Source organism: Anas platyrhynchos, chromosome 1 (assembly GCF_047663525.1).
Source record: "Anas platyrhynchos isolate ZD024472 breed Pekin duck chromosome 1, IASCAAS_PekinDuck_T2T, whole genome shotgun sequence".
In the NCBI taxonomy this organism is placed as follows: domain Eukaryota; kingdom Metazoa; phylum Chordata; class Aves; order Anseriformes; family Anatidae; genus Anas; species Anas platyrhynchos.
This window is the reverse complement of record NC_092587.1, coordinates 72,638,171-72,782,349: the sequence shown is the minus strand read 5'-3', so window position 1 is coordinate 72,782,349 and position 144,179 is coordinate 72,638,171. Positions and strand designations below refer to the sequence as shown.

The 144,179-nt window shown below is 41.6% G+C and overlaps 1 protein-coding gene across 10 annotated transcripts; it reads left to right on the top strand.

The window, feature by feature from the left end:
* Positions 1–40,735: 40,735 nt before the first annotated feature.
* Positions 40,736–141,415, top strand: PRR5 (proline rich 5). Of its 10 annotated transcripts, none has more exons than XM_072041413.1 (12): positions 40,736–40,882; positions 43,527–43,593; positions 66,402–66,450; positions 67,715–67,853; positions 81,670–81,929; positions 92,468–92,548; positions 100,395–100,443; positions 101,104–101,161; positions 104,323–104,414; positions 106,636–106,776; positions 129,864–130,002; positions 133,015–141,415. In XM_072041413.1, the coding sequence occupies exons 5-12, from the start codon at positions 81,799–81,801 to the stop codon at positions 133,563–133,565; spliced, it is 1,242 nt and encodes a 413-aa protein (XP_071897514.1). In that variant the 5' UTR covers positions 40,736–40,882; positions 43,527–43,593; positions 66,402–66,450; positions 67,715–67,853; positions 81,670–81,798; the 3' UTR covers positions 133,566–141,415. The 10 variants fall into 10 exon arrangements, with proteins under 10 accessions (XP_071897514.1, XP_038029301.1, XP_021134131.1 ...); XM_072041412.1 differs by lacking the exon at positions 40,736–40,882 and adding an exon at positions 43,355–43,406; XM_038173373.2 differs by lacking the exon at positions 66,402–66,450.
* The last annotated feature ends 2,764 nt before the right edge of the window (positions 141,416–144,179 follow it).

The window sequence follows — 144,179 nt, the reverse complement described above, 5'->3', positions numbered from 1 at the left end:
GAAGAAATGAAAATTTTGTTCAGAGAGATTATGTGATTTGCCCAAGAAAAGAAAGTGATTGTAAAGGGATGGCAAAATAAGCTCTGCATGGAAATGACTGGAAGGAAGACTGTGATGTTCCGCTACAGAGTTTCACCAGAAGCTGCTTGCCCGGGCAAGCCCATGGCATCAGCTTTTGAGAATTCTCGAAAATCTTGAGATCAAACCCCATGTTCTCATATTGTAACCAGTTTCTTCCATAGCCACTAGCTGACACTGCAAGTACAACTCTCTGTTGAAGCCATCAAGCAAAACAAACTGCAAACTGGCAGGAATTAAGGTGTGTTTTTGTTGTTGGTGGTTGGTTTTGTTGTTTGTTTTGTTTTGTTTTCTTCTCCTTTGAAGAGCTTATGCACTAGAGATGCACACTACTCTTGAAATCTGGATTTGTCTACATTGTCACCCATCCTAAAGGGATGCCATTCTTGCTTTTTATGGCAGAGCAGTTAAAAAGTAGGTCTGGATTTTCTGCTTGAGTATCTTTTCTTAAAGCATCCTTGACTTTATAACATACTTGCAGAGTTAACAAGCTAGTTTCCAAAATTCTTAAACAAAGCTACATTCATCCATGATAATGTCATGGCCATCCTTATCCAGAGATTAACAGTTTCCCTCTCTGAACTACTGGAAAAGATAGACAAACCTGCCATCATTTTTGGCTGATCTCTTTTCTCACTCATCAATACACCTCCTTTGTCACAGGAACTTGAATATGAGGTGTGCTTGCCTCACCTTTCTAGCTCTAGGACAAGTTTTTTAAATGTTAACTTTCTTTCCTAAAGCAGGTATGAAAGAAATTCAGTTGACTACAGAAATATCAGATGGGCCTAACTGCTCATTGACTGTATGTTTTGTCTTGTGCGTTACCTTGTTCTGTTAGTTCTTCTGGAGGTTAATAGCAAAGTTATGCCTATTTACATCAGAAAGAAAAGTCATCTTTGTGGAAAAAAATTTCCCTGACTGTGGATCTTTAGGCAGCTAATGCAAAATAGGTGATACTTCCCCAGGGAGATCTCATCTTTGTGTTACTGAGAGCAGAGAAAAGTACAAGAAATGTTTGCCACCTGGAATATACATGCAAAACTGAAATAAGCATATCATCATATTTGCATTTGGACACAAAACTCTTATGTTTCAGCCCTGCCTGTCAGCAAGACAATCCCCAGCCTATGAGTTGTATACACTCTGAATGATTGCACTGTTGTAAGTCAGACAACTTACAGTGCAGAACAACAATTATTCGTTTGTTGTTTTTTTTTTTCCACTCTCATTCTAAATGTCATAAAACATTTCACGTTGACATACAACTGTTTGTTTTTCCTACGTCTATCATTTTCTAATCTGTCAAAACATTTTCAGTTGTTTAGAAAATGTGTAATTTCTGACATGGACAAAAATACATTAAAATCCTTATTTTCAATTTCTTACAGTATTCCAATTAGGAATGTTTATTAGTCCATTCCATCTCTTCTAGTCTTTCCCTTTACATTAACCTTCAGGTTCCACAGCTCCATCAGAAATGACAGTTTATGCCTAAAACCAGCTAATTTTTTTTTCTGTTGTCATAATCTGTAATTTATGGCTGTAGAAATCTGAGTAAAATACTAATGTGTGAGACAAGTTCTACAATATTGGCACAAATGTGGTGTATATATTACTTCTAGAAATAGCAGTCCAAAATTAGGAGTTAATCAAAGCAATGGAGTCCAAAATTAGGAGTTAATCAAATCAAAACGATGTATATCTAAATGTTATCAGAGCCACCACAGCTGTGGTTCTATAACCCTGGATTGCTTCACCTACCGCAAAAACACAGGTAAATCTAGGTGGTTGTGAATGCTGTGGTTTAGCATTGATTAAATTTTGGGAAGCAGAGGAAAAGGGTGGAATGGGTGGCAGCAACCTAAGTAGAAAGGAAGGAAATGAGGGAGGTTAGAAGGAAGAAAGTAAGGAGACAGCTGGAGGGTGAGATAGAAACTTTTCTCCTCAGATGAAAGGCTAGTCTAGGGAACTCTACTGTCATGAATATTCCTTCATCCATCCTTCTCATCTCTGCCTTCCTTTTGTTGATCACTTGCTGATGCCTGCTTGTGCAGGCATATTTATTTATTTATTTATTTATTTATTTATTTATTTATTTATTTATTTGTGTCTGACTTCCCAGGCAAAATTACTTTAGTCCTAAGTGTTCAAATCAATTTTTCTGCTATGTATATAAATATTATTGTCTCTAAATCCTGTCTCAGAGAAGACTGCAGTACTTCAGACACTCTACTGTGTCCAAAGGCTGTCCCACAAGTCCTGATGCAATATAAAACAAAAGCTGGGTAGATGGAGGCATGGGAGTCTTTGGAGACCATTGCAGTCTACCTTAGCAGTCCTTCATCAGGCTGCTCAACAAAAGTCTTTTAGTTCTGTTGGAGTGCAAAAGGAATGAGCAAATGTCTAATTGTAGGCTGCCAAAATATCCCTGTCTGTGCCAGCTAAGTGATACCTTTCCTTCTATTTCCTTCTACCAAGTGTTTTGGCTGTATCAGAGGTTATAAATAAAATCTTTTCGCAGCATATTCTTAAAAGGGAGAATTGTTAAAATGTTGAAAACCACAGAAAATGTATCTGCCCCACAGGAAGGAGAAAAATGGACGATGCTGGGGGAGTGGAGAGAAGCAATTGATTTCTCTAAGCTTTATTTATTCTAATTTAATGCTATTCTGTCCCCTCATGGTAGAAAGCTGTCCATCTTTATGCCAGCTTTTTTAGTTGCAATTAACACACACTAAGATATCTGTTACTACAGAAACTTCGGTAAGACTTTTGGGGAAATAAGAAAGGTTCCTCAGACTCTGGAGGGAGCTGACGTTTAGGAAATCCCTTCATTCTCTTAAGTTCAAAAGAGTATGTAATTTGTTTAATGCTTTCTCAGACAAATGCTCTAGTCTTCAATTAATTCTGTTTTCAAGGAAACAGCATAAGGGAAACTGGAACACAGATGCCATGGTGACTCTCCCAGGGTGGCTGAGAAGAGCTGTGTACAATTCTTGCAGCTTGTTTCAAATAAACATTGTAGCTACTGTGTTCCTCGTGCTTCCTAGGTACTAGTTGATTTTTGACAGGAAAACATGCACAAGTACTGATCTTTTTTTTTTTTTTTTTTTTTTTTTTTTTTTTTTCCTTCAATATCTAGATTATTTTTGAAGTGTTTACTTTCAGGTAGTTACTGCTTTTCCTCATACTTGTATGACTTACATAATGCACCCTATTAACAGCTAACAAACATTGCAAATTAAAAGTATTTAATAGAGAAGTCAAATCACATCATGAGTTAGAAAAGACTTCTTAAAATGGATTCAGGCCAAAATATGATGGAATTAAAGTTAAAATCTAAACTGTATTGTGGTGTTTTTTTGTTTGTTTGTTTGTTTGTTTGTTTGGTCTTTGTTTCTGCAAAGGTCCTCTTAGAACAAGGATGTTTTCAAAACTAAACAGAACCTGTCATGTCTCCATTCTGTAAAAAATGCAAGTGAAATAGAAACAGAAGACTCAACGACTTTTGGTGGAATATCTGATCTCTTTTGGATCCTTTGTGTTGATTCTTAGTCATAGAACTCATTATTTAAGTTTAAAAGATGTTTGTTTAGCTTTTTAACTTAGAGTAGTAATTTTTTGCTCAACAATAATTTTCTTTCTCAGAAGGTATGACCTAATTATTCTCCATTGTTAGATCCTCCTACTGCCTGCTTTCTGCTGTATGCATTATTTTTATACTAAGCTAACTAGTTAAAGAGTAATTCAAGAGCATAAGAGCAATGATAAGCATCTTCTAGCTGCTTACTGCTTGCTAATGCTTTTATGGCATGTAGCAGATCCTTAAACATTTAACATAACTTACGCTTCCCTTTAACCATTCCTTTCTCTGTGAAGGATGTCATGAAATATGAATTATGCCTAGTGGCTGCCTCTTTTTAGTCATATTACACATGCTGCCTCTATGTAAAAGAGAGAAAAAAATGCTTAATAAATGTTATTCTGTTTTTAGATATTCTATGGCTTCCACAGTCACTCCAAATTCCCTGGTAAGCATTAAGAACAAGAACTGGAATGGGTTATAGGAAGCAAACTCATCATGACAATTGCTGCTGTGAACTGGAATGTGATCAATTTAAACCCATGAAAATTCAACACTAGCCTTTAGTTCAGCCTATACAACGATTTTGAAAACAAAATTGTGCAAAGGATTCATTTTCAAAAGCAGTTTCTCATGCACCATAATGTACCAAAAAAAAAAAAAAAAAGTGCTCACAGGTGCACCAGTTTCATTTGCTTATGTGAATGTTAGTCCCAGGTTCGGAAAAGTGAACTGAGATAATTAATTACAGAAGATACCTCTGGAAATAGCACTGGATATCTCAGCAACATTTTTCAGGAGCTCAGTGCAGGAGCAGGGCTGTGAAGGGCTCTTCTGTTACTTAGAGGGGCCTGCAGCTGAACTGTGACAGCTGTAGACCAACTGAGGCTCTGACTCATTAAAAGATTACATCAGACCCAGAATACACAGAGAACTGCTATTGGTGTTGGGTGCGTATCTGTGATGAGTTCCATTTGCCATGCGTCCTGAGTGGCTCATCTGCATCCTGCTTGCTCTTCCATCTGTGCAAGGATGATCCCTGATGCTTGACACCTTTGCAACGTGGCCGAGATAAGCATGTTTTTGAAGGGACGGAATTATTTCCAATTCTTTCCCCATATCAGATACAAGTATTGGATATTTTTTTTGCTTGTGTCATGGAAAAGAATTTGGGAGCAATTCTTCCCAATTGCATAAAAGAGCTGTTCTCTTGAATATGATTGATATACATGTATAAGGTTCTTAATGAGAGATTCTACACACACAGCAAGACCTGCCAAGATAATACATTACATCTAACAAATACAAAGTTTCTGTAGTGTTTCAAGTGATATAGCAACATGATTTTGCTTTTAAAAAACATTTTTTCATATTTACATGGGTATAGAGAATGAGTTGCTAAAAAGAATCTTGAAAAGCTCAAAACTATGACCTTAAATAGAAACCTGTTCAACTTTATTTTATACTCACATGACCTTCATGAGGCCTTCCATGGTTTCAATCCTTTGGTTGGCAATATGTAGCAATTGCTACCAGTTATTTTTCTCTCCTATTTGTGTGTGAACGGTTGAATTTAAGGTGTTATTCTTATTTATGAACTGATAGCTAGTATAAGTAAGTGACATTTTAAAATATAAAAACATTCTTGTTTAAAAATCTACAAAGCTTGGAAGAAATATAGTTTTCTTAGTATTATGCCAGAGAAAGATTGATACGTGGGATAAGTTACAACACTTCTATCAAAATATTAGCATATTTGCCGCCTCTCTGAAAAAGTCCACACAATTACATCCCTTTTCCCTAAAGATCTGTTTTCTGTTTGTTGCGGAATGGTTGAATAGCAGAGAAAATTGACTCCTTCAAGACAAAATGGTATTTTCCATGGCAAAATAATTATTTATGAACTTATCTTTTCACATTCTCCCCCCTTTGTCTTTCTAAATGTATATAAAACAAAATAGAAATCATTAACTACTTCCTCACCATTTTTGTGCCACCTAATTCCTTAGTCTTCCCAATATCGTGTAGTATTACAGAAAACAGAGGTGTTCGATGTCCCCAAGCAGGTTAACATGCAAAATTCACCATGCATTGGTTAAGACACACTGATTTTTCACCCTGGAGTTTCAAAGAAATGTTTATTTAACTTATGAGCAGGAATGATGTTAGTGGACTAACTAGTAGTCGTGGTTTAACCCAGCCAGCAGCTAAACACCACCCAGCCGTTTGCTCGCCCTCCCCCCTCCCTCTCTGGGATGGGGGAGAGAAACAGGAAAATGAAGCCTGTGAGTTGAGATAGAGACAGTTTCTTAAGACAGAAAAATATATAATTAATAATAGTAATACCAATAATAATGTGTATGAAAAAAGTGAAGCACAATGCAATTGCTCACCACCAATTGCTTCTGATGCCCAGCCTATCCCCGAGTAGCCGGCCCCCCCCACCCCAGCTAGCCACTCACATTAATTGCTCAGCATGATGCCAGATGGTATGGAATACCCCTTTGGCCAGTTTGGGTCAGCTGTCCTGGGTCTGTCCCCTCCCAGCCCCTGCTGCACCCCCAGCCTGCCCACTGGCAGGACAGAGCAAGAAGCTGAAAAGTCCTTGGTTTTGTGTAAGCCAAGCTTAAATACCTCTGCAACAATTAAAACATCAGTGTGTTATGAAAATCATTCTCATCCTAATCCAAAACATAGCACCCTACCAGCTACTAGGAAGAAAATTAACTCTATCCTAGCTGAAACCAGGACACTAGTGGACTTGTTTTATGCTTTTGGCAGTGCTTGCATTTAGAAGAGAAAATAAAATAAGGCAATACAGGCAAAAGTACCATCTCATCTAATTGAAATATGAGACATAAGAGAAAGAAAATTTGATAAGATTCAATATAAATGAGAGGTTGCGTGACCAAATAATCTGAATGCCTACAGAAGTCTTTGTCTTGCTTCTGTTGTTCTGTCTGCTTTCTATTCCTTGTTTGATATAGGCTTCTCAGTTTGATGAGTTGAGTCATTATTCCTTGCTAATAGGAGACAGGAACAACTATAGGGCTCTCCTCTCCTCTAGTGCCTGTTCCTGCCTGTTGCAGGAAGAACGGCCAAAAGCATGACAGACACCAGCAGAGTCATGCTTCATTTTATTGCCCGAATAGCCTAACTTTTATAGTGAACTTAACAGGGGCGGACAGTGTTTCACACACGATTATTGGTCAAAAGCACTCAGACAAACAACTACAAGAAAACAACCCCACCTGCAAGAAAACTACCCCTTGTGATCAGCTGTCACATAGACCTTGTCCTTGAAGCCAGCTACTGGTAACAATATTTTTCTGAATTCCTCAATTGGGCGATGTGGGAACACTGTCATGGGAACTTCTCATAGTTGCCCTGGTAGCTTGGTTTGCTCAGCTACAGCAAGCCATGGGATTTTTGCTGTTTCAAGAAATCCCTCAACACTATCATAAACAGTGAGATTTCTGAAGCAACAACTGGCTTTGCATTTATTATAACTGGGACAAATTTACAGGAGAAAGGAGAGACTTGGCTAGGGAAGGGTAGGTTCAGGGATTCTCATTAAGCTTATTAATTGTTTTCTCAGGCAGTTGGTGACTTCTTCTTATCCCTTCCTCTTCCTCTGTAAACCATGCCGAGGCAGTGTCCTCATCTGAATGCCATGGTGTTGTGATGAGTCTACTTTCTGAGCCAGAGGTCTGCCAGTGTGAAATTGTCTTCAGTATCTGCAAGGTGCTGCTTGCAGTGGCAAGCTATGTGCTTGAGGAGCAGGACTGGGCTGGCACAGGAACAAAGTGGTCATGCTGGGGTGAAGTCATGGAGACAGAGAAGGAGCACAAGACAGTACTTCTAAGGAGAAAACAGAAACATGCAGTTGAAGTCTTTGTAGGAAGGAAAACCTATCCATGCTACAGGCTGTTACTGAGAAAGACAGATGTGTGCACCTTTTGTGACATTTTCTAAGAAATATCTGCCTCCACAGCACTAATGCAGCTTTGAAGAGAAGACCGGCTCCTGAGTTGTGAATGGTGTTGAGCATTCGGCAAAGATGAAGAGATGTCTTCATGCCAGAGGAATAACAAAAAAAAAAGAGGAAGAAATTCTGCATGTGAACAATGGAGCCATGGTAGTGTCACCGCTGAACTATAAGCCACTGCAGTTTCTGACCTCTTTTGTCTTGGGGGAACTGTTCCAGCTGTAGCCAGAAGCTGGAAAAAAAAATAAAAAAAGCATACACAGAGTTTACAGTACAGGCAAGGCTTAGCTGGGTTCTGGGAAAAAGAGTTCTGTGTGGTTTTTGTTTAAAATTATCAAAACCATCAATTGACATACTTCTTAAAAATAAGTTTATACAGACTTTACATCTTTCATTTTGTGGATATTCAAAGTAATGCAAGCAGAGCATTTTATATATGTATTTTTTTGTACTGTCTTAACTCAGTATTGTAACATGTAACCCTTAGAGTCTTCATCAGCAGATTTCTGAGCATTTTATGTTTGAGACCAATATAACCCCTTGTGCTAGAAATGGGGAACTTGCCTGGGTCTAGAACATCAGTAGAAGAGCTGGGAAGATGATGGACATGTCTAGTAGCCCAGCTCAGTGCTCTGGGCCGTGTTACAAGTCAGAAAGAATTTTGCCTTGACTTTGTCTCTGGGCAATTCTTCACGGTGTGATGGAAGGCTGAAATGGAAACTACATACACTTGTGTGATCTGTAGTGACAGGTATGGGTAGTCTCCTATGCCACAGTCATCATAGGTGTTCACAGCTTTGCAGTTCTTCAGAATATCTGATTCTTTCTTCATTCTTCATTTTCTCTTCATTGCTTTCTAGTGATGAGATGCAGCTGAGCATGTATTTCAAGGATTACAGTAAGTGATCAGAGTAAACTGAGGGTGTATTTCATGCATTACAATACTTGCATTTCTGCATGTGTATGTAACTGAAGATTACATATTTTAGAGAGATTCATGCATCCATTAGCATACTATATGGAGCATGGTCTTTTGTTGCTTTTCTAGCCACCAGCTTTCTAAAACAAGGTCATTAAAACTATCTTGTAAAACTATTGTTGTAGCCTTTTGAATGACAATGGCTTAAAGATGAGAGGATATGACTTAGCTCCTACTTCCAAGTAAACACTACGAAAAAACTGTCTGTTCATCTTGCGAATCTATACTGCTTAGCCATTACATCTGCTAGGATGTGTCATTGCTTTGTCCACAATGAGTGAGCACTCTAGTAGTCACAGAGGCTCCATCTCCTGGTTCCCAGACATCTGAACAGCAATGTAGAGTAATGAAATCACATGGAGAGTTTTTAGTGGAAAACACCACCTGTGCTTTGTGTAAAGGTTAGCTGGAGACACAGGTGGCCTGCACTTCCCTGCTTGGTTCTGTTGCTGGGACCTTGAATCACAATTTGCTGATTGAGATAGTCTTCAGTTCTATATATGTTCCAGTGTGTCAAGAATTATCAGTGGTCTGTCTTTCACAGATTTTTGTCTTGTTTTCTCAAATTGTCTCAAACAGTTCAAGTATATGTGAAAGACAATTAGGCATTTTGTTCTAGTGTGATGCCGTCCGGGACACAAATACATGAAAAATGATCATTTTAAATGATTCATTCTGTTTCCTCCTTTAGAAAATGTCATTTAACTGGTCTATTTAGTGGTATTGTAAATTTACATTATGCCTGTGCAAATGCCTTATTTGTGTGGTGCTTCTACGTGCTGGTAAGAATGTAGCAATGCTCATAAGTGGAGCACTGACAGCTCAGGAGTAAGCATCAAAGGCAAGAGTATTTGGTGGGAGATGGTTTTTATAAAATTCCTATGGTGATTTACAAAAGCTTTACCTTTCCTCAAATCAGATCTTTGGACATACTAGTTAGGCCTTAGGTATGCAACTTTTTATAACAAGCCCTTTGCAATTTTTGACTGTCTCTTCTGAGAGCAGTGATTTTGTGTAATCTGCCCTTCTATGTGAGAGATGTCCCACCTCACTGCAGTCTCCTTTGGCTTCTGATGAAACTGTCTTGCCACCAGTTCATTGCTATTAGCAGGTGATTGCATTTATTTAAACTAATTATATCTGAGCACCTTTATCTAGGGGCTGCTTCAGTCATGACACACATCTAAAAGACTGGAGAAAGGACAGATAATTTACAAACTCTAATGGTTTCTCAACTAATTTAGTATCACTATGTTCAGCCATCTGTGCTGCAGTTTTTAAATTTGGGGGGGGAAGGGGCTAAAATGTTACTTGTAAAAGCAAATCAGAATTCCTTTGTTGCACATTTGATTGCAATTTTACCTCCTATTTCTTTAGCTTTTGATTAGTTCCCCAAGCTTTTCTGAGGGAGAAGTAGTACTATGATTGTGATCTTCTGTAGCTTCTGTTTCTTTTTTCCCCATTTTTACATAAGAATGTGATAAACCATGGTGCTGATCCCTGTGAGACCTATTAACATATTTTCCTGGCAAGTCTGATAGTCTGCTGTCAATTCAATCTCTAAACAACACTCTCAGCCATCTGTATCTACTGAGCGGTGTCCAATTCTGATGATAATAACTGTATTTTTGCTCCGGTAACTCTTTGGCATGAAGTCCTGACAATATTCTGGGTTAGGCCAAGTTACATAGTACTCCTCTGACAATGATCTTTTGGGAGAGAGCTCTTTTTGGGGAACAGAGTTGCTTGATCTTTGCAAAGATGAACCTGCCTGATGCTTCAACATCTCACATGCTGTTAACATGGGCCATAGGACTTTAGGAAAGATTTCTAATTTTTGCATCGGCTTTATTACTCCCATTACTGCTTTGTTATTTTCAGCAGCATCTGTTTTACCATCTGAATCATTTTATCCCAGTTGAAACATATTTGGAAACTATCTTCTTCAGACAAAAACATCATGATAATCTTCTAGCAACTCTTGCAAAGATGTGACAGGGCATTGTCTGTTGTCAGTTTATGTTTTGGTTTCACTTGTACATTCACTCTGTGACTCATTTGTGCCAGGTTTAGTGTCACTAAGTTAAAGAATTGTTTTAGTTGTCATCACTGACTTCTGTGTTGTAAGCACTGTGTGAAATGTAGGCCTTTTTTCCAGCTAGTGCTTAGGGATATAGTTTAGTGGGGACTGTTAGTGTTAGGTCAGAGGTAGGACTCGATGATCTTGAGGTCTCTTCCAACCTAGAAATTCTGTGATTCTGTGATTCTGTGTGAATTTAAACCACTGTTGGAATACTGGGAGCATGCAATCTCATCATTTTAGGTTAGTTTCACCTGGATTGATTTTGTTTTCTTCTTTTGCATGGTGTTGGTGTAACCTGTAGCTTGATGTGACTGCATTTGAGCTTTCAGCATCCTGCTTGCTTATGTGCTATTTCTTTGTTTCATCCATGTATCAGCAGACTTGACTGAGGAGGCAAACATCTTTGCCATCTCTGTCATTTACAACTATTTTTGAATAACTCCTTTCATATGCTTCATGTAGTTACGGTTTTTCTCTCTAAGCAGTGTTCAACTCTGCGATTTCGCTAGGGGGTATGGGGTGTGAAAGTCCTTCTGCCTGTTTTTCTAATGTTAAGGCCAGCTGTGGAAAACATTTATTTTTAACGTTTGACACATCCAAGGGTTCATTCATCAGTTACCAGTTGCTGTCTTAGCATGGTTTGGCAATCACTTTCAGGTTAGAAATTAGCATTGTTTAAAGGTATAATTTACCAGACTACAAATTTAGATGTAAGTGATAAAAATATTCCTTAAACATTAAAAACATTTGATGTGAAATTGATCCTTTGCAGACATTTTGGGGGAAGTGAAAACAGGAGGTTACAATTACAGAGTATTTTGTGATATTAACTTTGATGGGTTGTTTGCTGCCAAGGAAGAGTAATATATCTCATTTGTTTACAAAAGCTGGGTGCCTTTTCAAATCTCATGAACTGTGGGTTCCTGTGATTTGCTTTTTTTTTTTTTTTTTTTTTTTTTTTCCTGTAGTTTAGTTGTTTGGATTTGACTTTCAATTATGTTACCATGAATACCTTTCTGTAAACAGTAGAATAGAAAGCATTCTCCTCCCTGTGCAGTGGGAAGAAAATTTCACAGAAGTCACAGTCAGCTATACTTAGACATTGCTCCATTAAGAAAACCATTCTGCATGCAAGCTCCAGTTTTCTGGGTTACACTACTCAAAACATTCCAGCCTGTTGTTTTCAAACCCACTTCTCTCCTGCATTTTCTGTTTCTAAGCAATGTATGGAGAAAAAGGAATTTTTGGTTGTGAACCATCTTGTCCTGCTGAGGTGATTAATCATTATAGTTAGGGATTTCAGTGAAACAAGAGTTGAGATAACATGGAGAATTTTCAGAACATTTCCAAGTTTTCTGGTACACTCAGCTAAAGGAACTACTTCATGTGTGTGATCCAAATTCAAGACATTGTGAAAATTTGCAAATTCTAAGACAATTTCTAAGTGTTTAATATTTAGAAAGTATTAGTAATCAGTTTGTAATTGATTTTAAAAAGGAACCATTTAATGCTCTTATTAATGAATATATAACATATTAAGGAGAAAAGATTTTGTCAGCTCACCTGTAATATTAGACATAGCTAGATTTGGGGGTTTGCAATTATGAGGCCTTTGTATTGCTTCAGTGCCTTCTCTTAATTCTCTGATCCTGGATCCAAGCAGCAAAAGTTAATCAATTCACAGTAAGCCTGTAAGACAGTATGAAATATTTTATTCCAACACTACTAATCTGTCACTAGCTTTTCCATCTGATCTCTGTCTCCTCAGCTTTTAGCATGCACCATTCTTCTGTACACAGCAATGGCCATTTCAGCAGGTTGGGGCTGGGAATAATGAATTGAAACACCAAATCCTACTTGATTTAGAAGCAACACTTTTTTATTTTTTTTTTTTTCAAATCTGGGCAAATCAGAATCTAATATTTGAAGGCCAAAATAAAAATCTATAGTGATTCAACATACAAACCTAAGTTAGTGTGTGCTCTTCAGTGGACCAAGTACTCTGTACACCAATTGAATTAATTTATGAAAATTATACCCCCTTTTTTTGGAGCCTATATAGACTTAGAGGCAAATTCTAGAAATGTTTTATATATGTCAGTCAAAAACTCTAAAAATGTGAAAGCCTAATTCAACCTCCTAATCCAATCAGTTGCTATGGAAAAAAAATATTAATACAGCATATTTTCCAGTGTGTAGTCCAGTCCATTTTAATAGAGTTGAGTATTCCCTTTGACAGAGCATAATGCTGTCTCATACATAATGCTCACAGGAAGTTTTACCTGACACAGTTTCAGCACCTGTAGGTGAATTCTCTTGTTAGTCCTTTTTGCCTAATGGGAAATTAGTCTTCATGTTTGGGATTAAATTGTGGCTTCATTTTATTAGTAGAAAAGTTTCTGTTGACTTCAGGTTTTTACTCTTGATGGTTACATGCTTCAAATGCTTGTAGAAAACAATCATAGAATCATAGAATCATTAAGGTTGGAAAAGATCTTCAAGATCATCTGGTCCAACCATCACCCTACCACCAATGTCACCCACTATTGGCAATCCATCCTGTCCCTTACAAGTCCCTAGGATTCTTTTCCTGTTATCTCCTTAACTTTGGTATTTTCCCAGTTCTTCCTGATCTAGTGTAATTTGAAAATTTTATCTAAGTGCTACTTTGCCATTTTTCTGAATTGTAGCAGGTGTAGCTGGACAGAACCAAAATTAACTTTTTCCTTCTACCTGCTATACATGAACAAAAATTACGTGCCATTAACTTTGATACCTATACAAAAGCACATAACGCAGGGAATAAACAAAAGAACCATGATCTTGTTGGCATCACGGAGACCTGGTGGGATGGCTTCTGTGGCTGCAGTGTTGGAATGGGAGGATACTGGCCTTTTAGGAAGGACAGACAAGGGAGGTGAGGAGGGGTCATCACCTCTCCATATGTCAGTGAGCAGCTGGAGTGCATGGAGCTCTGCCTGGGGATGGGTTAGGAGCTGACAGAGAGCTTGTGGGTCAGGATTACAGGGACAGCAGGGACAGGTGACATTGTGGTTGGGGTCTGCTGCAGGCCAACCGACTAGGAGGACTAAATGGATGAAGCTATAGGAGAGCTATATAGAATATAGGAGCAGCCTCTTCAAAAAGAGTGTTTTGTCTTTGTCTCAAGTGACAGTGGTAAAATTTTTCCCATTGGAGCTTATATATATATTTTTTTTTGCATTTTTTAATATTTGTCTCCAGTCTGAATAGCACAAAAAATAAATCTACTTCCAATGTTCAGCAAATAAAACAACCCTGAAAAGAATGACGCTAGGCCAATTTGTGTTGAGGTTGAGTCTCTTAATCATATGTCACCTGGTCTGAAAATGAAATGACCAGGAGTAGTAATACAGTGCTTCACACTGAAATTGGACATTGGGGGAGGGAAGAAACATTCCCTCAGCATTTGTTGCCTTGCTGTCCATGAGCTAGGACACACTGCTGATTTTCACCAAGCCCGTGTCCCAAGGCATCATCCAAGACATGACCCTCTCATACCACCTCAGCGGGACCAAGAAAGGGAAACTGGAGCTGCCAGGTCTTTGCCCAGACTGATCTGTATAAAGCAAAGTGCTGTATTATATTGAAGGTAGTCATCAATATCTGCATCAGGCTAAATATTCAGTGTTTACCACTTGGTCTACTTTATACCTAACTTTAAGATAAGTCATCATGCTGTCATGCTCTCTCTCCTTCCTCCAAATGTTTGCACCGATTCTGCATGTGGCTGCAGCAAACCAGGTGGTTCCACTGAGGTGTTTACCCTGATAGATTCCCTGTGCTTTTGCATTGCTGCCTGCCTACACTCTGCTACAGGGCAAAGTCTTCTGTTCTTTGTTGTTGTGGGAGGACATAGAATCATAGAATGTCTTGGGTTGGAAGGGACCTTAAAGACTTTACAACCCAACCCCCCTGCCATGGGCAAGGACAGCTCCCACTAGACCAGGTTGCCCAAAGCCCCATCCAGCCTGGCCTTGAACACTTCCAGGGATGGGACATCCACAGCTTCTGGGCAACCTGTGCCAGTGCCTCACCACATAGCCCAAAAGGGACCTGGAAGTAATCCAGTTGTGTACTAAAGACATACATTCACTTCCCATCAGGTAACCATCAGGACTCAAACCTGAGGTCTCAGGCTTGGTATGGCCCCAAGGCCAGGTGAGGACAGGTGTTAGATGGTGGTAATATGAGGACAGGTGGCCTTGTTGGGGTCATGTCTGGGAGTATTTCAAACACCAGACCTTGGCAGTTCTGGAGTTCTCACAGGCATGTTGGGCCAAGGGCAGGTGATCCAAAGCCAAGGGCAAGGGCTTAAATGGGCAGAGCATTGTTATCTAAGAGTGGATGGCCGGTAGATCTGTGAGTAGATTCTCAAGAACCACAATCACATGTTCATGATGGCTTTCACTTTGGGTAGCAACATATGTGAGATGCTGCCTTGGTTTCCTTCATAGCATGGCAATTGCTTTGCACCTTACATCACCTTAGAGATGAAAAATCAAAAGTAGATAGGACACTGGCATACCTTAGAGATAACAAAAAAATCCTGTTCATGCAGTTAGGAAAACAGCATAAGCACTTGACTTATTTCAACAACACCAGATTCTTGCAGAAAATGGATCAATTTAAGTTAATTTTTGTTTCAAGTCTGGTGGTGGTCCACAGGATATGGAAGGTTACACTTGTATTCCTGGAGAAAACGTTCAAGGTTTGTTTCATTTTTGCTTTCTTTGTTGGTGTCTGATACTGAGCAATTCCTTTTATTAATTCTCAGACAGGTTTTCTTTCACATGGCTATGACAACCTGTGAATGTCATGCACATTTCTTTCCCTCTGCAGCAAGCACACTAGTAACTCTGGTACTACTCTACAGTCCCTTATTTTTTCTTCTGTAGCATTAGTTCTCATGCCCAGCAGCTGCCTGTTTATTTCTAGCACTGGAAAGGATTTCAAAATGTCTAAGACCTTGTGCCAGAAAGCTGTACGCCTTTTCCCTACTTGCAATATGAACTTGTACTTTACACATTCTGAGGTCAAAATGGGTTTAGGCTGTGGCAGAATGGACCTCTGTAAAATTGTAATGACAATAGCTCATATTTATATCAATGCTAACACTTGGTTTTATTATATTTTCATTGTAATAGCTCGTGTAGGTGAGTTATCTGAAGCCAGATATAGCTAACATAAGTCTGTTTTTACCAAAACTGCATCCAGAAAAGGATAATGCAGGCAGAAGCGCAGATTGATGACAAGGCTTGACCTATGTCAGACTGAGTCAATAGTCTTCACAGAATTGGAAAGAGAACCTCATCTGATGATTATGTGGGATCTCAATTATTTCTGAATCCTCTAATGCATCATATAAGATGACAAAAAAAAAAAAAAAAAAAAAAAAAAAAAAAGCCATGGCAAGAGCCAAACTGTTCCATACATTTTATGTTTAGCTTTCTGTTCGGCATTGAGTGAGCATAAATTAATAACATTGCCACATTCAAAATAATACTCATGCAATTGTTTAGGATCTATGATGATTCCAGAAAAAAAATAACATTCCTGTGTGTCTTTTGTAGCCTATAATGACTCTTGCTTCCTAAGTCTTTCTTTCTTGTTTCCACTTCTGAACCAAAACCATTTCTGAACTTATGAAAAGATTACCCATCTCTCCATGGAAATCATCTTTATTCCCAGTACAACTCTACCAGGTGTTTTAGCAATGTGGTACATTTAGTGATGGGTTTGCTGAGTTTTTTGGTAAACACTGTGAGGACTTGTTCTTTATGTCTTGCTTTTTCAAGTATGTGTAGTGTTCCCAGGAGTAAAACCCTATCTCCACTGGCTTTCACATTCATCTGCTTTTCCCCAGCTTGCCAAAACAGTTCAGTCTGGACCAAAGAATTTCTTTCTTACTTCCATGGACTGTTTTCACTTAAAGGACAGCTGTGACTGTTTTGATCAAACATAGACAGTATAAAAATCTGGGAAACAACCCACCAGTATACCTCACAATTGAACCATGATGTCTTTTTCAAGCATGTACTTTTCTTACTTTCAATAATATTTTACTTGTCCTGAAGGGACAGGCTGACTCATCCCCTCCACTAGCTGTCCCCAGAAGGAGAACCATCTGAGAAGTCCAGTACAACAAGGATTATACCTAGCTCTCAGCAGCTAAAGTTAGTGAGATTGTAGCTCCTCAAAGTACTGGATAGGATAAATGTGTTAGGGCAGTACGACAAAGTCAGAATCAGGGAACAAAATTAGAGGTCAAACTTGACTGTACTGATTGCATCCACCAGAATCACACCTGGAGGCTGAAGATAAATGCACCTGGATCTTCAGTGAGAGAGCTCAGAGTCTTTTTGGGCCTGGAACTGTAGCTAAGAAGTTGAGCCAAACTTGGCAAATGCCACATCACACAAATCAAATTTATTGAATCAGTACAGAGCTGTTACGGGAAAAAGAATAGGGAAGTCCTTGACTGCATGCCATCAGCTGGGAAAAACAGATCTAATCCAGAGATGTTTAATGATATGTATCTGGTTTTGTCACAGCCATGTATCTTTGACTGCTTTGCATTTGAGTTGCTTTCATCACTAGTAGGCATTCATCTGGTATTTCTGTCTTTCTTCTACACAAACAATAAACTCAACATTTGAATGGCTGTTAAACTTCCCTGAAATTTTGGTTTAAAAAAAGCAATTGGAATTCCACAAAACTGAATTAGAACTCCAGTGAGACAAAAAGTGGGAATTCCTTTATGTACAAAGTTGCTAAAAGTATACTTTCTAGTTCTGCTACTACCTTTAGCTTGGTATTAGGGGAATGGTTGGACCAAATGATCTTGGAGGTCTTTTCCAGCCTTAATGATTCCATGATATATTCTGTAGTAGTGTTACTTTAATTAATGTAATCAGGTGTATGTTTAACGATAAAATTTAGATAGAGGAAGACATTCAGTGCAAAGTGATCGTGGCCACAATGGTTTGGTTTGCATCCTAATAAATGTCCTGAAGAACCTGAACCTGAAACAGTACCAGCTCATGAGGAGAAGGGACTGCTGGTCCTCCCAAAGCAGAATTGTGCTAGAACTAGAATGTGGCCATCGTGAGCATGGTCCAGGTGTTCCTATACTCCATGCCCAATAGCAACCAGTTTGTAGCTTTTCAGACAAAAAGGTACCTTATACAGCTATTTTGGAACTGCACGTCAACACATAAGGAATGTTTGCAAGACACCCTTCTCCCTGTAATAATTACCACTGCATTGCTAAGCAGTATCAATCATTTCTAAAATATAAACATAGCTGTGCACAGATCTATGGATGTTAGGACAGCATCAACACTCCTCTGTAGAAGCCTAAAAGACAAATGACACTTTTTGTGCCCAAAACTGTGCAGGGCTCCAGTTAGTGAGAAAGAAAGAAAAGGGGAAGAGGAAAAAAAAAACAACAAAACCAAACAAACAAAAACACAAGAGAACTGATAGGAAGGTCTGAAAAGCTTTTATAGTTTTACTACACTTGAGAGGATCTCTGTCAGGGCCCTGAGGGCACCAGTAAATAGGTCTTAATGTCCCTGACCAGCCTCACCTGGGGTCTGCACCCACACAGGCTCTATTTAAGCTCAGGCCTGAAAGTATTTCCTTGACAGAACTCTGTTGGAGAAATGCTGGACTACTGTTACCCTTGATCTGAACCTTAACAACACACAGGTTGATTCCTTGGTTTGACCTGAGACCTGCCTGCTGATCACTGATCCTAATCCTGGCCTGTGGGTTGACTTCCTAGTTCAACCTTACCTCTGGGTTCTTGGTTGGACCTGGCCATTGTCTTTAGATTTGTAACTGCTACAAAAATTATGTGCTCTGGTGTGGGCCCTGGCTAGTGATGCTTCTGCCCTGGTGGCCATGAGATCCCCCTTGGCTTGTGTCTCACCTTCCTTTAGGGAGGAGCCCTGCTTTACCTCTTCCTGATCCTTTCTGGTAAAGGTGAAGAAGCTTCTAGTTGTACTAGTGTGCCAAAGTCTTTGTGCATAGGGTCCATCACAGAGGCAGTTGGGCTTAAACTAGAGTGCAAATGTCACAGTCTCAAAAAGAAGAAGGAAAGGAGATGCTACTGGAGCCTTTTGTAAGCTGTGAAGTGGGGGAAGCTATTTTTGAGTCTGATGCTTGCAAGAAGGGCTATGTTAATCGTTAATGCTGCACTTGCTCTTGCTGAGAGCTGTAATAGGAGGAATTGTCATCAGAACAGTAGTGGCTTGTTCAAGCAGGTAGATGGGCATGGGAAGACAAGCAATGGGTAGTAGATCAAGGAGTGGTTGATGATCTTCCTGGAAGAGATGGGCTAACAGAATGAGGAGCAATTTGTTGAGGAGAAACAGCTTACACCACCAAATGAGAGGCATCTTAAATCATGTCTTGATGCCAAGTTATGTTTGACATTCCCAAACTGCAGAGTGGTGTCCATGGTTGGGCTCCCAGCAGCTATTTCTCCAGAGGAGAGCACTCTGATACTTACAGCAGATGTACTTGAAGTAGGTGTTGTGCACCAGCCTGCTTGTTTTTTTGTTTTTTTTTTTTTTTGGGGGGGGGGGGGGGGGGAGTTGGGGGGAGTGGGAGGGGAGGGAGAACAGGGAGAGAGGATGTTACCTTGTGGCCGGATGAGACTTCAGAGCATCCTGAATTTACTATTGTCTTAAAAAAAAGAGAAGGGATGAACACCTGAGTCATGGATCTGTCAGGCATTTTCACTGCTGCAGTTTGATCCTACTACTTTCCCACACCTATTTCTATGCTCCAGCCAGCTCTGCTGAGTATTGCTGACTAACTCTTACATGGGTGACTCAGAAGAATTCATACTGGTTTAGTATTTCACTATGTAATTATAGGGTAACAACATTTATTGATGTTGCTGCAATGCAAAGATACATGTATGTTCATTCTCCATATATTATCTCAGAACAAATGTTATTGCTACAAATGATGTTTCTGTACAAAGTCTTACAAATGTAGCTGTTTTCTCCTGCTACTGCTGTCCACTTTTACCTTCCAAGTAACTGTTTGTGCTTTATAAAATGAAGTGAATCCATTTGTGTTTTGCAAGTAACAGGATCATGTGTCTAGTAGAGGTCAGCTGTAGACATGACGCAAAACCATGGGAGTTGAGGAAAGCAGTTACACAGCAGCCACTGCACTATCTTAATGGTGACAGACATCAAATTTGATGTTTTGCCAAATGATTGTTCCAGACATTTTTGGAAGGAAGTGCCAATGACTGTCAGAAACATCGTCAGGAAGACAGAAATCTCCATCCAAGTGCTGGGAATGCTTGGTTATTCGTGGTAAACACATTAATAAAGGGAGTGTTAAAGGAGGTGACCTCAGTGCTGTGCTGAAATGAGCAAAAGGGTGAGGTGAAACCACTGTATTTGATGAGATTTATGCTTTGTTGTGGGATTTTGTTTGGGACCTTACAGAGCTACAGATGAAACCTTTCTTTCTACCTCCTGACTTTCCTTCCTCACTTTCTCCACTGGGTTGAATCATGTCTCTTGCTAGTCACTTATTCATGATGAGCATTTCATTCAGCTTCTGTTATGGGGGTTTAGTGAGGCCTGTCCCCAAACTTTCAGCTCTTTCCAACATCTTTGTTCTTTGTGAACAAGTGGATTAAATGCATTTTGTCCCACTGTTCCTTTACACAGTATGAAGCAACACTTATAGCTTCAACAGAGAGCTATGTCCCACCAGACCATTCTAAAACTTTTATCTACAGCCTAATCATCTTCACAGAGCACCCAGGAACTGGAAAATGCTTGAGGTACAAATGAAAACCTGGGTTCCGTGAGGTAACTCGTTTGTCAAAATGCAATGTATTATATTTGCCCTCAGATGAATTCGTATGTATTCCGTAGACCGTCACATTGCCAGGGAGGTTCTGGCAGTGCTGGTAGTAAAAATCCTCTGTATGGGTACAGACGTGGGAAAGATCTGCCAGTGATAATCTGATGTAGTTGATTCAATCAGAGCTCTACTGAATTACTATTCAGATCTTACCATCTCCCAAGAATACTTTCCTCCAGTTTTAGTAGTGACATTCTGTGGGATGCATGCAGCCCACCTGTTCAAAAAACAAAAAACATCTGAATTTCAGCCTTTGCATTGTTCAGCACTCTAATTTTGTGAAGCTGAGAGTCTTTCAGAGCAAATAAATCAATGCTCTAGTAAAAGTGAATTATTACCAGTCAGACTAGTTAATTAAATGGTGTTCGTCAGGTGGATATGTCTGTTTAGGTGTCTCTGTGCTTATATAGAAATTTCCAGACTTTCCTCATATGATAATAAGGAACTGGTGGCCTGAAGAGGAAAAAGCATTTCTTGAAATGTGTTCTTTTATTTAAAAAAAAACCCTGCAAATATTATATGCTAATCACTCATAATATAGATGTAATTCATTTTGAATGCATCTCTTGTGAAATGCACTAGACAAGTCTATTTTCAATTATTTAGTGAATGAAAAGTTTAATTATCAATATGAATTGTTTATAACCATGATTCGTGACCTGAAAAAGGGTATTTCATGGTTATTTATGAAAGTCATCATCTTCAATACTGTTTGCTGGTGCATTGTAGATCAGACTGGCAGCCTACTGAATATAGGCTGCAATTTAACAAAACTTCATAATATGTATATTGGCAGTATATCACAGAATCACAGAATTGTCTAGGTTGGAAGAGACCTCAAGATCATTGAGTCCAACCTCTGACCTAACACTAACAAGTCCTCCGCTAAACCATATAGCTAAGCTCAACATCTAAACGTCTTTTAAAGACCTCCAGGGATGGTGACTCCACCACTTCCCTGGGCAGCCTGTTCCAATGTCTAACAACCCTTTCAGTAAAGTTCTTCCTAACATCCAACCTAAAACACCCCTGGCGCAACTTTAGCCCATTCCCCCTCGTCCTGTCACCAGGCACATGGGAGAATAGACCAACCCCCACCTTGCTACAGCCTCCTTTAATGTACTTATAAAGAGCGATAAGGTCGCCCCTGAGCCTCCTTTTCTCCAGGCTGAACAAACCCAGCTCCCTCCACTGCTCCTCAGAGAACTTGTTCTCCAGACCCCTCACCAGCTTCATTGCCTTTCTCTGGACTCACTTGAGCACCTTGATGTCCTTCTTCTGGCAAGGGGCCCAAAACTGAACACAGTACTCGAGGTGCAGCCTCACCAGAGCCGAGTACAGGGGGACGATCACTTCCCTAGACCTGCTGGCCACACTGCTTCTTATACAAGCCAGGATGCTGTTGGCCTTCTTGGCCACCTGAGCACACTGCTGGCTCATATTCAGCCAACTATTGACCAATACTCCCAGTTCATTCTCCACCATGCAGCTTTCCAACCACTCATCTCCCAGCCTGTAGCTCTGCTTGGGGTTATTGCACCCCAGGTTCAGGACCCGAATGCATAAAGGTATACCTATTCACTATAGCCCCTGCTAAATCCAAGGCCTCAGTTTTGCATACTTGCATATTGTTTGGCATACTGCAAGAGTGTTACTGTTCCTCAGCAGTTAAATTCCTATTTTATTGCACAGTAATGTTTTTGCTTCATTACAATTTCATACGGTGTTATGGCTACCCCATTTTAAAATGTTAGCATTTTACATGACAAATACGTGCCCTTACAGTTTACCTGCAATTATTTTATTTCTTTGTGATCATAATTATTCCAATCTAGTTTACTCAATGCTCTAATTTCATGCTCATCATTTTGCTATTGTTGAAAGCTAATAGCATGATCACTACTCTGTTGTAAATAGGAAAAGACATACTAGATATCCTAGTCTATAATAGAAAACAGATTGACAGCCATAGTTAATGCATTGCATTCGAAAATAATCCTTCCTGGGTTTGTTTTTTCTACTGGTTTCCACATGTTTGATGATGATTTCAGTTTAGAGCAGTGGCTCTGGTTCATAAGTACTCACCAAATATCTTTTGCGGCTTACAGTTCTTTTTATTGGCTGTTTACATTGAATGTGAATTCCAGGTAAAAATACTATTCTTTTGCAGGAATGAAAGAGAAGTGGTACTTAGGTCACACAACAATTTCCATTCCTTCGTTGGATATCCAGGGACATGATCATACACAGACTGACTTTGATGTAGTGAGGAGAAAAGCAGTCTGGTCCCCATCAGCCTCTTTGCCTTTGATATGGTGGTCTCTATTGGTCTGATATGGTGGTTGCTGGCAAGAGATCACCTTGCTCATCTATAATAAATCATGCTTTTTTCAACAAAGTGATCAGGTTCAACCCATGGCTGGAAAATATCTGTATCTGATGTAATTAAAATAGTGGGTGAGTCTAGTCAAGGGAGGAGTAAGAACCAAGTACCTGCAGTTAGACAAGATTTGTAATAATCAACTATACCACTAAGTCACAGTAATATTATTAACATTATTCATAGATTTAAAGGTAACTGAGTAGCTGCTCCTAAATCCTTGAATAGGAGACTGAGAAAAAGAGAAATAATTAATAACAAGTGACTACTATAATTCATTTGATTGTAATGGTGGTTTCCAGAAAGCAATCCGAAGTCCAAGTCTATCCCAATTGTACAATTGAAGTCCAAGTCTATCAGTTGTGATTGTATTCATTGCTTTTCTGAGTTTGTTTTTTAGTTAATCCAAAGAAATTTTTTTGAAAACAAATTTTTATTTTTTTTAATTTAATTTTATTTTTTTACTTTTTTTTTTTTAAAAAACTAATTTTTAGTTAATCCAAAGAAAATCAGCTCAGATGAAAATGAATTGAGTGATGAGAGTTTGGAGGAGCCCTGTATGAAGTAATGTAGGTAAACCTAAAATATATCACATATATCACATCTGTAAATCTTTGTAAGAAGCATGTCAGAAAAAGCTGCCTTAGAGCCTCTAAATAAAGAAAAAAGCAGAAATCTGGCACATGTAAAGAACTGGAAAATGTAGCAGAGACTTGGGATTTTCATTTACCATATGTTCATGCCTAGTAGAGAAGTACAGCAAAGTGTTTATGCCCTATTAGCCATGTTTTTTATGAGCAATTCCTTTCTTGGAATCTTTTCCATTTCATTGTGTTTTCAGCTTTGTACATTGTTTAAGAAAAATGGTGAGGACATTTTCCTCCCACTGATTGCTTGTCTCTTTTCTTAACAGAAACAAATTCAGACAACTACAGAGCAAATAAGAATTAGGTCACTTAAATATTTGACTTTCCACTCTGACTACAGATGGTTTCAGGTCTTGTGGCCACAAAAATAGTTTAAAGTTTACAGCCAGAGAGTAGATCAAAAAAGGCCTTGCTTTTAAGAAGCTCATATACAGCCACTTCTCCTGTGTAATTTTAGTAGGTTTGTGAAAAGTATTCTATCCTCAGACTAGCAAAGGGGGATGGAAATCTAGCAAAACTATCCTGTATGTTCAATGCAATGCTTTGAGGCAAAAAGGAAATAAAGATTAGTCGTGTTATGAATCCCAGATGTGAATCTGCCTTTAACCTTTGTCCAAAATTCACTGTTGAACTAAAGGTATTGCTTCTGGGTAATATTAGGCTCTCATTTGTCCTCAGAATATCCCTGTACTGTTCTTCTAGGAAAGGCTCCAAGCCTGCCCTGGTAACTCCTTCCCTCCCTGGTTTTCCCACACATTTTTTTGAACTTTTTTTTTTTCTGATATTTTTTCCCCTCCCCATTATTATTTTATTTTTGTTTGTGTTTTTTGTGGTGCATACATAGATTTTCTTTCCCCTGTTGTAAGCCTAATTAAATCTAATTGCTTTGCCTGTGTAGCCTTCTATAAAGCTTTGTCTGCATCATCCCATTTGGGTTAAACCAAATGTTAACTAGGTATGCATATCTTGCTGAAAGCATGTTAAATGAGATAGAGCCTAGGATATATAAAGTAAGCATGTCTGTAGCACATCCAGATTAATAGTGCATAATTAGAAATAAAATGGAATGCCATAGCTTCTCTGTTAAACCTCCCTTCTGCTTTGAATTTTAAATACAAGCAAATATTTGACAATTTTGATTTTTAATTTTATTTTCTTAATTCACATGTGGGGACTTCTCTAGGTTTATGAAGTAAGAGGGGTACTGCATGATGAAGTGGGAGTTTGAGGTGAGATTTAAGGGACTGCAAGCACTGTGGAAGGATCAGAGCTCAGTAAATGTTGCAGGACTCAGCAAGCTCCACGAGAGCTGCACCCTTGATGAATCATTTTACTCTCCAGCTGGTGAAAGGCTTATTCTCAAGTCAAGTGTTCACCAACCATTTGGGGCCCTACTGAACTCAGAAACTCAATGAATACCAATGGTGGTATTAATATTTATTTCTAATAACTTTTCACTATATCTTAACATAAAAAGTATACAGCTTAAACTAGTATTGATGTTCTTGGTTGGATGCTTTGCAGAAATGAGATGTGAAGTTTGTACTAGGTATTCGTATCGTGAGAACCCCCATGATCATGCTATCAGGAGCAAGGGGTGGTGTGTGCAAAAGGTATGTGTTCAGATTTTTCCTATATGCACCTGCAGAAGCAAGGGATGGAATTTCAATGGGTATAAACTGGGTTTGGGTTGATGTAAACCCCAACAATCAGGTTTGCAGGGGCAAGGGGAAGAATTTGGGATATGTAGTAAATTCAGGCAGTTGGATATGTTAATTCCTATAGTCTGGTCCTTGGGGGTGAGCAGTGGAGTTTATAAAGAAAATACAATACCATAATTTTAACAGAGAGTTTAAAATTAATTTATAATAGCAGGGACACCTCCAGGCAGACAGAGGACCCCAGGACAGAGGGCAGGGGTGCCCATGAAGTGACCATGGATGACCCATGCTGCAGCAGAGGAAGGAGATGAGTGTGGCAGGAAGGAAGTGTTAAACATGCAACTCCAACCTCCAGAGCTGTCCAACACCTCACCAGAGGAACTGGGAGGGACAGAGTATGACTTGATGTGAGAATTACTTGATGTGAGAAGCTGGTACAAGGAACAGAAGAGAGGTGTTTGGTTTAAGTTGAGCTTAGAGGTGGCAGGATTCTTTAGTAAAGTATTTGCACATTAATTATGCAGATTACTGAACAAAAGTTGGTGTTGATTGACAATAAACTGAATGAAATTAAAACTCCCTGTATTGAGACACTTTTCATGTGACTTTGCTGAAAGACCAGGTAAAACAAAAGAATAATCAAGGCTCACAAGCAACTGAGTAGGAGGACCCTGGCTATCCAGGGGATCTGGGGTCCAAACTGAAGAGTTAATAGGGAACTTGAACCAAGGATATTTACTGGGTTAATTGCTTTGTCTATACTATACATTCCTTGGCCAAATAGTCAAGAAAAGCAGTCTGTGACGTTCATGTAACACTTATGTTTACATGACTAGATGCACGTATTTGCAGACACCTAATACAGTCACCTTTTGGATCAGTGTAGGCCAGACAAATAACATCTTTATCATTTGTTTGGAGATGGAGTGTTTAGGTCATTGCGGAGTGGGGATATGGCAGGTGATGTCAGTGCAGTATTTCCTCCATTGGTTGCTATTTCAATGGTGTTATATGTTTGAGGTAATACCTCAAAAGATATATGACTTTCATCTGACTGACTTTTCAAACATCCAATCAATGTATTTTGTAGTACTCTGCTGGTAGTTTAATTTTTGACTTAATATCAAAGTCTTTTCTTTATGGGGCTTCTTAAGAGCTCATTATCAGTTCTTCTTACATGTTTATCTTATGTGATGGAATGAAAGCAGGTGTAGTGTTTTAACCTGGCTGGCAGCTAAACACCACACAGCTGTTCGCTCACCCTTCCCCCTCCATCTCTGGGATGGGGGAGAGAAATGGGAAAGTGAAGCCCATGAGTTGAGATAAAGACAGTTTATCTCAAGTGTACTGGGTCTGGCTGGAATGTTAACTTTCCCGGCAGCAGCCCATACAGTGCCGTACTCTGTACTTGTAGCTGGAACAGCAGTGTTATCACACCAGTGTTGTGTCTACTGCTGAGCAGCAGTGGCACAGCATTGGGCCTTTCTCTAACCCTCCTAGGAGTGGGCAAAAAGTGAGGAGAGAAACATCACTAGGGCAGCTGACCTAAACCAATCAAAGGGATATTCCATACCATGTGATGTCACACTCAGCAATAAAAGGTGGAAACAGGAAGAAGGGGGGAGGGGTGGGCTCTCCTTGTGAAAATGTTGGTCCTCCTCTTGAACACCGGCTGTGTGCGTTGAGGCCTTGCTTCAAGGACGTGGTCAATCATCGCTCATTTGTGGGAAGTAGAGAGTAATTTCTTTCCTCTGCACTTCCATATAGCCTTCATTTATTGTTTGTTTGTTTTCCTCCCTTCTTTTTATTTTTTTTCCCTTTTCCCCTCCCTTTTCCCCTTTCCCTTTTTATTTCCCCTTAGTTAAGTTGTTTAGTTCATGGTAGTCTTTATTTAATTGTTATTATTATTTCCCTTTAATTAAATTATCCTTATCTCAACCCGTGAGTTGTTCTTTGCTTTACTTCTCCCCCTCCTCATGTAAAGGAGGGGGAGTGAGAGAGCAGTTGTGGGGTTTAGCTGCCCAGCACAGTAAAACCACCACATTAAGACAGGAAAATAATAATAACAATAATGATGATAATAGTACTACTAATAATAATGTGTACAAACAAGTGATGCACAACGCAATTGCTCACCACCCACTGACCAATGACCAGCCTCACCCTGAGCAGTACAGCCCCCCTCCCCTGGCTAGCCACTCCTATAGCAAGTTTAGCATGGCGTCAGGTGGTATGGAATACCCCTTTGGCCAGTTTGGACAGACACAGGACAGACACCTGTCCTGTGTCTGTCCCCTCCCAGCTCCTGCTGCATCTCCAGCCTGCCCACTGGCAGGACAGAGCAAGAAGCTGAGACATCCTTGGCTTGGTGTAAGCACTGCTCTGCAATAATTAAAACATCGGGGTGTTACCAGTACTCTTCTTATCCTAAGCCAAAACATAGCATTCTGCCAGCTACTAGGAAGAAATTTAACTCTGTCCTAACTAAAACCAGGACAGCAGGCTTTCCAGCCCTCAAGTCATCCATCTCATCCTAGCAGGTAATCTGCTTGCCTTGTGACTAGGAAAGGGAAAGATCTTCGAACATTTTCATTTTTGCTGTTGAATGTCTTTTATATGATTTATCTACATAGATAATATCAGACTTGGGCTAGAAATCTCCATGGTTCTTAGCTTTACTTGTCTTTGTGGTATAATACAGATAAGTTTATTAAGAACATTTTTAAAATTGGGTAAGCTCTTCCTCCAAAAACTGAGATGTCTGTTTTCTCTATTTATTACCTAGAAACATCCTGTTTCTTCACAGAACTTCAGCTTGAGAATGGCTAATCAAACTGACTGCTTCTGGCATTAAACCTCAGCACCTTTAATCATTTGTTTTCTCCGTCAGGAAAAGTAGCCTTTATTATTCATTGACTATGTAGGCAGCGTAAGGTCCTGGAGAACAGGAGAGGTGCCTGAAGACTGGAGGATAGCCAATGTCACTCCGGTCTTCAAGAAGGGCAGGAAGGAGGATCTGAGAAACTACAGGCCAGTCAGTCTCACCTCTGTCCCTGGAAAGGTATTGGAGCAGCTTGTTCTGGATGCCATCTCCAAGTAATTGGAAGAGAAGAAGGTTATGAGGAGTACTCAGCATGGATTCACCAAGAGGAAGTCGTGCTCAACCAACCTTGTTGCATTCTATGACAGCATCACCAGCTGGGTAGATGGGGAGAGAGCAGTGGATGTCATCTACCTTGACTTTAGCAAGGCTTTCGATACTGTCTTCCATGACATCCTGATAGCAAAGCTGAGAAAGTGTGGGGTAGATGAGTGGACAGTAAGGTGGGTTGAGAACCGGCTGACTGGCTGAGGGTGGTGATGGGCAGCGCAGAGTCTGGCTGGAGACCTGTGACTAGCGGTGTTCCCCAGGGGTCGGTGCTGGATCTGGTCTTGTTCAACATCTTCATCAACGACCTCAATGAGGGAAGACTGTCTACCCTCAGCAAGTATGCCGATGACACAAAGATGGGAGGAGTGGCTGACACGCCAGAAGGCTGTGCTCTCATTCAGAGACCTGGAGTGGCTTGAAGATGGGCGGGAAGAAAGCAAATGAGGTTTAGTAAGAGCAAATGTAGAGTCCTGCACCTGGGAAGGAACACCAGACGTATCAGTACAGGCTGGGGGCTGACCTGCTGGAAAGGAGCTCTGAAGAGAAGGATCTGGGGGTCCTGGTGGACAACAGGTAGACCATGAGCCAGCAGTGTATCCTCGTGGCCCAGAGGGCTAATGGGATCCTGGCGTTCATTAAAAGGAGCGTGGCCAGCAGGTCAAGGGAGGTGCTTCTCCCTCTCCACTCTGCCCTGGTCAGGCCTCACCTGGAGTACTGTGTCCAGTTCTGGGCTCCCTGGTACAAAAAAGACAGGGATCTCCTGGAAAGAGTCCAGCAGAGGGCCACAAAGCTGATACAGGGCCTGAAGCATCTTCCCTATGAGGAAAGGCTGAGAGACCTGGGTCTGCTCATCCTGGAGAAAAGAGGACTGAGAGGGGATCTCATCAATGTGTATAAATACCTGAGGTGTGGGAGACTGAGGGATTTGGCCAACCTCTTTTCAGTGTTTTGCAGGAACAGGACAAGGAGTAGTGGTCATAAGATAGAGCACAGAAAGTTCTGCACCAACATGAGAAAGAACTTCTTCATGGTGAGGGTGATGGAGCACTGGAACAGGCTGCCCAGAGAGGTTGTGGAGTCTCCTTCTCTGGAAATATCCAAGGCCCGTCTGGACACCTACCTGGGCAGCCTGCTCTGAGGAACCTCCTTTGGCAGGGGGGTTGGACCCGATGATCTTTTGAGGTCCCTTCCAACCCCTTCAATTCTGTGATTCTGTGATAAGCTCTTGTATTTTGAAACATGCTCAAGCTAAGTGCCTGAAGGAGCTGATGTGGCTTTTTGGCCTCTGGATACATCTGTGTGGCATGGTGCAATGCTGTGTAAAGGTATTATTTCCACTGAAGTCAGTTATTCTGTTTTTACAAACTGAAGCACAGTTTCCTCAGCTTTTGATGTTAAAACATATAGATAATGTCACTGTGGCCTAGGCTGAAATGAGGTTAATATTTTAGGCATCCATAACATAGCTAAACTTCATGCTTCTGAATTCTTCTACATCTATATATTTGATTTCAGAGAATGAAAATAATGTAGAAATATGTCAAACACATTTCTGTCACCAAGGTTTAACATTTGAGGTGTGTAGTCAGGGGGAGGAAAGTATTGTGACTTAAGGCCTATCCCATTGAATGTGAATTGTTGGGTGAGAGAAGAAAGGAACTTAGAATGCATAATTAAAATTGGCTTTTCTGAAGCTGCTCTTGTGAGCTGGAATGTGTATCACCAATCTGATACCTGGAGCACAGAACTGCAATGATTTCTTCGTCTTGAAGAAGAGGAACTTCAGCAAAAATATCTCTCACAAATGTCACAAGCTGCATTTACTATTCTGGTATATTGTCATGAATGTGTCTTAGATGCAAAAATTATATTTGATCTCTCTGCTTTCTCTGCAGATTCACAGTAGTGGGAGTAGGATCAGGCTTTCATTAGATACTTTGTTCTGCACTCTGTCTCTGTCTGTACCTCCCTCTCTTGCACTCTTTAATCTTTCTGAGCAATTCTCTCTCTTCCTGCAGGGGTGATTGAAATAATCCTTTGAAGCAACCAGCTTTGACAATTTTTGGGAAAAAAAAAAAAAAAGAAAAAAAAAAGAATGCTCTAATTAAGCTAAACATCAGTTAAATCTCAAGCAAAAATATAAGATTGTGATCTTCTGATCAGTTATTTCATGTAAGCTTGAAAATTGCGTTGTGTTAGCAGAGGGACTCATTAGGTGCTTACAGAAAGTCCAATTTATGAAGCAAAGAGACTCATGAGTGATATCCAACACTATGTAGTAAAAGGAAATATTCAGCACCCTTCACATAACATGCATAGTGACCTACTGCCCAAATGGTTCATGGAAAAAGAAAACAATCTTAATTACACAGGGACTATTAAACACTGATCCAGAACTGAAAAGGGGTTCAAAAGGGTGCATATATTCAATGTGGGTTTTACTGAGAACTGAGCCCTCTGGTTTTCAGAGTCTTGCATATGCGTGTTTAATGTAGTTGTGCAATACCATATCAAAGATGCAGGATTTTTTTTCGATCTTTTCAAGGCCATGGTCCTTTGTTTATTCTTCCATGGTGTGATCTATGTCTTAGGTGTATGGTTGGCTGACAAAGTTCTGAAAGTATGAGCTTCACCTTGTATTCCCATCTCTTGTGATCACCTTTTATATTTATATATTAAAATGACAAAGCTGAATTTGAATGGCAAGAGCTGTGGCCAGCATTTCTGCAGACAGTGCCCATGATTTGTTTTAGCTAGATGGGACAGAAATAGTTTCTGTTTTGAAAATGATGGTATAGTGAGGAGACACTGAGTTTAACCTCTGGCAGGCTCGCTCTTTGGAGAAAACTAACTCCCTCTTTCAAACAAGAGAGAGGGGATGTCATGATCCAGTGAGTTCAGACGCACAGTGCTTCGAACAGCCAGTTTGCAGAATCCACTTCATAACAGTAGTGAGATACAGCTTAGAAATGAATAATTGTGGCATGCCCACACACTGCCTTTTGAAAGGCTGTTTAAGTGGAATGATACGAATTGTTCACATTGTTTTAATCACTTTCTTTTATTTTTTGCTGAGCGAGGAATAATTTTCTGCAGAGAAGTTGTGCACTGCTGATATTTTTTCCTGAGACTTCTTAATTCATTTGGTGTTGTTGGGCAGAAATGCTGTAAGAGCATGATGGGTGGAAAGTCCTCAGCCTCCCTGAGTCTTGCGTGTGCCCAGTTTCATGTGTGGATGGCTTTCATTTAGTCATAGGGTTTTTTCACTCCAGGCCTGTGGACAATTGCATGCATGCTTAAATTTACTACCATAATCTCTCCTGTTGGAAAGCAATGCAACCACAGGAGACAAAATGGAAGAAACAGGCTTAAGCAGAGGCAAGAGGAGGGTCACAACACTTTGTCAGGACTGTGAGTTTGTTGCCTGCATTAATAATGTGTTAGTGCAGGAGAAGTAATTTTTGAGAACTGATTCCACATGGAGGTATTGCTGTGGTGCTTAGGGATGTGGTTTAGTGGGTGATATTGGTAGTAGAGGGATGGTTGGACCAGATGATCCTGGAGGTCTTTTTTCCAATTTTAATGATTCTGTGATACACTGCCTCTATCTTGCAGCAGCCATTTGTCACCAGTCCATGCCCTGTGTCTTGACACCCTTGGTCTGGTGGTTTCATATGATCTTCAGGCCTTTGTTGACCATGCCTAGCCTACAGCACAGCTCTAATGCCATCTCCACATGGGCTGTAGAAGGAGCCTGTTCAGTTAGCTTAAGTGGACATGGATATTCCTGAAAGCCAGGTCTGAAAGCCCTGGTTTAAGGACTCCATGCAGAAGTCTCACTGCAGGGGCTGAGCAAGAATATCTTCCCTTGAGCAACACAGACTCTGGATAAGCAGGGTTAAGTGGTGGACAGGGGTGTTTTCTGGGGGCAACAAAGGATAAGAAAGCAGACAGGAGAATTTCTGACAGCTCTCTTCAGTCTTGTTTTCAGTGTAACACAGCAATGTTCACGGAACAGCTTGTACTCCGTTTGCAGTTATATGGTGGTGCTCTAGAGAGCCTCATACTGTAGTTAAATCTTGGTGATGATGTGGCTTTTAGCTGGGACATATTTCCTTGTGCCCAAGTACAGAATAGATTAAAAAATGAAACCATTGGGCAAAAATTGACTTGGTAGTACTGAAATCTTGAACTGTTGGCAGAACAAGGAAAGTCAGTGTCATCAGACTTTTGTTGACAATTATTTCCGTATGCATAACACACTTTCATACTTTGGGAGATAGTGATGAGGATTGTGCTGGTATTTGATTCTGCAGCCTTCTGTAATGCACAGCATGATAGAGAAAAACTCATTGTAAGAGTAACTCTTGTATTTAAAAGTAAAGGAATGTATCTTTTACTTTTACATCATTGGCAGCATACATGGCAATACCATTTTAAAGTTGACTCCTTTGGTAGCTTCAATCAGGTTTGATAAGGAGTCTGTTCAAAACAGATACTTGTTAGGGTTTCTTAGCTAAAGCATCCTCTCAATCTTTTTACAAATTCAGTATCTCAACACTGTGAATATCACACCCACCACCCCCAAAATACTGACAAAGCAAGTGGCTTTCTTTAGAAATGTCCTCTTTCCACGTTTTGCATACTGAAAGTTCCTGTTCAGTTTCACTGAAGTCTAGCTTGTGGGTGGATCTAATGATATCTTCCCTCTTTATATTCATCTACAGCATATTGGCTATTCTTGTCCTGAAGGCCTAGGAGCTGTTTCCTCACCACAGGCACCCTCTAGTCTGCCAGGAGGCTGGAAAGCAAGTCCTTTGCTGCCTGTCCTGGGAGCAGGAACTTCCGCAAGAGTACCTGCATCACTACAACAAGCAAAAGCTTGTTGAGAAGCAATGAGTATGCTTCAGGCCATACCCCTGTGCTGACATCATTTCTTTGAGAGCTGAGAGAACTCTGCAGATAGCTGCAAACACAAAAGAAATTAAGAAATATATTAAGAATATAGACTGAGAGCCATGACCAGCCTTTCTCTCAGCCTTTCATAGAATCATAAAATATTCCAAGTTGCAAGGGACCCATAAGGATCATCAAGTCCAACTCCTGGCAACACACAGGTCTACACAAAATTTTAGACCATGTGACTAAATGCACAGTCCAAATGCTTCTTAAATTCAGACAGGTTTGGTGCAGTGATCACTTCCCTGGGGAGCCTGTTCCAGTGTGCGACCACCCTATCAGTGAAGAACCTCTTCCTGATGTCTAGTCTAAACCTCTCCTGCTTCAGCTTGACACCATTCCCATGGGTCCCTATCACTGGTGACTAAGGAGAATAGATTGGCTCCTTCCCCTCCACTCCTTCTTGTGAGGAAGCTGTAGACCATGATGAGGTCTCCCCTCAGCCTTCTCTTCTCCAGGCTGAACAGGCCCAGTGCCCTCAGCCGCTCCTCATACATCTTCCCCTCTAGGCCTTTCACCATCTTCGTTGCCCTCCTCTGGACACTCTCCAATAGTTTAATGTCCTTCTTGTGCTGTGGTGCCCAGAACTGCACACGGTACTCAAGGTAAGGCCACACCAGTGCAGAGTAGAGCGGGACAATCACCTCCCTCGACCAACTAGTGATGCCATGCTTGATGCATCCCAGGATATGGTTGGCCCTCCTGGCTGCCAGGGCACACTGCTGGCTCATAGTCAACTTGCTGTCAACCACAACCCTCTCTGCAGGGCTGCTCTCCAACATCTCATCACCCAGCCTGTACCTATAGCCAGGGTTGCCCCATCCCAGCTGCAGGACCTGGCACTTGCCTTTGTTAAACTTCAAGTGGTTGGTGATCACCCAGCTCTCCAATCTGTCCAGATCTCTCTGCAAGGCCTTTCCACCCTCATCAGAGCCCACAACTCCTCCAAGTTTGGTGTCGTCAGCAAATTTGATCAAAACACCTTCTAGTCCTACATCCAAATCATTTATAAAAACATTGAAGAGGACTGGCCCTAAAATGGAGCCTTAGGGGACCCCAGTGGTGACCATCCTGATGTGGCCCCATTAACCACAACCCTTTGAGCCCTGCTTGTAAGCCAACTGCTCACCCATCATGTGATGTTTTTGTTAAGTTGTATGCTGGACATTTTGTCCAGTAGGATCCTATGGGAAACTGTGTCAAAAGCTTTGCTGAAGTCCAAAAAGATCACATCAGCTGGTCGATCAATTGATCAACTTGATGGGTGATCTTATCATAAAAGGAAATCAAATTTGTTAGGCGGGACCTGCCCCTCATGAACGCATGTTGGCTGGGACGAATGACCACATTGTCCCCCAGGTGTGCTTCAGTAATTTCAAGAATCATCTTGTCCATAATTTTACCAGGTACTGACATGAGACTGACAGGCCTGTAACTGCTGGTGTCTTCTTTCTTGCCCTTCTAGAAAATTGGGACAACATTTGCCAGCTTCCAGTCTACTGGGACCTCTCCAGATTCCCAAGATCATTGAAAAATAATTGAGAGAGGTCCTGTGATGGCATCAGCCAGCTCTTTAAGCACCCTAGGATGAATCCCATCCAGACCCATGGACTTGTATGGATCCAGGCAGAGCAGCAAATCCCGCACACGTTCAGGGACAGTTGGGAGTTTGTCATTCCCATCGTCATGGTCCTCCCGCTCAGGGCACCCAGGGTCCCAAAGCCCATCATTAGCACTGAAGACAGAGGTGAAGAAGGCATTAAACGTCTCTGCTTTGCCTATGTCCTTGTCTCTGAGGAGACCTTCCCCATCAGGTAGCAGACTTATGTTTTCTTTGGTCCTCCTTTTTCTTCTTTCTTTTTTTTTACAGACTTTTTTTTTTTTTCTCTGCATTTGAACACCTTGGTCCTCTCTGAGGAGCTCGCTATGAAGGAAAAGGTCTTGACAGATTCATAATCAAAGCTTTGGACAACCTGGGATCCTATCACACAATCTGATGGCTTTCTTAAAATGAGTTAGCAAATTGACCTGGATTGAATCATCATAGTTTTGTTGTTGTTGTTGTGTTTTTTTTTTTAAAGAAGAAAAAAAGACTTTCTTTTGTTACTACACTTTTCAAAAAGTTCTGAGAATGAATCATCAGATCACCATAACTCCTTGTGCATCTCTTTTTGCCTGTCTCTGTTCAGCTGTCAGCCTTTAGGGCAGTAACTGTCTTGTACTGTGTACTGTACACTGCACATTGGTGGTCTTGCTCTGGATTGAGGCTGCTCAAAGATGATCTGAAGAGGAGAGATGGGCACTTCTTTTCTCTGACTTTGGTCATCAGGTGCACTGCTGTCTTGATGCCCTGGGCAGAGGCATTGGCTCTGTTTCATCTCTGACACTCACAAGTGACTCTAAACCCTGTGAGGCAGCATCACATTCACCAAACCTCTCCTAATGTTGGTTCAGTAGCTTTGTTTTTACTTCCCTTCTCCTCAGCTCAGTATGGGCTGAAACTGCCATGGGCCCAGGCAGAGGTACATCCTCCCCTGCTTCTTTAAAAGTCATTAGATCTATGAGACTTCCCCTCTGCAGAACATCTGGCCTAGCATCAGCAAGGTACTCCCTAAGTAACTTGTGCTCCAGGTTCTCCATCTGCCTCTCTGGGTTGAGACACTGGTCTTAAGCTTTTGCAAAGGCAGAGGAAAATTTCTTTGAGAGAATAAGGAAGCCCTTTTCTGTCTTGTATCCAGTAGTGTATATAAAGTCCATACTTTGTGAGAATGTGAGAAAGAAGCATGGTAAAAGGAAAACAAGTAACATCTACAGGAAAAAAAAAAAAAAGGCATCATCATCAGAAGATGTTATGCAATATCACTCTGAAACTCTTCAGTGACTATGTGGCTGGTCTAATCAGTCTTTTACATTATGAAATCTTTTCCTACATATTATTCATTAAACAAAGGTATTTATTAGAGCAGAAACTGCAGCATGTGGTGTAGATAACATCTTTCATCTTTGGGGGAAGGAAAGGGAGGAAGAACTCTAAACATTTTTTGGAATAGATCTTGCCTTTTTGTGAATGGCACTTAATGCTTTTTTTCTGTGGTAGGAGTGATGTATTCCTTAGGAGTGCACAGAAATTTTCCACTGTCTAGGCAGGTAGGAGCCAAAAAATACCCCACTACTGTTTCCACACACCTTACTCATCCATGACTTGCTCCTAGTATGCTATTCTACACTGTTTTTCTTCTGAAAGCTTAATATTCCATAAAATCGACTTTGTCTGCTCCTGAGACAAACATTTAAATCAATGATTTTCCACACTGATTTGTGGGCTCCTTGATGTTTTTGACTTTTTTGGAACCACCAAAATGTGCAAATGAAAAAGGCACTGTATCGCTAAGTGGGCTTGTGTTTGGCAGCTAGAAAGATGGAAAACTTCAGATTAGGCAGAAGCAGAAAGTGTTATACTTGTACCTGTCTGTTTTGACCACCTGATAATAACCCTGGCAGAGCAGATGTTCTCCAAAGGAGATGAATTACACAGGCAGTGTTTATCATTCTGGTGGTATACAAGCTTTTCTTCCAATTATTTGCATAGGTTATTAATTTTTCCATGTTGATAAGTGCTTTCCTCTTTCAAACTTCATTGAATTGTCCCTCTTCAGGGTATCAGTGAGAAACTCCTAAATGACCATGAGTTTCTCCATGATCAAGGATATTTCTTGGTAGATTTTTTTTTTTTTTCTCCCACAAAGCCTTCTTAAGAAATACCAGGATCTTGTGAACAGGAACCAGACTTGCTTGTGATAGAAAATATGTCCTTAAGCAGGATTGCTACTTACCTAATTACACGCCTGTATATCCACATGGATATGCCTCTTGATGTTTTGAAAATACAGAAGAGTCTTCAGCCATTCCCAAAGAAAATTAGACTCATGAATAGCAAGAATTTTGTTAGCCTCTGTTGCTCTCCTTTCCCAAACTAGAGTTGTATGGTGTCTGCAATGACATCCCATTTCCTTATGTAGCCAGTAGAGGCCAGCAGTTTAAACTCCATAAATTTGTAACCCCTGCATGTGAGATTTGAGTTCACTTGTATTTGTTGAGAAAGGTCAGCCATGAGAGCTACTGCAAACAAGTGTTAGAGAAATGATAAATGAAATGGGGCTGATTTAAACGGTCCAGGGCATTCAGTCATTATGCAAGCAATGTACCTGGATACATTAAGGAGATCAAATGTTTATTTGGGAACAGCAGTGGCTGTACAAAGATAGGTTATACTGTATTACAGAAACTTCAAATCTTTTCGTGGTAGTAGTAACTTTTTTTGAAAGAACTGTTGCAACAGTGGGTATAAGGGAGAAAATATGTATGAATTATTATTTTATTACTTGAGCATCAGATTTGCAATGTTACATATAAAGTCATTTTGATATATAGATTTTAAAGGAAACATCTTATTACTCCCTACAGCATTACTAGCCTGCCATTATTAATATTTAAAATCTGTTACATAGGACTACTGTGAGTTTGTTCTTCAGGGTATTAAAAACAGTTCTTCAAGAAGAGAACAGCTCCTCTTAAAGAAAAGCCTCAACAGTGCAATATAAACAAAAAAAAATATGAAATGAATCATATTAAAATGAACATATTTTCATAAGAACCTCCAATTGCTGACTGATACACGTGGGTTTTCAGCCAAACATTTCCCTTACAAAGTCTGTTATTACACACTTCAGAATCTCATTGTTCTGAGAAAATTAATCATAATTATGTTCCATCTCTTCTTTGAGAAAGACCCTCAGGACTTGACAAGCTTTAATGACCTCATAAGGTATGAGAGTAACTTATGCAGGAAATGCAGTCAGTGCTGCCATGGAGTCTGGCAACTGCTTAGTAGCAAGTCAGCCATGCCATATGGTATCTTGGGTGTAGGAGGAATGGAAGTATCTGTTGAAACAGATCTAGTGGTGAAATGAACAGTGGTCCCAATTCAGAGGTCCCGTAGGACCTTATAAAGGATGGCCAGAGAAGTGCTGTAACCCAGCTCCCTGGATCAAAGTGTGCTACTGACTCAGAAGGGCAGAAACATTACATCAAGGAAACACCTGCAACAGTCCCTGCAGTACCCAGAGAAAATCAGTGCAGAAATGTTATTTATTTCCTGCAATGTTTCTTAAGATTCAAAGCTTTTCTTAGCCTCCCCTGTTAGAGCTGTTCTGCTTTGAGGAAGTCATGAGATACTCAGCATGGCTGAGAAAGTCCCAGGATCTGTTGACCAGGGTAGGTCAGAATTTTGTCTAGCTTTGAGAGTCTTTTCCTAATGAAAGCTTCATTTGAGAATTCCTGCCATACCCAGTCCTGGTTGGTTTACAAGATGAGATAAAAACAGGTAGGAGGATGGTCCCCTTCATGGTTGTAGCCATCTTGTCTGTGGGATGGTAGGTTCAGGATGGTAGGCTCTGGCTAAACCTGTGGGTTTGAGCAATGTGAAGCATGAAAAGAGCAGTGATTCCAGCTGGCATCTCTGCATGGTAGTACAGTGCTGTTACCAATAACTATGCTTAGGGCTGACATAACACTGAATTGTATCATTAAAGATGCTGGTGTTTTTTTTTTTGTTGGTTTTTTTTTTTTTGTAGTGTTGGCTAAACAGCAGTTTCCTTTACTTCTCTGCAAACTAAGTCAAAACATCTGTTTTATGTCATGTATCCCCCAGCACTGGCCAAACAACTCCAAAATTAAAAAAAAACAGTTCTAGTGTTCAAATCTGTTTTCTGTTTGATGAATGCTTGATAGCAGCCATCTTCATGTAAAGAGTCACTGCAGTGCTTACATTTTAACTTATCACTTGAGGCATCAGTTGAGGTTGGAAAGTTCCTGGACCACCGAGACGCAATGTGAGAAGGGATGCAGGATGTCTAAGATGTGTGTCAGTATACATTGCTGATTTGTTATGTGCCTTTCAGCAACTCTTACCTGCTTATAAAATAGAAATTTAAGAAATAGCTATCAGTGTCTCAACAGAATGCTTTGAGAGTGGTAATTAGTATTAGTGAAGTATTTGGTATTCTTGGATAAAAGGCTACAGAAAAATATAATTGTTATCCATTATGTTGTAAAACAGATCCCACTCCATTCCTAAATACTCACTTCATCCTAGGCTGATAGCAAAAACTAACAAGCTCATAAAAAAAAGGTAAGATACAGTTGCCTGGGGACATTCTTAATCAGAAGGTCTTTCCTCCTCAGATGAAAAAGACGTCTACAATGAGCAATTTCTCTAGCCAAGAAACAAAGAAAAGGCTTCTTATGCTTAGTTAGATAATGGGGGTAATTACTTTGCAGTGAGACGGGGTGTGGGAAGAAGGCTGTGTGATACAGGCATCTTACTTCGTAGCCACTTAAATGGAGAAGGAAGCCAAAGTTCTGTGGCTAAATCAAGGATCAGAAGTTAAAGGTCTTTATCCTGGTTGCCCCATAGCTGAGGAAGTTATTTAATCATCTACTCAAGTCTTGGTTGCCTTTTCCGCTGTCTACCCTGTACCTTTTTGCTACAAACCACATTTCAAGCATTGTGTTTATGGTTCATCTTCACTTCTGCTGAGCTTCCCATCCTCAGATCTACAATGATCACTTGTAATCTGAGGAGATTCAGCAGTAGGGACCTGTAAAACAAGTGTGCACACAAAACCTGTAACTCTGGGAAATAAAGTAATTCTGACCTTGTATTTTAACCCACTGGTGAAAACTAACCTTTCCTATGTGCTCTCACTTAACTGTTTAAAAAAATGCCTGATTGGAAAGGTATTGTTGTTCTTGCAGATGATCTGCCTCTAGTAATACCTGTGGGATGAAGCTACCTGGAGTAGGCATGCTACAGCTTAACTGGGGACACATGCTGGTAGTGATACTCCTTGACAATCTGAGCTTGTGGTTTTCCATAGCTCTTACCCAGTATCATGACATCAACCTTTTTCCATTAACTCATCCTTTCTGCAGCTCTGTGGTTTCCTGTGTTTGTTCCAGTGCAAATTTCCTTCCATCCACAACTTTTGTTGTGCAGCTTTTACTTTGGGAGGCAATAATTTTGCCCTTGTTTTGATGACTGTGAACCACTGAGGGCACAAAAAGAATGCTAACAGCTAACACCTTACATTTCCAAAAGTCCTACATACTCTTTCTGCTGCCATACCTGAGACATCTAAAAAAAAGTGCCACTTCAGCATATGAGGCACCAGGAAATGTTGGCTTAAAATTAACTTTACTGATCTTCTGTCTCTTTGGCAGCCTGAGGACATGAGCACAAGCAGTCTCCTATAGCACGTGGATGACCATGGTTCTTGCAGCACCGTCTTGGAACCTGCCTGAGCATAGCTGATGCAGGCTGCAAGCGTGCCTCCTGCTGCCTTCACTGCTGCCACTTAGGCTGGCCTGGTGAGTAACGTTGTGGGTGAAAGCTGCCCTGCTCCTTGCAAATATTCCAGCTGAGTTTTGCCACTTAATCAAGTCTCCTCGGCAACTGCACCCAAGGGAGGAAAAGGCAGATCATGGAGCTGCCGATCCAGGGTAAAAGCTGCTGCTGTTTCTCTCCGTGTCTCAGCTGTTTTGCTTGTTATCCCTCTGCTCCCTTTGATCACCTGGTGCAGGAAAATGGAAAGGGATGGAAGTCAGACCAGGCTCTATCAGTAGGATAGCTCCCAAGACCTAGCACCTCCTTGTGTGGAATGTTTACCTTGTCTGGCAGATCTGCACTGAGCAGCAAAATCCCTCGGGCAGAGAAAATCCCAGACTCCTGTCTTGCTGGAAGCATGTTTTCAGGTGGAAACATGAGGCTGGCTCTGGGAAAGGAGGATGTGTCACATGGGGAACAGGGATGAGCTTAGCTGTCTGTTGAGTTAGCTTCTGCTGCTTTCCTGGGCATGCTTTGTTTGGCCATTCCTAATGGATGATATTCCACCTAGCCAGCAGTCAATACAAACTAATACTACAAAATAAGGCGCTGATCCTGCAAGAGGTTCCTAACAGAAGAGTTTTTGTGCCTGTGCAGTATTGATGGACGTCAGTTGGGCTATGGAGGGGTGCAGACAGGTTTTAGATTTCGGTACAATCCTGGGGCCTAGCCATCACCAAATTCAGCTCTAAGCACTAATTCTCTCCTTCTCATACTTGATAGGACATATACTTTTTTTTTTTTTTTTTTTTTTTTTTTTTTTTTTTTTTAGCTAAGCTTTCTAGAGATAATGCAACTTGTACATTTTTGCTTTGCAAAACAAGCAAATGTATTTGAGACTTCTGAGGACAATTTTAGATACCAGTTCCTACCAAGAAAACCAGAGTTGGTTAGAATCATAGAATCATAGAATCATAGAATATCCTGAGTTGGAAGGGACCCTTAAGGATCATCAAGTCCAACTCTTGACACCGCACAGGTCTACCCAAGTTCAGACCATGTGACTAAGTGCACAGTCCAATCTCTTCTTAAATTCAGTCAGGCTCGGTGCAGTGACCACTTCCCTGGGGAGCCTGTTCCAGTGTGCAGTTAATTGTGATTCTGTGAAAACTTCTGGGTCAAACACCTGGCTCAGGTTCCTTTGTGTGTTCATTAATTGTTTTGTTTTATTTTATTTTATTTTATTTTATTTTATTTTATTTTATTTTATTTTATTTTATTTTATTTTATTTTATTTTATTTTATTTTATTTTATTTTATTTATCATTTTGTTTAGATTTCTAAAATTGAGACAACTTAAAAAGCACATATGAAAACATCTCTTCCAAGGGTTTTATTTTGCCCTAGAGACCCTACTGTATGAAAAAAAGTCCATGGTATTGAAGAAAAATATGCGTGATCTGGGGAGAAAACTGCCCCATGATCCTCAGATTAACTCTTCTTTCCAGTCAGGGACACTCCCTTCATTCTTTTGCCTCGGGTTTAAATGGACGATGGTATCTTCTCCAGGCTTATGTGGTCAGTTAAGCTGATGAGAAACCACAGGAATATCATTGTGTAGGTTTTGTGATTCTTGCACTACTTTGTCATGGACTTGAGAGTCTTGTGATTGAGAACATCATGATTTCTGAAGGTATAAATACCCAGTGACAACCCATGTGCTTCTGTTGACTACAGAGAAGACAGGAAACAGACAACTGTGTAATTTAATTGCTTCAAGTGCATAATTTGACCTGAACATTGCAAATCGAGGAGCCCTTGTGTTTTAATGCTTAGTTTCCCTGATACCCTGTTACTGTACAAAGTGTATTCTGAACAAACACTGGATCCATTCCACATGCTCCCTCACTGCTGCCCAGCTGCCACCAAACTGGGCAGAAAAATAGTAAGCAGCCCCTCCAGAGACCAGAAGACCACGGGTTTTGGTGCCGGTGGGACAGTGGTGGGATGCCGTGAACAGAAATACCCAGACGTGTGCCCACTCCTTGGCACGGCCCCTCCCTTGCCCAGCTCCGCTGAAGCAGGTGGGAGCAGCCGAAGGAGTTGCGAAAGAGACGCGGTGGAATCGACCTGTATAAAATCTGCCTTGGTTTAAATCCCTGCGGATTTAAGCTTTGGATCCAGTCACTCACCAAAACTCCCCTCTGCCAAGTCGCACGTTTTGGCCCAAGGCCCTGCGGCCCCCCAGCGGGCCGGGCTGCGGGGCCACACCCGCGAGGCCATGGGGCGCCCGGGCGGGCCTGCGCGGGCAGAGCGGGGCGGGGGGAGAGGGGGCTGCGCTATTTTACTTTACATTTTATGTTATGTATATTTTATATTTCATATTTTATTTTATTCTATTCGCCAGCTTCCTTCACCCAACTGCCGCCGCGCCGCGCCTCTTCCCGCCCCGCTCCGCCCCCGCGGCCGCGCATTGTGCGACACGGCCCGGCCCGGCCCCTCCGCGCCGGGAGTGGGGGGTGGCTGGAGGCTGGGGCCGAGCCTGGGGGCTCCCCTCCACGCTGGGAGGTGAGGGGCGGGCGGTCGGGGGGCTCCCGGCTTTGTTCGGGACCGCTTGAGGCAGGGGGGCTGGGGCTGGGAAGGCGTCGCGGCGGGGTCTGCGTTTGGCGCTCATCCCCTTTCTTGTAGGGTCTGGAAGAGCTGCTGGTGGCACCGGGATCCTGCGGGTCGGCTGCTGGAAGCCTTATTCATGCAAGTAAGCTCCGTGTGCGCATATAGGATATACTTACCCATTTATTTATTGCAGAATTATTTATGCTTTTATTTGTCAATTGCAGAGAAGGTGTGCGTGTTTCCATCGTGTAGTGGGTGATGGTCTTTGGTCACTGCAGCCGTGTGCATGTGTCGTGTGAGGTCACTGCTGATCAGGCGAGCATCGATAAAGGTCCAGTGTCGTCATTTTCCCCGGGAATGCATTAAGTTGGATGCACACCAGCCTTTTAATACTGTGGAGGGTACAAGAGCAGGCAGCCTGAGAAAAGGGAGTGAGGAAATGATTTAGCTTTTCTACTGCTTCTGATTTCTAGCCGGTGTGCTTTTAAGCATTTCATTTTAAATCACAGGAAATAATCCGTTTCTGCATCTGTCAGGGTGGTGATTAATTATCAAAAGATAAGTCTAAATTTTGATGCTTCCTTTGAAATAAATGGCTTTCGTTTTTCTGTCTCACGAAGTCTCATGCACAGATGAGTTTCCTAAGGGAAGAGAGGAGTGTTAGGTGATGATGAGGCAGCTTCCTTACAGTTTGAATAAGAGAAGTAGTACAGTATAGGCCAACTATACAATAAGACACACTTGACATCTAGCAGATAGGTGGATTTAGGACTGTGGTGCTACCTTGCAAAACTATTCCTTGTTCATAACTTCTCCCCTAACCAAAGAATAGTGCTTCTGAAACTTAGTTCTGGGAGTCAAGTGAATGCTTTGTATAACCCCAGTTGTTGGTGATTGTTTTTTTTTCTTTCCCATGGTAGTCTATTCATATGTTACAGTGAAACATGTTGACAGGGATTTCATATTTATAATACACACCATTGGTAGAATGACAATGCTTCATCTTTCTTATTAATGACCTAATTAGGGGAAAAGTCTGGAAGGAATAGGGAATTACGACATCTTCTCAGTGGATATGCAATAAACAGATACTACAAAGCAGACAGTGTAAGAGGAATTTCCAAAAGAACTCATTGCCCAAGACAGAGCTGGATTTTTAACACTCATAGGTTTGTGTTTAGGCTCCAGAGAAAACTGCTAGATTCTCAGTACTTTCTTTTTAGTTCTCAAACTTTCGTATCCAAAGTTCTGTGGGAGACCTTGATGGAAACCTTACTGTGTCAGCCAGTAGTGCAGGTCAAGTTCTGAGTCTTCACCATTTCAGAAAATCAAGCCCTGAGCAGGTCAAAGAAAACCTGATCTTTACAGTTACAGTCACTCCCCTCCTTCCCCAACTTCTGTTCTAGAGGCATTGTCTTTCAATTTTTATGGCAGATAGAATTAGTTGTAAAATGTAGCCACAATAAAGTGAGCCAGCAAAATTATTGTTTTTTTGTTTGTTTGTTGTTTTGTGTATGTGTGTAAAAGCCAGCGTGATTAATGAACAACTTCATAAACACATGATAGAATGCAAGACCTGTAACAGAACTGTAAGTGGCAATTACTCTTTGCACAAAAATAATAGGTAATGGCTAAAAATAACATTTCCTGTTTCAACAACAGAGTTAAACGTTGTAGTGGGTATTAGCTGAAACAAGGTAGATTGGTCCAGAGTTGGCAGCTCTAACAATCTGTGCCAGCTGGCACTCTGGCCTATTTCATTTTCCTTTAAAGCATCATTCTTGCACGTGTGTTTGTTAATAAACCACAGATGCAAAGCAAAAAGGTCTTCACCAAAGGGAAAATCAGAGCTTTTTTGCTGCACAGTAGTGACATTATAATTTCTGAAGCATGTTCTGATCTCACATATCTCTGCGCAGATAGCTGAGCTGTGTTCAGCTTTTGCCTAGGTTGGTCCTGTTTGTGGGAAGGAGCATCCTTGCTCCAGAAGGAGAGCGATTCGGTCTGGTTCTGTGAGGTCAGAGGTTGGACTAGGTGATCTTTGAGGTCTCTTCCAACCTAGTTGACTCTGTGATTCTGTGATCTAATGGGTTTAACACTACTGATAGAAAAATGTCTTTATCAATGGAAAATTTGCCTTTCCTATAGCCCTGGCCACAGTGTCTGAAGGAACTGTTGAATTTTGAGAGCTGGTAATTATCTGGCTACATCTGTGGTCCAGGACTCATTGAGCACAAAGAAGAGAGGAAATGACAAATGGTTGTCCAGAAGCATGTCTTCCTGGTGCTGTTTGCTTTCCCTATGGTTTCTTAGGACAAGAATGGCAAATTTGTGTGGGAAAAAAAAAGTGATTAATTATCTAGTGTGTATGTAGGCCTTCGAAGATGGGAAGTACAATATAAGGATTGTTTGAATTAAGTGTTGCTATTCATTGCTGTTATAGACATCACTTGCCTGTTCAAGATTTCTGTGTTTCAAGTTGTTGGCAATTTTAAAGCATTGTTTAAACAGTGGTTTAGATCTGTTTCAGCAGAAAGGTCAGTGAAAGTCTTTTAATAGGGGGAAAAATAGGTAAAGATTTTTCTGTTCAAGTGTTTTTTTCAGTCGCTGCAAGATCCATGTATATGGGAGAGGGGAGGAGGGAGCTGAGTGAGGAGCTGTGGTGTGAGGTAAAATTCTGATGGTGTTCTTTCACGCCATCCTGCAAATACATTTGTATTTAAAATTTTCAGGCAAGCCAAACTGTAGGACTAGTGCAGAGTGCTAAATGAAATGTGACAGCTAAATCAGAAAATGCCACATAATGATTCTGGGAATTCCCTTGCTTAGACAATTGAGTTTAAGGCTGATACTTGTAGTTATTACAGATCTGAAACAAAGACAGGCATGGGGAAAAAAAGAGACGTCCATTTTATTCCAAGCTGTTTTCACTTCAAAGATGTTTACATTCTGTCATGTTACCCTGTGACTGCTGGAAGGCTCACAGGAACTGTAAAACCAAAATCCCTTCCTGCCCATCAGCTAGCCACAATATATGCCTTTGTGTTGCTCAGGCTGAAATTCAATCTTCTTGAGAGGCTGAGGAGCAGTTTGGGGTGCAGTATTGAACCGAGAGATTATGGGTATCATTACAGATGTACCCTTTATGCTGCTTATGCAAGCAGATAAAGCAGAAGCTCTTTTGGGAAACTTCGTGATGTATGAGAATAAAATATAGTCATGCTCTATTCTGGTGTGATGCGGATATCACACTGATGACTACCAAAGAAAGAACATGAAAGACATCAGAAGAGCTCGGTGTATTTTACCTTTTCACATGTAAAATTTTGGTGTCTGCAGTCAGTGGCAATGAATCTTCCTGCGGTGTGGGCTGACCAGCAGTGCAGAACCATCTGAAGGGACTGTGGGGTGGAAGTAGGACAGCCAGATGAACGGTAGGCTAGCATGAGTAGTGGATGTGAAAGGACACACTGAAAGTGACAGGGCTGAAATGAATCGAGGGCCTGTGACCAGACATGGCTGTTAGAAGTGAGATAAGGCAGTGCCATTGTCTGCGATGTCCTGGTTGCGAATGGAAGAGCAGTAGACTTTGTGTGTGCGCTGTGGCTGCATCTGGCTCCCTGGGTTAAGTAATAATTCAGAAGGCTCCCTGGGCCTTTTGAAAGTTTGAGAGGGGAGGGAAAGAGCTAATTAGGAGATTGAAGGGACTGACTATGAGGAAATGCTTAGTGTGTGTAGATTTTCAAACTGATGACTGAGTTGAAGCAATGATAGCGACAATTTTAGGTGCATCTACTTGAGAGAGAAGCACTTAAGCTTTTGCAAGGGTGTGTAACTAGACTTGATGGGCTGCAGATGAAAATGGAACTTGAGCATCAGAAAAGCTTCTTGTTGGAATGATGCTAAATAATCTTCCATGGAAAATGCTGGTAGCTCTGTTGGTTGTGGTTTTATTTTTTTTGCTGGTTTGTTTTTTTTTAATAGCTCCTGGAGAACCCTGGAATATGTCCTTCAGGGCTGGCAGCTCTGCCCTGGCTGAGCTGTTCCTGGGGATTGGGGGGGGGACTTCAGAAACATTTCTTAGTTAACAGACTGGCTCCACTGCTTGGAGTCAACTTCTGAACTCCCTGGAGTTGTCTACCAAAAGGGACAGGGTCACTCTCTGCGAGCTTGGGTTAGTGCCTGTAGGGAAAGAGATGGATTGGATGAATTAATAGATCTCATTCCATCTTTAGCTTATAGGAGCCTGTGGTCTAGGAAATACGTGAACATGTGTCTTGTTGGCAGCTGAAATGCATGCCAGTATTCTGTAAAACAAATGCTGTAACTTATGCTATGCCTTTTTGGTCACACAGCAAGGGAAGAGGGAAGTGATGGAAGACACTTTCCTGTGTTGAGCACAGCAGCTCAGACTAGAAATATTCCTTGGTTTACATTGACTCTGATATTTTGTGTTCTTGGATCCATGTTATATTACCTTGAGGAAAATCTGGAAAGTAAAATACTTCGGGCATTTTCCTGCTCTAAGTTCCAACCATTGACACAACATTGAGCACTTGCCGAAATGTGCGAAGTAACTTCAAAGGAATGTGCAGCTATTCTGAAGTCTTGGGCAGTGCACAAATGGAAGGGCTGAGAGCTGTGATCCGAAACACACTGCAGCCAGGGGAGGGATGGCTGCTTTGGACAAATGCCAGGATTTTTTCAGTCCGAGATTGTACGCTTGATGGTTTGAATTTAATCAGTTTATTTGGGATTGATGTATTATTTAGAACATGGTTCCAAGAATATGAAGGGGTTGCGATTTTGAACATAAAGCTAATCAGTTTAGTGGCATTGCTGTATAGCAGTGGTTATTTTCCTGTTCCTCTCTTCAGATACAAGGTGGGTCTGTTCAAGTGTCGTGGTTTAACCTGGCCGGCAGCTAAACACCACGCAGCCGTTCGCTCACCCTCCCCCCTCCCTCTCTGGGACGGGGGAGAGAAATGGAAAGTGAAGCCTGTGAGTTGACATAAAGACAGTTTAATAAGACAGGAAAATAATAATAATAATAATAATAATAATAATAATAATAATAATAATAATAATAATAATACAATGATGATAATAGTACTACTAATAATAATATGTACAAACAAGTGATGCACAATGCAATTGCTCACCACCCGCTGACCGATGCCCAGCCTAACCCCGAGCAGTCCGGCCCCCTCCCCTGGCTAGCCACCCCTATATATTGTTTAGCATGACGTCAGATGGTATGGAATACCCCTTTGGCTAGTTTGGGTCACCTGTCCTGGGTCTGTCCCCTCCCAGCTCTTACTGCACCCGCAGCCTGCCTGTTGGCAGGACAGAGCAAAAGGCTGAGATGTCCTTGACTTGGTATAAGCACTGCTCTGCAACAATTAAAACATCGGGGTGTTATCAGCACTCTTCTCATCCTAAGCCAAAACACAGCATTCCTCCAGCTACTAGGAAGAAAATTAATTCTGTTCTAACTGAAACCAGGACATCAAGAAAAGTCTAATTAAAGGGACAACTGAATGACCAGCTGGGACGATAATGTGCCTCTCTTGGGTGGTTTGATGTCTTATCATGTAATCTTTCCTCCTCTGAATTTCTTGTCATATCCTGGAATAGATCAGGGTTTATATAAATTAGATATGCTCTTACTGCAGAACAGGCAGAATAATAAATGCTCCAAGATGGTGTGATGCTGCTAGATTGGAAGCAATATTTTTATTCTGATTCATAGTGGCCACTTTAATAATTGGTGATTGTTTGGCTTTCTTTAGCATGAATGGTTAATTGGAGTGCCAGCAGGTAAAAAAATAGCAAACATTTACAACACTGGCTTACAGATGACCCTCCTTTAATTAAGTAAAACTTGAGCCCCAAAGTTTCCTCATTGAATGACTTGGAACCAGGTTTTTGCTTCCTGCATTGTCTGTTTGAAGTAGAAAGTAAGAAGAAACAAAACTAAGAAATTTGTTGCCTTGGTTTCAAAGGAAATCAGGAGGTTTAGCAAAATTAAACATTCTTCTAGAAAATGCATTAATCCAGCTTGAATGTGCTCATCCAACCCCCCATAAGCCAGTACTGCTGGTTGTTTTATTTACCACTGTACTCATATCCTTTCGAGGCTCTCTCCAGAAAACATAGGAGGTGACTTCTCTTTATTTGATTAATTTGTACCCTGATCTCCTTGTACCCTGATCTAGAGAAATACCAGCATCTGGTTGAATGTGGCAATTTCCATTGATTCCAATAAATAAATTAATATCAATTGGAAGAGGAACACCCACTGCTGTCTGCATTGCTTTATAGGTGCGCCTTGGTTTTATTTGCTCTTAAAGTACAGGCATTAATGGTTGCATACAGAGAATCTCAATTAGCTTTTGGCTGCTACCACTTGTTAGCATGGTTTTGTGGTTGTGCAGAAGTGGCAGCATTTTCAGAATTCAGCATTTGTCAAAGACCACTGTGACTTGTTTTTTAAGCTTCCTGTGGAGGACTCAGCAGAGGCCACTGGCAGTGGATTATCAGACTAAATGGATGACTAGGTTGGCTTGGTATAACTAAACCTGTACTCCTAAATAAAGCGTCATTCCCAGTATAAATTCTTTGCTGTGTCCTATCAGTGAGTCTTGAATCTGTCCTATGCAAAGTGCCAGGCAAAAGACATTCTTGTGGTAATTCTGGCATCCCTGAAGATAGGAAGTGTTGGAAACTTTGAGAGTAACTCTGTTCTCATAAAATGTCCAAGGCAGTTTTGTATAACTGAAATGTTTGGAAAGTTCAGATAAGAAGCCAGAGGTTGGCTCAAGAACGTGTGCAGGATTTGCTACTCCACCTGGATCCCTACAAGTCCATGGGTCCGGATGGGATTCATCCCCGGGTGCTGAAAGAGCTGGCGGACGTCATCGCGGAACCTCTCTCAATTATTTTTCAACGATCCTGGGAGTCTGGAGAGGTCCCGGTAGACTGGAAGCTGGCAAATGTTGTGCCGATTTTCGAGAAGGGTCAGAAAGAAGACCCTAGCAATTACAGGCCTGTCAGTCTCACGTCAGTGCCTGGTAAAATCATGGAGAAGATGGTTCTCGAACTTATTGAGGCGCACCTGGGGGACAAGGCAGTCATTGGTCCCAGCCAGCATGGGTTTGTGAAGGGTAGGTCCTGCCTAACTAACCTGATTTCCTTTTATGATAAGATCACCCGTATGGTGGACCAAGGGAAACCAGCTGATGTGATTTTTTTGGACTTCAGCAAGGCTTTTGACACGGTTTCCCATAGGATCCTACTGGACAAAATGTCCACCATACAGCTAAATAAAAACATCATACGATGGGTGAGCAATTGGCTAACGGGCAGGGCCCAAAGGGTTATGGTGAATGGGGCTGCGTCAGGCTGGCGGGCGGTCACCAGTGGGGTCCCTCAAGGCTCCATTTTAGGGCCGGTACTTTTCAATATTTTTATAAACGATCTGGATGTAGGAATAGAAGGTATTTTGAACAAGTTTGCTGATGACACCAAACTTGGAGGAGTTGTGGACTCGAATGAGGGTGGAAAGGCCTTGCAGAGGGATCTGGATAGGTTGGAGAGCTGGGCGATCACCAACCGCATGAAGTTCAATAAGAGCAAGTGCCAGGTCCTGCACCTGGGACGGGGAAACCCTGGCTGCACGTACAGACTGGGCAATGAGACGCTGGAGAGCAGCCTAGAAGAAAGGGATCTGGGGGTCGTGGTAGACAACAAGTTGAATATGAGCCAGCAGTGTGCCCTGGCAGCCAGGAGGGCCAACCGTGTCCTGGGGTGCATCAAGCACGGCATCGCTAGTAGGTCGAGGGAGGTGATTGTCCCGCTCTACTCTGCGCTGGTGTGGCCTCACCTCGAGTACTGTGTGCAGTTCTGGGCACCACAGTATAAAAAGGACATGAAACTGTTGGAGAGTGTCCAGAGGAGGGCTACGAAGATGGTGAAAGGCCTGGAGGGGAAGACGTACGAGGAACGGCTGAGGGCGCTGGGCCTGTTCAGCCTGGAGAAGAGGAGGCTGAGGGGAGACCTCATCGCAGTCTACAACTTCCTCGTAAGGGGGTGTCGAGAGGCAGGAGACCTTTTCTCCATTAACACCAGTGACAGGACCCGCGGGAACGGGGTTAAGCTGAGGCAGGGGAAGTTTAGGCTTGACATCAGGAGGGGGTTCTTCACAGAGAGAGTGGTTGCACACTGGAACAGGCTCCCCAGGGAAGTGGTCACTGCACCGAGCCTGACTGAATTTAAGAAGAGATTGGACCGTGCACTTAGTCACATGGTCTGAACTTTTGGGTAGACCTGTGCAGTGCCAAGAGTTGGACTTGATGATCCTTAAGGGTACCTTCCAACTCAGGATATTCTATGATTCTATGAAGTGTGTGAGATTTGCTTGTGTGGATCAAATATGGCATTACAGCATGCTTCTCAAATTAATTCTATAACGTGCAATTCCAGCATCAGTTTTTATTATTATTAGTTTTTATTCTGCATGGCTTTTGTTTATTTGTCACTACTAAGCAATTTCCTGGGGACACTCAAGCTCAAGTGTGTGCTTGTATGACTACCGGAATTGTCTGTGGTTATACAGAGACCAGAAAGTATTAAAGGAGGTCAGAAGATATTTTTTCCCATCTACAGCACTGCATACACCTTGTTACAATAATCACAGATTTCTCAAAGTTTACCAGAAGATACAATTTGAAGACTGGCACCAGCCAAGAAGAAGATGCAAGGTTTATGCTAGTGTAATCATATGTAGAAAATACCTTTCTTTTGCTCTTTTTAGGGTCAAGTTTTTAACATTGGCTACTGGCATTGTTCCTTTTTACTCTTTTTGCTGGGAGAATAGTATTCAAAAGAATATGTATTATCTGATTTAAATGCAGTTAACTTCATTTCCCTCTCATGGAGTTTCTAAGAATGTTTAATGAGAGATGCAACTGAATTGCAGAGCTAATATCTCCCCCAGAATACACTGGGGTCCTCCTTGAATTCCTGTGCAGGTTTCTTGATCATTCACATTTTAATCCTGTCCCTCATAATTATTTTGTAGCATACAGGGAGTGCTGTAGGTACTAATTCTCAAAGTCTTAGTCATTTTTATTTAACAAATAGTTCCAGACCACTGTTTATCTGCTTTTGTAGCTACTGTTTATTCCTTTTTATTATTATTATTGTTGTTGTGCCTTAAGCCCTTGGGTTCAGTAGCTAGGACCACCCTGTATTAGGCAGGATACAAACACAAAACCAATTCTCAGCTGACACTTTAGCAGTATTTAGATATCCTAGAGAGTAAATATCCAGCTTTGGGGGAATACTTTAAAACTGAGCACCACTGTTGCAAGAACAAGCCTTGTGCCCTATGGATGTTGAAAGCTGCAGGAAATTAGGGTTTATGAAGTCTGTTTCATCAGTGTGCTTAGGCAGAAATGCAGTGCTTTTCCCCACATTCTCTCTTTGCCTTGCTTTTCCTCTCATTCAGGCAAAAGGGATGATGAATGCTTAGCCAAAGTGCGTCCCTCCTGTTGTCGTTCTTGTTTGCTTGCTTGTTGCAACAGTTTCTCTGTTCGGTGTTAAACAGGAGAAGAAAATCACTGCTAAAAATAAGGATATTCTATTACCATGTAGTCCTGTGAAAAAGGATGTTCTGTTTCCTGCACAAATGTTCAAACTAGGGATGTTTCTTGTTGGCCCTAACATCTGTAATGGCAAGAATAATAAAAGCCTATTGAAATTAGAAATCATGGCTTTGCAGAATGGAGCACTGTGTACCCTTTGAAGACGTGAATCGGGGGGGCGTGATTTTCTAGGCATTTGAGTTTGGGGCAGAGCTTAGGGGTGTCGGAGAGCAGCTAGCTGAACCCGGGTTCTTTTCTAAGGATTGCTTGTTTTTCCTTTGGTTTTCAGTATGGACTGTTCTGTACGCATACATGTGTACACGTACACACAGATGTGTGGTCTGTAACAGGCTAAGCATGAAGGTTGACACGCTGCTCTTAAAGCAGAGGCCACCACGCCTCTGCACGTTTTGTAGTGTGGCCTCCCTAGGGCCCCACGCAGCCATGGGCATGGAATGTAAATCCACAAAGATAAGCCTAGATGATGCCTTTGCTGTATTGGTGCAGTTGATGGAAAAAATGTATGAGCTTGCAATTCTTCTAGAGGCGTGTCCAGCCAGACCATGGACATCTTCTTTTCTGGCAATCTCATCGCCAGTAGGTGCTAGGACAGATGGATGTGCCTTGGGTGTGGTGTACATAAAGGGATATACCCTTCAAGGCTTCTTGCTTTGTGCTCTTAGGGAAGGCGGGGAACAGTGCATTGTTGGGAAGAGCAATGAAACAGGTGACATGTTTATTGGGATTCTTACTCTTTCAACCTGAGCTTTCCAAAGAATGGTTAGTTACATCTGACAGAGCCCTGAAGAACTCAAAATGGCTTTTATCCAAGTCTGCTTCTAAGCAATATTTCCACAACCCAGGGCAGGATTACCTGTGGTTTGATCTTTGGATATGACCCAACTCTACTGCTGTATGATCCCGTGTAATGGTTATAGGTGTGTTGTGGTTTGGGATGACCACAGTGGTGAGAAAAGCTTCTGGAAGGATGGGAGGACTTTAGGCAACTATTGGTGCTCTTTTGGCTGGCTCTAGCATCTCTGTGTACATGTTCAGAGATCCCAGATATAAGCAAATCGAAATAATTTTCTTAGGTTCCCCTCCTTCCCTCTTTTTTATTTTTGTTTGTAATAAAATCTCCTGCATCTGCTGTTCTGCACAGTATCCTGCCTGCCTCTGCAAATGAGGCAATAATGGAGCAGATTTATTAATCTTGTAGATTAAAGAACTGGAAATAACAGTTGATTTAGTGGAATTTGAAGACAGTTGTGACCTCTGAGGAATAGCGTGTAGTGTGCTAGAATAAAGGTCTGGATGGTGCCAGGATGGCCAAAGTCACAGGGGACATTTAAAGTTATTTAAGGGAGAATCACTTTGCTTATGCTTTAAAAACACCTCATTGCTTTGCTGATTCTACAGCATAGACCCTATCTTCCTACCATGGAATCAAAGTAAATTACCTTGAGCATGCTGGCATTGCAGGTTCCTCTCTGACCAGCACTTGGTCTAGTCACTAACTGATAACTTTACTGCAGAAAAGGAATCTGAATGGATTGTGGTGCTTTGGGTGCTGGCAGGCAGTGTCTGTGAATGGTGGGTCCTGTGCTGCTGCAAGCAAGTCTCAGTGCTGGCGGCTTCCTTTGTAGCTGCTGAGCAGGGTGTGATGAGCCAGGGCTTGTGCTGTTGTTCTGTGGGGGTGGATGAAGTCTGAAAGCACTCGAGTCAGAAACCTAAGTGGAGAATCTGGCTGAACAAGTGCTGAGGAGATGAGTAGCGCCCATGTATTACAGTAGCTAAAAGTACTGATATATTTCACACTGCTTTTCAGGTATAAATAGTGTCCATAGGAAGCACTGTGTGCCTTTTCCTTGGGGGCATTTCCATGCAAACACCGTCTCATGCTGTAGCTCATACCTGCAGCACTGATAGTTGAGTACTATTGAAGTCAAATACTGTCCTATTTCCCATCCATTCTTCTCTACCCTCTCCAATATTTTTTCCATTTCTTCTATTTAAGAGCTTTAAATTACCACGGTAAACGTGTGAGTCTCAGGAGATATGTTTATCCGTGGCTGATTTTACTGAATGGAACTGTGCAACAGCGTAAAAGATGAGACTTTGCACATTAGGATGCTGTGCCACGTAGGGGGCATTTTCTACTAAGTGGAAGAGCAAATGTGGCAAACTTGAAGAAATGTAAGAGAAATATTTCCTGCAGCCTTTGTGCATGGAATAGCTTTGGGGGAGGATAAAGATTCAGCAGCCCTGCTGCACCTCAGTGCCCTTAAGCGAAATGCAGTGCAGATTTCTGGTGCCCAGGTGGAAGATGCTCGTTTGGCACAGCACTGCTCGATGCAGCTGCAACCTTGTGCCTCCTCCCAGCAAGGCCTTGGTACGGGGGACAGTGGCAGGGACAGCACAGAAGGGAAATTAGCTCCCAGTTCTCCCTCCAGTGAGGCAGTGCCCTCTGCCATCACATTTGATTTTGTGTTTTCTGTGAACGTGAAGGTATCTGCGTTCATCTCACATTGTACCGGGCGATTCAGGGTTCTCCTCGAAACTCTGGCCTCCTCCTTTTTTAGGAGATCTTTTCCCAAGGTGAAAGTCAAATTTGGTAAAAAATGCAGAACAAATATGTATAAGCAATCCTGATCCAGATTTTCAAGACTTAGAAATTACTGTGAAAGAAGAGTAAAAGGGCTTATGCCCTGCTTTCAGTGTTTGATTTTATTATTTTTTTTTTGTAATAGAAAGTCAGATCCTGTCCAACCTGCAAATCTCTGTGACCACAGTAAATCAGGCAAGGCAAGAAGGACTCTTGAATTTCTTTCTTCAGCAAAATTTGCAGACATCTGGCCAAATCCCACTGCCTTATTTTAGGCAGCAGATTGTTTCATCTCTTAAAGCCCTGCCTGCAGATTGCTGCAGGCAGTCATTAAAAATTATGGATTTGGGGGAAGCTGTAGGGAGGAGCATGCCCTTGTCTTTAATTTTCTTTTTCACCTAAGAGGGCTATTTTTGCTTGTGCATTTCTTCACTTTCTTGAGCATCGTTATATTGTCAACTCTAACATTTTAGAGAGAAGGTATTTTTCTTCCCTTGCCCTTTAATTAAGTGATTAGAGCCATCAAACGTCATCCCAGGAATATTCCAGAAAAACTGGGACATTCTTGGTGTGTGTGTGTATATATATATATATGTATATATACACATATATATGTGGTAAACAGGCAGACGGAATAAAACAGGATTTTATAGCAGCAATATAATAATAGTTGTAGACTTTCAACTTGCTGGCTTTCAGAGTTAATTTGGAGGCAGGGCAGTCATTTTTAAGTTGTCTTTAAATAGAGTGCTGAGGGGTGAATGTGCTGCATTTATTCCCCATGGGGAATGGAGCAGCGCCAACCTGGGCTGCCCTTCTTTAGGGGGCTGCGCTGCCGTTGTCTTGGTGAGGTATTCAGCATACAGAGTGTGAGGCTGACTCAGTGTGAAACAAATGGGATACACTGGTCTTCTGTGGCATCTGGCAAAAGCCTTTCTTCTCCCTCATCATTTGAATGACGGGAAATGACGGGAAATGACGGGAAATAGGGAGGATTTTTCCTTTTTGCTTCTGAGTTGTCTGGCTTGCTGCTATGAGATTGTGTGGAAACTCTTTTTGCTGCACTTTAGTTACTCATGAGTGGTTGTGCCTAGAATATATCCTGAGAGAACATATGCTTCTGGTTTTGCCTTTTTATGCTGCCTTTCCACAACACCCAACTCAGTGAGCTTTTGATTCGTAACTGGGGCTCCACAATTTAGGAATAATGCAAAATAATAATGATTCAAAATTCTTAAATACAACTACTTTTAGACTGTTTTGTAGATGCTTAGGAGCCTGCTTGATAAAACTTGGAGGAAAAAGTGTTTAACTAGTAGTTAATTTTTATTGAGGTGCAATTGCCCTTGATGCTCAGAGGTTTTTTGCTGTTTTTTTTTTTTTTTTTTTTTTTTCCCGAACAAGGTCTGAAAAGGGATGCTTAGGTTTGTGCAGTCTCTTGAACAGCTTTCAGGTTTGGGGTTTACGTTCTTCGGGGTTTTTCCCCATCATTCTCGTTGCTCATTAACCCCTGGCAGCTTTCCAGCATTGTTCTCTGTGAAAAAGTAGAGCAGTGCTCTTGCTGCTAATTCAGCAAAGATTGAGTGATAGTGCTGGTAAACGTTAGTGACTGCAGCTGAGGGCAGCTTCAGATCGCCGATCCTCCCTGGCAAACGTGCCTCTTCATTGCTTGGCGAAGGTAACTGCTGCCAACGCTGGCTGTCACTGTTCAGGAGCTCCCTTCTGATTCACATTTTTTTGGCTTTTTTCTCTTCGTTACACAGGTGGAATAACTGATGCTCCAGTCTAAATACTGTGACCCTAGAAAAAATCTCTCCCTTTGTGATAAACACTAGGCAGATGATTATATCTCCGTAAAATGCAGAGCAGTGAGAAAAAAGACTGCTTAGATTCATCATTATAGCACTTACCCACTAACATTGACCACCAACACAGTTTTTGACAAGCTCCAGTATGCCTGATATCCAGACTTCCTTTTCTTTGGTTATCACCTAACTTCTGCTATAGTAATGCTGGGTTTTCATAAGATCTCTCAAAGTTTGGTTTCATGTGCTTTAAGATCTTATGGTTGGGTTGCGCTGTGGGACCTGAATCTGAATTGCATTGCTGTTCAACTGATTGTGATTCTGGGTCTCCAGCGTTTCCCTTATTTTTGTGGAATCTAGAGAATAACCAACTGACATGGGTGTCCAGCTTGTCACCTTTTGCTGCAGAAGCATTTCTTCAGGATTAAGTGACTTCTGCTACTTACATGGGGTTGTTTCCTGCTTACAAAAGGGTTGCGGAAAGGCGTAAGCACTCAGCATCACTTTCAAGCATGTAGGTTTTTGTTCTTGATGAAATTCTCAGCTGGTGCAAGGAGGCCTCTGCTGGATGACTCAAATTAGGCACAGTAGAGATGCTGTGCCGCCACCCATATTGCTGCCTACTGACACCAGTTACAATTTTGAGAAGCCCCCTTTTCTTCACCCATTTGATAGTGTCTGCTGCCAGGAGTTAGTCTCAGATGTATCTGCTCTGCCCAACAGACCACGTGGGCCCTCCCTAAGCACCTCAGGCAAAATCAGAAGAACCAGGCTAAGCTATGAATGGAAGCTGCTGAAGTGAGGATGGCTGCCACAGTACTGGTGTGGGTGCTCTTCTCTCTGCCCTGGGCATGAGGATTGCTGCAGCTGGTGACTTCTTTGCCCTTCCACCTGCACCCACCAGAGGTTATGCTTGCACAATGTGATGGTGTTGTAGCAGAAGCTTGGATGTTTTCCAGTAAATCCATTTTACACCGGTGCAGCAACTGTGTTTGGGCTGAACTGGAGTGTTGCTGTGAGCCTGATGAACGTGTTGGCAAAATACTCATCTTTGAAATGCCTAAAGTTTGTTTTTCTAGCATCTCTTTTTCTCTCTTCTTGGTGAGAGGCTAATACTTGGAGGTTTCATTTAGTACAGGTTTTTTACCCCGTGTTTTGGTATGTGTTCCCAATGCTCACAGAGCTCTGTGCAGGTAGAAAGTACCTCTTTCTTTGGAAACAATCTCATCCATCCATTCATGTGTAAAAATCTCAACAGTCATGGAAATTTTGGTAGGAATGCAACATGACAATCAAGGATCGATTCTCTCAGGAACATGTGGAAAATTACAGATTTATTTAATTTAAAAATATATATATAAATCTGGGTGAAGGTGTCTTTCTTGTTCCCCATTTTAAAGTTGTGAAAAGCTTTAGCCATTTTGGGAAACAGTTGGGTAGTTGGGATAGCTCATGGCTTTTATGGAGAGGAGAAGAATGTGGAAGAATTCTTATTTTATTCTATTTATTGGTGAATCAAGGTTCTTTTTTTTTTTTTTTTTTTCTCTTCATGTTTTTATAATACGAATGTTTCTTTTCAGTCCAGTTGATGCCAGTTCAGCACTCAAGACCATCTTGAGGCTGTTACATTCATTTGTTCACAACAGTGGCAGACAAGACAGTGCCTTGGTGGTTGACAAAGTGACATTGTAGTATCCTGGCTATGGGGTGACAGGAGGGAGAGTTAGTAATATGGCTGTTGTTGCAGTTACTTGGTGGTGATAGTGCCTAAGCAATTTATGAGCAGGACTACATTGTATTAGGCTTTATGTAAGTATATGAAAATAGGCAATTCAAAAGTATGTATAAACTACGCATTTATCTGTACATACATTCAAAGTTAATAGAAAATAAGAGGCCTGGTGAGAACTCCTTAGAGAGGAGATACCTCACAGGTAGTGCCAGCAAGAATGCTGCAGCCTCCCTCGGCCATCTGATGGCTGCCCAGTGTTGACTGCTATAGGCTAAGCCTTAATGAACAAGCATGCATTGAATTTGTCTTTGATAAACCACCAGCTGTTCTGTAGGAATGGCTTCCAGATTGTGCTTTCCTTGGCTGACAGGCTGGGTTTTCTTCCTGGATTTTTGTGGGGTTGGTGAGCCAAAAGAGTATCACACCTGCCTGCCACTCATCCACCAGCCTTACCCATGCCAGAGCAGCTGTGCAACAGCAGTTACCATCTGTCTGGGTGAGGACAGATTGCTCGCACAGAGAATCAGGAAGTCGTTATAAGGCAAGTCTCATTTGCTCTTAGAGCACGTTGAGATCCAGGCAGCTCTGCCTTCACCCCACTGAAAGGGGAAGAAAATTACAGGATGGAAAGCAGGAGAGGAAAGATTTGAGCTGCGCCCTCGCCATCTGTGTGCTTGAAGTTGCGCAGCTGCTCTGCTGCTGACAGTTTGTGCTCTCCCCACCCAGTGGAGACAGACAAATGAGTTGTGTAGTAAACCCAAGGCTCTGAAGATTATTACTGATAAATAGCAGGGCCAGAATAAACTGTGTCTGGAGGAAGAGCCTCTAGCTGCTTTGAAACTTTCAATAACCTCTGCCTCCCTTCCATCTTTTCTCCCTTCACTGCATTCAGGATTTGCCCAGAATTTGGGAGCCAAAAATCATTCAGTACAGATGCTTTTTCTTAATCAAGTCCTGTATTTCTGAGTACACCATGATCAATTTTGGGGCATCAAGGGGTTATCTAAAAGCACAGGGGAATAGCCAGTTGTACCCACAATGAGACAACTTCTGTCCGCAAAACTAGTTAAGCATGTGCTTAAATGCTTCATTAGCTCCAGGCCTCCATCTGCCATGTGGGGCTGCACAGTTTTGGACAGTCCCAGCTCCTGGGCATGTAGAAGAAACCCTCCTTTTATTTGTGAAGAAGATGTATTTTGCATCTATTGCTGTGGAGACTGGGAAAACAAGCAGACATGGCCTTCAAGGTAGCAAACACTAGAAACTAAAAAAAAATAAAAATAATAAAAAAAAAATAATAAAACAGAAACTAAAGAAATACTAAATAAAAAATACTAAAAGAGAGGTGGAGAGCCCACCTCTCTTTTCTGGAGCCACAGACTCTTCAGGGGTCTCAAAATAACCTGGCTCCCAATCCAGTATCTGTTGACAGCAATAGGAATTTGTATTTTAAAAAATAATAATCACAGCACAATTTTTGGTTTTCTTCTCATGATGTTACTAATGATCATTGAGATTTTCCAGAAAATAGTCACTAGCAAGTGTCCCTTCCTGAGCCTGAGGGCCATTCAGGCAGTTGTTAATCCCCAAGAATAGCTCTGCTCTGAAGTCATCCCAAAATATAGAATATCTACAGGCTCTGTGCTCCTTTTCCTTAACTGTGCAGAGACATGACGATGGGAGGACATTACAGCTCCTTAATGTTTGTGCTGTAAGGCCTAGTGAGGACCATATGCCTGGATAGCAGAGTATGAAATAGTGTTGGGAGAAGGCAAACGGGATCTCTAATGGCTCTATCCTTCCTCCATTGCTGAAGCTAGCCAGAGGCTAGGTATGGCGCAGCAATAGGTATGCTGCTAGGTATGGATGAAGAATGGAGGGAAGGTTTCTGCAGGAAATAAAATGACTTCAAAAAGAAGAGGTAAATACAAGTAGCAGCAGTTACAGGACTATCACACACACACAAAAAAAAAAAAAAAAGAAAAAGGATTCGACTCAGATGTAATTCTGTGCTTCTGCCATCAATATAGATGAGTCAAAAACTTTTTGTATCACTTTCTTCTTCTCAAGGGCTTTTCAGGGGTCCAGGCAGTACTACGTGTTTTGGGAATGACAGTAGGTGCAGGCTGTGGAGCTGTGACTGGATTTGCTGATGAAGCTTTTGACTAAGCAAAAAGTTAAACACTACTTCTTGTGCATAGTTAGAAGCCTATTCTGATTCTGTAGTAGAAACATCAGAGTAAATTTAAGAAGTCACTGCTTCCAGCTATTTGCTAACTATTTTCAAAATGCACAAGGCTGGTGGAGCAGAAAGCATCTCTGAATTGCATCTGGCAGCTTCACCAAAACCTCACCTTCCTTGGCAGCAGACCTGAAACAGTGGGGTTTTGCACAGGAACAGATACAGTGCCACACATCCCTTCTGTCAGCTTTGCTTTGGTAGAGCAAGGGAAGGGACGGAAGTGCTGGTAGTATTGTAATTTCTCTTTGTAGACTTGTAAAAGCTTTTTAATGAGTGTAGTATGAACTGCCTGTTTGTTGTTCTGTTGAAGGTTTGTTTTTTCTTTTCTCATGCATTATTAAATGTGAGTGGCAATAGCTTTCAAGATACATGATACAAGATACATATCCATGCAAGGATATGACTCTTTTTTTCCTTGTGGTCATGGTGAACCTGGAAATGAATAACTTCAATGTTTCACTGCCTTTTGTCCAATCCAAAAAGGTGTTGAACCAGAAGCCTGGTGGTTTGAATGGGGGAGTTCATGTTAATGTTGGTGGTCATTAAAGCATGTTCAGTAGAGCGTACAGATTTGTGAAAAGAGAGAAATAAAGTTGTCAGAGGTGGCTGCAGGACATGCTCTTGTCATTCTTTTTTTCCATGCAGATTCAGTATTTGTATTGCACTGGAAATCACTTTTGGCTCCATTCTGCTGTCAGATGCCTGCCTCTCCTTTTGCTTCTTCCAAGCCTTGGTTACTGCTGGCCATGCCACGAGTGATGGGCTGGACATGAAGACAGTGATTTGTTTCTCTAATCTGGTCATGCATGTCAGATGCCCAAGATCCATCAGTCTCTTAATCCCTCCATAGAGGGCTGCTGTTTTTCTTCATAGGGAACTGTTGTTCACTGCGGATGTTTCTTGCATGTGCTTCAGAAGCAGCTGCGTTAAATGTGGGCTGGCACCTCTGCAGATGGAGGCTGAGCATGGGGCTTGCAGGGGTGCCAGGGCAAGGAGGACTGTGGGCAGGAATGGCTTATAAATAGGAGGAGAAATTGAAATGTTCCCTTTTATAAATAGGAGGAGAAATTGAAATGTTCCCTTTTGTTTTTCCACCACAAACCGGTCTTTGGGAATGAGGATGGAGGTGAATGAGGAATGGTTTGCCATTTATTAAAAAAGAGAGATAGCTGAAGCTTTCATTTGTTGGAGAAATGTTGCAGGAGAGAGAAAGCGAAACTGCTGTGCAAAACCCTGTCTGAATTTGCTCAGTTTTCAATTACAAGAGTAAATCAGTTGACAATCCCTGTCAGTGAGATTGCTGTCTCAGTCACTTCAGGCAAAGGAGACCCAGCAGGTGCCCAAGTGAAATTCTTCCCAAGTGCCCTCTTGCTTACGCTCAGCTGCATCACTTTCCAGTAAAACCATTCAAATGCTGTGTCAAAAATTCATGAGTTTGAGTGCTTTAACAGAAGCAAAGGAGAGACCTTTCTGTATCGTCCTGGAACAGCTCATGGAAAGCTCAAAGGGACCTTGTAGTGTTCAGCTGGGCTCCACTCACCCACCTAAGAGCTCCTCTCCCAGGGCTACCTAAGGCTTTAGTGTTTCATTGAAATCACAGTGGGACGTTGACTTCAATGGCAAATCGATAAATGGGCTGCTGGTATACACCCAGTTACTAATGTATCAAACCTGAATATAGCTGAAATTATGCATATTATGGATAGGATTTTCCACTCTTTTCCTGCTGACATTTGTTGAATATTTTACTATAATTTTCATTAAAAGCAGAGCCAGAGCAGTGCAGAAAGATTTAAAAATCACAGTCTCCATACACATTTAAGAACTCAGGGAGCACTGCTGTTGGTTACTTTATTTGTTTTGCCATGTAGCAGTCAGCCCTTGAAAAATCTAATACTGTTTTACGTCCACGATGCAATTCTCAGCCTGCTCACAGTATGAAAACATTGGCAGTGGTGAAGCTGAATTTGCATCTTTGCTTGTGAAATGTTTTCCCTTAAGTGAATGCGAATGAAGCATTATTGAGTATCAAATCATAGGACTTGCTGCATAACTAATTTCCAGCAGAATCTGGTTCTTTTCCAGTCCCATTAGTACCATGCATAACAGGCAGAGCCCTGTGAAAGCAGCAGTTTGGTCCATGTAATCAGCTAGTCTTTGTAATTAAGACTCTATGTATGGAAAATAAAGGATGAGAGAGGTATAAATAGAAGCTTTGAGGATGGAGGAAGTCATAATCTAAGATAAGTGAGGAGATCTTTTGGTGCTTTTGGACTAAGCTAATCCTGTTAAAGTTTTGTTATTCTTGGCAGATTAAGTGTCACTACTGCCACAGAAAAACTCAGAGGTATGTGGAATGGCAACAAATTGTCAGCAAAAAATTAAGCTAGAAGAAGTCAGCATTAAGAACAATCATGTTATTTGTCTGTTGCCCCAGGGAAAGGCAACAGGACTTTTCCAATTGATTTATACAGCTAGGAATTCATGAGAATTCATCCTCCTATTATAATTTGAATTTATGGTTTGAGTTTCAATTAAAGTGACACTTTAAAAAAAAAAAAAAAGAAAAAGAAAACTAAGATCATTAAAGTGTAGCCCAGAAGAAATAGACATCTTTTATCTTTGGCAAAATTAAACACATGCATACATCATCTTATATCTTCAAATCTTCCATAAGTCTCAAAAAAAATGAATGAATGAGGGCAACTGGGGAAGCCAGCTATAGCTTATTCTGAACCATGTGGTTTTGATTGCTGGGAACAGTTGTATGCTGGTTTGTTAAATGACCTAGGAGGGGAAGGCCATGAGCACAAAAAGCCACTCCCTTCGTAGACTGAAATAAGGCTTAGTCACCGAGGAAAATCTACAGGTCTGTAATTTGGGGTGTAATATGGAGCATACAGATGGTGTTTTTAATATTGATGCATTGTTGATTCATTCTTCCATGTACTTCTTCGCGCGCTTCTGGTTGATTTAGCTGAGCTTGTAAAGCCATGAAACCCAGCCTTCACAATTTCCAGCCACTGATGTTCCTATTGGTCATTTTGGCCTCAAATTAATGTGGTCTGGTAGAAGGTCTATAACATTGCTTCTGTGGGCTTTCACAAAGCAGACCTCGATCATGTCAGGCTGACTGTAGTTTAGTTACAATCACTGTTTCTGTCTAGCATTCTTGGCTCACATCTTTGTTGACTGCAGTCACTGAAGATGGAGCTTATTTGCCGAGCACTCCAGGCTGACTGGAAAGACATGCACAGTAATAGCACAAATTAGCCCGTGTGACTGATTCTTCTGGCCACATCTGGCTAAGCAGTAGGTGTCAGTGGGCAGCTGTGTTAGTTCAACTGACATATGGATCTACAGCAGCTCTGTTTTCAGTCCTGAGTAGGAGCTGACATTCCCTTAGCTGAGCAAGTTCCTGTTGTATGAAAACAGTGAGTTTCACCCACACTCACGAATAAGCTAGTCATTTAGAAAAGGAGGGTAGTTACATTAATACATTGCTTATCCTGCACTTCTGAGCCATGATCCTGTGTTTTACAATACAATTTTGAATAGTTAGTATTTCGGCAACTACCCTCTCTGCCAGAAGCAGCATTTCGAACTCCACTAGCATGCATATGTTTTCCTCCTCTGCATCAGGTACAGAGGATACCTGGAAACTGGACTGCCCTCTTGCTCAGAGCAGGAGGGCTGCAGCTGGATTTGTGGCAGATTTGGGTTCCCAACACCTCTGGACTCGTGTTTTAATCAGTGCTGGTCTGGAGGTCTTGGGCCCTAAAAATATAACATTGTGGGTGTGTCTGCCAAAGTATTTTGGGTTGGGATTTTTATTGCTGCTTTCTCTAGAGCAAGGTGGAGGGATCAGTAAGGAGTGCTGTGCCTGTGAAAACTGTAATAGTTCTAAAATACTGCTTCTGCTTTCAGTCATGTTCTCAACCCTTGCTAACAAAAAACTTTTTGAATTCTTGATTGGCTCTACCTGCCAACATAACATACTGATTGCTCAGCTGGTGCAAAGAATATGCTTAATTAATTACAAGCTCCTACAACTTTTGTACAACATCATATGTATTGCTTTTTTTAACGCATTCTCTCTTTGCCTTTCCCCTCAAGCTATAAATAGTTTGAAATGTACAGGATATTAGATGAAAGCAAGATAAACATAATTCACAAGTTGTGTTGTTTTTTTTTTAATGTATGCTCCATACACTGAAGGAATAGCTGAGCTTTAATCATCAAAGTTAGGTCAAATAAAATTTTAAAAAAGGCAATGGAATTTTGTTCTGATATAACACACATGAACCATCCCGAAAAAATAGCGTTATGATGTTGGTTTATTATCCCAGCTAATCAAGTTATCACAGGTTACCAGAAGGGAGAATATTTTTTATCTGCAGGCACTAAAATATCAAAGCAGAGTCTCCAGGCAAGACAGTATTTTCAGACCCATAAGCATCTAATCTTTTAAGAACCAAATAGCTGTTTTTGCACTTCCTGTCCAAACTCAGTGGGAATTCTCATATCCTTTAAATTTGAGAGAAGATGAAGAATCTTCTTTAATTTGTCTTTTAAGCAGGGATGAAAAAAGCCAAAATTCATGACAAAGCCTATTATTTTAGGTATGTGCTTTGATAGTATCCAATTCCAGCAGAGCTGAGTTATTCATGGCTTTTGCAAGACCTCCATTGTCCTGACCACTCTAGCAGTTTTGGCAGATGCTCTTAATAAAAACAGCTGTGTCAAAAAAGCTTTACCCTCATGCAGCTTGCTTTGCTTCCAGCAGTTTTTCATATATTAGGACACCTATTTGTATCCACAGGAGTTTTTGTTGATTTAGGTGTTCATATCCAGTGCATGTTGTTTAAGCATTTGGTACACGTGCCTCACTTGAAATATGTTTGTGTGTCTTCTTTCAGATGTGTGTGTGTGTTGCTGAGAAGGCTGGTTTACTTACCTTGCCCCCAGGTATTCAAAATGTCGCTTTGTGTCTCTGTAGTCTACAAGCTGCAGATCATGTCTCCCATTCTGCACGCTGTCTACTAAGCTGCTTGTGTATGTGTGCTCCTTAATGTGTTGCAGTCAAAACTCACTGACTTCTCACAACACTGTTATTTAAACTAACACCTCTGCCTTTGACTAAAACAAGTAGTAAAAGAATGAAGTTCACACTCATAGAGCAGGCAAAAGGCAGGAGTATAAGGTGATTATTTAGTTCTCTCAAATGCATGAAAGATTAATCTTAAAATACATTTTTTTAAACAGGTAAAGTTATTTAGATCCTTAGAAAGTGGCTATGAAATGCTACAAAACTAAAACAAGAACATTTTGTATTCAGGTTAAACTAAGTCTTTTGGCTGTCTGTATATTACTCCTAGTTAGATTTAGTGGTGTGGTGGGGCTGGTACAAATGACTATGCAGAGTGCATGGCATTGAAGAGCCATAATCAGAACATGTACACTGGTGTGTGTTGTGTGTCTGTGTATACATAGATTTTTATATATATATATATATATATATATATATATATATAAAATACTAAAAATGTGTGTGTATATATATATATACGCTATATACTGACCAGTGATTTAAAAAAAAATAATATTGTGGAGATGCTTGTACTGGGGTTAGAAGTTGCATAAGAATAAATTCTGTGCTGCAGCAACATACCCACTTCGGGTTGTTTATTGCATTAGCTGGCATCTCAGAGAGGCACTTCAAGACCATCTCAGGACACGAGATGATATTGCAACCATTATTTGAAGCCCTAACAAAAGAATTTCTGCTATTTTTAAATGGTGCTTTTAAGATTTTTCTGGGTCTTACAGGACAGCTGCTCTCCAAAGGTGATCATTGCAAACCCTGAACTTAATTCAAAGTGTTTTTTCTGCCACCTGTTTAGTGTTGGGACACAGGAGTACTTGCAGACTTCATGCTAATAGAAACTCTTGTCCTCCTTATTGATAAGCACAGCTCTTAGCACTGTTGTTGGTTCCCTCTTAAAGAAGAAAAAGCAAGGAAGGGAAACATACAAGAAAAAATGTTTAGTTCTATCAGTGATGGCATGTGGAACAGCACTGAGTATTGCAGCTGTTTCACTTGTGTGTGTATTGTTGATCAATTTACTTGGTACTAGCTTGGTACAACTTACTTGGTACTAGCACGCTTGAAAATCTGTTCCTCAAATGGCGATATATGCAATACTACATTTTGGTTCATCTTTTTTTGCAGAGCTGCCTTTTTTTGCAAGGGGATGATTTTTTTTAACCAAATTGTATCACCTGTCAAGAATTTTCATGTGATTCTTGGAAACCTGCTGCAGAGTCTTCACTATCTGCTGTTCAGTCCTGTTTTCTTCTCTTTTCAGCAGGTAAGCAAATGTTTCTGCAGCACTATCTGCAATGGGAAAATGTTTCCAATTTCAGACACCTGGAGAGCTGCTTTTGTTGGACAGACTAGGGTTAGCATTTCTCTTCCAGTATTTCCCACAGATCCTATTGTATTTCCTGCCACAAAAAGATATCTGATAACAATGCAATACTTAGTGATTTTTAACATCAGCACGTTAGTCTCTATCTCTCTAGCTTTAGTGCAGCTTAAAAAGTGAACTTTCAGAGTTGTGAATCTATTTAGAGCTGAATCAGATCTGTGAGCAAGCAATACAGAAAATAGTTTGAATTTCTTCTCTCCGATAGAAACCTCTAAATAAGTCCATGTCCTTGGGGAAAAAAAGCCTTGAAGTAGAGAGCCACCATGGGTGCTGCTAAAGCTCTGGTGTTACCCACCACAGTGACCTCAAGCTTAATGAGATGTTTCAGATACTGTTCACCAAGATCATAGTCAGAAAACCACTGCAGAAGCAGATTAAGCTGCACTGGCAGACTGTGCACTGAAGTGTATGAAGGATTCTCAAATTACCTATATTGAGGCGAGAAGCAGCACCAAACAGCTGAGTGGTAGTAGTATTTTAAACAGCTGCAGCTATTTCTGCAGAGGTGCTTGGGCACAACCATCTCAAGTTCATTACTATTCAGTGCTAGAATTGAGTTAGCATTTGAGATTCAAGGTTTTTTATGGATGAAGGGAGTCATTAATGGAGAGTGTGTATGGGGCCGTGTGTATGTGTGTTTATGTGATGGAAAAGTCGATGTCCTTAATCTGTCCTTGATGTTCTGTTTTTCTTTTGATATTATCATCACACATGGTAGCTCTTATTTTTTCAAAGCAATTTATACATTTTCTTAGAAAACAATTGCTAGTTTCTTCCTACAAAATAATTTTCTTTCTGAACATATGCAGATATTTATTTTCTCTATAAGAATTACTTTATCACTAAGCTGCATGAGCTAAATGCAGCTAAGCTCTGCTATGGCTTCAGTTTTTCTTCTGTGATATTTAAGTGAAGAGGCCTTTTCTAAAGAGTTCAGCCTTTAAAACCTTTGTTTTGATTTATTTGGTGATAATGCATGCTTTCGTCCAAATTTTTGTCAAGATGTAAATGATGGAAATACCTACTCCATGCTACCTCATTACAGTGATAGCTGGATTTTGCCACAGTGGTTATTTTGTCTCATCCCAGGCTGCGTGGGTAGGTAGGCATGATACATCCTGAAGCTCTACTAGGGCCTTGCACCATATGCAGTGCGACCCACAGCAGTATGTGGCTTCATCTTTGAACTGCATGCAATTGTTTAAAAGTGAGAGAAATAATTTTCCATTCTGCTGCACCTTTTGGCAAGGATTTCAAGGGTGTTTTTACCTATTCCCTGAGGAGTGAGCTAGTGGCACGAGTAGCAGAGATAGTACTTGACAGCTGTGTGTACCATCATGGGTGTCAGATGATGAAAAATACGGGTGTGGGTATTGCTCTCAACTCCTGTGGAAAAGCTGAGGTAAGAATCTGGGTATAACTTGGTCAGAAAATTCCTGATACCTGTGTCCACGTTATTTCAAGCATGCCTAGAAAATTTCTGCTTCTGAACTTTGCAGCTTTCTCTAAAACAAATATCTATGTCTGGTGTTTGTTAAGTTAGTAATCTACCAACTAATTTGTTATTAAGCATGAGTTCTGCTGGCAGCATCTCCAAATATTCAGCCGTTGCAAGCAGAAGTAAACACCGATTTAATGCTTCAGGACATATTTTGAAAAGTTTGCTGCAAACACTCCGTTTTTGGTTTGTTCGTTGGTGAACTTTTTCTTCTTGCTGTTGTAAATGATTGCATCTTAGAATAAACAATTGGACATGCACATGCCTTCTGTTCCAAGCAGAGCATTTGCAAACTATTCCACTGTAAACTATTTATGGAGTACTGTGTAATCTGTAACCTTACTGTGATGGACAGGATGACTGGAATTCCCAACATGTGAGGCAATAGTAGAAGTTAAGGCTTGAAAAACTCACCAGCACCTCAAAAGTGTTGGCTGACTAGAAATACCAATATCTCATGGAGAAACACTGCATACATGCTGCAAAGCTAACATTTTATAAATACTTATTTTTTTGCATTGCAAAAACCAAAACTTCTTACTTTCTGGCGATACAGTAGACTTTAAGTGATGCTTGTGGCTTCAAGTGCAGCACTGTATTCAAATTTCATATTCCTACGGTGTGCATATTTTCACAATTATATATATATTTTTTTTTTAATTGCGCTGTGATATAATTTAAATGTCTTAGTCAAGATTGCAGTCCTGTGGTAACGGGGACCATAGAAAACACATGTTGAAAGTTTCAGGTAAGTTTCAAATTTCAGAGAAACTTTACAAGTTTCTTTGTAAGTTTTAGTGCATTCATTTAACTTTCTGGATGTGTAGGGTCACATATGAGTCAGTGGAAATATCCCAGGCTTGGCATGACAGGGGCCTAATCAGAAACAGCAAACTGATGTGGTTGCTGTACTCACAAGGAGAAAGAAGCTGGTGAAAATTTTGAAGGATGAAGGAGATTAGCAATGCTTCCTATGTCACAGCTAATAAGCACGCAATCTTTTCATAATTAGTAGTACTATGAGAAGTTCCTAGCAAAACTGTATTTCTTTGTTTGCTCCCTTTTTTCTCCTTCTCCTCCAATAAAAACAAGAGAACCCGGCAATTATCTTCATTAATTTTTTTAATTCTTGTCCACTGCTGGAGTGGGTGTTAGTCTCAGCTCAATTCTTCCTTAAAAATCTCAGCCAATTCCCTAGCCAGAATGTGCTCTTTACCAGTACATCCAGTTGTCCTTTCTGTTTGGGACGTCCCATTGAAGGCTGTTACCTTGGCCCTTTTCTCTGAATCTTTTCTCTGAATCCTGTGATGCCTTTGGTCAGTCCAATGGCAGACTCTCCTAGAAATACTCCTAATTTAATATGTCCCTGTTTGAAATACCAGCTGAGCCTGAAAACACAAGATAACTCCCAAAGGTCTCTTCATCTAGGGTCAGAGCATGTACTCAGGGAAGTGAAACATACATTAGTAGGATGACAAATTATTTATACTTGTTTCATTATCAGTGAGCGGTAAGAGACTGGGAATGAGATTAATCTCCTCTAGTTTGATACATCTACGGCTGAGAATACTGTATCCATAACTGAACTATTCACATTACGTTCTCTTTGCAGTCAGTAGTAAGAAGAGACACTTCTAGAGCATGTCCTACCTAGGCAGCTTTAAATATCTTTACAGTATGTGATGAAGTGTAGCATAGTTGTGCCTGTTTTTTCCCCAGCACTATAAAATGAGGTCTAAGTTTCTCTGTATATCTTTAGTTGTCAGACACATGCATGTCTCAATCCCAATGTCCATTACTTCATTTCCTGGTAGTTGGTGTTGAATTAACTTAAAAAAAAAATGTGAAGATCAACCTGCAGCGACTGACCTTTATCTCAACCTTAATTTCACTTTTCACTTCTGACCTCCAGGTTACTATGATGCTGTCACTGCAGTCATTAGTGTCCTATCTCTTTTCCTCAGCTCTTGTGAACAATTAAATCAAGAGGAAGGAATGATTTAAAATGGTATTCCCAGTTTTCTTCCTTTTTTTTATTTACCATCTCAGTAAAATACAGACAGTAGAAAAGTAGATAAAAGCATAAATATTCTATCATCTGTTGATTTACCTAGCTTATTGTATCCAAAATAACAATATCACCTATGTAGCTGATTTAAGTAAAAGAATGAAAAAAGTATCTTTCATTTTTCTTTTTTCCTCAGCTTCATGCAAATGAAACTCAACTTCCATAGAGCTAAGCAAAGGAAGACCTCATTGAGCCTCACTGAGGTTTGAATAATCTTCCAAAAATTAAATAATGAGGATTACCAAAATAAGGCTTTCAAATGTTATGAATCAGGTATAAATAATGATGTGAGCTTGAAAATTATTATTCTTGGGGATTTCTTTAGAATTTGTATTCTGGTTTTAAGATTAATTGTTTTCTTTTTTTCTAGCTTTTTCAACACTAGACTTTGACTAGATAGCATTTCTAGGTAAAATAATAATAAAAGTACACAGATAAATGCTAGTGGCTCCTGGGCATATTTTCATTAAACCTCTTAACTAGGACTTAATAAAGTAGCTGGTAATTTTGAATGCATTTCTTTATTGTTACAAAAGTTTATGTCCTCTCACAGGGAAAAATAGTTATACAACATTATGGATTCAGCCTCTAAAAATTAAAGAGCTTAAACTTTTTTTTTTAGAGATTGCTGAGCACCTACAGTAATGTTGGAAAGCATTTTGCCTTTCCAAATATTCTTTAAAATGCTTGAACCCAGAAGATTTTTATTTGAAAGCATAGGTAGGTAGCAATGAACTCAGAAAATTTCTCTATTATTACAGCAAAATAAGTTTAGACAAATTTACATTTCAAACAACACACTAAATTCTTGAACTAACAAACCAAGGGAACTCAAATGGAGTCAATGAACCAAAAACCCGGATTTGAAACACTAGTTATCTTTATGCCAGTCTGAATCAAAACTTCAGTTGTGGATGCTCTCATCCCTTCGAGTTTTCAAATCTGGATCCAAAAATTTGTTGGAGCCAATCTCTAAAGCAGATAATTAATAAAGCTAACATCATACATGTGTGTGAGTGTATATATATACACATATATACATATATGTATATATATATACTCACACACACACACGTATGTCCTTCACACACGGAGTATTAGCTGAGAGATAATACAGATTGGCGTATATTTATTTTATGTATAAAGTGATGCAACTCTCCCTTTCCTGTCCTCCCTTCTCCCAGTCTCCAAATCTTTGTGCTGGCACTTAGTGTTGTATAGACAAATATTGCAGAAATGAAAACAGCAATTATTATATATTTAAAAAAAAAAAAAAGTTCTGGTTCATTTTTTCCCCTGTGATCATCAATCAAATTAAACTGATTGCTTAAAAATTGGTGCAAGGAAGCAGTATCTAAACTGCATCCTTACACGTTTTCGAATTACACTCAGCTCTGATTACAGTTCCACCTGCCCAGCAGCAACAGAATATATTTTTACATTTTCTTTTCTTTCAGTACACTTCATTGGTAATTCACTTTCTCTAGAAAGGAGTGCCTCTTTTAGGAGAGACAGAATTCACTGGTTTCATGACATTTTGTTTCTGCAGAAGAAATGGGTGAACTCACTTGGAATAAATACAAAGCAAGACAAAACATTACACAGGACAAAATTAAATCCCAAACTGACCTTTTGCAGTCTCAGAGAAGAAGAAGAAGAAGGAAAAAAAAAAAAAAAGTATGTGGGAAAGGTTGCTTCCCTTTATCTTCTTTCTGGTGGCCTGTAGTTGGCAAGTACAAAAGCACTGCAGTTGAGACTAAATCTTTATAGATGTGCGTTGTGGCAAAAAGCAGATGAAGGGCAAAAAGTGAAGACTTGCTGAAAGGGAGCCTGCTCCTGCAGCCCTTTTCCTGGAAGCTTTGGCAAAGGCAGTGGAGGAGCCTATGCAGTGTTGGGGCTGCCCTGGTGGGTCGAAGGCCACTGCCATGGTGGGGATCGGGGCCAGTGCCTCTTGCTGCAAACAGCAGGCCCCTAGCAGGAGGAATAGGAAAAGCAGTGCTTGAAAGCATCATGCTGTTCTACCTCCAGGTTCAACTGTGGAGAACAGAGCAAAAGCAAGGTGTAGGGAAAGGGGGGTTTATTCACTGGCCAGGCACAGATGAAGGAGTGTCTGAGACAAAGAGGGGTCTGAGATTTCTTTGTCCACCAAAAGCTAGGGTGACCTGAGGGAGCAGTGAGCGCAGCCACCATCCCAGCTCCCTTGTTTTTTGCCCTGCTACCCCTTTCCAGGGGCACAGCAAAGCACAGATTGCCTTCAGTCAACTATAAATGTTTGCAAGGGGTGATGCTGTTCCAGTCAGGAGGCCATGGGCCACCTCCCAGCAGGCTGCACCTCCAGCCTTGCCATGAGGGTCTCAGTGGCCAGGGCCCTGGCTGCCATTTCGTGGAGCTGTTTGCCCTGTGCAGGGTGACAGGCTGTAGGTGTGTACTTCTGTACCTGGGCCCACTGAGTTGGGGCACTCAGAGCAGGGAAGGGGTTAAAAGGAAAAAAAAAAAAAAAAGAAGAAAGAAAAAAAAGGCTAATATAAGTGTTTGTTGTTTTTTAAGGGTAAGAGTGGACCAAGGACCAAGGTTTCTTGGTGAGGCGTAGTTCTGTCTATCCTCCTTCACTGTTCCCCTCAGCGACTGACATGCCTTGCCTTGGAAACACCAGCTTGGTGACATTTGGTGCCCGCTAATTTCCAAAGACCAAAGTATCAAAAGGAACTGAGACACTGATTTGAGCATGGAATTGACTACAGCCCCATTTGTTAGAGGTCTTCAGTTTATTCTTTTTTCCAGTTTCCCAAAATGAAGTATGTTTCAAAGAAAGAGATGCAAGAAAATGCTGGCTACAAGCCCAGGATGTGGGGCTTTTTGTACAAAGGAGCCATGCATCCTAGGAACCTGGCCTAGGGCTTTCTGTACCAGGATCCCAGCTGTCCAGGAAGGCATCTGTAAGCCATTCCTGAGATAAATCCTTCCAGCTTTCTGCTTAGGAGTGGAAAGCTCAGTATGTGTGGGCTTTCAAACTGCTGGTACTAGCAGCAAGTCTGAAAGACCTTGGATGGCTCACATGTCCCAGTGCCTTGAAGCTGAAAATCATTGTGGTTCCCAACAGTTTTTTAGTCTTTCATACATATATTTAGAGAACTTAAATTGCTCTGCTGTGAAAAAGTTTCTATAGTCAGAGGTTGGAGAAAGTATCTTTTGAAATGACCGAAGAAAACCTGGTGAGTAAGAAAATTTGAGCAGCAGAAATCAAGAAAGACATGACAAAACTTTTGAACATGCACAAAACTTGTGAATGACACCTCTGTTCTTCACTGCATCCCACAATATAGCTTGAAGTTGCTAATGTTCGTGCAGACTCCAGGTAGGGAGGAGTACCTCAACTCCATATCTAGTTGTTGATACCTTGTGGGAAAATAAAATGTTTTCTGGAAGGAAATGTAATGGAATTTCCCTTAGCTCCTAGGTAATAAGGCATTCCTTCCAGATGATAACTCAAACGATGATGTCATGTTGGTGCCTGACTGAAGATTGAGGCAGGCCAATGGGCTGGGGTGAGAGTGAAAGGAGTTGTGCCAGACCTTGCCATAGACTTTAAAAATTTTTAGCGCTCTGCCCTTTGAGGTAAATGATTTCCCAGAAAATGCTGAGAAAACAATGACACAGTATATACAGGAAGTTCGTAGTTCTGGGCCTGCTAAATGTACAAGTGTAAAATCATTGGTATCATGAAGGTCTTTTGTGTGCTTTCTGTTTCCATTGACCAGTATCTCAGTCTGCAGGGACAGTTTCAGCATGTGTATATGAAAAGGTGTCAGAAGGTCACCATTTTTTAGTTCCTTGTGAAAACTCCACCAAGCTAAACAGTACAGAGTCCGACTACACAGTGAGATGTTACAGTTTTGGATTATCTCAAAAAACCCCTCTGGCAGTTTTTCCACTCAAGAAAATATATTCTCATGATGCTAAGGGAAAAAGATATTTTTTTTCAGAGAATCCCTTTGTATTGAAGGCTAGGCTTTTGTGACTTTTACAGGGCTATGAGATTTGTTCCAGAGAGCTATAGGACCATTCAAGTAACAGCAGGGTAGTACTGCCAGAGTCAAAGATCCCTTGAATTTGCAGAGTTGTCTCTTGCACTACTTAGTGCTGAAGTGACCTCCTTGACATATGCACAGGGGGTGGCAGTAATCTCAAGGTATGCTTCATGTTTCCAGCCATACTTATATTCTCATACACTAATAGTAAAGCCAGGATATCACTTGTAACTAACAGCTGGCCACCAATGCAGTTTATTAGAAACTCAGCTAGTTACAAGTGGGTTCTTTATCTTGGTGACCTTCCAAGGCAATCAGAGCCTTCGGAAGACCTTGAATCAAAAATGTTTGGCTTTAAGAAGAGTAGCGCTGCACAGCACACAATTCTGATCTCCCAGGGTTCACAGATTTGGAAGGCACTGTACCATATATAACTGTACGAGACAGCACTGAGATGCTATAGCTGCTGCATCAAGGTCATGGTGTTCTGGGATCCAATTAAAAATTATGCAAGATAGGCAATTTAGAAAAGAATTCACGTAGAGCTCAGGAAGAAAAAAGTCATGTGCTTTATGAGCTCAGTTATTTTGTAAGATTAATTTTTCACTATCTCATGATCTTGTAATAAAAACACAAAGTATTTTAAACACTTGATTTGCTTATTGATCAGAACTCTGGGACCTCAGTTTCTAAATCACAGTTATAGGCCTGTCTTCATTTAAAAGCCAAGCTGTGTGCTTGCCTTGTAGTTTGCATGATATGCAAACTGTGCTGTTTGCAATGGGTTGTGAATTTGGTGAGCGGGCAACAGTGAAACCTGGCATGGGGCATGCCTGATTCTTGGAAGCCCACCTCCTTCCCTGGAGGTGCTGTGAATGGAAGTCAATACTGGCACAGGACCTGTAACCCAGAGCGTTGATTCTCACCTCCTCTAGTGTAACCATTGTGCTCATTTGGATCACTGTGCTATCTTTAATTCCCAGAGCCTGTATGGAGGTAATGAAGAACAATATGAGCCGAGGGAATTGCTTTTTGATGTAAAACCTGATATTTTTTGAAGGGGGTATAATGGGCCTATTCCTATCCTGTCTCCTATTTTCTATCTCCTGAAGGACAAGGATAAAAGATTTAGCTATCTATTGTATTTTAAGAACCGCTTATGTTGTGCTCTGTAAACTGAAAACTTCTGCTGGCAGAGTTTTTATGGATGCTTTGTGCATGGTCTGTATAGGTATTTCTAGATTCATGACCTATCAAAGACTTGGTTCTCCTGGAGCCAGCTAAGAGTGGTTTGCAACACTGTCTTAGTACCACAGTGTTTTGGTTTCCTTTTTCTTTTCGCATTCCTTCTCCTGAGGAGTTAGCTAACCAAGAAAGCCAAAAATAAAAAATAGGAAGAGGGAGCACAAGAATAGGAGGGGATCGAGGTGGGGACACTGAGAGGATCAAACAGTCAGTAAGCAGATGAGCAATGTCCAGCAGACATTGGCCAGCAAAACCAAGGCTGTCCTATAACCAGCCTCAATAAATGGCAGGTGGAAATTGTCCTTGAGATTTTCTGTATCTCCAGAGGTTGCAGCGTGAGTGGGATGGAGGGGGAAGGGTGCAAATAGACCCTGTGTGGTTTCTCTTTATTCTCTTTATCCTTTGTTTTCTGATGATAAAAGAGCTTTATGTGGCTATTGTAGCAAAGGAATTGGTGAGTCATAAGGTTTGTGACTTCATTTCCCCCTCCACTCTTTCCACACTTTTCCTGGTGGTCACATCTCCCTCTCTCCTTCAGTCTCCCCCTCTCTGGTAGTGCAGCAGGATGTGCTGCACCTTTAAGAAGTATGTTTTTTTTCAGAAGACTAATTCCTGATCCTTGGCATATGTTGAGGCATGCCCTGAGTTTTGTGGTGTGTTTTATGAGAAACTACAGTGCATTTGGCTAGGGAGGCTTTTTACTCCTTTCTGCCATAGGTGCGCTTTGCCTCTTGGAGAGCATGCACTGTTTGGCATTTCCATAGGGATTTCTGCTGTCTTGCCCTAATGAGAAAAGGGAGATAAAGTGAATTAGCTTTTTTTTTTTTTTTTTTTTTTTTTTTCTCCAGTTAAAATTTGTATTTATTGATTGTTATTTTTTTAAATGCCAAGGCTATGGTGGATAAAGCTGACCTAGCAAATTCTCTTCCTTATTGCATCCCCACATTTACATCATTCCCACTGCAGTGTTAACCTGTCCTTGCAGTAGCAGAAGAGTACAGCCAGAGACATGTTGACCTGCAGTAGTCACAGCATTGGCAGCTTTATTATGAATTTCGCATAATTGTGAATATCTTCATTTTACTGCTCATGAACATTACTTCTTGCTTCCTTCCCCTCTCACAGTCAATAAGAAACTTGTAAGAAGACAGCAAAATTGTACTGTGAGGATTAATATAATGTTAAGTAAAAACAGGTTTTTAGGTAGGTTTTTTCTTCTTTTTTTTTTTTTGGCACATCACATTCTTTGGAAAGCAAGAGAGTGTTTGGGGAGCTCTGTCTGGATTTTATTTTATTTTATTTTTTAATATTTGCAGGCGGCAGCAACACAGGCTTTAAACCCCAGCTCCCAGTGGGAACGGTGCAAGCGTTACAGGCATACCAGTAGGTAGCTGCAGAGTTACTACTGGCAATTATTTCAAAAGCTGTGCATTCTCCAAGGTCCTGGGTCTGTATGCTAGCACTGCCTTGTAATAATAGTGTAAAACCTCTTGGATTGTCAGCATGTATTCATGTCCCTGTGCATTGTTTTAGGCTTCAAGGCAGCAGGCATCTCCAGGCGAGCAGAATGCTGTACCCGTATACAGGATTCCCCCTTCGTCTCTGGCAACATGGAGGCTGAGGGACTTACCACGCAGTCACCTGTGGGATGCGTGGCCCAGAGATGAAAGAGCGGTTTCTAGTAGAGACAGGCCTGCTTTTATGAGGAGAGATGTTGGAGGGGAAGGGAAGGAGCAGGCTCTAGGGCTGGATTTTCCTGCCACACTGAGATTGATGCAGGGCTTTGATTAAATCACTTAACCTTTGAGCTGCAGATTCCTTGAGAGTAAAATAGTGTTAGCACAGCGTACTGCATGGTAGGGTTAAACAAGTTATTGTAACAGTACTTTACAGTCTCGGCTCTGCAAATGTGCTGAGCACAGTTGTTCTGTTTATGAAGCTTGTAGTGTTTGCTACTGAGCCCATGGAGGGTCCCCGCCTGCCCTTCCCTCCCTCCCAATTAGTCCAGTCAGTGCTCTTACCCCTGTTGGTGGCCAATAGCAAGCAGCCCTTGCCAGTTAGCTCCCTGGTCTTGAAGCAGTGCTGGATTGCGGCAACTCTCTTCAGAAGTGCCTTCGGAGGAGCAGCTGCACTGCAAGCCCTGGTGAGGAGCTCAGCCTTCTTCATTGCCCTCCGGCTGTCCCAGCCCCGCATTGTCCCCCCTTAAGCGTGCTGGAACGGCGGCTTGAGGTCCTGGGCTCTCTTCGCATCCCTGCCACCCCCTCACCAGGTGGCCCAAGCAGGTCATGTCACCTTTCTCTTCTTCGCTGTGAATGCTGGAGTGTGGGACGTGTGTTTTACCTTTGTACCCCAGAGCTGTTCAGTCTGAATTAATGAATGCCGTGAAGTCAAGAATATCTGTGAATGCACAGCACAATGTAAATGTGAAATACTGCTCTGTAATTGCAGGTGGAGGTAACCCATGTTGAGAATGATTGATTTTTATCATAAGTCAACATTTGATCAGGTGAAATTGTAGGAAGTGTAGACAAAGCCTGCCCTCTGTTACCTCCATCAGAAATCTTTTAGGAAACACGAATGCTGCTTCTCCCATGTGCTTTGTGCTTTTGTAGACACTGTGTCTAGTACTGGTTAAGGAGATTGGTGGGGAGGCATAAAAATAGTCTGACTTCTATAGGTGTAATATTTCAACATACAGAGGGAAAGAGATACATTTTTATTTTTTTTTCTGTCAGGATTCAGTGTTTTATGGGAAAGCCAAGTACTGCTTTTGCAGCGTTGTCTTGCATGTCCAAGATTGACACAGCAGCTCCTTGGGTTTGGATGATTTAGCAAGTTAGGAATTTTGAGGGATAATAAAATTTAAAAAGCAGATGAAACATTGTTACATAGCTGATGGCCTACTGGCATCATCAGGGTGCAGTTTATAAAGCCTCTGGTGCTGCCAAAGAATCAAAGAGTTAAAAATTCCAGAGGTTTAATCCAGTATAATACCATTTGCAAGGCCTATCAAATTCACAGCAAGTGAGCAATAGAAAAGCAACCAAGCTGGGTGGAAAATGAAACTAGATGGAATTATATTGCCACAGGTTTATCTAACAAGTTGTTTCCTGTAGCAGCATAGATGCACATTTATCTGCAAAACTTAGATTGTGTTGTGCTCCCCTGCTCTCCCTGGCTGTATTATCCACAAAAATTGAGTGCCCTTCATCCTGTTTGAACAAAGCAGTGTTCTGCTGTATCTATTTTGGTCGCTGGTTTGTATGCTATAGAAGCCATCTCATTCAGTAGAGTACAGTGATATATTGTTGTGTTTGTTTTCCTTTTGTTGCTGTGTACATAGTGCATTGTTGTTTGCTTTCTTGAAGGATTTAAACATCTGGAGGAGACCAGGGATAGCAATGCTTTTGTCCATAAATTAGATTTGGAACTGTAGGTCCCTTCCAAAGTGAAATGCTTTGGAGTATACCCTCTATGGTGTTATGCATTTGTATAGTTCAGATTTTGGGTTGGGAAGTGCATTCAATATTAACACTAAGCCAAGCATTTGGATTATGCTACTATTACTATAACTAGTGCAAGGTAAACATGATGTTTTTTCCCAAGTACTTATGCTAATGCCAAATATAAATCAGGGAAGTAAATATTTATATGTGATAAGCATAGCATAGCTGAGCTTTGGCGAGTAGTGAGAAGAATCAGTTTTTATTGAAATGTTTCAAGAACTGATGCACAGAGGGCAGATCTTGCTGTGAAAAAATCAGTTCTCCAGTAATGAAAGCTTTGAGATACTATTGGAATGCAAGCAAATCCAAGTACAGCCTGGATCTAGGTGACAGATTATCACAGATGGAAATAGAAAGCGAGCAGAAAAAGAATAAGTCCTGCTGTATTCCAGCCCCCTTCTCTGCAAGGTAACTCTGTGAGGAGCCCTCACAGCTTTCACCACCAGACTGTTTGCAGACAAATGCCACAGAAGTAGAAGAGGTTCTCGTGCTCTGGTTTGGTCTGTTGCAAGCCATTTGTTTTTTAAGGAAACTGATCACAGTTCTGTCATATTACTTCAGAGCCGATGAGCAAGGCATTCCTGGATGTAGAGCAGTACCTGGGGTGAGTGACAGCAAGCTTAGCATGGGCGAGGGGCTTGTAGCAACATAACTTTCAGCTCCAGCGCAGCAGTCAGAGAGAGATTTTCCTTTGAAGATAAGACACCTGGGGCTTTTGTAGAAACAGTATGCCTGTGCCTGAGCAGAGCACAGGAGTATGTGCATGTCTGTGTATGAGCAAGGCAGCGAGAGTGCCTGTGTGCAGTGTTGTAATGTGGCAGGGCACAGGCAGTTATGAAACTTTCCAATAAAGTCTCAGTGCGTCAGTATTGGTCGCTTGGGTGGTTGTTGGTTTAGTGGGATTTTTTTTTTTTTGTTTTTTTGTCTTTTTTTGTTTGTTTTGGTTTGTTTGTTTGTTTGTTTTTGTCTGTTGCCCTCCAGTTTCATTTCCATTCATGAGTGCAGAGAGCGAGCGAGGCTGAGGAGTGCTGGCAGAGCCCCCAGAGACACCCGAGGGGAAGCGCAGGTCCTAGGGCAGGTGGAGCACCCCATGGCACCGAGTGAGGATCCCTGACTCTGGGGACAGGGACGGGGTGGGGGCAGCCCTTGCACTTTGAGCAGCTGCTGGTTGGAAGGGGCCCCTTCAAAGTGCCCGAGCTGCAGCTAGGAGTTCGACTTTTGTTTTTTAAGAGGACTGGAGAAATTATTAACCACAGTTCATGACGTCAGAGTTGATCTGATTAAAGGTTTGTTTTCTTGCTGGCAGAGGTGTGCTCTGTAGAGACTGGTTCTCTCTTCTTTTTTTTTTAAGTTTCTTTTTTGAACAGCAAACGGAGGGAACTGCTCGCATTGCTACTGCTGCTGCTGCTCCAGCTGCGTGTGTGTGTGTGTAAACAGGATGGTGTATCTGTAGCTGCCACGCACAAACACACATTTGACCATGAGGACTCTTCGCAGGTTGAAGTTCATGAGTTCGCCCAGCCTCAGTGATCTGGGCAAGAGAGAGCAGGCAGCCTTGGATGAGCGGGGGACCCAGCAGCGACGGGCCTGCTCCAACGCTACCTGGAACAGGTAAGGTCTTGCACAGTGTCCTGCCCCCCTGAGTCACCCTGCGCTCCCGCACTGCTGCTGCAGAGACAGTACAGGTAGCCTCTGGCTGGCAGGCACGGCAGTGCAGCTTGCTCCCAGCTGGGGTGGATTACAGCACACCAAGGCTCCTGGTTCGGTATGTTACGTGGCATGTGTGCTTGAGGAAAAGGCCAAGGTAGCTGTTGTTGCCTTGCTGTTAGCCTTTCTCTCAGGGCTGATAGCAAGCAGTGCTGCCTGCAGATGGCTCAGCCTGCTCTTCCTTGTGGCGGGCAAGGGCTCATTTCAAAGGATCCAGCTACAAATAAGTATTTGCATCTGTCTCAATATCCTCATTCAAAGGGGATTTGGTTTATTTGGCTTTTTTTTTTTTTAATAAAAATTAAGATTTGTATATATTTATATCTACCTAACTATATATATTGCTGATTATTGATACAGATACAAAAAAGTACTCAATTTATTTACTTGAATGCAAAAAGCTCTGTGTGTGTGTGTGTGTAAGCACATGCACTTTGGACAGGGAAGACTAGTCCTTGACTGTTTGCTGTGCTTATACATTTGAATTTTATTACTGTTCGATTAAAAAAAAAAAGCAAACTTTTTCTTGTGAATGAGTATAGAAATTCAGAACGCATCTTAAAACCGTTTCAAAGACACTCTTAAAGATGAGTAAGTCTTTAGGGATTATATTCTTTTGCCTATTTTGAAAATGAAATGTCATTTTCTAGGTCACAGCATGGAAAGTGTCATTTGTCATTCATGTTTTATAATTACATGAAGGAATCATAGGAAGAAAAATATTAGAGAACTACAGACATTTTTAAAGGTATTTCAGTTTTGTGGAAAAAAAAATATTAAAATACCACTTCTTCCTTCCCTCTCACCCCTTGATTTGTGTATGTATATCTGTAGTATGAATTAATTGCTTACCACAAGTAGCACAATAAGCAGTGAAACCGTGCCATGAAAGAGACCACATTTCTGCTCAGAAAATGGTGCTATTTAAATGTCCCAGAGATGCTCCCACTGTCTGGATGACAGTGATACTTAGGGCAGGATTCGGTCACCTTGGTTCATGCCAGCTAGGGCTTTGCTTGCTCTGTTAGCCCCACAGGAGTCAGCAGGGAGGGAAGCTGCTCTTTAGTGTAAACCGAGGTGCCTGAACAGGATCCTCAAAGCTCGTTCCTGGTGGTGTGCTGACAGGGACAAACATTGCCAGGTCTGGTGGGAAGCACGCTGTGGAGGCAGGTTGGAGCAGAGAGGGGGGTGGGCATAGGAACCATCTGAAAGAAGTCCTCCTTGGAAGTGGGAAATGTTCTTGTTCTCACCAGTATTTGCAAAGAAATCCAAAATGAAGGGTTTTACTAAGTGAGACGGGGCAAAGCGAGAGTTTGTTAGCTCTAATTTGGGCAGGACAGCCATAGCGCTGGACAAAAGTGGCAGTCAGTCAGTGAGCTGGACTTGTATTTGTCACATCAAAATGGCCAAAGAGCTGCCACATTGCAGCTGCTACTGGAACAGGTGCCCAAGAGCAGTCGTGTCGCTGATAGCTACAAACCCAGGCAGTCGCCTGCCTTGGTCTGTAGCTCACATATTCTGCAGGCTGAGGAATTGGAGTTTATCCTCAGGAAAGTCATGGCTGAAATGATGCGGGATTAGTCATGTTAGGAAGTTGTCCATGGTACCTTTCCTGTGTTGCCTGTGTGCATAGCATGTGTAACAGGGCCTGGCCTGGACAAGGCTGGTGTTTGTCAGCCCCTGACTCACTGAAATCTCGAATGGGGTTTGAAAATACTGGCTTGTGAAAGGGTGCTTTTTCCTCTGCAAAATTAAAATGCCCCAACAAAGAGCTACCGTGCATTGGCTTGTGGAAATATTTGTCCTTCCATGTGAATGAATTGCCTGTGCTGTTTGATTCTGTGCAGTACTGAGCATGAGATCTTGTTGATCAAGGAAGTTGAGACACACCAGAAGAGCTCTTCCCTCTCAGCAAGCCTGTCTGTGCTATTTTTAAATATGCTGCCGGTTTCTTGCTTAATGTTAGCAGCTGTGCCTGGGTGTGCTTTTGAAAGAGGCTTTCAACCCAGTACACCAAAACTAGTGTAGGGAGTGGGAGAGTGCAAACCCCTGGCAGGCCCTGCCCCATGTGAGACTGATGATATGGTGCTGAAGGTCAGCCCTTTGAGATGGAGCAAGGATGTTGGCTAGGCATGGAAACATGGCCAAGCTGGAGGAGCTATGCTGGTAAGATCTGCACATATTTGCAACGTCAATGTGGGCTGTCTCTGCCAAGGACAGATGCAGCTCCTCTTCTGCAATCAGATGTGTTGTCACAACCTGGCTGCTTGGTGCCATCCCCTCCACCACCTCTGCTCTGCGCAGAGCAGTATCTGCCTGGAGACTGTTCACTGCAGAGGATGCCTATTGCTTTCAGAGACCCAGGGAACCTAATGACCGGGCTGGGTTTGCAGGGGGCATGTAGTGCTCATTGCTAGCGAGGATGGTTTCTTTCTCCCTGATGTTTTTTCTTCACCTCCCAGCTAAAGTGCTGTAAAACTTCTTGACATTGCTAGATCAAAGGGAGGTAGGTGCTGACCTGCTGTTTACTACTATGCAAATGAGACTTTATATCACCGCCTCTTTCGAGTTTGCTTTCCCATGAACCCCAAAAGATCAGTAAAGCAGCTCACCGGTTGCATGTTAACTAGCAACCCTCAGCAACATAGTGGAACAATACAGTTTCATTACAGCTCACAGAATTTGCATTGGATTAAAATAGCTTAGATTTTTTTCGCTAGCATTGACTTCAGTTCCTTTCACCCAGCCCCTTCTGCTTCAGGCAAAAAATGAATGCTCAATGCTGACTAAACCAATTGGACTGAGAAACATGTAATCCTGAGCTTGCTGCCCAGGGGTGGCCACTCTCAGGGAAAATAAAATCCATTGAGAGGTTTTTATTCTGACTGAGCTAGTGCAGACTGCCTAATCAGTGCTGGTGCTGCCTGAGCTCTGCTGTGGGAAAGTCTCTAGTGAAAGGCACTTCTGTCCTCTTTGCTGCATGAAAACAGGGAATATTAACAGAAACCTTGAAGGAGTATGAGGTACTGATGAAAAGGCAAAGAACACAAAGATGAGATGCCTGGTACAGTAGTGAGACCAGCAGTAAAGCCAAGGAGACATGCAGAATCAGAAGGAGTTTAATGGTTTGGGGGTAATTTTACAGGCTTGTAATATGCACTATAATTTGCTGTATTTTGACAGTCACAGGAAACATATTTCATTTCCTTACTAAATGTGAATGTTTTTTTTTTAGATCACAGTGAGGCTTTTGTAGTAGAGAAAAAGATCCAGACCAGCATATTTATCTACTGCTTCTACTGGGAAATTTTCTTTCTTCCAATATTTAGCATTTATTTAGAAATATTTTGAAATATTCCTGCCTGTGTGAGGAGGACAAGCTTCTTTTTTTGTGAACCTTCAGATGGAGAAATCTTGGGAGCATTTTCATCTCTGTATGCACAGGGGGCTGCCAGAGACAAGCTGTGGGGTCGGGAAGGGGAACAGGGGACTTCCCACTTGGCCAAGCCACCAACGTGCTGTGCAGTATGCCCAGCCTTGATTACAGTAAGAGAAAGTGGTATGTGGGGAGAGAATTACTGCTCCCTGTAGCCTTCCAGATACATCTATACTTGTTTGAAGGCAGGTATGATTGGAAGCCAAAACATCTGTAGTCTTACACTCTGCAGAAATATCAACTATTGGTAGCACCTCAGGGAAGTTCCTTCACCTGCCTGTTTCAACTTCTTCATAACTAAAAATAGTGTGTATAGCTGGCGAAGTTAATGAATTACTGTCTCCAAAACTTTTTGAAGACAGAATTTGCAGACCAGCTTATTTTCAATTACATGATCTAGTGCATAATTGCAGCCTATCAGTCTTTGCAGATTGCTTTACCTTGGGTAGAAATTTCCAAAACATAAGTGAACTAGCAGCTGCAATCTTATTTTTGAAAGGGACAAAGCCTGTGGAAGTGCAGTTGGACTGAAGCTGTTCTGAAAGTAGGATTTCCCATGTTGGATTAAGCTAATTCAGAAAAATGAGTGTTTATTCTGGAGCAAGGGTATCCTCAAGGAGGTTTATCAGGTTAGTTACTGTGAATTAGCTATTCCAGATGCTGTCCAAAGGAAGATGAGCTGTGTTATTTAGTTTCTTTCAAAAACATTGCCCTTTAACTCTCCAGTTCTATTAGAGAGTAATTATTCATGCAGTATTGTTGTTTTTTTTGTCTCACCAACTTCACCTGGAGCATTTTAAAAAGGAGAATTTGCAAACATTGAATAAAAAATGCAGTGGTATTTTCACACATGCTGCTTGCATACAAACATAGTGACTGCTTTAGAGAACAAAAATTACCTACCTGCTGTTCACAAGTGCAAAATGCAAAAAGTGCAAAATGCAAAGTGCAAAATGCAAAAATTACCTACCTGCTGGCTTGGGCCACACCACCTGCTTTGGCACCACCTGAACTGGGGGGAGTGTAACCTGGTCGGGCCCAGTTTTGCAGTTGGTCCTCAGCCCTGCAGACAAACCGTTTCTGACCTGCAGAAAACAGTGCTTTGATCACTGTAGTTCTTCCTTCTTAGGAGCATCACTGGAAGAACAAAGGTGGTGGTATTTAAGGGCTGGAGGGAGCCAGCCTCCCATTCACAAAATGGTGTCTGGTGGTCAGCCAGTGACTCAAGCGAGATGTATGCATTGGTGATGTCGAGTTATACAGGCAATGGCTTTTTATCAGGTAAAAATCAGAATAATAAACCACACCCTCCTGATCTTGGCACTCATGCTAATAATATTATTACGCTGGTTGGGAGTGTCAACAGTGAGTGTCAAACTCTGTGCTTTGTGGATTTACACCTTCCAGATCCCCTTCTGCTAAAGCAAATTGTGGGGAAGTGCGTGCTGTTTGTGCTGTAGCTGTCACTCCCCATGTTTTGGGTGGCAGAACCAGAGCTCTGGACCTGCCACCTTCTCTGAAGAACTGGGCAAACCCAGAATGAGTAGTCTCTGCAACAAGCTGAAATTTCTTAGTCTGCTGCATTGATTTTTGCTGCTGTGAGAACTTGCTCAACTATCCTTAGTTCCATTTTGGCCGTCAGCTGCAATCTGTGGCAACCAAGGGATAGATAAAGTGTAATATATTGCTGGAGCCACCTGCTGCTCTGCCTTAATTCTAAAGAAAAAAAAAAAAAGCCATTATCAAAATATTTTTGGTCCTTTTTTTTCTTCTCTCACTTCAAGATTGAAACACTGGCAGAACTGACACAACTCAGCAAAGGTCTGAAGTTTTTGTAGACTTTCATTTTCTACTTAAAATTGGTCTCAGCAGTTTTCTGATCTGGATTTCTAGTCCTTGACTCAGCCTACTTTGGGTATTCATCTCTCTTCCTTGAATACCCATGCCTGTGCCTCCTCCCAGGCTTCCTCCTGTTCCTCTGCTAGTTTCTCAAAATGTTTTCTTCTTGCGGATACCAGCCATCGTCTTTAGACCAAGAATGGCCCATACCATACATTTGTATGAAAAGTTGCCCACACAATGTGTCTTAGCGCATGGACACATACCAGTTGAGGAGCTGTCATATGCATTGATTCTGTGCTTTCAAGAAGTGCCATTGGAGGTCTTTTCCAACCTTTATGATTCTATGAGTGGTGTATTTTGTTTCAAATGTGCACTGCTCAGGTGCACAGAGCTTCCTAGTCCCCTTCTCCACCAGAAGATACTGATTGGGGTCCTGTAGAAATTGGTCACTTCCTTAAACAGGAGGAAGTGTGGTGCTGCAGGAGTAGGAGAGTACATTGGCACTTATGTGGAAAATGTGTCTCTTGGTACAAGACCATAGCATTACTTTGATTTAAGCAAGGGTTGTTTGGGTTTTTGTTTCTTTTCATTAGCTTACGCTTACTAAGAGGATTTTAGCTAGTTTTTTATTATACTGACACCAACTTACACTGCTGATAGCATACCTTTTATTCTGAATCCTCTTTGTTGCCTCCCAAGCAAGTGTTGAGATCACAATGGCATGCCCACACTGCCTGTAGGCTGGGACATTCATCCTAGCACGAAAGCACTACTGTCTGATGTGGGAAGGAAGGGCAGTTGGTCAGTGCAGCAGGGCCAAGACTTGTTTTGTGGACAAGGCAGCCTTCCATCACTACAAGGAAGGTCCAAGGCAGATGAGAAGATCACCACTAGGATGTTTTAAGTAGGAGCAGTTCTATTACACAGGTAATAACTTAGATGCTTGCAGCCTGTTCCCTGTAGTTCTCATTAAAAAATCCTGCTCTGCGTTATCTGTTTGAGGAATAATAGTGGACCTGCTAAGCTGGAAAGAGAAAACCTCCCCCTCGTTTAGAAAGGAGTGCCAGAGAGAAAGCGAGAGAGCACACTGGGTTTTAGGAAAGATTTAGTCATTCTTCTCTGCAAAAGGATGGTGGGGAAGATTGCAAAGTTCATTTCCGAATCAGAAGAGCATATAAAGACTGCTTGTTTTATTCACTACGTTAATCGTACTTCGCATATGACTCATAATGTTAAAATACCCAAGTCGCTTCACTGTATACCAGACACATTTAGCTGCCAATTTTCAAATAACCAAAAAGAAATGTGGCTGTTTAAGGCAGCCACAATAAGCTGGGTTGGACGATCAGTGTGTGTCTGTGCATGTAAGTACATGAGGGAAAGTAGGACCACTGTGTGCAGGAGAGTGCTTAACACCTTGTCAAAGAGCAAAAGAGAGCAGAGGATAAAGATTCCTATTTTGATCTGCTTGTGCATTTCTCCACAGTGGGTCATATCCTTCACCTGCTGCTTTTAATTTTGTTTTTCCACAGATGGATGCAAATGAGCTTTTCTGGCAGTGCTTCTCTTTGCTGTTCAGTGTTGTTGGGTCTGCTGTTCTAATCTGTCAGCAAATAGCATAGTTTTACCTGCCAGCCCCCTCCTCTGCTCCCAGCAAGCATTGGAAGGGGTTGTCTTAATTGTGGACCCGAGAAGGTTTGACATGAGTGCCTGCAATCCCCATGCACCCTCCACATCCCCCTCTAAGCAGGCAAATATCAAGCCTTGCTGTGATGCTGCAGTGATCTCTTGGACTTGCAGGATGCTGTTGAATCCATCTGGAAGGCCTACTGAGCTTTCCTACCAGCAGGAAGGAGAGACCTTATGAACAGAACTCACCTTTAGCTCTTCTTCACAAGACAGGCGTAGTGGGTTTACGTGGCAAGGTTTTGGTAGCAGGGGGCCATAGGGGTGGTTTCTGTGACAAAGATCTAGAAGCTGCCCCATATTTGGGAAGGGCCCCATTGTTTTCCAGAGCTGAGCCAATAAGCGATGTTGTTTTGCGCCTCTGTGAGAGCATATTTAAGACAGGGAAAAAAACGCTGTGCCACACAGCAGCTGGGAGAGTGAAGGGAGTAAGGAACAGCCTTGCAAGTGCCGAGGTCAGTGTAGAAGGAGGGGGAGAGGTGCTCCAGGCACCGGAGCAGAAGTCCCCTGCGGCCTGTGGTGAGGACCATGGTGAAGCAGGATGTCCCCCTGCAGCCCATGGAGTACCATGGTGGAGCAGGGTTCCATGCTGCAGCCCGTGGAGGAGACCACGGTGGAGCAGGTGGCCCTGCACCGACGGAGGCTGCCGCCTGTGGAAGACCCCTGCCGGAGCAGATTCCAGTCCGGACCTGTAGCCCGTGGAGAGGAGCCCACGCAGGAGCAGGTGACCTGGCAGGAGCTGCTGCCCATGGGGGAGCCAGGTTGGAGCAGTTTTCTCCTGAGGGATGGACCCCGTGGTACAGACCCATATCTGGAGCAGTTCTGGAAGAACTGCTGCCTGTGGGAAGCCCACGCCGGATCAGTTCATCAAGGACTGCATCCCGTGGGTGGGACCCCACAGCACAGGGGACAAGAGTGACCGAGAAGGAGCGGCAGAGAAGAAGTGCTGTAGACTGACCGTAACCCCCATTCCCCCGTTCCCCTGCGCTGCTCGGGGGGGAGGAGGTGGAAGAGGGTGGACGGGGGGGGAAGGTGCTTTTGGTTTCTTTCCTTTGTTTCTCACTTCTCTAGCTTGTTAGTAATGAGCAATAAATCTTACTATCTTCTTATGCTGAGTCTGTTTTGCCCGTTACAATAATTATTGCGTGATTTTCTCGTCCTTATCTCAACCCTTGAGCCCTTTTCACATATTTTCTCCCCATTCCTCTTTGAGGAGGGGGAGTGAGAGAGCGGCTGTGGTGGAGCTCGGCTGCCCACTCAAGCGGAACCACGACAACAGGCCAACCCCAAATCGCGGTACCTCCAGGCAAATCTGGGCCTGTTTTGCCTTCCAGGGCTCAGAAGCTGGTTGTTGCTCTACTGCATCAGACTCCAGCACAGCATGAACAGCGGAAGGACAGTTGCAAAGCTCAAAAAAATACTGTTGCAGAGTCATGGGTAAAACCAAAGCTCATGGAGGGTGCGTACAGTGTAGCTTTTGATTGTGGTAAGATCTTTTCATTGGATATCCTAGGGGTGAGATTCAAGTTTGTTGCCCCCAGACATGCTTCCTGAGCACCCCTGGTTGCTGCTGTTCCTCACTCTTGCTGAGTACAGGCTGGGAGGTGGATGCAGAATGAGAGCTGCACAAGCAGATGGATGGTGCAGAGCAAGAAGATTTCTCCCTGTATTTTTGCTGAGTAAGCTCAGAACTGAACAGAAGCTGAGAACGTTTTTCGAAGGTGTTATCTCGTTTTCTCAGGTGCAAAATTGAGTAGGAAGAGCCACACCCCAATATCTGTATTTTCCTTTTGTGGTCAACGGGATTGTGAGGGAAGAAGAAAAAGCAGTGAAAATGTGAAGAAGCTGTCCATTAACCACAGTGATGGCATGTAATATTGCTATTGATAATCACACTACTACTTCTTGCTTTTATTACACATTTCATAACTATATCTTAAAAAAAAACAACTTCAGTGATTGTCATCTTTATTTCACACATAGCTCCATGATTAAATGTGGTAGAAATTGCCAAGCTGCTCCAAGAGTGGGGGAGAGAGAGAATTAGCTGACAGACAGAAGGGCTGCATGAGTCTTCTTTTCCTTTGAAATCCAAGATGAAATCTGCTGAGAAGCTGTAAAAGATGGCATTGGGTTGGAGAAGGGGAGGAGACTTATACCTCCCTTCTGCTAATGCTAGAACAGGTTTGGTCTCACCTTTTGTTGGCATTTACCTTTGTCCTCAGACCTAAACTGAGTTTAGGCTGATGTGTCATCATGCTAATCATGTCATATGTGTTTCAGGAGTTTCAGAGCTTCATCTTGAAGCACTTACTCATTTCAATAACCCTTTGTGGTGTGGTTTTCTTAAATTCATGGGATTAGAAAACACCTTCTCCCTCCAAGCATGTGGGTTGCCCTGTAAAACATACAACACTTTGCAGGTTTTTGCTATTCGCATCTTAGAATTTGTAAAGCTGCTGGACATCCGCCCCATGGATAGATGGTGTTGGGTATGTGACTTTCTGTTGAGCTAGAGGATTTTGTTGCCCTCAATCCTGTCTTCAGCTGTGGCTGATTGCAGGAGAAATCACCCACCACTAAGCAACATCTGCTTACAGAACAGTTACAAATAATGCTGAAAATGAAAAGGGAGCATTTCTGTAGGATAGATGGTTGGCCTGTGCCTAGCACATTGCTTCGTAAGGCTGTCTGCCTTAGAAGCTCTAGACTTGTGTTCTTTCAGTGCAGCCTTGATTTTTCTTTAGCTGAAGCAACATCATACATTTTTGAGAAATAAAAGGTAGTAGGAAGCAGTCTTTGTAGCTAATAATGCTGTAAATTATGGCCCTTTTCTATTTATTGTTTCATTTCTGATAAGTAATAAGAGAGTGATTAAATTCCTTGAAATTCATAATTGTCTAGTGTTTCCGCCTTTTATATTTTTTCAAAGAACTAACCTTTTTTGAGATTCCAGTAACCCTGTTCTAGTAAAGGGTTATTTATGGATTAAAGTTCAGGTGCAGTGTCCAGACTTGACAAATGCTGATTTGTTGATAAAGAAATCAGGAAACCAGGAAACCATAACTCAGACAAACAGATACCAAAAATGCCAGAAAGATCATCACAGATCTCGCAGTGAAGGCGTTGATTGTCTCTGTAGTGAGCTCACAGATTCAAAAATATACTTAATATATTAATGTACTAAAAATTATACTAAATTACCTAAAATACATGAACCTAAATTTTCTGAAATTACTGATTTTAGAGGTATAACTTTTGAAGTTGGAAAAAATATTTTAAAAAAATTATTTTCGACAATGTCATGTATTTTCTAGAGAACAATTTCCTTTAAGGCATCTGAGACTGAGCACCAGCAATCATCTGTTCCTTTCAGAAATGTTCTGCAGTGTCTGGAAAGATGTATTTGCCTTACTGTGGAATTGATGCTCTTCTAAAATGTGATCTAGTGCTAATGACTCCTCTTGTCCTCTTTCAGTATCCACAATGGAGTAATTGCCGTGTTCCAGCGTAAGGGTCTCCCGGACCATGAACTTTACAACCTCAATGAAGGAGTCAGGTAAGAGATTTGGCTCTCCAGGAGGTGTTATTAGCTGGCATGCACAGTACAGTTTGCTAGCACATGCACTTGAAACCTTCTACAGCAATATATTTTTTGGGGGGGTGGGGGAGGTGGGAGTTTGGGGAGTCCCAGTAGTGGTTTCTACCAGTACAGTCAGTTGTGGCTTGGTGAATAGATGTTGCTGCTGTGTCGACACCTTGCTCAGTAACCCATCAGAGATGGGTTTCATCTTCTACAGAAGAGTGATTGGATTATGGGGAGCGTGGATTATTTCAGCGTCTTTCTTGATGTGCTGGGTTGAAACTAGAGAAACGAAAAACTGGACCCTGTCCTGAACCTGTAGTAATGCAGCTCTATCCCACTACAATTATGCTTTCCTTTACACTGGTGCTAAGCCTCTCTCAGAGCTGCTTCCCTTGCATGCATGGAGGATGTAAAGCTTCCCAGCACTCATTATGACAGGGCGAGGAAAGACATCATGTCTGGTAGTCCCTTACGTCTAGGTTCTCCATGCAGACTGAATATGCTCTAGATGTTATAAAGCTGTCTTGTTAGCACAATGTCCTGAGTAATGCAGTTTAAGGTTTCTATTTCTTTCTCATGCTGTGCTGATACTGTTTGCAACAGACTAAATATAGACCAGTGAGGTATATAACAGAATTTTTTAAAAGAAAAATAAAGGTGAAAATCATATCATTTGAGTCACTTGAGTTTTAGTTACAAAGACAAGTTTACCAAGATGTAAGTGCTGTAAATCCACATACCAGGTTACTATTACTTGTTGTAGTATTGATTATTACTTACTGTACCCTGTGTCACTGACGGGGCCAGGTAACAGAGCTCCTTTTAGAAACTTGTCCAATGCTTTCAAGAATAGACGATGGAAAACAAACCACATTTATGAAAGACAGACAGCTTATTGTATTCCCTGGCTGTCTCCAGATAAATCCTCAGCAATTCCCCTTCCCTTAATACTTATTCCTGCTCTGTCTGGGCACCAGAGCGTGACAACATCCACAGAATGTCCAGAAAATGCTGGTCCAGTCTGTTTGCATTAATTGTGGGAATGTCTTCAGAGAAGTCTAGACAAATTATATTTGGCCAGTGATCTCTCTCTTTATCCCTCTCTGTCTTTTTGAAATTAAAATGAACTTACTCTCCAGTTATTTCTAATATCTCTGGGGATGACATACAAAGAATAGCTTTTTTAGGATGGCTGTCAGTTAGCATGATACATCAATCATTTTGAGTTAGTTATTGGAGTAATGGTTGATCATTATTACTGTGCAGTTAGGATTCTCTAGCTTTATTTGAATGACTATTTATTTGAATGACTTGATGGTTGTTTGCCGGAGAGGGACAGAAAAGAATATTATATGCTGATGTGACAGAGAGAAATATAATCATGTATGGACCAATAAACAGAAGTTAGATAGATGTTTGGTGAATTGTGTCCAGATTTTGCTTTCATTCACCTGGGTGTAAGCACTGCACAATGATGATGCTTGCTGATATAGCTGCATTGAATTTATTGCAACGTCTGAGGCAGCAGAACAGGGAAGCTACCTACAGACTGTTTTTTTTGTTGTTGTTGTTTTTTCCCCCAATTTTTGATGTTTTTTGCTGCCTCATGATAGGCCCATTTCTACTTGTTGGTGTAAAAGTAATGCTTCTGTATTGTCATTTCCACTGATCATTTGGTTTTACTTTGCTTTGGAGTGAATAATGCCTGGTGACTCACACCTGAGCAGATGGACAAAATACTGTAAAATCTAGACCAAGCTGCTGTCATAAATAAGGCATCAGCAGCATAATTCACGGTGTAAGCGAGCACATGGTGGGATGCAGTGTGGCTTTGGATGCTGGTTCTCATTGCTGTGTCCTTGCAATTTGTTATTTGTTCCTGTGAGCACAGCGAAGCCTGGCCCATGGGGGTTTCAGGTCCAGGAAATTTATAAATCTGCCCTTAAGGTTTGGGAGGGAAGAGCAGGAGAAGGGGTGACTCAAAGGAACCCCAGACTAGAGGTTGTTCCCTCCTACTTCCTGCTTGGCCTGAATATCCTTCTAAGTAATTGCCAAAATCCGTCCTTCCTCTCAGTGACAACTTGGACTTTTTGTGAAGCTTCACAGAATCACAGAATTGAAGGGGTTGGAAGGGACCTCAAAAGATCATTGGGTCCAACCCCCCTGCCAAAGGAGGTTCCTCAGAGCAGGCTGCCCAGGTAGGTGTCCAGACGGGCCTTGGATATTTCCAGAGAAGGAGACTCCACAACCTCTCTGGGCAGCCTGTTCCAGTGCTCCATCACCCTCACCATGAAGAAGTTCTTTCTCATGTTGGTGCAGAACTTTCTGTGCTCTATCTTATGACCACTACTCCTTGTCCTGTTCCTGCAAAACACTGAAAAGAGGTTGGCCAAATCCCTCAGTCTCCCACACCTCAGGTATTTATACACATTGATGAGATCCCCTCTCAGTCCTCTTTTCTCCAGGATGAGCAGACCCAGGTCTCTCAGCCTTTCCTCATAGGGAAGATGCTTCAGGCCCTGTATCAGCTTTGTGGCCCTCTGCTGGACTCTTTCCAGGAGATCCCTGTCTTTTTTGTACCAGGGAGCCCAGAACTGGACACAGTACTCCAGGTGAGGCCTGACCAGGGCAGAGTGGAGGGGGAGAATCACCTCCCTTGACCTGCTGGCCACGCTCCTTTTAATGAACGCCAGGATCCCATTAGCCCTCTGGGCCACGAGGACACACTGCTGGCTCATGGTCAACCTGTTGTCCACCAGGACCCCCAGGTCCTTCTAGGCTTCTCAGTGTGCAGTTCATTCATACAAAAAGAAAAAAAAAAAAACAAGAAAGAAAGAAAGAAAAAAAAAAGATAACCACAAATGGGCTAAGAGGGCAAAAAGCTCTGTCTCTAGAGGAAAGCATAGCAGTGGTATTTTTTCAGCCTGTTTGTACACACGTCCAGCTATGGCCTCCTTCCAAAAGCTGCACTCCTGCTATATGCTTCATTTTACTGCTGACCACAGTCATTAACTTCGTGGGGCCTCTTGACTACTTGCAATTAAAGTCCTTTCTCCTGTCATAAATTCAGCTCAAGCCATAACTAAGAAATTACTGATTTCACAAATACCAAAAATATCTGGTTACTACTATTGATATTTCATTCAAAATACTTTATTTGGGTTAGTATTATTACTTAATGCAAAAATATCTGATTCATAAATATGACGTTAGAACTGGGACAAGTCTTTATTTGCCTTAAGATTGCTCTAGATGTACACTCCCTACAAGTACAGAAATAAAAAGGAACAAATAGCCATTACTTCCAGTAAGCAGAATTTGCATATGGAAGTGTTCGGGTAAATGGGTAGTATCAATAACCTTTTTTGACATTTACAGAATGGTAAAAGAAGTTACTTTGTTTTAGCACTTTAATTAGAGCAGACCTGGATATACGTTCGTAATTAAACCTTGGATGTCCAAGTTGACTCACAAGCAAAATGTTAATATTTGAGCGATTACTTTACACCTGTGATGTTTGCACACCTTTATTTTGCTTCAGAAATGCCACATACATTCAACAACTGTATGGCACACACATGGGCAAACATACTCACATATGGCGTTGTCCTCTGAATATGCATCTAGAGGCTTTGTATGCTGATTATTTATGCACTGGTCATTTAAGAAAATGTCAGTGGATGCAAATCTGTACCATTTACTTCTGCTTTACCATTTATTTCATTCATATACACCAATGCCTTTTGACACCATTCTTGTGTACTTGCTCTGGCATTAGGAAGTGTCTTTGAATATGGAGTCACGTACAGCTCAGGAGCCCTGTTACCAGAAGAATTGGCATGTGATTTCAGTCTCTTTCAGAAGCAGGTGAGGGGTCTGGAGAACAAGTCTTATGAGGAGTGGCTGAGGGAGCTGGGGTTGTTAGAAGAGGAGGCTCAGGGGTGACCTTAATTGCTCTCTAAAGGTACCTTAAAGGAGGCTGTAGCAAGGTGGTGGTTGGTCTATTCTCCCATGTGCAAGCTGACAGGATGAGGGGAAATGGGCAAAAGTTGCACCAGGGGAGGTTTAGGTTGGATATTAGGAAAAACTTCTTTACCGAAAGGGTTGTTGGGCATTGGAATGGGCTGCCCAGAGAAGTAGTTGAGTCACCATCCCTGGAAGTCTTTAAAAGACGTTTAGGTGTAGAGCTTAGTGATATGGTTTAGTGGAGGACTGGTTAGTGCTAGGTCAGAGGTTGGACTAGTTGATCTTGGAGGTCTCTTCCAACCTAGATGATTCCATGATTCTGTGAAATAACTGTAATACCCGAGTAACTCTGCTAAAGCTAACGAAGATACACCATACTCCACATACCAGAAAAACCACTGTGGAAAATGCAGTCTCATCAGTGTATGTCCTGTACGTTACTTCTTGTGAATCCTTACTAGGTAATTTAATAGGGAATTGATTCAAAGGTTAAATAATAAAAATCTCTATGAATATACATCCTGCTTAGTACTTCCCTTAGTATATGTGTGTGAATATATATTGGGGATGATTGTGTGTATTCCTTTTCTATTTCATGCATCATCTGATTTCAAATTATTTATTTACACCACTTGTAAGTCAAGGAAGAAAAAGAAGGTAAGGGAAACAGAGGAAGCAGGATGTCCTGTATTAAGGCTAATACATATTTATAGTTGCCTTTTTTCTTTCTGAGTTTCAGGATACTGGTTTGATGCAAACAAAACACATTTTACTGGCATTTCCTCTTTTGTAGCAAGAGTTAAAGCCCAGTAAAATCACGTCTGTCCTTTTGCTTCATAATCTAATAGCTATTAGAGTTAAAATCAGGTAGTATATGCTGTATTAGACTTTCCATTCTGGTTAACATTTCAAGAGCTAATTTCAAAACAAACCGAAGCAGCAGCAACAGGAAGATACAAAAAAAAAAAAAAGACAAGAGCTATTTTAGTGTATTTTATATACATTTTTACTGTCATAGTAATTGATGAAGTCATTAAATAAGCAATAAAGACCTAATATCAGTGATATACAAGTGTCATAAGGCTGCAAAATGACTGTCAGCAAAACCAGATGTATTTAAAATCAGATTCTATTTGATCAGAGATCTTTTTTAGGTTTAATCAGATTTTTACCTGGATTCCAAAAAAAAAAAAAAAAAAAAAAAAAGCAATGTTTTGGATTCAGTTTTGTTGTGGAACTCTTTTAAAACTCTTTTAAATGACTATGGTACATCAGTGCTCTGATGTGGCCCGAGGGCCTCACTATTTCACTAGAAATTAATTAAGCAGCATGAATCATCTGTATTATTAGGGATTCAAAGAGCAAGATGCATTAATTGTGCTGTAAGTCCTTCTTCCACCCTGCAAACAGAGATGTTAATGTATCTATGCTGCTGCTTGGTGTGATTCAGTATTCAGTCCAGTGTATGATTCAGTATTCAGTCCAGTGTATGTAATTAAATACAAGCTGGTTGTTTGGTTCATTCAGAGCTGACAAATGGAAATGTGGTGGGATTTTGTTTTATCAGAGGGCTTGTTATCAGATAGGTAGAACATCATTTTGTATTTCCTGCCCTAAATGCCAGAATTGTCAGTAGAACCTAAGATAGAAAATGAAGATATTTGCAAATCAGCTTTAAAGACTATGAAGAATCCGGGACTAGACTTCTAACAGCTGCTAACTTAAGGAGAGGGCAGAAAATTAAGCAAAACCTGTCAGCATGAAATACCTGTTTTTGCTGTGTGTGTTTGTTGTGTTTTTGTTTTGTTTTGTGTTTTTTTTTTTTTAACAGCACAAAGAGGTATCTGGGAATAAATTGTCTCTAGCATAGAAAAATTCAAAATCGCAACTTTAGTTACTTTAACCAAAAAGTAGTTAAAACAAGATGTTCCACATTCAAAGCAAGAAAAAACTTCAATCGCTTGTAATCCAGAAGAAAAATCACATGTCTTCAACAGTAAATTATTATTTTGAATAAGAATGGCATGATTTGGCTATAGCATCATATTTTTCTCATTGAAGTAAGGGCTCCAATGTTTTGAGACTTTAACAATTTTTGTGGAGGGGGGTTAAACCCTGCCAAGGGATTGTCAAGGGGTATAGTTGATGATGAAGTCTCAGGACACTGCAAGGGTTGTCCTCTCCCATATGTTGTAACTGCATGCTGTTATATGTCATATGTCATATGTGTTATATGTCATATAGTCATTACATGTCTAGCCATATAATGGCCCTCCAATGAAAGACCTATGGCTAAAGCCTTGAGCTGGCTTTGATAATATTTGTGTGTTGACTGTTTGTCTCAGTCAGGTTTGTAGCTGAAGAGGGTTTTGATGCTTATGAGCTTCTGAACTTTCCTTCAGTTTATTTTCTATTTCATTTATGCCTAGAGTGTTTCCACAGGGTGCTATGAGATCTTTGTGGATGTGTTCTCAAGGATAAATAAATACGATATTGTATTTTGGCCCCCTAAGATTGACCTGCTCTTCCTTTCCCTGAACTTTCAGAAGATTTCAAGAGACTGTGTTGAATCCTGTGGTGTTATAAACATCAAACTCCAACTCCTGCAGATCTTTTTGTGGAGCATAGGGATATTCTGGAACTTTTAAAACAGATGTGTATTTGCTTACTAGTTAAAATACTTTATTTAATTAGTTATTTGTTTGTTAAAGACATAACCCAAAAGGATGGATGATAACAAGCCACTAAATAGTAATTTATATAACTACACGAGTGATCAAAACATTGAGTTCTTTAGCTGAAGCAGGTCTTTAGATATTAAGAAGAATTTTACCTCATTTCTTATGGTACGTGAGGTGATCACAATAGGATAGGTTTCCATAAAATGTCAAGACCAGATTGACAAGAGTTGAGAAAGTCCAGTTGGAACAAGATTTTTATATGGTCTGAGCTCTCATTTATGCATTTAAATAGTGACCTCAGTGCAAAGAAATACTAAACATCTAGCATGCGATATGTGAGACTTAAACAATACACAGCTCTTAAGCAGTGTAGTAATTTTTCTTTGGATACAAGCCTTGGGTTTATGGGTCTGGATGAATGCAGTCTCTGAATTTGAAGAATGTTCATGGAAATTTTTTTTGGATGTGAGTTTGAATTGCTCTGTGAAATGAGTTTGTAAGTCTTAGTGTAGAGGCATCGTGAAATGCAGAGCTGAACTATTGAATTTATACCTGCTTTTTCACTGAAACCACACAAAACTTCATCTGTTGCGGGTCCTGACTTGTAATATCATGGCCTCTTTCAATGAAAACAGGCCAAGTTTCATGCCTGAAAGAAAACCCAGAGTATAAACCTGTCTAAGGTTTCTCCCTAAACATTTTGTCACGGCTCTTTTTTGAGAGTTACACAGAACAGAGATGATTTGGCTATGAACACACCTCAGCCAAATCATGTGCTTGTTTGTTGGCTCAGCCACACTGATAGACACAGAGTGCCAAGACTTCTCCCACATTTGCAGACACTAGTCAAACCCTGGCACAGAAGGAGAACAGCTCGAGCATTTTTAAAAGAGTTAGATGGAGGATCAAATGCATCCTCTTTGTCAAATCTCTGTTTCTTTTCATATGTATTCATGAAATGAACCATGTAAAAGCACAGCAGGTGTTTTTCACCACATAGAAATGCTGGTTGAGAGTCTTAGTATTGTTGGCCCCGTTTTATTTTTAGTTAGACATTATTGACAGGCTGTGTGCTCATGTGAAAATATTTTGCTACTAGTAACTTCCCCTTTTAGCACAGCTATTACAATTTGTTGATTACAGAGATCCTTTTCTTATTCTTTTTGATACAGGCAATTATTGAAAACAGAACTGGGATCCTTTTTCACTGAATATTTACAGGTAGGCATGTGTTTTCTTTCATTTAAAATCAGAATATATTTTTAAGTGTTACTGAGCAAAATCTTCAACTCTAAATGCTGATCTGGAGCCCCTTGAAACCATTCAGAGATTTTCATGAATTCTCTATGTTCTGTCATTTATGGGCTAATGAGATTTGGATTTTATATACATGTAGTTGGATAGTGAAACCCTAGCTTATGAAATAGACTTGTGTAGTCAGTGTATTTTTGTATGACATTGCTGTCTTCCAGTGGACTTCAGACATTCACTTATCACTTAAAGTTCCTCAGTAAACCAGTTAATTTCATTGTAGTATGGTTCCTAGGAAAGACATTTAGTTACAAGTACACACTGTCTGTTGAGGCAGTATTCTTCTCTAAGACAGTACAGGCTGTGTGGGTCACCATTTGAAGTCTGAGAAGTATTTTGCATTGCGCAGAGTAGGTGCTGCATCCTGAAAACAGTACGTGATTACAGCATCATTTGAAAAGTGTTCCAAGTGATTTAAGCAAGTTGGACATGGCAGGATAAGTCCTTCAGTGATTGATCATTAAAATGAAACCTCTTCTACTGTCAAAAGTTAAGAAAGAATAAAATGTGAAATATGATAGCTAGAGGGAAGTATAGAATTGAGTTAAGGTAGTCTATTTTTATTTTCAGAATCAGCTGCTCACAAAAGGCATGGTGATCCTAAGGGACAAGATCCGGTTTTATGAAGGTAACTTGGATTTTAGTATGGCTATCTGTGTCTGTCACAGGAGTTTTAGCAAATGTATTTTGAAGGCAGCGCAATTTTTCCTGCAAACTTCCCTTGACTGTGGATTAGCTGGTATCAGTTCATTTTGTTCTGTTGTGCCTTGGTGTTCCTATTTGCTTTCATTAGGGAGAAGTGATTGACTAGAGCGGTAAAGGAATAAATACCTTTAAATTTGTAAATCACAATGAAAGTTGTTTTTTTAAGTACCAAATTGAAAAATTAGATGCAGAGAAGTACCAAGGTCCAATCCCTTGTTCTTCTGGTTTTACTAGCTTGAAAATTAAAAATAGTATAACTGATGTTTGAGATTAAAGCTGAGAAGAAATACTGAAATGTAAGACCACTAAGTGGCTTTCAAATATAGGAACATGTTTACCAAATACAAAATTTCAGCAAGCTGTGAAGTTTTGTTTTGTTTCTTTTTGGTTAGGTGGTTGGTTTTGTTTGGTTGGTTGGTTGATATTTTGTCATTTTGAACTTGGTGTATCACTTCATGATTTGATTTCTCTTTAAAATATGGTCAAGAAATGCTGGTGAGATGAGGATTAAATTGATCGGTTGAACACATGGAAAAAACATGGAAATGTCAGCACAATAAAACTCCAAGTTACGGGAAGTTAGCTGTAGTTTATGAATCTGTTTCATGGATGTGAGTTTCCAGGGCTGGAATCTGGATTTCCAGGCAGCAACACTATAGAGTCCATCCTGTAGGTGGTGGCCCCATGTCTCCCAAAATCCCTGCCACAAAGCTGGGAGCCTGGAAGTTATGGGAGCTCCCGTTCTGAGCAGGTCTCCTCTCCTGGGTCTGCAGCAGCAGGGGTCGTGTGCTCAAATGTCAGGTTGTGCTATATCTAATGGTTTGGGTTTCCCTATCCATTTGATGGTTTTGGGGAGAGCAAAGATAATTTCAGGACACGCTATAGCATGTTTTTGTTCTGCAGGAAGTTTTGACAAGTTTAGCTTTTATTATGAAACAATCAATTATGTTTTATTCTTGTATTTCCTTAAGAAGTTTCAATTAACTTTCAGAAGCACTGTGAAAAGTCCTATGTGCATTTGCATGTCATAGAAAACTGACTTATGCTTCATTTAAATGAGCACTGAGAGTAGCATAGCTTCCTTGAATACAGCAAATAAGTAAGTGTAGGGATCTTTGCCTGACAGTAAAACAAGCAGAATCTTGAAAGGACGGGGCAGTCACATTCCTTGGTGTGAAAGATGCTAATTGTCAACACACTGCAGGAATTCTTCCATAGTCCACAGTTAAAAACCTGCTTGGCAAAAGACGGTTAACTGCAGCCTTTCTGAGCTGCTGCATAGAAATCCATGACTTTACAGAACAAACTGCCCACAAGATGAAAGGAATGTTGCTACACCAAGGGCATGTTTATCACAATAGGATATTTTCATTTGATACAATTCTAGGAGCAAAATTTGAAAAGGGATGCAAGTCTAAATCTTCAGCACCCACATTTGGAACCAAATTTTTAAGGGCTTAGTTTTCATTCAGCCTTGGCTTAAAGACAACTAATTGTTTTACTATTTTTTAAAATCTCTTAAGGAGTAGTTGGAGTTCTCCTTTGTGACAAGGTTTTCTTTCTTTAAAATATTTACAGTATATGGGAGTTATTATGCAGTGGTTTTTGTTATTATTACCACTGCTACAACTGCTAGGAAAAAGACAAATTCGTTGAAAATGAGAACAACCTTTTCAGTCTTGTGCATGAGCGTGGTGTAGGACAGAGAGAATCCCTTTCTGATGCTGCAGAAATGAAGGCCTTGGAAGGGTTCACAAGCCAGCAGCTGCAGTATAGCATGGCGATCCAGATTTGTCACTGGAAGAACTTAAAGTCATCAACCCAGGAATAGTTCAGGAGTTGCAGAAGGCCGGAGCTGGTGCTGTTTGTCATGCACTTTAAAATGCAGTGAGATGAAGTAACTGATAATAAAGATTGGCATTTGGCTAACTTTTAGTGTAGATGTTTTCATGCAAACTTTGGGATGTGTGCACAATTCTGGGCAGGATGTTGCATGGCTGAAGCCTTAACTAATGCTATAAGTATTAATGGTATCTGATTCTGACACCGATTATTGATGGATTGCTATCGAATTTGCTTGATAAGTCATACTATCTTACATGTATGACTGTGAGGTATTCAAATACTTATCTCCTTAATTCTTGCTGGTGGACATACAACTGTCCCCGTTTCACAGAAGAGGGGCACAGGGATACTAAAGAGCTTGCCAAATAGGGGGCAGGCCACTTGGGGGAACACAGATTTGAATTCAGCGTTCAACTGTTGAGCCAGACTTCCTCTCCCATAGCTCTCAGCTCCTGCTTTTGCCTCTGTGTTTTGTAAAATTTTCTGTGAGAAACTCAGTGTCCAGCCTGGTTGTGCAAACTAGCTGGAGCTTCTCTGATCTCTACTGTGGAGTCTTCCACATAGCTGCAGCTGCCCTTTGCAGCTTTTGCAGCAGATTGGAGAAGGCTGCAGAGAACTCACGTCATGGCAGGTTTTGACTATCCTTTGAAAGCTATAGGAAAAAGGAGAGCCTGCCAGTGCCACTTTCTCTTTTTTCATAGGTCTTGGATACAATTGTTTATGTAAGTGGAGATACAGGGAAGCCAAGGGATTAATCTTGAGGTGGTGCTTTGTAGAGGCATCTCCACAGAGGGAGGCTTGCTTTGCTGCCTTGTGGCTTGGAGGGCAGAGGGGGATGTGGTGGGGGAGATTTTTCTGCAAGAATGCTTCCACATTGAATCTGCTTTGTCCTCCTTCTACTGCTGTTCTCCGCAATCTTGTCCAGTAGGTACTACTGCAAGAAGAGGAGATGGTAACCTGGGATATTCTTAATTCCTCACAGGGTTTTTCTGAGCAAGCTTTAACCTCAAAGTCTCTGAGTTTACTGAGAACATTAGATGTGTCATCTGAAAAGACATGAATACTGAATGATTTGATACGCTGAGAGGAATACTAATTCCATGCTACTGAAAGTATCTGGTAAAGGATTCATCTTTGTGTAGAGCTCGCAGATTCATATCATTTCCCGTGCTTTTTAAGCCTTTGCAGTTAGATGATTACAACCTAAACAGTTCACTAGTTTGTTTTGTGTTTTTGCAGGGCAGAAACTACTGGATACTTTAGCTGAAACCTGGGATTTTTTCTTCAGTGATGTCCTGCCCATGCTTCAGGCTATTTTCTATCCTGTGCAGGTGAAAAATTACTCTATTACTATAGAATCTTGAAAAACTGGAAAAAGCAACCTTACTGGTTCATCAACAGACTGATACAATCCTTAACTCTATGTCTCCTTGGGCCAACCTCCCATTACAGCTGTTCTGTATAGTCATGCAAATAAGTTATTTAGGCAAACAAGGGTTTGAAGTGTTTGAGTGAACAAGATGAAGGGGAACTTTGAAAACAAGAGCAGAGTGCAGGGAAGATGGTTGATCCTTATGCCAGCTCACACTAGAAGTCCAAAACCGTTATGAAAAATAAACTGAAATATGCGCACAGTGAAGTAAATGGAGCTGTGTTGACTTCTATGTACATATTTCCTCCTCAGCCATATGAATGTCTGTGAAGTATCTTCATTTTTGTGGAGTTGTATTTCTGAGGTCAAGTTCTGTACTACTCAAAGTAGACACCAGTAGTCAGTAGAATTAGACCAGTTGACATGAGCACAGAATTTGATTCCAGTAGTTTTAAATCCACAATAGATTGGTACTTGATCTGATTTGGATGAAGGCTCAGACTTCTAACTTGATGGTCACAAAACTGTTGTTTATCACTAAAGTCCCAAGGAAATCTGTCCCAGATAGGTGTAAGTGACCTCCAGGAGTTGCTCCTAGATGCCTATAGATTTCAGTGGAATTTTGGTGCCTAAACATTTGGAGAAGCGTCGAAAACTTTCTCCCATTTATCCCAGTGGACTTTATGCGTAAAATAATTGTCCAAATGTTATTGATACTAGCATTGATATCTATAGTTAATTGCAGGCATCAAATCTGAATTCAGTGGAAAAGCTCTAACTTCCCCTGAATTTTGATTCTGAAAGAGAAGAGCTCTGAAAACATACAGGGCTAGATCACCCATTGACTTATGTCTGGCCAGTAGAAAGTTTAAAATGGTAAAAAGAAGGCTGTATTAAAAACATATTGTAACATCATGTGAGATTTTAAGTGCCACATAATCTAAATTCAAAGTGTTTAGGAACCTAGGGATATAGATAAGCTTTCAACATGATTTTCAAAAGTGCTTAACTAAATTAGAACTCACTTAGATGTTTTTGAAAATTGCACCAAGTGCCTCTTTCCACTGTTGTATTCATGAGACACTTCAAAGTAATTTAGCAACGCGAGTCTCCTCATTTTTCAAGTGGAAATAATTGCTAGTATTTTCAAAGGAGCATGAAGGGGGTAAGAGCCCCAAATCTCAGGTAATTTCTGATAGATCTAAGTGTCTGATGTTCTAAGGTTACTTCCAAAAACCCAGCTGGTGCTTATGTGCTCTTGGAAAATCTATTCATTAGCAATTTAAGCAGATCTGGGGGATGCCTTTACTTTGGTAAAAATAATTATACAAAGTGAAAAGGAATAAGCGTGGGGAGGGATCAGGTGTCTTTATTTCCAAACTAAGATAAGTCAGTATTAGTTGAATACTAGACTTTTCAGAAGTGTTGTTTGACTGGCAGCACTCAGAACTGCAAGAAAGAATATGTGTGTATAGACACATATATCTGACAAAAAAGGCCTGATCCCAGCAATTGGAGGAGTTTTACAATTTCTCGTCAGGCATAAGGCAAGTGCTGTTAATCTCTGCAGGCAGAGCTAGCGTCACATTCTTCAGAAGAGATTTTTTTTAAATGAGGTATGATTCTTGTACAGCAAAAAGTTGTTTTTGAAAATTCAGTATGAAAATTCAGCTCTACTCTTCTCTTATATCAAAGTCTCTCAAGCTGTACAGAACAGTGGGATACACAGGTGGGCTGAGTCAGGTTTCACACCATAATTTGAGGAGAGTACCCAGCCAGTGCTCAAAACCTTGGGGAAATAATGAAAATTCAACCCTGCTTTTTAAACTTTTTTTTTTTTTTTTTTTAAGTATACTATATATTTCCTTGCTGTAAGAATAAAAAATATTGTTATATATCTTGCATTCAGGTAAGATTTCTGCCTGCCCTTCCCCCCCATCTCTCATCGTCTTCATGCACAGTTGTACTCATTCATAGTCTGCAGCATTCAGAACTGCTAAACCAAATTCACTGTGCGGAACAATGGGCTATTCTGTGTCCTTTGTTCTATTTTCTCAGCTTTTCACTTATGTTTACCATTGCTGTAATCCATCACAAGTGAAGGAAAGAATTTTCTCTGAGGATTTGGAAGCTTATTTTCACACTGCTCATAATCTGTTTTGCTTTGTTCCTGTTCTAAGGGGAAGGAGCCCTCGGTTCGGCAGCTGGCTCTTCTACACTTTAGGAATATAATTACCCTCAATATTAAACTGGAAGATGCATTATCACGTTCCAGAGCAAGAGTTCCACCATCTATTATTCAGATGCTATTAATACTCCAGGTACACTGGTTACTTTTCTCTGGTTGTTTTCTTTATCTCTCTTTTTCTACTGTATTGCTCAAGTCTGCTTTAGCGGCCTCTGGTTTTAATCCTTCATTGAAAAGTTCTGCAGACTGCTAGAGCTTCTGTGCAATTAAATGTGGTCCTGGTCATATCTAGAAATAGGTATGTAGAGGCTCTGATTGCATGCCTTAAGACCTAGAGGGTCCAAGAATAAAGGCTGATTTTGAAACAGTGAGGCTTAAAGTAAGAATTTTTGCAGGCAGGCCAATGCATGTGGTAATGACATGACTTCCATGAAATGCTGAATGTTGCTTCATTAGCTGCTCTGGACATGAAGATTCTCACCTGTAGTAGGCAACAAAGTGAGTATGTAATTTATGGTTGAATCATAGTCATATTTGGTCACTGGAACCAAATTCTGTCAAAACTGTTGATACAAAAACATTAAGACTGGCCGCTGATATTTGCGTTCAGTGTTAGATTTTTTTAGTAGTGAAGAGAAACAAAAAGAGGAATTACAGGCAAAGGGCAAGTTTAAGAAATTGTTTTCTTAGTTGCATGAGCTTGTGTTGGGGAGAAAGGGGATGAGGGAGAGAGTTGGGAGTAGATTTCCTAAGGGGCTGGGGATGCTGAGATTTTCTTGGCTAGTGGTGTTTTTTGCTGCTGTTGTTTTTTTGTATGTATGTTTGTTTGTTTGTTTTTTAAAAAAAGATTTATAGCAGACAAGGGATATAGTTTCTCACACTTAAAGTTATTCTTCGATTTTCACGGTCATATGAATTAGTACTGTGTCTGAAGTTGTTTTAAAGGGCTGGATAATCTGAAGGCAGGTGATGAAAATGGAGGAAAGAAGTAAGATGACGTCCGCTTAGCCAAGAAATGGAGTTTCATCCAGATTATCGCAGTGCCCATTTGTTGGGATGTATAATAGTGTGTTTAACCTCAGAAAAATTCTCAGAAAAAGATACTTAGGCAATAGAACTGACTATCCCTTACTACCTGTCTCCCTAGCCTCCCTCTTGCCAAATGCTTCTTGAAACTACTGGCTGATGGTGGCATAATAACAGCATTATCAGAGATATTAAGATTCCTATGAGTTCCATAGAAATTAGTTTCTGGAGAGAGGAGAGCCTCAGGAAGCAAGGGCTTAACTGCATAATGAGACATCAAAGCATTCACGTAATTGAGCTATGAACCCAACTGTGTTAACAGATACCAGAGACTCATAGAATCATAGAATCATAGAATATCCTGAGTTGGAAGGGACCCTTAAGGATCATCAAGTCCAACTCTTGACACCGCACAGGTCTACCCAAAAGTTCAGACCATGTGACTAAGTGCACAGTCCAATCTCTTAAATTCAGTCAGGCTCGGTGCAGTGACCACTTCCCTGGGGAGCCTGTTCCAGTGTGCAACCACCCTCTCTGTGAAGAACCCCCTCCTGATGTCAAGCCTAAATTTCCCCTGCCTCAGCTTAACCCCGTTCCCGCGGGTCCTGTCACTGGTGTTAATGGAGAAAAGGTCTCCTGCCTCTCGACACCCCCTTACGAGGATACTCCACATAAGAGATTACCATTATGAAAATCTTAATCACAGGAGGGTTTTCTATCAGGCTTCCTTCCTTAGATGTGAGGTAAACTTCCCATTGGAAGCCAGGCTTCAAAAGTGTCATTGCTGACAGATCTGATAGCTGTGTTGTGGTTTCTTCTTTAGAGGATCTTAGGTATGGGCTTCAAATGAATTTCATAGTGAGCTGGAAACTGAACAACATCCTAAGCCAGAAAGTTCATAGGAGATGATGTGAAGTCGCCAGGATCAGTGCTACAAGAAACAGACTGTTGACAAACCTGCTTTCTTCAACAACCAGAAATGTTAGCAAGGTGGATGTGTGTTTAGGGTAAAAGAACAAATCCATGGGTAAAAGAACAAATCCATTCTCATTGCAAAGCTGTTGGTGAAAGTCAATAATGAAGTGAGAGAGAATTTGACCTTGGGTGTTTATTTCTGCATATGTTACCTACAGTTTTGTGGTGAGGATGGTAAAAGTCCTTTCTCAGCAACAGTTCTGCCAAACTTGTGGTTTAAAATCTAATGGCAATTACAGGAAAAGGTCAGAAGAGGATCTGGGAATGAGCTATTTACATGTACATGCTTAGCAGTGTTAGTCAATAATTGGATTTCAGAGCAAAGACTTTTTCATAAATTCAAATGTCATGTTAAACAAAAGCAATTTTATATGTTTGTAGCATAATAATGGCGTTTACTTGAGATAGGTTAAGTCAATGTGTGAATAGGGCTGGAAGAGAGATAACAGTTCAGCTGCCCAAAAGGCACATGGAAATCTCATGTGTGGATTTCACAGTCCGAGAGAAGATGTGTTGGTGTGGACATTGTTTAATCCCTATTTCTGTCTACTGTGGATATCACTTCTATAAGAAACTCAGTGACACTGCAGCAGAAGTCCATGTTTGGAAGCTGAGTCTAGTGGTGTTGACCCTAGACAGTGTTGAACCTGGCATGAACTGTCCCTATTCTGTGCTTGGTAGCTTTCTGCAGCTACCTTATGTAATTAAAATAGGTCATACTCTTCAAGACAGCAGCTGTAATGTCAACTGAAGGTCACAGTTTGACAAAGGCACATGCTGACATGTACCAGTCTGTCCTGCTAGGCTGGATTAAAGAAGCAGAGATTTGGTAACTTGTACAGGGTGCATCTGATATTGCTCATGCATTAGCTTGTTGTAGTGTAAAGGCAGAGCTCTGCCAGTCCATCAGGAGAAGACACATTCATCATGGAGGTAAAAGGAAGCTTTTTAAAGAGGAAGTGGAAGCTGCAGCAATTCTTGGACTTTACTCATGAGACAGGTGCTGACCCAGCAAAGCACAGTAAGCATGCATTTTACTTGAGCATGGGTTAACTTCATTGGCTTCAGCATGTGAGCAGTTTCATTGACCTCTATGTGGCTACTGACCTATTGCAAGTTACACACATTCCTTGCTTGCTCAGCTGGCCATGCTCTAGCAAGGAGAATAAATGAGCCCCAGCCAAAGACCTCCTGGGTGAAAGGGCCTGAGCAGAAGTTGGTTCACTTACTTCATTGGTTGTATGATTGTTTTGCATTCTTTACATCAAATCTTTTGTCCTGACAGAGTAAAATATTTACTGGAGGTACGCCTACCTGCTATGCATGCAATATGCTTGTATGTGCTATAGCACCCACACCAGTTCTCTGGCATACAGTGACGTGATGGAGGTTGTACGCTTGAACCAGAACCTCACAATTTGCCCACAGAGAAAGATACCTCTATTTCTTTGTCTTTAAGATATCAAAGATTTTTTTAAAAAGGCAGTAAAATATTATTTCTGTATGCGATCCCTCTTTGAAAAAAAGGACTACCTCCATTTCTGGAATAAAGCTGTTACAACTGTTGTAATAGCAGATCTTATCTGAAGCTTTGTTGTAAGGATTTTGAGGATCAAAAATTAATCCTCAGATTAATTCTTAGACTTGTGATCTCCAGTCCAGTGGAGCCACATCTGCATCTCACCAGTGCTACAGCCTTGTTTAATTACCAGTAAGTAATCTATTGGGGAAGAAGCCCTGCCCCAAAATAGATGGAAGGAATGAAATTCCAGTGCTGTTGAAGTTGGTGGGAGTTTTACCACTGCTTGGAAGAAGGGCTTCATACCACTCAAACTTTCTGTTGCCAGCATAGCCTGACCCAGTTACAGAGCACAAACTGAGATGTCAATGCCTTGTGGCCACTTCCAGGCAGCTTAAGCTAAAGTGCCTCCAGGATGCTCCTGTTTATCTTGCAGAGCCTTCAAGAGCAGAGTTGTAACTGAGGAGAAGAACTAAAACCTGCTTTCGAGCACAGGGAGATGCACAGAAGTTCACATCAATACAGCATGTTGTCAATCTCACTTTGATGACCTTTCTCTTCAGGTGGAATTAGGAAGCTGGAGGAAGAGGCATAAACAGAACCAGACATTAGAAAGGAATTTTCTGCCTTATATTGTGTGAATCAAAGAGAGTAAAACTACCACCAGAGGGTAAACAATCTGCCTTATTTCCCAAAACATGTATTGTCAAAGAAGACCTTTGCCACTGAAACTGGAACGTCTTATCTCCAGGTATCTCTCTTGGGGTCTGAGAAAGTTGGAAGAGCAAAATTAGAGTGTTTATCTGCATCAGGATGACATCAGGATTATCTGAGTTCACAGAATGTCTCCAGGTGAGCCAAGGTAGAACAATAAAATGACAGAAAAGCACAACAAAAAAGCTCATGCTGAGAGATATGAGGCCTCACTAAACATAAGCTCTGAACAACAACAACAAAAATAATAAAACCTGTGGTTTCCTTTTTGGCTTTTTTGAGCTTCATTTGACATCCCTTGCCTATTGCATCTCGCAGTAAAGGGAGAAAAAATAGATACCTAAATTACCCTGTGGGACCTGTTTGTTATCTCTAGAATGTTCCTAAATGTATGTGCAACTCCTCACACTTAAAAGGGGTGGAAAAGCACATTGCAAGAGCTGAAAGTGGGTACAGAGAGTTGTTTTTCCATCTCAGCAGCCACACAGCAAACTAAACAGCAGAGTGGTTAAAAACAAAATACCCTTTGCTATCAGAATACTACAGGGGTCTTTCTGTGGAAAAAGAGATTTTCTAGAACGCTGCAGTGTCTGGCCATAGGATTTTGAATTAGCTGGTTGCTTTTGAGAAGTTGTCTTACTAAGTCTCTTAGACCTGAAGCATAGGTTGAACAAAGTGGTGTGGGCGTGAGGTTTCAGCATACTTTTAATTTCTCCCAACTCTACTCTTCTCTCTCCTCTACTTTTTTTTTTTGTAATTCCTGTTTTCTAATACAAAAAAAAAAAAAAAAAGGAATGTATAAATAAATATATTGTAGACCCTGTGTAAATGTAAATCACCATATAGAAAACCTGTACTTCTCCTGGGTGGTGGAAAAATGTGTTTTCCTCCTTCCTGGTGAAAGAATGCCTTGTCTATGTTGTAATGTCTTGTCTATGTTGTATGTATCAGCCCCATGGGCAAGGGGCCAAGTAAGAAATCTTACTGCCAGGACAGTGCCTGACACACAGTGTAAATTACTCCTTCGTTTTATGTTGATATAAAGGAAACTATGCATTTGACCCTCAAGTTTTACACTTCAGAGTATTTTGTAGAAGCAATGGTTGCTTCTCAGCAATGTCCTCTGTCTTATTCTGTCATGCTTATTGTCTTTATGTGTAATTGCATTTGCAGTAATTAAATTGACTGGAGTTTGTTATCCTAGAATGAATTTGTATGGCCATGATTTTTAACAAGGCATACCCATTCATTTTTTATATGAAAAAAATTCTTTTGAAAGGAAATCTTGAAGTTTTCACTAATGAGGTGTACTTTACATATTTAGTATTGCTTTTCTTCTTATGATTTTTTATTATTTTGCTAGTTTGCTGATACTGAGAATCATTTCTGCATGGAAGCAGTGAAAATGCTGGAATTATTTCATCCACATCTTGGGGTATTACATCAAGCAGTTAATGCAGGTTGGGATGTGCTTTGTTACTGATGTAGACAAGAAGCTGGGAATTGATGGAAGAATTCAGAAAAGTGTCAGCAGCAGCAGCCTGAGTGTGACACAGGGGAACCAGGAAGGTCTAAATGCATATTAGAGCTGTGCTGACACTTCTGTAGTCCCAGCCGTGCCAGGCAGGAATGCTAAATAAGCCAAAGTACAGCTTTCACCTGCTTGCTTGTCAGTCTTGAGCGATTCCCCTGCCACAGATGGGGACAGTGGTGTAAGTGGTAAGGATGTGAGTCAGCAACAGTTGCTGGCTGTCCATTTTCCATTTGCAAGCTGTAGGTTTTAAGTTAAGGAGTGAAACCATAACACAACCATTTTTCCCTATCCATCATTTATCAGCAGTCCTGGCTATCGGGGGAGGTCCCAGCTGACTGGCGGCTAGCAAATGTGACGCCCATCTACAAGAAGGGCTGGAGGGCAGACCCGGGAAACTACAGGCCTGTCAGTTTGACCTCAGTACCAGGGAAGCTCATGGAGCAGATCCTCTTGAGAGTCATCATGCAGCACTTGCAGGGCAAGCAGGCAATCAGGCCTAGTCAGCATGGGTTTATGGAAGGCAGATCCTGCTTGACGAACCTGATCTCCTTCTATGACAAAGTGACGCGCTGGGTGGACGAGGGAAAGGCTGTGTATGTGGTCTACCTTGACTTTAGCAAGGCTTTTGACACCATTCCCCACAACATTCTCCTCAAGGAACTGGCTGCTCTTGACTTGGACTGGCGCATACTTCGTTGGGTTAGAAACTGGCTGGATAGCTGGGCCCAAAGAGTCGTGGTAAATGGAGTCAAGTCCAGTTGGAGGCCAGTCACTAGTGGCGTCCCCCAGGGCTTGGTGCTGGGGCCGGTCCTCTTTAATATCTTCATCGATGATCTGGACGAGGGCATTGAGTGCACCCTCAGTAAGTTTGCAGATGACACTAAGTTAGGTGCGTGTGTCGATCTGCTCGAGGGTAGGAAAGCTCTGCAGGAGGATCTGGATAGGCTGCACCGATGGGCTGAGGTCAACTGTATGAAGTTCAACAAGGCCAAGTGCCGGGTCCTCTACCTGGGGCGCAATAACCCCAAGCAGAGCTACAGGCTGGGAGATGAGTGGTTGGAGAGCTGCCAGGCAGAGAAGGACCTGGGAGTGATGGTGGACAGTCGGCCGAATATGAGCCAGCAGTGTGCTCAGGTGGCCAAGAAGGCCAACGGCATCCTGGCTTGTATCAGAAACAGTGTGACCAGCAGGGCTAGGGAGGTGATCATCCCCCTGTATTCAGCTCTGGTGAGGCCGCACCTCGAGTACTGTGTTCAGTTTTGGGCCCCTCGCTACAAGAAGGACATCGAGGTGCTTGAGCGGGTCCAGAGAAGGGCGACGAAGCTGGTGAGGGGCCTGGAGAACAAGTCCTATGAGGAGCGGCTGAAGGAGCTGGGCTTGTTCAGCCTGGAGAAGAGGAGGCTCAGGGGCGACCTTGTTGCTCTGTACAGATACCTTAAAGGAGGCTGTAGTGAGGTGGGGGTTGGCCTGTTCTCCCACGTGCCTGGTGACAGGACAAGGGGGAATGGGCTTAAGTTGCGCCAGGGGAGTTTTAGGTTGGATGTTAGGAAGAACTTCTTTACTGAAAGGGTTGTTAGACACTGGAACAGGCTGCCCAGGGAGGTGGTGGAGTCACCATCCCTGGAGGTCTTTAAAAGACATTTAGATGAAGAGCTTAGGGATATGGTTTAGTGGGGACTGTTAGCGTTAGGTCAGAGGTTGGACTCAATGATCTTGAGGTCTCTTCCAACCTAGAAATTCTTTGATTCTGTGATTCCTCTGTAATGTTTTTAGTTTGATTTCCACTTGGCATTTATTTCAAGGCTTGCCACAGTGTTTTCTCTAGGTGCAGAGGCAGAGGGGTAAGTGTGGATGCTATTAAGCACTGTGAGCTTGACTGACAGTGGGCTTTTACAGTAGTAACTGCAACTCAGCTGCTGCTTCCACACAGCAGACTTTGTAAGATGCGCGTTCATGTGGACCCTCTTTATAACATGGCCAGCAGAAGTCTGTGGCCATAATGAAAGGAACAGATTGTGTTTTGAACTTGAGTATTTGCTAAAACTAGCTGTCAGCATGTTTGACAGCACTGTGTGTTGCCACTTCTCTAACCTTAAGCACTGGAAAAACAGGAGAGCAATAGAAAATGTTCTGGTTGTTTCAGTTTTGCTATGTGTGAACCTGTCTCATGAATACCATGGCGCATAGTACTGGGATGTGCATCTTGTCCATCCTCTGAATAGAAAGTCACTTTATGCTAGTTCAAGGGAGCATGACCACAGCCTTGTCTGTAGCAATTAAACACAGTTGTTTTACAAGGCATTTTGGTTTGTGCAAACTCCCTTCACGTGTTGAGAGTACCTTGCTTTCCATGAAATGTCCCTTGGGTGAAGAATACCAGCCAGTTAATGAAAGGCATGGCTTCTGACGGAGCTGGCTGAACGCTGCGGCACCTTTCTGGGCTGCCCTTGGTTAGGCTGTTCCCATCCATCGGGTACTCTGCCATAACTGCCCCATGTGCTGTCCCACTCTGTGGTAAGGGAGAAACGCAGACCTGTCTGCCTTTGTGTTGCCTAATGTTTGCCTTCAGGATGTGCATGGAGTTACGGTGTATCTGCTGCATACAGCACCTGAGACTACCGTAGGCCATGATGATTTACTTGTGCAACCTTATCCTAGGAGTGAGTTGTTTCAGCTCAGGACAGTTAGGTATGTGTTTAACCTGAGCTAAACTGAGTAGTCCTTACTAAAATATGTATCTGCCCAGGAGTTTGCCTCCATTAGTGGAGCTGGCCTATTAAAATCAGTGCAGGTTCATTGGTAGGCTAATCCTGATCTGATAAATATAGTTAAATTGGTAAAAATCATTTTTAACTTGAATTAGAACGTCCCTGCAGACTCTATAATTGTATTGGGTAGGAGGGAGAAGGTTTTAACTAATTGCATTAGTTCCTACAAATGTCATTTGTGGACCCATTTTGGCCAGCAGACTAAAACTGGCATAAAAGATAGTATAGAAATTTTGACCATTGAAAAACTCTGAGCAGGGACTGTTCCCACGGTACAAGAATCCTTTGAGGCAGGGTGCTTTAATACTGTAATTCACAGCTTGTCTACAGGGGGAACATAAGAAAGTTAATCTAAGCTACCTTTTCAAGAAGATTAATTAAACCTCATTAGAACTCTGTATGGACACACATTCTGAGAATTAAAAATCTAGAAAGAGGGGCAAGTTAAATTAATGACACTTTAATTCTACTTAAGAGGCCTATGCGTAACTTACCTAAACTGCTTCCAGTTCTTAATTTAGTGGATATTATTTCATCCTCCTGAGCATCCCCAGGTAGGCAAAACCACCTGGGAATCACAGCCCCAGCAGCTTGTTGCAGCGTGGCAGGACACACTGCAGGGCCCATTAGGCAGTCACAGTGGATGAGCATCTCTTGGTGATGTCCGGACCACTGGGTCCTCCTGGAGGCTGCAGAGACTGGATAAATCACACGGAGTGAGGCTGCAGCCAGTGGGAAGTGCCTGCACTGTGAAGCAGGCAGTCAAATGGTGTGGGGACAGGCAGGAGTGGCCAACGCTGCACTGCTGGGAGCAGTTTGCCCACACTGATGTGATTGGCAGCGTTGTAGAGAAGTCCCATATAGTTACAGAGGAGCAAAACAAATTGTTTCCTGCATTAATTGTTTGGAAACAACTCCAATAGCTGTTTGCTTTCCTTCAGGAGTGGTTTCTCCTGGGGTTTTGTTGTTCGTCCGTTTCTCAAAGTGTGCTATAGAATTTTATTATTATGGGAAGCAGTGTTTCTATTTAAGCCACCAGGGTGATTAAATAAAATTGCATAGAATTTCCTAGCCTTTGACATCTCCTTAGAAGGTGCATTGGGAAGGCAAAGAGTTGTGAAAGATATGGAAGATATGAAATGTCACCCAAGCTCTGTCCCCAAGCCTTTCCTAGCCCTTTCTGTGGCTGCTAGAGTGGAAGGCTTGTGTGGAGACTAACTGCTTTGTGGTGCATTTCTTCTAAAATAAAAGGCGGTGCTTGCAATCTGCAGAAAACAGGGGAGTGGTTCAGTGAGGTTCTTGGAGTCATCCCTTCTCCTGTGGTGAGCAGAGAGGGTGAAATGTCTTCTGTCAGTAATTTCACAGCCTTACCCTTAGCTCTGTTGTGGCTGTGGAAATAACAGCTGTATGGCACAGTGGTGTGCATACTGTGAAATTCATTAACTTGCCACTACCCAATAATTACAGACAATTAAAAGATAAACAGTTAATCAGGTGACTGTGCAGGCTTCAGATTATGTTCTTTGATTAAAATAATTATCTCTTATCAGCCTGCTGTTGTTTCCAGTAAGTTACCAGCTCCTTGCAGCAAACCCTGTGGTGTAAGGAGGCACCCGTGGGATTGTCCTGTCCTGCCTGGGAGCAGGCCCCCAGGCATTGCAGAGCATCCCCTGTACCCGACAGCCATGCTATGAGCGAACTGGCTGGCCAGCATGGTGTGGTTTTGCTGAGAACTGACCGTTGATCAGAAATAGGATGGGAGTGGTGGGGAGGGGATGCTGCCTTGCCTGCCTCTCATTCCAGCACTGCTGTGTGTGTGCTGCCAGAGCCCAAGGTGCCTGGATCTGGTGCTCTTAAAAATGCATCATCTGTTTTGAAGTTATTAAGCAAAGGTTTGCTCTTTAGTGCTCTTTAGTCCAAACGCAGTTTTGGAAAAAGCAAGTATACTGCAATTACACAGACGCTGGCAAGAGGAGAGCCGTAGCTTACCATGGGTAAGATCTGTCAGAAAGGTATTTGCAAAGTACAGCTGTTGCACTCGGAGTGGCTCTCACATAAAGCAACTATCATTTCTATTTGAGCAGCTCAGAGTTGTCAGCTGCTTCTGCTACTGGCCTCTGTGTATCTCCAAGCCTCCCTTCTTGCCAGCACAGATAGATAAGAGCCTTCTTGTGCTGGGCACTGTGTAAACACAATCAAAATGTGGTCTCTGCTATGGCAGATTGTGCCTGATAAGAGACAGTAAATATAAATGGATGGGCAAATGGGCAACACGAGGAAACAAGAAAATAAACATACTATAACTAATTTTATGACAAATAATAGAAAGATAATAAAAAAAATAAATCCCTCATTCCTCCTGTATCACTCATGAGCCTTTCTTGTGGTTTTATTGTTTAGCTGAAGAGTACAAAACCTTTGAAGAGGCAGTGGGGTATTTCCACTGTTTCTCAAAAAGTCTGAATCATCTGAAGACAGGTGTTTACGCAGTGTGATGCTAGTGCAGCTCCACTAAAACCCCTGTGTATCAGGGGAGGGACTGGGCGGTAGTTTGGTCTGAAAAGTTACAGAATAAGGTTATGTATTTTGCAGTGGTTTTAACATTTAAAAGCAAAGCAAGTAGAATTTTTCCTTCGGGAGGTAGCTGTGTGGTGTTAAGCAAATTAACAGAAAGCATCAGTGAGCTTTGAAAACAAGTAACTTTCATTTCAGTAGTAGGGTCGTATCTTCAAGTTGTACGTCAGAGCATCTGTTGATTTCAGCTGTGCGGTTTTGTACTCCACACTGATCTACCACAGCTCTTGCAAGAGCTGCTGCGTGGCTGGCTCTTGCTGCAGTGTGGAGTTGTCATTGTGACAGGTGACCAAGGTGAAGAAGGGATGGCTATCCTTTTAGAACCACTTCTGGTGGTGACATCCTTAACCCTTGTACTGTTTGTGTTCAAGGAGTACACAGCTCAGTGCTCTGGCTCTAAATTCAGGTGTTGTGTGCTTGTATTTCTGTGTTTCCTTTTTAGCCTCCACATGCTGTATTGCTGAGAGAGGGTGCATGCCCTAGATCCAGGCAGTGACTTTCCAGGTATTTTGCACTGGCAGAAAACTTCTTCAGCCGGGACTGGTAGGTGATCTGGAAGATACTTCTTCCCGGCTCACATGGATGAGTTGTTGGGGATGGAAATTGTGTCAGTGAAATTGTTAAAAATAAAAAATAAAAAATCCAGAACACATAGCTGTGTCTGCTCAGTCTATTCAAGTGCTTCAGAAAAGAAGAAAAAAGTCAAAGCAACAAGGAGGATGCGAATGTTCATTAATGATTTAAAAGGGGTGTGTGGCCATGAAAGGAAGTATTAGAAACCCTCACAAGTAGCTAACAGCAGTCAAGTTAATGTTTGCAGATCTTCAAAGCATTTCTTGGATGTCTCTTCAAAAAAGCCTAGATGCACTGAGGGAGGGCTCTGCCATCCTTTTTTCTGTTTCGAGTCCTCACCTGAAAATAAATGTGCAATGTTTTTTGTTTGTTTTTTTTTTTTTTTAAATAAATGTTAAATGAGAAAAAACTCAGAGCCAAGACTACAGAAAAGACTTAAATGCTCAGAGTTAAAAGTCATAATTTCCTCAGCAAGGTTAGATAAGCTTAATGTGTACACATCAGCCAGAATTTCAGAAGGGAGCCCGAAAGAAATGAGAGGCTTTACGTCCTTAGACATTAAACATCACATCTAAATATTCCGTAACTGACAGGGTAATCTCTGCAAGCTGTTGCACTCGCTTTTCTGTGCACACGTGTTTGCCTGTGAGTGTAATGTGGCAGCACCACAGCATCTGGAAATGCAGACAAACTAACTCCAGCTCAAGTTTATTCCTTAAACAGCTATTCAGAGCACTCAGCTATGCATAGATTCGTTTGGTGGGTTTTTCAAAGTCACATTAGCTTATTTGACTGGAGTGATTGCAGTTCTCATCTGTGCCCAGGGGAGTCTCTTAGCTGCGAATCAGACAACCTCTGGCGCTAAAACTGTGAAGGTAAAAATACGTACCATTATTGGCGGTGGGTCTTTGTTAGCAAACTGGCTGCTCAGCTAGTGCAAGATCCTAACTACTGTATTTAAAGTCTCAAAGTAACCTCCTTACTTCTAGTCATTTTGTATCATTTACTTATCTTCATTCTTCATCTTCTGCTTTGCCTTTTGCAACCTCATATAAAGTGTTTAATAGCAGTTTCAGGAAAAATGATACATTGGACTTCTGTGGGTCAGAGGAAGTGTAACTTCTTATTTGTGCTTGATCCTTCCTGGTAAGAAGAATCCTGTTGCTATCTGTGCAGCCGAGCCATTTCAAAAACTCACCAGCCTAACACAAACCATGTTGGGCTGTTTTGTCTACCTTATCTTTTGACTGTGTCTTGGTGCCACCAATGAAAGAAAGAGACAGCACTGCTTCTCACGCTGACATTGACAGAACTTGGCACTTGCTGGAGATTAAAGTGAATATGACAAGGTTTTTATTTCTGAGGCAGTCACAGGGATCTGAAGTGCTGACTCCTGTCAATACTGCATTGGCAAACTTCTCTGCCTCTCCCTCCCATGAGCACTGTTGTTATGAGAAAAGCTAGAGGGAGAAATGAGACTAGACATGGTTTAACCCTTCAAATATTTAAGACTTTACCAGTGTGCCAGTGGTATTGGATAAAACAAAATGAGGAAAAAATGATGTGAGGCAATGCTGCTAGGGGCTCATAACAAAACAACTTTGACTTGTGTGGCTGCATCTCTCCAACATGTGCAATTTTGCTACTTGTTTCTAGAATTGGACTAGTAATGCATAGGCCATGACCTTTAGTGTTTATAACAGTATTAAATCATTAACATAATTGAGGTTATTCTGATTTAAAGAAACTGAGTATTTGATGCCTAAGTCCTGCTTTTCATGTTTCCACCAGTAAATATACCTAGTTGCGAACACATGCTAGCATAGTTTTAGGGTTTCACCGAAAGTGGGCCCATCGTGAACTATTGGCCCCCTCACAAGGGCTGAGGGCTTTCTCAGATAGGGGAAGCAGTTTTCTTTCAGCTTGTCCTGGTCTGCAAAGGTGGGCCCTCCACTTTCCTCAGCCTAGGTGTGTTTTCTCACTCTGTCTCTTGGCTGCTACAGAGAAACCCCCATGGGTAAAGGGCATAGTTCAAGTGGATCAGGTTCAGCTTCATCAAAACAGACTTGCGCAAATCAAAACGTAGTCCATGCTTGAAGCAATTTTCATTCTGTTTTGAGTCTGCTTCCTAAGGGCTTAAATGTCTGAGTTGGCTGACTGGGATGAAAATAGCATGAATCACTGGGGAAAACCAGGAGGAAATAACTGAAATTTTCTGTTCAGGGTGGCAGCACGGATGAGTGGGCTGCAAGTAGGACCCAGCAGTTTAAACTCCCAGTCCTCAACCAGGGTGTTTCTTTTTACCCAGATGTCTTTTCAAAAGACAGCTATTGATCACATAGTCTCTAAATGAACTTCAGAGTTGAACTCAATGTCTGTATGGGACTTGAAGCTCTCAAATGGGAAGTCTTCCAGAAATGCTGAACCTCATTTAAGCTGGTGGAAGAACATCAGGATTTCATCAACATAAATGGAAAAAGTTATCACTCTTTCCATTTCATACTCTCACCCTTGTTCAGAGGATTCATTAGATTAGCTAGTTCTTTATTTCTGGGAACTAGTAATACTATCAGTTATTCACCATCTTCATCTCAGTGGTTAAATATTTTCTAGCACAGATTCTTTACACTTAAGGGCTACTGCAAATTCCCATGTGGTAGGTTTTTATGTCACCACTTGCCAGAAATGCCAACATTTTCTATGAGAAAGCCCATATTGTGCATACCCTGTATCCTTTTTTGTTCTTCCACACACTTTGCCTGTTCTCATTGTTAGCAACAAAATGTTGAATTTAGTGATCTTTTGGTCTAATGCTGAGTGGCTGATTCAATGCACTGTGTTGCCCTTGGTGTCAAGATTGGGAGGGTCACGATGTATCCACATGCTTAGGGCATCCTCATTCTGATTATGGAGCCCAGACAGTTGCTGCAGGGGATATAAGAACAAGATCTGTGACTTTTTCAGCGGAGTGTTGTGCAAGTCAGCTGAAGATGGAGAAGATGTGAGGAGGAGAGTCAAACACGGTGGTGCTGAGTAGTGCAGTAAGAGCAGCAGTTCTTGCAGACTGTGCACAGGAGGACAGCCTTTGCTCTTTGGACAACAGTCAGTGCTCCTGAAGCCACTGTAATATCCTCCAAAGCATGAGACTGGGTGGGCTTGGTCAATGAAAATCCTACAGTGTTTTAGAGACAGAAGAACTGTACAGACAGGGACCACTCCTGAAGCCTGTTTTTAAACAAGTAAACCTTAGCGTAACTTCACTGCCAATGGTTTGACTGTGATCGCTGCAAGATCAGTAAAAATTAGATGATGCTGTAAAACATCTGAGGTAAAAAAGGAACAGTTTTAATTACGTGTGTGTGTCTATCCAAAGGAGGATGGAAGGATGCAGACCTCAAACCTAGAGTGTGACCCATAATGTAACTGGGAGCACAGAGCTACACTGCTGGTGGTGCATGTGGCCAGGACTGGTGGCCCACCAGTCACCATGTCCTCCTGCAGTGATTTCATGCCTGCCCTGAGCTGAGGTTGCTGCTACATTGCTCAAATTTGGAAAGGCTAGATATGAAGCCATGAAGAGCATTACACACCCCAAAGTGGGTTAAGAGGCAGTCATGGCTTGTGAGGGCAGTGTTCCTCACCTCTTGCAAGCAAGGCTGCTGCTATCTCTCTGACTAACATAACAAGCAGATCTTGCTGCCCTGGTCAGCAGGGTGTGTGCTGCAGTCTGTACACCTTTATCAGTTCTCCACCAGCAGGGCTGGCTGAGTAATGTGTATTTTTGATATAAATACTGTTCTGTCTGCCTTGTGGTATGTCTTGTGACTTTTAATTTCATTTTTCTCTGTGTGTAGTTAGGCAACTGTTATTATCCGGTATTTGTCAGATTATTGCCACTGCATGTGTGTCAGTCATACTGATTTAGTCCATTGCCAGTTAAAGAGAAAAATGCATTTCTCAATGTATTTTTCTTTCTTCCAAGGAATCTGCTGCTTTTAGGCAGAGAATAGCTACATTTCTTAGCTGTTTTCCTGTGTGATTAAGCCAGGGCAGTTTTTGAGGCCAGGACCTCATTTTGTATTTGGACTTGACCCTGTGAATGCTTCCTGCAGCATGTTTCCTTTCACATAGCACTAGATCAGGACTGCTTTTTGTTGGTAGGCCAGGGCAGAGGCCAATGGTTAAGGGTGCCCCAGCAGGGGCACCTGGTAGAACTGCACCCACATCAACCACGGACACTGTTGTGCCACCCTCATGTGCTGTGTCACTGCTGTCCCAGCAGGGCACCTGGCTGGGCTTCAGGAGGCCTCATTGCTTTGCTCTGCCCGATCTGACCCAGGGGAAGACAGATACATACATATATATATATATATATATATATATATATATATATATTAATTTAAAGGCTGCCCAGCAGTTTGTCACAGCTGAAGCAGGTTGTAGCCTTGTATACCAATACTTACTCATGTAAACATGATGATCAGTTGAAACACGAAAGCTGAAGCTGAGTGCTGCAGTCATTTAATCAATGACTAGCAGATACTTGAGCATGTCTGCACTCACAGGCTGGGCTGTAGTAATCAGCCCATTATGTCACCATTACGCCTCGTTGTTGGGGTGCACTTAATGCTGGAAATATCTTTTCACGTGTGATTTATTAGGTAAATGGTCCTATAATACTCTATTGCTAAAGAGGGAAATGAAAAGCAACTGACTGAGACTACCATTTCTGGCTGTTACTAGTGGGGGAAGCTATTAGAAGTGGAAACTGAAGGACCTTTCATAAATACTGAGCAAAACTCTGTTACTGTTGGCCATGTAGAAGCAGTTTGGCATTTAATAGTTGTTTATGATTATTTTCACGCACAGAGGAGTGAGGAGCACATGGGGCAAGTTACAGTTGACCAGAACTCAGAAGCATGCGGTACAGGTGCATGCAGGGGGCTTAGTGCAGGAGCCCAGCAGATGACAGGGAGCTTGTGCAGAGCTAAGGATGGATGTGGGGTATTAGGACAGAGCAAGTGCAAGGGGATGAAGTGAAGGGTTGAAACAAGAGGAGTCAGGTACGAGAAACTGCTGGCCATGTGGAAATCCAGCCAAGACACTGTGCTTATGTGCTCAGTGTCATCAAGACGGTGAGGCACTGCAGGATTTTTAGGGTAAGCCATTTTTCAGCCAGTGTAACCCAGCAATCCCCAAGATTTCAAGAAAGTTGGATGATGTGATGAAAAAAAACATTTTTTTGCTTGTGGTTGCTCTGCCTATCAGAAGTACTTGAGAGGAAGATTTTTGTCTTTGTTCCACGTAGTGCTGTGCTAACAAGCGTGTGTGAGCAGGCTGCAATTCATGCATCAACAGTGGAGAAACTCATGCCGCCTGCTCCATGGCCCAGGAGTAGTCTCTGCACATAGAGCTGTTTTTTTAGTCTCCCTAGGCAGGTTATCAACGGTAAGTGCTTGCTACCATTTTCTGCCACCAAACAGTAACGTTTTGCTACCTCTTTGCCCATAAATGCAGGTGGAAAGGAGTTGCGTAGCTTTTCATCCAGTTTTTGGGCTGAGAAATGAGAGGTATAAGCAGCAGGCAATACACAAAACCAACTCCCTTTTGGATGCACATGAGGGTTTCACAAACCAAGTTTTCTCCACAGGATGTTCTGCATCTGCTTACAGGAATATGGGAAGCCTAAAACTCTGTCCAAGTTTATCCAGGCTGCCCAACAAGATGTACCAGACTATCAGCAATCTGCAGTTTATCATGGCTGCGACTCTTTGCAGATTGTTTCACATCTGGGTTCTTTAGAAAAGCCTGAGGAAGCCCAGTAGCCAACACAAGGTGAGAAGTGATTAATTTCTGGGATCCTTTGTGACTCACAGCGTGAATGCCTCCCCAAATGGTCGAGCATGGTGTAACAGGGCACGTGGTTGTTGAACTAATAACGTGGCTAGAATCACTGTGTCACCTCCCTACATGTTTCGCCAAAGAAATTTGGAAGTGCTGGTGCTATCAGGTTATATTTTAAGTGTCCTTGTTACTGAAACTAAAAGAATTTCAGTTATTGTGATGAACGAAAAGACAGAGATGGAGTCTGAGGGAGTATGCGGTAATGACTGCCTCAGTGCATGGGGGCAGAGGCTGCAGGCACACTTGCATCTTACTCGTGGTGACTTAGGTGGAGGGCTGATCTACCAGCCTTTGTGCCAGTGTCAATCTTGGCTGCCTATGAAGAAAAGAGCAAGACATTAAAAATACGTATCATAGGATACAGAAATAATGAATTCTATTCTAATTGTGATTATGGTTGTTTCATTGCCACGGTAAAAAAAGTGAAGACATTTGATACTTTTTTTTTTTTTTTTTTTTGTGAGAAAAGTAGTGGCAAATGTTACTGAAACAGAGATTATATTTCTGGAAGGTTTTCAAGTTGTATAGTCTACACTTAGATAAAATGTTTGTAATGGCTTAATAATAGGCTTAATAATATTGTTGTTAATACATGTGCAAAAGGTTAAATCAATAAATTTTAACCTCAGGCAGGTTTTAAGGTTGCATTCGAGGAGGATTCTCAAGTTCTTAAATGCCTGTCTGGACTGAAGTCCACTTCAGCTTGACCTTGAGGCTTAGAGAAGCCCTGTGCATTTAAAAAGAAGGTTGTGGCTTTAAGTGGGCTTATTAAAGCCCCCACTATTCTTCTGACTGTATCTATTTATTAGCCGTACCAAAAGATGAATTAATCACCTACTCTTTCCCTTGTGCTATCAAATGAAGCCCTTGTGTCCCTTAAAAAGTCAATAGGAGTTTGTGGCTAGCTTACTGCATTAATAGGGATGGAAACCTGAGTAGTTCGGTGCCTCCATCCTTGCTGGAATTACTGTTTTTGACTCGTGGAGTTTATTCCCAAACACAAGGGATGACTGGTCTGGCAGACAGGGGACAAGTTCCAGATGAGAGGGCAGAAAATTCGTAAAAGAGCTGCATTAATAACCTGTGGTCTTCCATGTATATGACCCTTCTGGGAGAGCTTACAGATCTATGTATCAAAAGCAGTAGTGCATAGGGTCCCTTTAATGCTTTCAAACTTCAATATACCATTCTCTGTTACCAAGTGATTTAATTACAAGTTAATGAAGTCAGGGATTTGGATACTGTGTTACATGCAGAAATTCATGTCTATTGTCTTGATGCTGAGTACAAACCTTTTCCGTTTGCAATGATATTCACATATTCAGGACTCACATTCCCATTATCCATGCCTTTAGAGTAGGGCAGACTCTTGTCATAACAGTGCACTATAATCCTTCCAAAGATAATGAGATGTCTCTTGCATTTCAAAACAGTGTAACCAAGATCAGTGTAACCAGCAGCTACACTCTTCCATAAGTACTAAGGTATCTGCAGCTGTTTGATATTGAGCTATTTTGGCCCTTTTTTTATTTTTCAGTTGAGAAATAAATAGGTCAGGCAAGGCCTTGAAACAAGTTTAATAGATACATCTAACATTTTTAGAGAAGTATGAAACTCTCCTGCTAAAATGAAATTGAGCTCATGAAAGGGCAGACTTATCTTTTAAAATAAATTTTTGCATGTCAGCAAAGTGAATATTGTATTAAAGATAAGAGTAGAACCTCTGTTCTACTGATAATGTTCTATGTTTTTTTCCTTCCAAATTACAATATAGTTACCTGCAAGCTAAGCAGCCAGCCTGCTAGATCTCACTTTTGCTTTATTGCTACTTAGTGACATACCATACAGTAAGTATAAGAATCATGAGTTGCCAAAATAACAGGAAAACACTTTTTTTTTTTTAATTGGTGACTTGTAAGCCATGACATCCATTTCTCAGAAACTATAGTGATTTGGGTAACAATCCCAAGTTGGCTTTAATTTAAAGCTAATTTTACCTATATAAGCACAATCACATACTTATTTGGTAAAAGGCCTATAAAAGAATTCACAAATCTTCATGTATATATAGATATCTATGTAGAAATATGTAGAGGTATTTATAGTATAGGTATCTATACATCTATATGTATACCTGTATAGGTATATTGACATATATTTATATGAAGCAATTGTAGTCATTTGCTCCATGCTAAAACTTCCACCAAAAGTTCCTTTCACTGAATGAGAGGGTGTGACACAAATGAGTGATTTCACATGTGGCACAGTGGATGCTGAAGATAAGAGTTTGAATGAATTCTTGGGTTCATTCTCTCACTCTGGTGGGGAGAAGAATTTAAATGAACTCTTGGGGCTGGCAGCTAAAGCAAAACAGAAGCTTCCTCTGATGTACTAAAACAGATCTGCATGAGGAGGTGTCCACCCCTTCCCTGAGAAGCTCCTCATCCATGGTACAGCAGGGACCAACTGGCTGAAGGGCAGGCTGGTGACCAACCAAGTCACCATTTGCCACCCTGTCCCTGAGCAGAGGCTGTGGACAGGTGGAGGTGACTCCAGCTTGCTCTGAGCCTACAGGTGCTCCTCTGGGCCACTCTTGTAAATAAGTGATGCTTTCATTCGGGTCATGTGGAGAGGCTGGGTTTGAAAGTCCTTGCTGAATCAATATGCATTTGTACTTGTATTTGGTTAAACAGAGGCTGGCAGAATAAGTTTGTCATTGAATAACACGGCAGAAAGAAATGGAGGAGAAATGCCGTTTTTACATGATCAGTATGTGGTGTGCAGCCTGTTACTCTCCTGCTCTAAACAGGGGCTGCAGCCACAGTACTGCATCTAAACCATTAGAAAAAATGGATTAAGGGAACTGCCCTGTCTAGCGCCTTCAGGAAGGCCAGTAACAACAGCTGACACAGGAAGGATGTTACAAGTGGATATAGCATGTTTGTGCCAAGATGCAGAGCTGAAGGGAAGTCATTGCAGCTCCGGTGGACACCAGATGTTTTATGACTTATCAGTGTGCCTTAGAAAGCATCCTGTGGATGATGGCAAAATGGAGGAATAAGACTAATGCCTGGCTGTGTTGATAGTGGGTGATTTTACATTGTAAAAGTGATATTTTGTGGCCTCTTTACTCGGCAGGTGGTAACTAAAAGAAGATGAAGTGAAAAAGGGGCTGGAGACATGCACTGCTCATAAAGATACGGAGTGGAGTTGAGTGCAGGACTGAAGAAGCTGCTGTGAGTGGTTAGGGAGGTGGGATTTTAAGAGAAGGGGGCATTTCCTGTGCCAGGGAGCAAGGAGGGGGGGAAACAACAACAACAAAACCTTCTCAGGCAATGTGAGATAGATAGGAAATCAGACTGTTAAGATGCCACTGAGCAAGGAAAGTTTTATCACTTGTATCACAGTTCTTCAAGCGGTCAGGGTTATTTCATGGGCAGCGTGGTATGAGAGGACTACTGGGTTTCATTCTCCACAGTTGGTGTTTAGCTACCCTCTTTCACAAGTACCGAAACTACTTAAGTGGCAGAAAAGTAAAGAAAGCCTTACCACAAAATCATGGTATGAGCAATGCTAACCATCACTTGTCTTTGCCACCAGTATTATATTTCACATTTGAGAAACTGGCTCCGGTGGTAATTGGAGTGGCCATCTGGAGTGGGTGGCCTCATGTCCTAATCTTTGTCAGTGGGTTATGAACTTGATGGGGTGATGAATATGCAGCAGGGCAGTAGGGATGTTGCTCTTCTAAGGTCTGGAAGGATCTTGGCTAAATACCAGCAAGATGGGAGGGGGAATCCTGGTGCAAATCTCAGTACAAGAAAAGTAGCCTTCCTCCTGTTTTTTGAAACCCTTTCTCTGATGGAGGCCTCAGTAACTTTGAAATAATATGTGCACCTTCACGAAGCCTTTTTAATTATTCCTGTGTTATTTTTATCTAGTTTTAGTTGTCAGGATAGTTGTTGGTTCATTCTGCTGATATTTCGGTGTTTGCAAGCTTTCAGATTCACTGCATTTGCCCTTGTATTCATATTTGTATTTGTGAATCTCCAAAAGTCTTACAGGACATAGCATGTCTCCAAAAATTGTTACTCATTATTTAAAGCCTGCTGAATCAGAATTTAGATTCTATATGTTTTCTGTTGGATTTATTTTCTATTCATAAACTTCTGTTAGGGAATGCCAGCTGGGATTCAGGCAGCACAGCAGCCAAGGGGTGAAGCAAGCCTTTCACAAGCACACTGCAGGCCGATTCTCATTGTAGACACTGTTTGGTGAATCACACTGAGCAGCAAATGCATCCAGAATATCAGGATCTTTTCATTTACTGAAGGAAGTGTTGCAATTTTACTCATTTGATCTTTGTGTTGCTCTCTAGAGGCTTTCATCCCAAAATGTTTTTTCTTGGAGTTTTATAGTGTTTCAGGGCTATATTACAAAACCTGGAGTTCAACTAAATTCAAGCAAAATTCCCACTGAGTATTTAGGATTTTAATTTTGCAACAAGATATGCCAAACCTACATCATATGTGAATACACTTCAGGTAGCAAAAGGTTATGAGTATATAGGGCTCTGCTCAGACAGCACAGGAGCATATATGCTGCAGTTGTAAGTGGAAAGGAGCCTACAGCTCTGCAGGATTTGTCTGTCACCTCCACAGCCATACAAGTCCATTTGTGGGTGGAAGTGCAGAGTTAAGAGCTAAGGGCAAAAGGTTTTTGCCTTTGGGTAGATCTTACCATTCTTAGTTTTAATGTGACTTTTGCCTGGATTTTTTGATTTTTACCTCCCTTGCGCTGGGGCAAGGAGAGAGATGAAAACCTCTTTGCTCTAATTTTTTTTTGTTTAAAATATCCTGGAAGAAATAATTCTGAGTCAGTTTCACCTTTTACTTAATCTTGTTTTATAGCTTAGATGGCAGTGACACCGTGTGGTACCAGCCACTGGTGCAGTACTTGGCGGAAGCTGCTCATCTTCTTGTTCAGGAAGCCAGTGCAGAATTGCAAATAACAAAACGTCAAGGGATGGTTTTAATTGATCTTTGCAAACCTCATCCTTTGTTCTCCTCGAGTGCCTTTGCACTAAGCAGGTTATACCAGGAAGGAACAGCCTGGAGATGAGACAGGGAGGTGTCAGGCTGAGTGTTAGGAAAGGGTTCTGCACCCAGAACATGGTTGGGCAGTGGAATAGGCTCCCCAGAGCAGTGGTCACAGCACTGAGCCTGACAGAGTTCAAGAAACATTTGGATAATGCTCTCAGACATAGGGTCTGGGTTTTGTGTGGTCCTGTGTGGAGCCAGGCGTTGGACTCCATGATCCTTGTGGGTCCCTTCCAGCTCAGGATATTCTATGATTCTATACCTTTCTGAAAGCCTGGATTTTAAACTCCTGGAAATAGATACTGGCTCCTTCCGTGCATCTGTGTAGTGCTGTGTGGTGAGTCTCTGGTTCTACTCATATCTCTTGGCTTTACAGTAAGACAAATCAGGTGTAGAAACAAACCAGTATCACATCTCAGTGTACCTTTGCTATGTATGGCTTGCTGCCTGCCTGCTTCCTCTTGTGAGCAAGGAAAGCTTGCAGTTGGAGGAGACAGCACTGATCTTGTGTTTTGTTTTGTTTTTCTATTTCAGGGTGTTCATGAGTCAAAAGGTGTGACTGAAGATTATTTGAAACTGGAATCTCTGATCCAGAAAGTGGTTTCACCTTATTTAGGCACATATGGCCTGTATTCCAGCGATGGACCCTTCACACACTCTTCCTGTATTTTGGGTAAGAATAACAGTGGCTTGATTTGATATAGCACAGAGGGCATCACTAAAACCTTGGTCCACACTGGGCCAGGGCCCACACGAGAGGAGACTGTTGGTACTAGCGCAGTGTGGCTGTGCTCTTTTCATGCAATTTACAAAGTTACAGTGACTTGCCAGTGGCAGAAGTTGAAAGCAGATCATCATAACAGCACTAAATTGCTTTAAATCTATGAATCTGGAGTGGGTTTAGCTTTTCCATTCTATCTTTTAAGGAGGGAGTTTTAACACAGGATGCTTTATGGACATTTTAAGAAGCCATTTTAAGAGTGCTGAATAGTGTCTGTTAATTAGTGCTCAAAGATCACTAGCTTGTTTAAAGCAGGAAAGAGTAGGAATTTGTCTTAGAAAAGACTAAACTAAATGATAAGCCATTGAATATGTAATATGTCTCTGCAAAGTGGAAGGTAATAAGCTGTTCTCCATTCCACTGGAGATAAGAAGAGTGGAATGCACATAGCAAGGGAAATCTAGATTACCTGGAAGGGAAAATCTCTAATGTTGCATTGATTAGGTGCTGGAATAAACACCTATGGAGACTGTTGATTCTTCACTATGGTAGGTGCTATTTACATGCCACATACACAGCATCCATAAGGACCAAGGTGGCTAGACATGGTGCTACCTGATGGCAGAGGTTGATTGGATGACTTTCTCAAGTTCCTTCCAGATTATTGTCTAGGATTCCTTGTGTTCAGAAGCATTTGGTGACTTCTGTGAAGGTAAGATTAGGCCAAGATGAAAGTCTTTTAAAAATTCCCCTGAATAATTAAATCTGTTGAAAATGCAAGGGGGATGCTACTGTAAGTCAACAAGCAAATATGGTAGTACCCAACTATTTTAATGTAAATACTGTGATGGTCTGCTTGAATAGAGAAAACAGAGGAGAAAATAAGTTTGTGTGTTTTCTATGCAGCCAATTTCATCTATTTGTTTGTCAGAAATGGTCAATAAGGTAGCTAATTTTCCCCTGAAGCTGAATAGAAAAAATGGTTATATTGCAATAGGTGTTTAAGAAACAAATCAGTTTTATGTGAATTAATAGAGGCCGGTTATTTATGGAAAATGGTTTAGGATAACTACTTTGTATTCTGTGCTTGCCATTAAAAGCCACAAGCATTTAAGAGGAACTCCAAATTGCTCTCTGAATAAAAGCTTGTATGTCAGGATGGAAAAAAATGCACTCAGGGAGAATAAAACTTCATTGAAATGGATTATCAGAAAATAAATGTTATGAGTGCAGAAAATAGGAAGGTTTAGTTGGACTGGGCACTTTGCCTTGCTGTGGTGTAGATCTGTAGGAATACCCCTGAATAGTTCTTACTCTAGTCAGTGAACCTGGATCCAAGGGAGCTGAGAGAAGAGGTCTCTCTGTTGCTTTTGAACCAATGTGTCTAATCCTGTCCAGCTATTTTGACAGTATGATTTAAAGTTCCGATATATTTTCTGTGGGACTGATGAGGCCCTTGATCCCTTTTCTTGCCCATCTGGCCTGCACAGCCTTCCCCTTCAGCCAGAGCTTGGTGTGACCAAAAAGCTAGAGTTCCTGTAGCAGGGCTGCCCCTCATCTATTTGCCAGGTCTTGGTTCAGTTGATTTTATTGCTGAGGCAAAAACATCTGCAAAGTGCAATCTTAAGTACAGAAACTTTCTTTATTAGTAGCAGTAGTAGTACAGCATGTGATTAGAATTTGTGTCCAGATAAGCAACTAAGAATAATTTGAGAAGAGAAAGGCATCTGTAAATGGTTTATAGGGAAACGTGGGCTTTCATCCTAACTCAGAGTTGTGTTTTTTTTTATTTGCAGTGGCTATGGTTGACTGCCAGGTTATAATTCAGTTCCTTTTCTTGGCCCTGTCCCTTGCATGGGGATGGGAAAGTGAGAGTGGAAGGGAGAGAGTTTCAGAAATGAGATACAGTAGTCACACCACTGATATTTTTAGCATAAGTGAGGCAGAGTAACAAAATCAGCAAAGTATTTGCATGATGATCATTTTGATCTAGCTGCAGGAGAGCGCTCCAGACCTAAACCACTGGTGCAGGTTCTCCGTGCTGATTTGCTGCCACCTACTGCTCATTCTTCGGAAAGAACCCACTTGGTTAACAACTGCATTAATAAAATTGCTGCTGGACTGAGTGCGGGTTTGTTTGCCAGCAAGGTTGCTCTGGGCACTGCCCTCCAGTTACCCTTTCCAAATTTTCTTGGTGCTCTCTCCTTGCGTGGTCTCCGAACAATGCTTTGAATCAAATTTTTTCTGTAATGATTTAGTACAGCTGTATGTTGTAACATGTGCACCCCAAATTTGGAGACCTGATTTTCCCAGGGTAGGTGGCAGGTTCTCTGCTTTCTTAGGCAGATTGGTGGCACTGTCTCTGCAGTGCACTTTTGGTTTCATGTGAAGAAATTAGGTTTTGAAAGCACAAGTGGAAGTAAAGTTAAATAAAAATCAGTGCCACCAATCCTAAGGCCAAAGTCAGATTTCTACTAGAAATTAGTTATGACCTTTATAGACAGAACAAAATTTGACTTTCTGTAATTGCTTTAAGAAAGCATTTGTAAATGTACATCAAGTCTTCTATGATATTTACTGTTTTTACTCCAGCAGTTGAAATTGTATGAATTTTCCAGGGAAGTTGTCGAGTCTCCTTCTCTGGAGATATTCAAGACCTGTCTGGATGTCCACCTGGGCAACCTGCTCTGGGGAACCTGCTTTGGCAGGGGATTCTGTGAATATAAGGGAATTTTCAGCTCTTTTTTTTTTTTTTTAATAGCTTTGGGGTATTCAATATGATAAGGAAGTCTAGGAAATCTGAAACATAAGTATCTATAACACCATCAAAATGTATTCTTTCAAAAATGTCCTTTCATAGAATAAAAGTTTATGAATATTTGGGCCTTGACTTTTCTTTTGAACGCTTGTAATTATACATAGGAGGCTTTATTGATATTACTCTGTATCTTTCTCTGTTTACAGAGAAGCGGTTCTTCAGGCGCTCCAAGTCAGGTGACATCCTCACCAAGAACCCCGTGGTGCGGTCAAAAAGTTACAATAATCCACTGTTGACACCAGTAGCTGAGTATGAAACTGAGGGCATGGCTGCCAATGGAACAGGCATCCGAAGGCACTCTGTTTCAGAAATGACCTCCTGCCTGGAGCTCCAGGGGTACTCCAACCTCACCACCGTAATGGACAATGGTTCCAAGAACTCCATGACAGCCACGAAAAACTCACTGTCAGGAGATCAGGAAAGGTCAAGTGCTGGGTCAGTGGAATGCTCTGGCAAGCTTGGCACAGCTGAGCAACAGAAAGGACTCTTCCACTCAATGGATGACCCACACAGGTCTTTTGAGTTGGACAGGGACCCATCCTTGATTCCAGTTCCTTCTTCTAGCCCTGAGAACATAGTGGATCAAATTTTAGAGTCAATTGACTCTGATTCTGAAGGCATTTTTATTGATTTCGGCCGAGGCTGTTCCAGTTCATCAGCATACAATGTGGACGTGAACAGACAGAGCATCATGTGAAGAACATCGGGATACAGACCTTGGGTTTTAATATTATATATGAAAACTACTAACGCGTTGAGCCAGACTGTGGACAAACTATACATGTCTAGGGCAGAACCTGTGTTGTAGGTTATCACAGCTGTATTGAAGTATATAAACACAACAGTTTACAAGCGGGAATCTATTGCAGGGGAGAAGAAACCTCAACCACTTCTCCATGTCCCCACCACTGCAGTCTGATTTCTTACTGTCTTTCTAAATTTAGGGATTCACAAACTGAAAAGTGTCTGCTAAAATGCTGTTAGTGCAACTGGCAGCGTTTATTCAGTAATACAGCCTAGTAAATTACTGTGTTCACTATTAATTTTCTCAAGAGATTCCTGTAGAAGGGCAAGTTGTACTCTGAACTGTAAGACATCAGCCAGAGCACAAAACCATATCCTTTTAAAAAGAAAAAAAGTCTGTGGCCCTTCATGCCACAGAATATGGTGATAAAGAAGTCTCTTTTAACCTTTTCTTGTACATCTTGTGTGCACTCCTTTGCCCAACAGTGAGTTAGAGTTCTCAAAGAAAGGCAAATAAACAGAAATGCGCTACCTGATGTCATGCAATGCTTGATGCTGTTTCACAGCCAATGCCTTGTGTCTGTAAGAGAGTTGTCATGAAACTGGTTTTTAAGACCATGTTAATTTGCTCTGAATATGGCACTTTCAAGAAATCTGCGTACTACTGACTCATGGAGCATCCATTGTATGGAGAGGTTTCAGCAGAATTCAACTTAATTGTTTCCTAAATAAATAAAAATATGGCCTCTCAGTGGAAATCCTCATTATATATTTATATTCTTAAAGGAACACCATAATGCCTATACTGTAAATTATGTATTGATACTCAGGGATTGTGAGCCTTGCAGCTCTCCTAATCCTGAGTACTTTCCACTGTTCGTCGCTAGCAGTAATAGGGTATGAGAGATGTGTCAGTGGTTTTACAGCAGATTGGTACATATGATACCAATGTTAACCAGAAATCCTGATGCCTGACAGATTTTGACCAGATGGCTTTGCAGTCTATGCAGTGTTGCTTGAGGTCTCTCTGTTCCAGGCATCTCTTCTGGTGCTGAGAGGCAGTAGACCCCAACAGAGCTGCTCAGCAAAGATGGACATCCATTTGGTGTGTCAGGGCCTGGTTCTTAGCTCAGACATTCAAGGACTCTCCAGCTTTGCTCTGCATTTGTGCTGCTGACCCCAAAATTCACCAAACCTGTCCCCAGATTTTGATTACTAGGCCTCTAGTGGGGCCTAGGCTCGAGGCCCTACTTCTGATACTTAATTTCCTTTGGCTTTGCTACTCAATCTTCCTGAAAACAGCTCAATCTCTTGCTACCTTCCTGCTTCTGTGCTGGAGTTTTCAGCCTCCAGAGGGATATCCAGGCTCCCCATAACACAGGGATTTGAGAACCTCAGAAGCCAGCTGACGAAGGAACCCCAGAAATACGGTAGGGGGTTCAGTGTCTAATTTGTGTTTGGCATGTTCAGCTGTGCAGCTTCCCCTACTTTAGGCACTTACATCAGACTTCTTTTCTTTTACACAGAGATAAGCAATTTCTTTCATGTCCCAGTAGTCCCAAATCTAACAACCAAGGAACACATCCTCGTGGGGAATGTGAGCATTCAGACCCAAGCAGGTTGCAAGAGCAACTCCAGTGACTGAAGGAAACTTTGATGCTCAGTGAACAGAATAGTTTAGGAGTCAGGCCCTCTAGCCCTCTGGATGTACAACTTAAAACCACAGATGATTAGACCACCCATTTGGCTGCTTTCTGACTGTGGTGAAGCCTCTCATCCCACAGTTCTGCCCCGTGGCATGCCCAAGAGCACTTCAGTCCTGGTGGGGCTGAGCAACCTGGCAGCAACCTCACAGCTGAGGCTTCCCAGGATCATACCAACTGGAGTTGGTGCTGCCAATAGGAGTTTGCCCACACTCTCTTCAGATAGGGAGCAGAGGGGGCCTGCAGTCTCAAGTCATGTTTGAGGCCACAGTTGGCCTTGTATAAACAACAGGAGAGAGAGAGGAGGTTGAGCTGTACTTGGATCCAATATATAAAGGATCAGTGACTCCCAAAAATGGAGAGCTCCCATTCTGTTCTCTCTCTCTCTCTTTTTATTTTTTCCCTCTTGATTAGTTACTGTCCTCAGCCCATGCCCTCATTCCTTCAGGCACGGTTCTGTTTCCTGAATTACTGTGTAGGTTCGAGAAAGAGAGTAACTACTGCTTTGTTCTAAGGACATGATGCAGGGGAGGACAAAACAGATTCAAGTCCATACAAGAAAAGTTATAAAGCAGCATATCAAGATCTGTGCACACCTTCTTCTTTTAGGGAACATTAAATGAAATGAGAGTCATAAGTTTATTTGATCACTAGGGAATAATTAAGCATAGTTTAAACTCAGAGGAGAAAGGGACTGCTAGGACCCTTCCCACCTGAACTTCTGCACAGTTAGTGTCGTCCTCCTTGGTTGGAGATGTTGAATCCCCCAGTATGCTGAGAATGAAGTAACCTCTCCCACCTTGCATACATGGAGCTACTGAATGAAAATCCTCCACAAGCTGTTTTAAAAGGTTACTTAGGGATAGGATTCAAGACTAATTCAGCTATCACAGAGTATTGTATCATCACAATCCAGCACTTGAATCTAGCTTTTACATTTCTAATTCTTATACTTAATGTGGACTCTTCTGAGTCAAAACTATCAGCAGAAGGATCTTCTTTCTTTAACAGCAGGACCACACTGGGGTTGTGATGGAAAGAACAGCAGAAAAACAAAGTTAAAGCCCAGCCCAACCCCCATACCTGTGATTATCAGCAGTGATAGGGTTGAACGAGTATTTAAGGAAGTTGAATGGAGACCTGTTAATTGTTCTTAGGTGGTGAGATGTTCTATAAGCTCTGTTGAGCTGAAAGTAAAAGATTATCTTCTTTAGGATGAAGAGGATCCTAATTGGCTTGCATTAAAGTAAATTAACCAGATGGTGCTGTAATGGACCAGGCTGAGTTCTGCTGTGGTTTAGAGCTAGCTGAACTAAATTTGCATCTCTGCTAGCATATGAGGTGCTTAAAGAAGTCTTTTTTGTCTGCTTTGTAAAAGCTTCTTCTGGGGTAATGACTAAAGAGGGAGCAAACCCCTTCTAACTCTAAGGGTTCAAGCTGCATTTTCAGGACTATTTGTTTGATTAAACGAAGCATTAGACTCAGCAGGCTTGCTGTGAAGAGCCTGAAAATCTGAAGTTGGAGTGAAGTTCCTTACTGTAATGGTGATAGGGTGGCTTTTTGCCTCTCTTTGAAGTTCATATTAAAGCATGCAGGCAGATATGACTGTAAACTGAAAAAAAATGGGTATGGTGGTCCAGATAATTCCTGTGAAAGCCACTATCTCTGTTGATCTCAGAGATGAAAATTATGATCAACTCATTTCCCAAGAAGTGGCGTTACTGGTGGCCGGACAGGGTGCAGATGTGTTCTATCTTAGTGCTTTGAGCGTTTTTACTGGTGTGTTTTGTATTTGCAAGTTCACGTGTGTGAATCTGCTCGGTTTGTGCATGTGCAAGGTATAGACAGGTATGGAGTCAGACATGGCAAATTGTGTGAGTGGTGCTGAGCCCAGCATATGAAGGCAGTCAAAGCCCAGTGTGCCAGTGTTCTATGAGTTTAGATGCTCAGATGTGAGACTGTACTGACTTGCGGTGCTTCTACTAGTAAACCAGCTGCACTCAAATCAGGGATGCTGTATTCTTGGAGCCAAGTCATGGAGTCATTATGAAGGAAAAATAAATGTCAGAGAGTGGTGCAGGGTCATACCAAAATATATCTATGAAGCGATAGCTTCCAGGTTTCAAATGCTGCTGTTTGATAGTGTCCTTGTGTGCCAGTCACAGTCAGACTTTGTCCTGAAGTGGCACTCTCAGTATACCAGTTATTCCTCTCTACCCTTCCTTTGTTAAAATAAACCATGGCATCTTACCTTCTCATCCAAAAATCAAGAACTCCCTGCTCTTTCTCTGGTTGGGATGGCTTCCAAAATCCTGTGAGGGCCATACAAAGCAACAGATAGCACTTAAAATTCCTTTCATCTGGCACTGCAGGGTGAACATTGTGCAAGCAGAAACAACTGGGAGGCTAACCTAATGAACAGCTGCTAAGCGCTATGGAGAAGTAATATAGCTCCCTGGAGCACAACTGGAAATAGCAGAATAATTGACTGCAAATAATACTGCCCAAATGGAGGCCTTTTTTTATTAGAAATGGGCAAAATGACTTTCCTTTATTCAATTAGCTCCTGGCAAGCTGTTTTTGATGAGCACTTTTGACTAAAACAAATGTGCTTGTTGATACCATCTGACCTGGTAAGCTTCAGTGATAGAAGAGCTTGGAGCCTCCCCCATCTTCTAGACTTGCCCCTAGTAATGTATAGGCATGCAAATACGTCTACACATCTTCTGTCTCTGAAGCTCTAGTTAGAGATGTGTAGATTGCACCTTCTATTAGGATAGCATCCTGCAAGAGCATGTCTGAAATAGAGATGTCAGAAAGTCCTTTAAGTTAATTTCTGGCAGCAATTGTATTAATGACCTTCCTGATGTCTTGCAGCATGAACCAACACCAAAAATTCTCCTTAATCCTCTAACTGGCAGGCTTGTATGTGTCCTATTGCAGCACTTCCAGCAGCATCTAAAAGCAGTTAGAAATCCTTGTTTCCTCTAACTTAGCCTGCCCATTAAATGTGCTGCTTTCCAGCCAGCAAGAGGGAGGATGTCTCCTGCACATGAATACTCTGTCCAGTCCTGGATGCTGGAACTTCTCCCAGCTCTGGTCCACTCGCCCACTCCAAAACACAAACGCTTCTTCAGCAGTGTCAGTTGTGTGTTAGGTAAAGAGTGCAGATGTCTGCAGAAAGGTGCTTTGTTGGGCTGCAATTCCCAGCTGCCACAAGCACAGGTCAGCACTCTGCACTGGTGAGGAACAAGAGGCTTTGCTTGTGGGTTGGTTTCCTAAACAAACTTTGTGGAAGTGAAAAATTTCCTGCTTCACATGATGCCAAGGCAAGAGACTGAAAAGTGTCAATTCACAGGCATGCTGCCCTGGAAATTTCTCTTTGCACTGCCACTTGGAAAAGGTACAGAGCCTGGCCCTTTTTGGAATGAGGTGATATTGCAAACTCAAACTTGTCCCTCTTTTTTGTTGTTGTAGGTTGGGTTTTGTATGTTTTCTTTGCCTGGCGTTTAGGCATTCATTCACTCTGTGTTCTCCACCTTGAATATACAGAGATAAGACTTTCATTTGAGATTTTTTTCTCAAAGCAGCAAAAGTTTGAGGGGGGAAAAAAGTAAAACAGGTACTGCTTGAGCCAGCAGTGCTGCAGACAACATATGCAGTAATTTTAATAATACATAAATCCTTGCCACCAAGCTCTCCAGGAGAATAAACCACTTGGTTTACAATTGGAGTCTTACTTGCACCTTTCCACAAAAGGATAGAAGGGGTGGGATGTGGGGGGGGGAATCCACAATTTCTAAAACGGGAACACATTTTGCCTGGAAGAGCATTCTCATGTTGCTTTCTTTCTACTTGTCATGGTAGCTACAGCAGCAGATTGCTGCGCTTAGATATTTGTAAGCACAAGACATGGTGTTTGGCTGCTACGGTTGTACTTGCCTTGCAAGCAGCAATTTGTGTCTTCTCTGAGGAAAAAGCAACATCTGGTGGAAATGCCTGGGAGCTGGATCTGGCTCATGGCCCACCAGCATGGCAGCCTTCCTCCATTCCCCTGTGCCCTGCAGAGAGAGGGGTGGGTTGTTGTGCTTCGGTTCATAGATCCCAATTCCTCTGCAAATGGAGAAGATGATGTTTGGGACTGGAAGAGCAGGCCCGCATCTCGAGTTGGCTGCTAGGGATCTCTGAGGGACTGAGGTTAGATCAAGTGGCTGAGCTCCCTGAGATATTGAGAGAAGTGCCAAACAGTGGTTCACATGTCATTTTGGGTTGTCCCAGATGACAGCAAACTCCCCCAGGTGCTCTGCGCTGGCTTCATCAAAGAAACAGCTAAACTCAACTGGTTTTAGCAGACTCAGAGTTAGGCTGATGCAACACTTTTTTTCCAAAAATCCCTACCTGGCTTAAACCTGCTGCTTATTCCTTTCCATCACACTTGAAAGCCTTACTTCAGGGAGATCTGCAGAAAGAATTTAGTCTTGGCCTACTATCTCAGTGTCATAATTACATTGGCATTTTTTTAATATTCTTCAGGCAGGTAACTTCACTAGTAGTTATATAATGCCTATTATATATTATATAATAATTAATATTTATATTAATATAATAATAAAGTAATTATATAATAGCCTATTCTTTCACAAAAGGTGCACCCCTCAGGTCTTGTATTGCATAACTGGATTAGCAAGCTGGCTGCTCACCTGCCTGTAGCAGGATTGCTGACCTTAGAGACAAGCTGCCAGCAAGCTCTGCCAGAGCCAGAGGAGAGAGAAGGGAAAACTGGGCACATGAACAGTCTCAGGACTGCTGGGGAATGAAACTGCCAGGACTTTGTTTGTTAGCTGTCTCATTTGTAAGATGGAGTGTCTGAGGCTGAGTTTATACATCTGTTACAGAGGGTCTGCATGAGTGTTTTCACCTTAAGACTGCTAGCTCTTCCATATTTGTTTAATTTTGGTATGAAGTAATTTTTTTTTCTTTGCAAAAGTAAAGAGTTAGTCTTGGGAAGGCTTAGCTAGATCTCAAAATGTACTCCATTTATAAAGCCTAGATCTCTGAACTTTGGGTTTGAAATCATGATTTGCAGGGAATTCTTAGGGCACTGTTAACATCTTCACTTCAGTCTTGAGGTCAAATTGCTGGACTGGAACTGGGAGACTAGGATGGTTTAATTCCATGTCCTCAGCAGGATTTTTGCATAGCTTAATTCACTTAATTGTTCTGTGTATCAGTTACCTGTTCAGAACACGGGGATAGTTGTTCTTGCTATACTTTAAATTGTCAAGTGGATTGTGATTTGCTTAAAGGTTGTATGATGAAGCATGTACAATGAGAGAAGAGGAAGCAGTCTCTTAGAGAATGAGTGTAAATCAACAGGGCATCCCTATTTTTTTCTGTAATTGTTACCATCATATTCTCTTAATGTAGCTGCACCACTGACTTAGGTCTATATATGCTAAGTAATTCCTATTTATAATCCGTCACCTATCTATCTTCATGCCTTGTTTTTAATTCTTTCAATGCATGTTACTTTGTTATTGGAATCAAGCTTCTTATTGCCCATTCCTCTAAATAGTTTAGATACCTCTGAAATACCTTTTTTCCTGTTCTGAATATACTCAGGAACTCCCAGGAGCAAATCTCTCTGCTTCATATTTAATCCATCTCTTCCAGTCCAAAAAATAAATATTCCTCTTCAGAAATCAAGCCTTCCTTTTATCTACCCACTTCCAGCAGTTTTGTGGAAAATTGAGATCATAATATTCTATTCGTTATGATCACTCTAACAATTTTTTGCCAGATACAGATGTGAAACTTGCTAGTTTGTAAGTGCTTGGTTCATAACCTCAGGCATATGTTAAAACACAAATATGGTACTCATGTTCTCCAGAACAATGGCTGTGTATCATAAAAGACTCCATTTGCTGTGAATTATTAAGACACTTCATTCATAAATCTCACAAGGATGCAGTCACCTGGGATAGTAATATACTACAGGAAGCTGAAGAAGTTGGTCACCTCCTGAGGTGTCCACAGTACCCTTACATGTTAAGGTAGAGTAGTAAAAGTAGAAGTGGAAATATTGCACCCCCAAAAATGGAAGCAGAATGGCATTGGGGTATAGGAGCAGGAAAAAGATGTGAACCATTTAATGGTAAAACCTAACTGACTTAAAATGCAGCTAAAGATCTCACCCCACATCTGTGCCAACAGCTTTGTAACTTCCCTATTATTAAAACTTGATCAAGTCTCTCTGGGGGAGAAGGGTGAACAGAAATTATTCCAAAAGAAAAACTGTTACAGAACTGAGAGGAGAATTTTGTATGGCTTGTGGCAGGAGTAATTTGTCAGGGTAAGTGTGGAAAACATTTTCAGTTTCACTAGCTTCAATTTAAATCCTGATTTGTCATACAAGTGTTCCCAATCTTTGGTAAAACTGTCTTTTAAAATTATTTTTAACTGCTTTTGTCATCTACTCCTGCACTGAAGAGTGGTGGCGGTTGGGTATGCTGCACCTCCAGCAAACCAGGCAGTACTAGTACTAGATAAAAAGCTTCCTGAAGAAAAGCCCAGGTTTGCAGATGCACTGCAAGGTGAGGTGGCTGTCAGTTGCACTCGGAGTCTCAGGATGTTGGCTGGGAGAATAGGCTTGGCATGTTGGTTATCTTCCAGGTCCACTACTCCCCTCCCTGAACCCAAACACCAAGGACTCTGTTCATGCACAAAATCACATTGGGATGCCAGAATCCAAAGTGGCATTTGAAGTTTTACTCTGTTGGATCCAGATGCATCTAAATATAACCAAGGCAACGCTAGTTGCCCTGGCTATTCTTTTTCTGCTTCCTATAAGCAAGTAGTTGTTTAGTGACAAGCAGCTCTAATACTTTGAAATTGGTCTTGCACAGTTCAGGCCCCAAAAGGTACTATGGATGTATCCGGAGTGTATGGATCCTCTCAGACTCTTCCACTAAGCTTATCTGCGGAGTATCAAGAAGGCTTGAAGACTGCAAGCATCCCAGTGCAGCTCAGTATCTGGCCCATTAGTCTGGAATTAGAAAATGATGAAGAAATGGAGTAAAAATGATGGCACACTGAGCAAGGAAAGAAACTGTATGGTGATATATCCAGTTGGCGCATGCAGTCTGGAAAGACCATGCATGTGGTTACTGTGCAGACTGAAGTGAATCTAACTTTCTGTCAGCAGAAATTACTTAATGATTTGTTCAGACTGAAGAGCTAATTTGATATTCTACGTTTTGTATCTTCCAAAAGCTATTCCTTGGGTGTGTGTGGGGGGGAATGTTCTTGGCTAGCATGCTACAGTTTAAACACTTCATTGTAAATGCTCACAGTGGATATATCAGTCTTGGTTTGAGTGGTAAGAGTATTCAAATATAGCATTAAGTCATAGCTAAACAGTCTCATACATGTGAGGGTACAATGTTTTTTGTGGGGAAAAAAACTATTTTACTCTTGAAACTGTTGTATATTTTGCTCTTGTGTATAGTTCAGGGACTTGTGTGTGTTGCTGTGTTATTTTCTGCCTATTTTTCCCCAGAGGATACTCCAAATCAAACTGAAGTCCTGCTTGTTTTCAGCATGTGCTGGGATTATCTTTTCTAATACAAATGACTGCACTCCTTTTATTTCTTCTGCTGTACAGTAACACCACCAGCTAGCTTACTGGGATGCTTTGTGACAGAAGCTGACCGCTATCCTCATGTAATGAGGTGTTCACTGAGTGGTGTGACAGTGGCCTGGCCACATGTTTAAGGAAGAGATAACTGAAGATGGGGCTGACTCAATATAGCCATGCTCTTTGCTCCTTCCACTGTAACTTCCTTTTCCCCTCATTAACCAAGCTGCTATTGCCTTTCTGACTGGTCTTATTGGCTCTGCAAGCTACAAAGAACGATACTATAATCTTGTTGGAGTTCAGAATCTGCACCTTGGGTTCTTTTTTGCATGGCCTTGATAAAGGAGGTGAAGATGGTAAATGGATGTGCCCAGAGGCGAGTGTCTCCTAGGAGACCCTCTTGTTGTAGCCTGCTCTGCAGAAGACTGTTCTCAAGTGAGCTGAGAAAAGATGCATGGTCAAAACTAGTGAACAGCTTCCTTCAGCAGCACCCCTTCCTCTCCTCTCCAGACTAAAGCACAGGTAAAACTACATGGAGTAAGGAGTCTGCTCAGCATAAATGCTTCCTCTTCCAGCAGAGGCCTTTTAGGAGGGCTATGCCATGCAAGGCTTGCTCCAGGCGCAGCCACAAGTTGACAGTTTCGCAGTGCAGGAGTCTAAAAGCAGTTCTTGGAGGGGAGATCCTTCCTTGCAACCAGCTAGGTAGCAGTCAGTCTTTGGACCAAGTCTTTTTATTTATGCTGTATTTCTACAGCCTCAGCTCCGTGATTACTTGGTTGACCAGTGATATAGAGTCTACATGGGCTCTCACCTGTACCATTTTCTTTCAGGGTTAAAGGGTCATGCAGCTTCAGCTCTTTCCACTAAGAATATGTTTTCCAGGCCAAAATATGTAGACTATAGCAACAGATCAAATACATCTCAATTCCTACCTCCAGTTGCTGGCCCTCAAAAAAAAAAAAAAAATACAATTACTGCACTTTAAATGTTAATTTATTATTGACAGTGGCAGTACTAATGCTTTCTAGGTACTGGGACTCTTGGCCAGAGGGTTGTTGTGGCAGCTGTCTGTTCCCTGGTCTGTTGTGCAGGCCCTCTTTCAGATGTGCTTTTTCTCCAGAGTGGTGTGGTGCTGGGCTTGGTGCCAGCAGGCACAGCACCTGCCCTTAGCATCCCAGGGAAACAACACTCAAGAGAATATTAGTGAGGGCTGTACAACTGGCTTTGT

What these genes read in the sequence shown, in the direction of transcription:
- PRR5 (XM_027449412.3), top strand. Translation starts at nt 43,202, where the DNA reads ATGTATATTTTATATTTCATATTTTATTTTATTCTATTCGCCAGCTTC. An exon ending in TGGAAGCCTTATTCATGCAA is followed by an intron (nt 43,594 to 81,815) that starts GTAAGCTCCGTG and finishes GACTCTTCGCAG; the next exon opens with GTTGAAGTTCATGAGTTCGC. An exon ending in CTATTTTCTATCCTGTGCAG is followed by an intron (nt 104,415 to 106,635) that starts GTGAAAAATTAC and finishes TCCTGTTCTAAG; the next exon opens with GGGAAGGAGCCCTCGGTTCG.